The sequence below is a fragment of the Hippoglossus stenolepis genome, chromosome 11 (assembly GCF_022539355.2).
Source record: "Hippoglossus stenolepis isolate QCI-W04-F060 chromosome 11, HSTE1.2, whole genome shotgun sequence".
Taxonomy (NCBI): domain Eukaryota; kingdom Metazoa; phylum Chordata; class Actinopteri; order Pleuronectiformes; family Pleuronectidae; genus Hippoglossus; species Hippoglossus stenolepis.
Window position 1 is genome coordinate 14873779 of NC_061493.1, and position 144179 is coordinate 15017957.

Below are 144179 nucleotides of genomic sequence, written 5' to 3' on the forward strand. Positions count from 1 at the left end.
GGACCAGACCCAGCCCGCGGTCAACATGTGGCTTTGATTAGAAGAGGCCTTGTGGTTTGGAAAGGCAATGACCCAAAGTGCTTAAAAGCTGCTATGAATCAGGGGACGAGGGAATATCCTTCCCTAAATGTTTATTTTGCATTTGCTGCTCTGGCTGCTCTGAGATATCTTAATATGGTCATGGAGATGCTCTGAAACCCACACAGCATATACAGTGACTGAACACATTAGTGCGCAACATCTGGAATCATTAAACCTTTCTTTTTTTTAAAAAACATTTGGTGAAAGAGTTGTTAAAGTAACCAGTGCGGTGTAAAACTTGAAGTAAGTCGGCAGGTGGATGTGACATGATATGTCGGCCCTCCGCCCGTGAAACATGAATGAATTTGAAATATTGAATATGGAGGAGTGCCATCACGCCGGCTGTTTCAGGGCGCACCTGGCCATTACGCTGCCACTCAGAGTTTCATCAAGGTAGCTTCTGTGCTACAGCCGTCCTCGTTCTGTGCACATCACCGAGGCACTAAAGCACATATCAACCTACGCAATCCATCTCTCAGAGACGGGTTGGCTGTGCAGCAGCAGCAGCAGCAGCAGCAGCAGCAGCAGCAGCAAGAGGAGGAGGAGAGGCGACTTTTGTGGCTGAAATTTTTAAAAGAGAGAAAAGGGGAAATGGATCTTACTTTTTTTACACATTTTGTTTGATTAAGAGTCGTCTCTGGAGAGCTACTCTCTACCCGTCATTAAACAGGCCTCAGACCGTCAGAGAGAGGATCTGAAGAGTTTCAGTGCAGTGGTGGGATGTGACCAAGTACATTTACTACAATACTGTACAGCAAAGTTCTGTATTTTCTAACTCCACTACATTTTTACAATGTTTGCGTGACGTGTTCACATTTTTCATAGATATTTTTAATAATGATCAATAACGAGAAGGGGTGGAGAGAAGTTAGGAAACGCTGCTGGGGTTGTTTTAGTTTTGAAAACTCTGCGGCTGCGGTTCAGTGTGGACGATGATGTAGACACTCGCAACTGCTTGCTGATTGGGCCTTTTTTATTTAGGATGTAGCTTTCGCTGATTGGTCAAGCTCCCATCACATGACCCCCTTCTGGAAGACAACAGCATACCAGTGTAGATTGCGACATGGGTAATGAATTCCAGATGTTTCTGACCCGTTTGTCTTTGCTAACAGCTGCTGTTACTAGTTTGTATTCTCATTTGAGGCTTAGCTCTTTCTGCAGCTAACGTCCTGTGCACACAACACGTGCATGTCCATGTGATATGTGTTTTCTGGCGTTAGTATGGACGGAGATTAAAACTGAAACCGAGAAAACTAAATCTTAGTTGAATGGATGTAGCCTTAGCCATAATCAAGTCGTAGACTGTGCATTAGGGAATGGGTGACACTTTGTGTGTGTATTTAAAAGCGTACGCACTTACTTTTACCCAAATAGAAAAGTTAATGTGTTACATTTACTTTTAGTTGAGGACATTTTTTGTGTATATATTAGTACTTCCACTAAAATGTTTGAGTACTTCCTCCCCCGCTGTTTGAATGAAAACTAAAATGGAGGAGTAATTATCATGGTTCTGTAACTCTAAAGCTGAAGCTCCGACTTGTCAGCATCTCTCCACACTGGGGCAGGTTGCTGTGCAGGAGGTAGATGGACTTTGTGCAGTGCACTGTGCGTCCCCCCCCCCCATTATTTACTGATTCCTATAATCTTTCCAGCCCGTTAATTACTGTCTCACAGCACAGCGCTCGGGCTTTTTTATGGGATGGGGGGTGGGGGAGTCTTTTGATGATGTGAATTATTAATTAAGAGAAAAGCAACCATTTTGGCCCATAGTTAAAACACCGCAGTGTGCACGCAGCAGGACAAATAAACGTACAGATGCGTGGGAACAATCCCAAAACAGACACACGATGCAGATGCAGGAACTTGGCACCACTGATGGTTCCAGATTCCCTCCTGATATTTTGCCATGTCTGGCTCGGATGCAGGACTGCAGCATCCAGTAAGTGGTGCCCTATAGCCGACGCTGGGAGAGGCCCCTGCCAGCCCGGTGTATTCTGCTCGCAATCACAGCGCACTGAGTCACGGGCCAGTGGAAAATGTCAGATAAACATCACACTGCGAATGAGTTTCCTCTCTCTCTCCCTCTCTCTCTGGCTGTATAAGTGGTTTAAGAATAGCACTAGAGATGGAGCTGCTTATTTTAAGTGACACCATAAGAGTCAGAAGGTCAAATGAAATATACAAGGTTACTGCGAGCGAGCGCGGTGCTGAGTAGATCAGATGACTGAGGTACACGCCAGGCTATGTTGTGGGTTTCGCTGGGATTCAAATGGCGCGTGTTATTCTGTCTCGTGAACATCACCGCTGTCATTCGTTATTATGTACAGTGCAATAAAGGAGGAAGCAAAGGAGAACAGGGGGAGGAAGTGAAACCTGAGTCAGGGCTGCGGGTTCTGCAGCAGAAACGTTGCATTAAGACTAAACCGGAGAGCTGGCTCGCTTTCAAGCATCCAATTCACACCTTCTCACAAACATTCACAAAGGCTTGTTGTAATTTCCTGTGAGACCTCAGGAAAGAATAAAACGCAGTCAGGAACAGCTCTCACTGCAGCCGCACGCTGTAAATCACATGAGGACAGCTCTGATATTTCATTTTTGCTGAACATTTCTCTGCTCATCGACCAGTGGGAGAAAGTGGCCTGTGAAACATCTCTTCCAGTTTCATGACGTATTACACTAACTGTGTGCTGTGCTGCAAGTGGGACTTACACCATGTTACATTTTGTCAGATACAATAGCTGTGTACTTGTTAAAGTGGTGGATTAAAGAAAAAAAAAAAGGTTTTACACACCGAGGTGGAAGCACATTTACTCAACTACTGTTTAACTCAGGAACTTGTGCTTCACTCAATGCTTTTCCTTTGATTCTTTTTAATAGATTTATTTGTACAAATGCAAATTAATAGAATAAATAATACAAATTGTGGGATATACTGTTGGTGACGATAACAGTGATTTTAGAAAATGAAATAGTGCCTCTTAAGTCATTTTTCTGTCTTGTAATACATTTTCGCCAAATAAGAGACAGACCAGAATGCACTCAGTGGAGTCCATTTAAAATCAAGCCGCACCAAATATAAAAAAATCATAGATATCAGTCCTCTAAAGATGCCGTATTTCTCTCATCAAGATCCATTAATGATTCACTGAGAAATCGATGAAAATGTCGAAAAAGAATGTAAAAAAAAAAAGTGAAAGAAAGTGAAATATCCTGGATCTGCCCCCTGGTCCAGATCCTCACTAAAACTGTGTTATTCTGTATCTTGCTTCCAGACAAACAGACAGCCTCCTTGGTGTAGCTAACAAAAGATGAATAGAGATATAAAGAGGAAATGCCCGGTCACCCTTATACCTCTTTTACACCAAAATAATCAGGTACATGTAGGTTTTTAAAATGCGGCTGAACTCCATAAAAAAGGTGATTAACTCCTCTCCCATTACCAGTAGAGGAGTTTGCCTTTCTGTTTTTTCCCCTGATGCATCACGTTCGACGACACGAATGCAACAACAACTGAGGCGCTCTCTTCTTGCCAAATAAGTGCGTTCCCCCGTGTGCCATGTTTCCATCACTGCCGATAGGAGCCAATTAAAACCTGTGTTGTTTGAGCTGGGAGTGAATGCAGATAGTATTTATTCCCATTGCAGTAAAATGCCAGATGTCATCGGGTGTTAGTGAGTTTTTTGACCAGTGGAAAAGGTTCAAGCCTTGATTTAGGAACTACTATCAAGTGGTGGTTGGGAGATCTTAGATTATGGCTTGGAGCATAGGGAGTTAGTAACTCTGTAATAAAACTGGGGGCCAGTTCTGAGCTTTAAAAGTTATTAAAAGAGTCTTAAAATCAATCCTTAATTTAACTGGCAGCCAATGAAGGGAGGGGAGGATTGGAGAGATATGGGTCCTAACGCTCGGTTTAAACACGAGCAGTGGACACTGAGGATTGACTGGTGCATGCAGATAGTGCATGGTAAATAATAATTATCAATTATATAAAGTAACTATGTGAAGAGGCATTTGAACATGTACTGTAGGCGTGTGTTTTCAAACATTTCATATTGGCTTCTTGGACTTATAACTAATCTTCAATACATGGGTGTACTGTGTCCATAACTACACATGTTTTAATGGAGACTGAATTCAATTGTTAGGCCTTGGTTTCACTCTCCATTCCTCACTGCGATCGCTGCATTAATTCAACTCTAATAAAACAGTAGCACATAACCCCTGTTGCATGCTTTAGAAGACTTGGCAAAGCCTCACGTCAGCTTCCTCAGCCCCAAAATCAGTTATCTCTACGCCTCTAATGATTCTCTCCTGTTGGTAAAGGATGAAAAAGCAAAGTTCTTGGTCCATTTCCTCTATTACTGTAGAGCTGCTGCAGCACAGAGCAGGGATGAGCTACTGTCGGTGCCGTCCACGTCCTCCTCCTCCTCCTCCTCCTCCTCCTCCTCCTCCCCCTGAGCCTCCCTGGCATTCACTCGTGGAGGCAACCGGTGATCATGGCAACGGCAGGGTCTTTGGCGGGACCAGTCATGTCTAGACTGGTCCAAGCTGCAGTATAGTCTGCTGGCTGCAGTGCTAAGGCGCTATGTTTAATTAGGCCCATCCTGCTGAGCCGCTGCTGTTTATTTCCCCCGTGACACTCCGCTGATCTCCACTGAGCAGCCGGAGAGAGAGCGAGAGAGAGAGCGAGAGAGAGAGCGAGAGAGAGAGCGAGAGCGGGAGACAGAGAATCATTATGCATACACTTCCCAGCAAGAGCACCTATACACCGGCTGCTGTAAAAGACACATAAAGCAGCTCGCACATATTCACAAACGCACACACACACACACACACTCACAGAACATCAACACCCTCATATGATGTGACTGCACCCTGTTATATACACATACATTTCCTGTGAAGTTTCATTGTGCACAAACACGACCACTTTCCCACTGGACTCTGTAGTCACCCATCATGGTCTGAGCCTGAACTCCTGAGCTCCACACATCTCAGAAACCACTTCATATAATGTATGAGATCAACAACTCTTTGTAAAATAATCCGATTAAGGAATATGTGTCTTGCCTGGAGAGAATACCTTGAATTAGCCTCATTAAAAGCCTCGCTTGACATTTCGGGGGAATAAGAAATTCGCCTTCTTGCTGAGAATCGGGTGAAAAAATTAATTTGCACTCTCACATCTGTGCGGTAAAAATCTGCAGCCGGTGAGCTCGGAGCAAAGACTATAAATAAAGAGTCTGCCAGTCTGGTTCTGCACACAGGTAACAATACCATTTCATCACCTTACGGCTGCGAGGTGACAAGCAGCAAGTCCAGGAAGTAACTGCCTAGCAGCACCTAACCACTTGTACACTGTCGTTTTATAGTTTATTGTATTAAAAATAAATAAGATAATAGATGGGTCCCAATTCAGGGGCTGCCTCTTTAGGAGGACCCAGCTTACCCGGCCCACGGAGGAAGCGGTCTTGTTGGGCCACACCGACCGCAAAGGCCACGAAGGCCGTGAAGGTGATCTGCGTCACCAGCTCGTCCCACCCTTGTTGCTGTTGCCTAGCAACAGAGCTGAGTTTGGACAGGTTGAGAACATTTTTAATGCCCCCGTGGTTTTTTAACATGTGTACCATTTGGGTGAGTAAAAGTGTGATACTTGCATACAATGAATCCTGGGATAGGTTGGTGCAGGGAGGAGGGATCCACCCAGGGAGGACTTAATTTCCTCTGGATGAAAGGATGCTTTTTTTGGCCATATTTAAAGGAGCTTTCGAAATGGGACAGCGTAGTTGTGCCACTGTGACGCAATCGGTCTTCAAATGTAGCCTCCAAAGGATACGGCCCCTGAATTGAGACACAGATTATGTGTGAGTGAGTTTTAGAGATTTCGTTGCCTTTGAGCCAAGACTGCTGCTTCCCCCTGTTTCCAGTCGTGCAGTATCAATCTTCTCATCTACCTCACAGCGTGGCAGAAAATAAGCATATTGCCCTTTGGCAAAGCAGCGCATGAACATCATCATGTGAGTGAAAGCAATATGATGATGGAAATACAGTACTGTTTTTCTTGTATGTTAGGATGCACCAATGTCACAAAAACTCATTCACAGACATACACAACAGAAAATGGAGTATAGCCTACATGTCATACGGGGAAAGGGCAGTAGTTGTGTCTCTCTGCTACAAAAATCAATCCAGAAAACAACAACAACACAAAAAAAGAGCACTGGACCTGACAGAAGTTAAGTTGAGCCTGTGAGTTTGTCAGGATCCCCGCAGGGCAGAAACTCCGCCGAGTTCTTTTAAACATTAGCTGTTTAATTTAAGTGCGGCTCCAGTGAACTGGAAGAGAGTTACAGGGTTTTTTTCTTCCAGCGGGTGTCTATGCAACAGGGAGAAGCATCAGGTCAGCACAACGCTGCGGCCAAATGGATAGACAGAGATAGATGGATTGTCAGAATACCTCAGTACCGAACGGCTCATACTGTCGGACACGTTTTCCCTATGTGCAATTTAAGCTGCTTAGCTAAACAAATCTGAGAGAAGCAAAGATAGACAAGCAGGATAATGTGCTGGCCACACATTTTTTCCCCCCTCCCTGCTTTTTCACTTTCCTCAGTGTTTTTCATGAGCTGCAAATTGAGAACAATTGGAACACATGGCATGTTAGAAATCAGTTTGACTACTCTGGCACCTACCAAACTGCGGAAGTAGGACTGGCAGAGCTACCATATGCTCGGTGCCAGATCCTTCTCGTTACACAAACACAACTCAACACACAATCGCACACAAACACCCTCACAATCATTTAGGGGAAATATGATTAATTTCCCGCTTATATGAACATCCCCTGCTTCATATTCTCAGTTTTTTTCTCTTCTTTGTGTCAGTTAAACCTGAAGTTTGATGTGAGATGAAAAGCATATAAATGGAATACAGTTATAATGGTATAATATAAATACCAAGGCCGTTTAAAGGTTCAGATGTACATTATATCTTGTGAATCTAATGTATAGCTCCAGGAGCTTAATTGCTCTGACATTATAAATTACACTTTTGTTTTCTGGCGGCCACTTCCCCTCAGCCCATAGCATAGGAAGGGAATATTTTACTTCTTAAACGGAATAATTTCCCCTCTTTAGGCAACATATATGTGAAGAATAATTCATGAGACACACTTTTACATTATTCGCCTCCGCGAGTAATTCATCGGCCACGTGCCGTCATTGTGTCTGGATGATAAAGTGAGTGAAAGCGGAGAAAAGGACATCCAGGAATTCTTGTGAAGCGCACAGCTGTGCTCATATCAGTGGTATATGGAGTATAATGAGGGAGCTCCGTGTCACTGTCACCTGTGATAGACTCATCACACTCCCCATCACAGCTAATGGAGAGATCACCCAGTGGGAGACAAAGGAGGGATATTGTTGTACCAGGTAACAGAGGCGCCTTGAGATGAGATGCATGGCGGCAGATGCATTTATTTATTTATTTTGGGTTAATGCATTAAAGAGGAGCTCGTTTGTCTGTCAACACACTTGACTGGAGAGGATGGAGATTAGCTGGGGAGTCAATGTGACCTTTCCGTCTGTCGTTCCTCTTTGCTTCTTACTATCTGTTACACCAAGCGTATTGACCATGAACTTGGATTAGGGAAGGTTCTTGGCGGCAGCAGCAGCAGCAACGTTTCTGTACAATGACAAAAAAAAAGAGTTAATCTCAAAAGAGAAAATGTGTCTTGATCCTCGGACGAGCATATTTGACGCCGGTAACACAATGGCAAGTTGAGAAAAACCTACAGATGCAATGGTTAACTCTTCACTGAAATAGATGTTAGCAATGGGGAGAGGAAAACAATAAATAAGAATAGTTTTACTATATTAAAAACTAGAATAGCACTCAGTGGAGTGCAAACCTCTGCCAAGACTTAACAGTCCCCCATGACACCACAATTAAATTCACTAGTTCAGATTTGGATCTACACCAAAATGTGCACACAAACCCCCTTAGAGGGACAGTTCACCCAAAAATGAAAATTCACTCATTATCTACTCTACCACTATGCTGATGGAGGGGTGGGTGAAGTGACTGAGTCCACAAAGCACTTTAGGAGTTTCAGGGGTAAACAGTGTTGCAGCCAAATCCAATACAATTGAAGTAAATGGTGACGACTTCTTCAAACGTAAAAAAATCAATGAAATGCCTCCATACTGCTCCTGTGATGTCATTCATGTGTCCTTAAGCCCCGACATTCAAATTCAAATCGAAATGCCGTCATTTACACCGTGAGTGAATTTTCATTTTTGGGTGAACTATCCCTTTAATATGTCTGAATTTGATCAAGATCCATAAAGAAAGTGAAAAAGAATTCCTGGATTTGTCCCCTGATCTGGATCCACACCAACATTTCATGTTTCCTTTATGTGTTTGAACTTGATCTGTCCGGTAGTTTTTTGTGTAATGCTGCTAAATAACCAACAAACAAATGTAAACATAACCTCCTTGGTGGAGGAATATCTGGATCTATTATGTGACACCCAAGGTAATTTGATGAGATAATATAATGACACAGTGATGAAAGCTTCTATCACACCCTGTTTATCTACTGTTTGTTTGGTGACAGGCATCAGACTCCGATGCCAAATCAGATTCGGAGCCACAAAAACCATCTTGCCAAATGTTTGTAAAGATTATCCACAGTCTAACTGGCACTTTAATTATTTTTGATTGCACATTATTAGCGGGGATCTCATCGCACACATTTCTGTTTCTCTTGTCTGGCAAATGAGGCCCATTGTTGATTCCCTTTTTCCACCGTGTCACCAGAGTTCGGGACAACACTGTTGGCAACGGGAAATGATTGGAAGGAAAAAAGAGAGCAGTGACAGGCTTGAGCAAACAATCTCAGCGTGATCAAAGCTGCTGAGTGGAGGAGAACACTGTGTACAATAATTGGCGAGGGGCAGGGGGAGGGCGGCGTAGTGAAACAGATCACGGCGACACAAAGTTCCTCTGACACTGCAGTTCATGGGATGGAATTGGGGGGGTGCGGTTACAATCCATTAATCATAACCGCCGTATTAACGTCAAGCAACAGCAGCCGATACACTGACTCGTCCAAATTTGCAGCGAGCGGATGGCTGTGACTGCAGCACAATTAAAGAGAAGCCCGTGTTTCCTCAGTTATCATCTTATTACCTGCGGTTTGACAACAGGCGGCAACAACCGCAACGTGTCAGAGTGTGAGGTCCGGGCTCGTCGCTGCACATCGCAATCAAGCTGATAAGGTAACAACCTCCATTCTGTGTCACGCTCCCAATCTGCCTACTTGCACATAATTACCACATCTCTCCCCTGCAGTGAGCATCGCCGGAAGGAGCTGCATCCCCGTGGAGGGAGAGAGACATGTGACATCCATACTCACCGAGTACCGTCATTAGACACTGAGTGGAGGCAAAGTTCAGCAGCCGACTCCTGTATTCGGCTTAATCGTCGGCCATCGGGACGAGGAGGATTGGGGAGGGGAGAAGTAAAAACATATAATGGGGTGGTGGAATTAAATGGAGGTAGGGAGGTGGGTTTGATTTGGACTGGAGACTGTAACGCTCCCTGATTTGAATCCGACTGTACGATGTCACCCTTCCTCCTCATCATCCAGCCGCTCGGAGGCTTTTCGGATCGTTACACAGGCCACACAGTTTGTCTCGCTTGTGTATTTGTATTTGCGGTGTTGTTAAGTGCCAAACAACCTTGAATCAAATGGAGAAATAAATTCAAAACACATAAATGGATTTTTCATTCATACAAAAGTTGACTGACAGGTTTGTTAATAATTTCATGGACACGAGGCAATGACTAACTCTAATCTTTTATTCAAAATGTAAAATGTGAGTTTACATCAGTAACATTTTCAGGTTTTTATCTTGTATTGCAATCTGCGCAGAAATGTGTAACGTGTACATGTTTATATTTCACATTAATCTAAATCGTGTATGTTGTGGACAAGAAGCACTGGAATAAATGTGAGCAACGGTGATAGGAAAACTATAAATATCTTATTCATCTTTTATGTGGATCTGCACCAAATTGTACACACTAATCGATACCAACCCCCTTAATATGTCTGAATTTCATCAAGATCCATTCATTATAAATAATTTTGTTGAAAAACTGTATCGTTATGTTAAAGAAAGTGAAAAATTGTGGATTCGCCCCTTGATCTGGATCCACACCAAACTTTTTTGAAACCTACATAAACAGAACAATGTGTTTTTACTATTCTGTATTTTGCTAATTGACAAATATGCAATTTGACTGAAACGGATTCATCTTGAATCTACATAATGCTTGAAAGAGAAAAGTGTGTGTGTGTGTTTGCATGTGCATTGTGTGTCTCAGTCCTTACGTATGTGCTTATAAACTCGTATCTAGTGGACACTTCTGGGTCAGTTCCTTGGCAAGATCCGAATCCAATCTGTTCCCTCCATGTCCATGTACAATTAAAACACCGCTTAGGAATACTGCACTGTGTCCCAATTATATTTCACCAAATGTTCCCGGCAACATTTCTGCAGTGTTTGCGCTCTGCTCCCACTCCTCCCACTTCTAAGTTTGGGTGACAGGCATCTGAAATACCTGGTTTGTCTGTAGAGCTTTTCACAATGCCCCAGATCCATCATCGCGGGGCCATTGAGGCCCATTGTGTTCGTCCATTAACCGTATCTATGGTGGACCCTTACAAAGGGCCAGCTTGAAGAGGGTCACTGGTGCGTGGGCCTCTGCTAATCATAAATCTGGTGCAGTCCAGGGCTGTAACTCCCCTGAGCTCAACTAATGACGCTCTAATCGCCGGTACCACTTCTTGGGTGGGACGGAGGTTTTCCGTGAATGTGGGTGAATGTGGTGGGGGTTGGGGACTTACGAGAACACAGGACGTATAAAGCATTACTCACTTGTTTCCGAGATCAGAGACCGACGGGCCTTAACTTACCACCAGGCTTTTTTTGTATTTTGTAGAAAAGTGTTTCCGAAGAGCACAAATTGGCCGACTGCTCTGGAGTCACTTCCTTTGACCACATATTGATATTAATCGTTGTCTTTACCCGGACTCCAGCACAGTGTTAATATCTTTATGAATAAAATATAGGCCGTGCACACATGGTGGTCAGAGCCCTTCCCTCGCTTGCTTTCGGATGGATCTCATTGTTCCTCATTATTGAAGTGGGTCAGTGGCTCTTCACCTCTCTGCTCACCTATAGAAAGACGTGGCTTTACAGAGACCTGCAATATTAATGCCGTCATAAAGCAGGAAAGACCTTCTCAGCAAACGTAACTTTCCATTTATAGGTTTATGTTTTGTATTTTTTAAGCTCTATATAGACTTATCTAATAATCCTCTGTGGCTGTAGGCAAGATGTTACACAAAATAACATGATTGTTTACAGCATCCACAAGAGTCAATGCAGTGAATGTTGATATTAACACCTACAATGTGTAGTTACTGCACGGAATTTAATTAAAAAACATTTTGGGCATGATATCATACTCAGAAGCAATTAATAATGAGAGCACTGTAGAAATATTTTCATATATCATACAAAGCTAAAGAAAAAGGGCTTTTTTCCCACTCTCACTTGTTAAAGACTGAAAACTGGCACTCAAACTAAAGTCTTAACTTGTTTCGAATGCCGAGCAGCATCCCTGTAAGCATTGCCATGCAGGGACGAGTGTCCCACTAATTTGCCTGCTAGGCCCTGGGAATGACTAACACGCCCATGCTGTATAAATTGGGTTATTTTGAGGAGATATATGCACAGATTTCCTTAACGCCCGGTATCCCACAGTTTGTCCTCTGTAGACTGGGCAAATAATTTAGCTTTTTACTTTTGCTTCTTCTTCACTCCACCTCCGGCTTTGTAGGCAGCTCAGTCAGAACATCTCCCACTGGAGTCTGTGGGTGTCCTGTCAAGAAAGAGAGGCTCCTGTTAGTTTTTCGTAACGCACCCTACCCACACACATGCAAAGGTCCCCTTTCTTCACCAATCGGTCCCTGCGCGTCCTGCCAGCCCTCACAGCGTCTGAAACACAAAAGAAATGTGTTCACCTTAATACTGTCCCTAGGTGCTGAGACATGCAGAGTGTTGCTATTGGAAATAAAAAAGAGTAGCTCTGCTTAAGGGCCCTCCGGTACCCCCCCACGCCCACCCCCTCCTTCATATGGTGGATGATCAAACCTCAGAGGTAGATTCGAGTCAAGCGCTCGGAAGACAATGGCTTCTTTCCTGCCAAACACAGCAGGGCCACTGCTGGAGTGGAGCCAGTCATATTCGCACATCAATTATGCCATTGAATTAATAGACTGTATCCAGGGCTTGATGTCCGGGCATGTCTCTTATTTAGCCCCAAACAAAGGCCTCATCGCTCGACAAATAAATACAAGTGAGTATGAGGAATTGTATGAATAAATTGTGTAAAGGAATCGATAACTGGTCAAAATCGAAATGTTAGTTTATCGTTTAAGAGAGAAACCTTTATTTAAGAAGGCTTTTTTAAAGAAGTTTGGATTTAACAAGTTGTTTATATTTAATGCGAGTCGTGTTTTCACTTCCCCCTTAATGTTTTTAACAAGCTAGCTCACCAACTGCCACTAAATGTAATACATTTCTCCTGTTAGCTGGAGCAACAACAATGCTAAAGTAGTTCTGATCCAATCAACTCCATTTATCACATTAACTAATTATTTATTTAGCTTATTTGGTTAAACAAATTGGTTACTGACAAGCTAGCTAACATTACTAACAATTCCTCTCTTGCTAATACGCTAACAAATTAGCCTGTAGCTAGAGAGGCAGGTAGCATAGCCTTCATAATCTAAAGAAGAGTTTACTGTTGTATATGTTTATTTACAGCAGCAGCCTCGAGTCGAATGGTTCAGTATTTATCGGAGGAGCTAACTTGCTTACTTTGCTAAATGTGGTAGCAGCTATAAAACTGAAAACGTCTGGGTTCTGCTTTAAAATCAAAATCCTGTTGACATTTGCTGCTGCTATTATGACTGGAAATGAAGCCGTAATTGGAGCCGACCTGTTATTATGGATAATAGGGATGCTATTTTTATTTTTTTGTTTATCCAATATTTATGCTTTTGAGAAACTTTTAACGAACTCCTCCCATGAGTCCCAGAAGTTTGCAGGCTAAATGTCAGAAGAGGTGAATCCACGGGCAAGTTCAGAGGTCGCGGTTAGTTCACATATGTTTCCAGTAACAGCAGGACAGAAAGTGCTGAACACTGTAGAACAACAATGTAGAGTCCACTTAAACAAAGGCGTTGAACTTTTTTTACTGAAAGAAAATGAACAATAAAAAGTTTATTGCAAAAAATATGAATGATTAAATAATATTATATATATGTTAGTTTGGGTATTCTTTTGTTTTTTCCTTAAATTATACAACAATGTATCAGTTACTTTATAGGCTATATAAAATCACACTGTTAATTATTATTTAGTTTAACACTTTTGGGCCTCAATCCATATTTACTCACTGTAGAAGTGATAAGACACATTAGGTAATATAAATTATGTTGAAACAATTTTGTATCTGTAATACCATCATTAAAGTAAATAAGCGACCTGTTATGATAGACTTTCATTAGAAAATCAATGTTAATTGTATATGGATTGGTCCATATAGTTTAGATATTTTGACCATAACTCTAATGTGTTTTGTTGATAAGGCACAATCCATCTTACCATCTTACATGCAGTATTTTTAATGACGCATTATGTTTAAGAAAACATTTGCTCTTATGTAATATGTGGCAGTAACACTTTATTATCAGCGAAGCGTACAGAGTAATACACCAGAGAAAGTCATATCAGATATTCATCCGAGGTAATTTCCAATGTGTAAACATGAATGTCGTCCTTGATAAGGTTGTGCTCAATAGTCCAGCAATGATGATAGATGGCCAGTGATCCGGCCGCGTGTTGTTCAGTGCTCGTCCGGACGTGCTCATCAGCCGCAGGGATTATTATTCTGCTCAGGTCCATCATGCTCTGTGCGCCGGGACGGGGAGCAGAGGCTCCACCACATATTAAATACATATGTAAACAACAGGTAAACAAAATAAATAGAGGGAAATATTAATGGCTACCTGTTGAACGATGTTCGGTATTGATTCCAGGATCACTCATGCAGAGAGCGTCCTTTATTAAATGGAATTCCTAGTGTGTGTTTAAAGGAATTTCACCGTGTGCATTCACTTGGAGATAAGATTATCCGTGGTTGTTGTACAACGGCTCATTTTGGAGCTGGTGTATATTTTGTCAAAAGAGATTATATGATTACAGGGGTAATCCTTTGTCTGTCCTTCTTCTTCTGTGTAAAATACACTAAGCCTAAATATACATATCATATGCCACATTTGTGTGGTGAAAATATGGAAATAGTCAACATCAGAGTCATTTCCCTAAAGAAGAGAGATATTTACCAACGTTAGGTACATGCTATGACTGTGGATTTTATTTTTCATTCAGCTGAAGACAATAAACACCTAAAGTCACTGTAGAGTTTCTTTTTCCGTTAAGGAAGTTATGTTTCCAACCATGCGTTTGATTTTTGGTTGGTTTTTGGGGATTTATTACGCAAAAACTACTGGACTGTTTAACGCAAAACTTGGTGTAAAGATCCATTATAGGTCGGGGGATCAGCACTCTAATTTGGGTGCGGATCCAGGATTCTGACATGAGATGGGGCGATTTTCAACATTTCCCTTGATTTCTCAGAAAATAATTCATGGATCTTGTTGGAAAAAAGTCAAGTTTAGTGGACTGATATTTACGAGTGTGTGCAATTTGGTCCACATCCAAATGAACATAGTGAATTTAAATCTGGTTTCAATGCGCGACTGTTGGGCCTTTGGCAGAGAGTGTATACCTCCTAATAATTCATCGCCATCACTTTTTTTCGTTCTCTTTGAATAATCCCTCTTCCTTTAAAATTTACAATCATCCCTCCTTCCAAGCTCACATTAATACAAAATGTAAGTGACCTGCTAATGGAAGCTGGGGTACGACTGAAGACAGGTCTCGAAAAAACCTGTGGCATAAGAAATATCGACTTATCGGTCAAAGGAAAAATCCCTCCACAGTACAATAAAAGTATAAAAGCAGCTTAACGTGTCAGAAAGGAGACGGAGCGAGTGAAAGTGGGAATCAGGTAAAGGACTGAGACGAGATTCACCTCTCTCTTATTATAAGGTGTGATTGATCACTGTATCATGCCATTAATGGTGTTGAAGCTCCCATCGAACCTCCGGGATAACAAGGTCACGCTACCACATCATTCTGCGGTTCCTCGACACGGTGGCAATATTCATCTCTGAATCTTTCCATTCTGCTCCAGCTATTATTACAAATTTGGATTCTTCACCATATCGTGACATAAAGAAATCTTTCTTGAAGGCTATTTTGCATATGAATGTATAATGACTATATCTCCCGATCAGCCAACTATAACCAAGGAATTATTGGCTTCGCAGCATCGTTTCATGACTAATGTATCTTAATGACATCTCTATGGTTCCTATTTAAGACGCTAATGGGCAGTAACAGATCTCAAACTGCGGTGTGTTATATTAAATTAATTATTGATCTCAGTCTCGTATGCAATTGATGTCTCAGTCCTGGGATACCTTGTTATCGATGGATTTTCAGAAAGGCTGCAAAGCGTGTCTGAAGCCGCAACGCGTCAGGCCGCGGCACTCCGTGCCGACGCACAACGTGCACGGACATTTTTGGCCGCAACGATGCAATTTGCAGTCCACGCAGAAATGAGGCGGAATCAATAAACATACACGTGGAGCTGCATCTACAATGAGCGACCCGGCTGTTGTGTCGATAGATGGGAATAATGAGTTGAAATTGCTACGTCCTGTATTAATGTCGAGCATCGCTCCTGCCATGTTACACACTTAATTAGAATGAATTTGTGTTATTGTTACAGTGCGGCCTGCCTAATTGAACAAGGGATTGTGGATGTAAAGGGGAATCACGAGGTCTAACGACATCATGTGAGCGATGTCGTAAATTTCCGAGGCGGGGGATGAAATTAGAAGATTAATAAACAGTTCCATTTGCTCATTTAACCAAGCATTTAATGTTTTGGCACCTATCTGCGTCTACATAATGTGCAGCACTGCATGTACAGTGTGTGTCCGCTGCACATTTGTATTTCTTGACTGTCACTGTGCAGCTGCCAGAAGCAACTTTACTCAAACAGCAATATTAAAAAGGCATGTGGGCATTGTTGTTTCTGTGTCAGGCGCATCGTCGTTGTTTGTGTCCCTGACCCAAACCACTTCCACTACGTTCTGCATACTGATAATAAAGTGATTTCTGAGTTCTGTGTTCTGGGCTTTAAAGCCACGAGGATGATTTATCCGTCTTGGCAGGCGTGTTTTTCTGCTTGTTTATAAACTGAGGAGTTTATAGGGCTCATAGCTTTGGCACCGCTGTCTGCATCTGTCTTTTGGTCATACCGCTTTTTTATTTTTTTTAACAGAGGAAATAGTCTTTATACTGCAGGAAGAAAAAGTGACTGGCAGCACTTTTCCCTGAGACATGAGGAGAATGGAGTGAATGAGATTGCACCAAACCAGCTTGATAGAGAAGATACTGTAAACGTTGATATCCCAAGAAACTATAAATGTTGCTCTTTATAAATAAATGTGCAGCCATAGCAGCGGCACACTGAACTCCTTCCCCGGCACTGCAGTGGGATTGGGTCGCATCTGGCCTGTCTGCGTACTTGTTTGCCCATGATACAATTTTTCCGAGCTATAAACAAGTGGAATGTGGCAGTTCTCTCACTGCTGCGGTTCAGGATGCCTCTTTGTGATGCTAGTAGGTCCTGTTCTATTTTTTGTGCTAAAAATACATATGTGGACAAACAGAAAACAAAAGAAGGGAGAGAGAAATATTTTTGAAATATTTGGGAACTGTGGAGCAGCCACAGATATGCGTATTCTTTCTGTGTGGGGGTTATTAAGGTGTTATTATAGCCGTAGTAAAATAGAAAGGTAGTTCATGAATGCTACATAAAAGGTCATTAAGCTCGATAATGTGCAGACTGTACACCGATATGAATCAACCCCTCTGATTGATGGTTTCATCTAAAGCAGCAATAACTGGATAGTATTTTTTTTTTTTATCTCTTCCATCCTCAAGAGACATGCAAATGGGATTCCGGGTGAGCATCAAGGCCCAATGTGACACTTCTGAAACCTCCCCTGAGAGAGAGTCTGTGCTCGGACTTCTAAAGGACACATCTTGTTGGGGGGGGAAAAAAACTTTCTGCACCAGAGTGCGAAGACGTTCCCAGTATAAGCCACCCTGCTTCTGAAGCCCCTCTCCACTTAGAATTGAGGGTAAGGGGTCAAATCAAGAGAAGGAGGCATTTGTAAAAACGACGACCTGAAAAGAGATTAGTCGGCGCAGGGTAAAAACTCATTTGACATCGCCAAGTCTGTGTGTAAATCTGTTTTACACCTTTCGAGAGTCGCTGTGGCAACGTAGCATTAACATGAAACACCAGTAAGAACTACTGGGCCGTTATATCATGGGAATTTTATCAACGGGAGAATAAAAAAGGATTAACGGGGACTAACAATCGTCATGTTTATCACGACTGAACCCATCACAGGGACGGTCTGACATATATGTCGGAGCTGACTGATGATTTTCAGTCAGTAATTCATCGCTTTGTTACAATAATGAGTTGTAATTCATGTAATTACTGGCATTTTACAGATGTCAAATAAATAATAGGCTGATTAAAACATACCGGAATTAATGTTCACTCTCGCATCACATCGAGCATTCGGCGACAATGTGTGAAAGAAAGCTGATGTTCTTTGGACCGACTGCGCTCTGGAGTTTTTGTTCCCGCGCGGCTGACGGCTTGTCACTTTTGTCACTCTCCCCCTCGGCTATCCATACAAATGGGTGACTACAATAGAGGCAGTAGACGGGAAACACTGGCCTGCCCCGTGGCCTCGTTTCTGCTCCATATAGACAACAATGTAACCACCCCCATCGTACAATCAGCAGCACATTGATCTGAGGGCCGTCTCGCCTTCAGCACATTTATTAGCCACTGATCACGGAAGTCCCTCACTAGTCAGCAGCAACACCGCAGCAACTTATTTGTTCTCATTGGAAGAAATTATCCAGTTATTGTGTGGATGTGGCCAAGGGAAATAAAGCCTTAATGACAAGAGGGTGATGGAATGTCAAGTGTTTAAAAGCACGAATAAATCTAAAGGCTCTCGGGGGAGCCTTTGTTTCCCCCTATTTCCTCGCAATTCCTTTTTTCCACTCTCCATTTTTGCATAGTTTTTGTCAAGGGGGGAATATTTACAAAAACAAACATTCCTTTACAGTGTGGAGGTGCTCAATGTAATTGTTTTTATTATTCATTTTCAGGTCGGGATAAAGAAGGTTAAGTGAAATGTGTGCGTGTCTGCCTGGGAAAAAGAGGGGTGTGTAGAGACAGAGGCAGAAAGAGCAGGCCCTGGGTGTCTGTAAATGTGTGTGCATGGTTTATGATTACATGTCTTTTGTAGAGCACATCAACCATTCATGCAAGAGAAACCACGGCGAGATGAGAAATGCCTCCCGAGCTCTCGCAGGCAGCAGAAAGTGACATTGAACGTTCGTATACAAGCTGGAAATCTCATGCTCGGCCGATATGCATCTTATGAAAGTAACAGCGTTCATCATTTTCGTCTCAGTGCACCCCGCCCTCTCATCCGCCCCCCCACCTCCCCAATCCGGGGCCGGCCGCGGTGTCACGGCGGCGCGTGGACCGAGAATAATGGCGGCACAGGGGCCCTGATAAATGAGAGCTGATAAATCAGCATCGCGAGGAGAGGTAGAACAATATCTGCTGAAACAGAGGGCTGAGCCATCGGAGAGATATCTGCCTGCAGACAGAGGGAAGAGGGAGCTGTAGATCAAGGCTGCATGTTGGTGTGATCGCAAAAACAAGGTAAAGGACCCGAGCAGGTCCCTCTCACTCTGAAGCAATCCAAACAAATTGATCCAATATTACACTTATAGGGCAACAGAGAAGAAATTAATTTGATTGATTCCACACAGGTGACTATAGGCCCATAAACAAATACATTAAAGACCGCATGTGCACAGTGTGTGTGTGTGCGCCTGCTGTCATCCAGCCTAATAACTTATTCATTCGGAGGTAGCATGCAGGGGCTGGGAAACCATAAGAAATTTGCTCTTGCTGCTGCAGGCCAGAAATTTCTATCGATAGCCTGGGCAGCATCCATCTTCCCAAAGTCCACCAAAGGTCAGAAGCAGCATAATTTAGAAACTGGTTTGCATCGGATTCTAGTCTGTATTCTGCATGTTTACTGCCAGTCCCCACCCCCCCAACGGAGGCTGGGTCACTCTGTGACACTTGCTCAGACATCGTCTTTCACACACACACACACACACACACACACACACACACACACACACACACACACACACACAATCACATACAAACAGTGAGGAGCTGGCTGTCTTGTAAATCTGCGATGGTGAGGGGGTGTTGGTGAAAGCATTGTTTCATAGTCAATAAAAGAGGCCCTGGGGTGCTTGTAAGAACAGCAATTTGCAGCCATTTTCCAAAGAGAACATCTCGGGAGTACTTGGGGGTTATAAGTTGAGTTTCTCCTTGTGTTTTTTTTGGATCTAATATTTCAAATAAAAAAAACCCAAAACAATAATCTGCCCGGTACATACTGCAGTATATAATGTGAAAAGATGCAGGATCATTGGGAGGGAGATGTGGCACGTGTGAGGCAGATTTCAGTTCACAAATCACAGCACATTGATTATCTATAGAATTTTTTTTCTTGAGGTGTTTAACAATGTCAAAGACGTCATGACAGATGCAACCAGTTTCATTTCCCATCCAGCTTAATTAGCTTTGCAAATAATTCCTCTGCATATTCAAATTCCCTTGCACTACTATTTTTATTCATTTGTCAGGCAAATAAAATGTGCAAATGAGATACTGTTGTGGGCAATTATTCCACCCGTCGTTGCTGGACCATATGGCAAATAAATGATAAAAACAAATTCGCTCCTCACACAATAGTCAGTCCAATTACTGCTCAGTCAGTCAATGTCAATGATTAGAATCCTAACTATATATTGTCCTTTTAATTTCCCGTGGAATATATTCCTGCATCAGTGAGGCAGAAGCAGACCTGTTCCGTTGTATTGTTAAGCACGCTCTAATGCCACATGTCTATAAATGGCACAGAAGTAACCAGTGTATTTTGGGTGTGGATAGGGAAGGAGCTGTGTAGCCGCTGCCTTTATGTCCGGGCCGCGCGCTAAGATTGCCAGCGTTGCTTCGGGGATTATCCATGTTGTGAAATTGAAGTGCAGAGCTGGAATATCAATGCTTTCTTTCCCCTGCTGAGGGTTGAAAAAAATGAAACAGGACTTGAGTGCTTGGTGGATGTGAACCCGTCAGAGCAATCTGAACATCAATATGACAATACAGCAGGGTGGAGGAGCCTGTAGAGGAGTTAAGCTGCGGAAGAGGCAGCATTAAGAAGTGGACAAATGTGCACTGTAGTTTGTGCTGCTACCATGACGCCTCGCACCTTGTTGTATTATCCGAGGAAGTACTGAAGTTTGACATTTGGGTGGAAAATGCTAATTCGCTTTCCAGCGGCGAGTTAGATGAGACGACTGATACCGCTCTGGGATCTGCCCTCTCAATATAAGGCCACGGCTGACAGTCTGTTAGCTTAGCTTAGCCCAGAGGCTGATAACGGGGGGAAACTGCTAGCCTTGCTTTCACTGGAGATAACAAAATCCATGTTGTATCACATTTGTTTTATCTGCACAAGGCAAACAGTTTTATCTGTTTAAAATGAAGTGTGACAACGATGCTCATTTTAGAAGCTTCAGGTCCTGATAGCAATCAGGACCTGAAGCCCTCGCAGGACTGTAATAAACACAGCCAGTCATTTGGTCCTAATTAAAAGATTGGTTGCTGGCTTACCTGTAATAATGAATATTGAATTTTAATATTTGTAATTTCTTAATTTTTTCTATTACCTGTCTGTTTTATTTTGCTGCCCTTGTAAAGCACTTTGTAACGTAGATTTTCAAAAGGGTTCCATAAATAAAGTTATTATATTATCATTATAACCCACCGGCCTGCCTGCACGCACCCTTCCCATGCTCTCACTGTGCACGATGGGGTCTTCAGACATCGCTGAAGCAGAGACATTAGCCAGAAGTTAGCGAGCAAATCACGGAAAAGTTGGCTTCTACCAGTTGTCAGCGCACATTCATGTGTTTTGAGGGATGATGGGGATGGGATGAATCGGTTTAATTCTTTCAAAGTGTAGCCTGCTCTTGCTAGCTTTCCCATGATTACCAATCCTACCTTTAATTTGAGGGTAAAAAATTGGCACAGAATAGTGAACAACTTTGAAGCAAGTTTTGACGCACCAGATTATTCAAATTAAAGGTCCAGTGTGTAAGATTAAGGTGAAATGGATCTATTGGCAGAAATTGAATATAAAACAATCCTAGTCATGTTTTCACAAGTGTGTTTCATCTAAATTGTACAAATTGTTGTTTTGTTTTCCCAAGAATGGGTCCTTTATATTTAAATACTATATTTACATCAGGAGTGAGTCGTCTCTACGGAAGCCGCCTTGTTTTTTACTTTAATCTAAACTGGTCAGACTAAACACCTTTTGAGTTTTTATGACAACTGAAGGCTACCACATGTTTGGAGGGGGGGGGGCTATTCAGCTGCAGCATGCAACTTCACCACTAGGTGCCACTATATTCTACACACTGAACCTTTAAGTGCAATGCGATTTAGAAAAATAGAAGAAGTCCACAAAAAAATGTGCCCAGCAACACCAAGAGAAGAAAAGACAAAATACCTGTGCACACCCAATATTGATGAAGAGAGGAGAACTTGATGAGTTTCTCTACTTGGTTCTGGAGCTTTAATTGGATAACAGACGCCTTAGGACGTATTTCAGGAAGCCATTCAGACAGTTTGAATAACTGCTGCAACAGCTGGCACCAAAATCCTGTTTTTTCTTGAGTATTTAATTTGATGAAGGTCCCAGTGTTTGCACATTTGGTTCATTCACTTTCTTCGACAGGAGTCAGTTTCATCATATCCTTTTAAAGACAAAAGTGACTGTGAGCAACGACTAACGAAAAACCTATTAAATAAAACTGCAATCAAAGGAGGAGGAAGTTGTTCTTTTACTACTACCGCTTCAAGATGTCAACAACTCACAGTTTGACGTGTACTTGTTGGAAATCCCAAAAATGAAATGAAATGAAAATGAAAAGTGAAATTCTATTGCTGATGTAAAAGCTTGGATTGACTGGATTCAGGTTTGAAAGGTATTAATAACGTGTGGATTAGTTGCATGAAGAAGAAAAAGAGAATGTGCCCAGTGTCGAAAGGCCTTTACAATGTTTATTATCCTCAGACAAAGCTAGGATAGCCCCTTCCCCATTTCAAAATTTCCCTGAGCTAACAGCTGCAGTATTGTAGGACAGCTACGTAAGGACCGATAGTGATCTTATCTATCTGCAAGAACATTTTTGTCCCAAATGTCAAAGTATTCCTTTAATGGTGTGAAACTTTCCTCTGAAACAATGTCGTGCTGCGCTGCACAGTTTTTAACTGGACCCATCTAAGCTGTGAAAGGGATTTGATGAGGACTTTTTCAGATGGTGAGTCATCGACCACATCTGTGTGCTCCCGAGTTCAAAGCAGAGAAAGTAGTTAGACAGCGTCTGACTCGGTACAACTCCTGTATGAGCAAAACAGAGACAAAAGGAAATATATTAAAAACCAACCATCTGGTTTGAAAACCTCAAAGTTAGAGGAAGTGATTTGGTAAAACAAATCTAACTCGGAGTCAGACTTTTAGTTGCAGATGAAACAACGCCTCAAGGTCGGACCATTTGTTGTTTAACACTTTATCCGACTGGGATCTGCTAAATTTGATATTGCATCTGGCAAATAGAGTGCACAGCTATGCACACTGCAAGATGAAGTGATATACTCAACTAGAATTTTTCTAAATCAGGGGCCATAACGGGGCCACGATTTAGACAGAGGGGCCAATTATATGTCCAAAATTCCTGTACATTTCCTGATTTAGAAAGGTTCACATTTAAGTCATGCCTTGTTTAGCTCTATAGGTTTGAGCAAAGCTCCTTCTTCAAACACATGGACTTCAAAAAAGCTTAGAAAAAAAAGTTCTTAACAAATTGTCATATTTATTAGCAGTACTTGGTGGGGGCACTTCAGGGGGCCAATCAGATCTCAGCTAGGGACAGTGAACCCCTAACCCACCCTTTGGCTCTGCCCCTGCTTTAATAACAGCTCCTGAGCTCATTCAGGAGGATGCATGAAAACTTACCGGTGTTTTTAGGAGCTTACAGGATGTGGAAGTGATTAAGCTACACCGATTACACCAGCTGGAAAACAAAAGACTGTACAGTTCACTAGTTATTCTCTAATAGACCTTCATTTCCTTTTGAGTGAAGACTACGAAGCCAAACTGGCTCCTGTCTAATTTGGTTGAATTAATAAGCCTTGTCCTCGTCTATTCAACTGGGTGCAGGCGGTGAAGAGAGGGGGGAGGAAGAGGGGCAGGTGACGGCGACACACTGGACATGTAATCACTGAATCACCAGCACATATAGTACTCACACAAATACACACAGGTATGTCAGTCTTCATCCATCTTTGAGTCCCAGGACGAGTGCCCCTTGGGTTTGAGGTCCAAGCCCATTCTGACGTCAACCACTCTCAGGGAAACTGTCTGTAAAACTGGGTCCAGACATTCTTGTCTTTCATTTATCCAGAATGCAGCAGGAGATAGTGTCAGACACATTGAACAACAGGAAAATGTGATGGATCATTCAGGCGAGGTGTGGCGTCCGGGTACAGAATGCAGGATGCAGGACATGGCTGATAAATCCTCACGTGTTTTCGGCCCTCATCACCAAAAGCTCTCGAATCTTGTTGTCTTAGCAACTTGACATCTTCGGTGGCATCTTCTACACACAGGGCGCCTCTTTCTTACCCTGAGATATTTAAATTATAACAGTTTCTCATCTGTTGCAAGCCCAGGTGGTAGCTGTGAATTCTGTGGACATTTTCCTGCTGTATTCTCACATGGGCTCACTTTTGACATTTTACCAGGGGTCTGGCAGTGTTCTCACATACTAATAATTTCAGGAAAATTCTGAAAGCAGCACAATAGTTCTCCACATTACATATCCCACATAGCAGACTGTACTGATTTTACGTCTGAGTTTTTGACCTTGAATTGTCTCAGAGACGCCCAGATATCATTTACAGAATGAACGCATTGTTTTCTTCTTTGCCTGCAGGTCCCACAACTTGTCATCCACAAAGTTGTGTGGGCCTGAAGCATTCTTCTTTTTTATAGTCTGTGCAACAACACATAAATAAGCTTATAAATGATTTATTCTCCCCTCTGGTTGAATATTGTCCAGTGAACTATAGTTTTTGTTTGAAACTATTGTCCTTTGAGATAAACTGCACAATTTCGCAGTCTAATTAAGCCTCTGCAACAATGCTGAGTTTGGGTATAGACAAATAAATAAAGAGGCGATTTTAGCTCCAAAGTTAGCATTTTATTGGATGGTTGGGGTCAGAGATGTATAATTTGTTTTTCCAGTACACATGTTATCCACAAGGCTGAAGTCCAAAACCTTTTCCAGTCTTAAAGCTGATTCATTAATTAATGTCTAGCATTGTCATCCCCCCACACCCCCTTTTTGGTACAAATTCAACAGTTGTGCTGACAAGATCACTACTTTTCCATTTTTATCAGTGTTTTTTTTTTCTTGTTTTATACAAAAAAACGCTCTTAACTTCTACACATTTAATGTCACCCAGATTTTTTATTTTTTTTTTCACTTTGTAAATAAATTTGGGAAACAACATTTTTCATTTTTGTTGATAAAAACATGCAAAAAACTTTGAATTTGTTGTCCAAATTATACATTTACAAGTTTGGAACTTTTTGCACTTCTTCATATACTACATCAAAAAGAAAAAAAAGAGATAAAGAAAAAAAAAACATTATGTACACACATCTTTTTACAGTGAAGTAAAACTTGAAAATATCAGATGATGACTAAGGCAAATGAAGTGTACATAGATTAGACCAAAACAGATTTTTTTTTTTGTTTTTGTAAAATACTACATCACCTCAAAAAAAATAGGAAAAAAAAACCTGCTACAAAAGTATTATTCATAACTCCCTTTATTTGCAACCAGCTGCATAATTTTAATTTTTAGTGAAAAAGTCAAGAAGTCTAGCGTTCTGTACAGTGCTGCTCTTAATTGTTTTTCTCTCCGTCCAACCTAACCGATGATCCTTCATTTTCTTTGCAGTCTATTTAAATAATCGTCAACAAGCAGGAGCATTGTGTAACCAAAGGAAAAAAGCATGTAGAAGCATACCAGAGTGTAACATACGTTTGAAATCACTCCAAAAGTCAGTACCATTAAAGCCTTGAACATAAAACTAATCATTTAGATCCAAAAAAAATGTACAAAAAGGCACATTATATCCCAGTGCTTCTGTACTGTGAAATTCAAGTGTAACTGAGCGCATTCAATACCAACAATCCGAGTGGTGACAATCCACCTGTGCTCCCGACCACAGCCTCCGTCACGGGACCACAGCCTATGCCTAAGCTTTCAACAAGCATATGTATGCGTAGACTACAACAATAAGCCTAGGTTGGTAGATTTTGAAAACATTTTTCTGAATCATTGTTTATTTTTATTTTTTTTTGTTTTGTTTCTGTCATAGTTCCGTCACTCTCTCTCTCTCTCTCTATCTCTCTCTCTCTCTCTCTGGGGAATATCAGAAGCTGTAGATGTCCATCAACAGGAAATCACTCCTTTTCTTCATTTTTTTTTTTTCATCTTTTCATCCTTCAAGGAGCGGCTGCATGTCCTTAGTCATCACTTCCACCATACATGTCTGCCAGTTTTCTAAAGCGAGGGCCCCAGTCGTTGAGGTAATCGTAGTCCTGGTCGCCCCCGCTGCTGGAGGAGTTGAGGGAACTTAGGGAGCCGGCCGTGGAGCCGCTGCCCTCGTAGTCGAACACGAGCAGGGAGTCGTAGGGAGGAGCGGTGGGGTCGTTGTCTGCCGCCTTGAGTCCCTGTACAGGAGGAAATAAAACGGCGGTTAGATGGAGAGATTAAGCTGCGAGCCGACACCGTCTGTAACGAGGAGCGAGCCATATAAGCGCAGGCTCCCTGCCCCCCCCGCTGCTGCACACAAACAGGCTAATCTATCCTTAAAACCAGTCAGAGCTTCTGCCTCCACTTGTTCAGGAAATCAAGCTTTAGTGTTCCTGCGAGTTTCCTTTGTGTTTCTGTTGGTATTCTCCCGATGTTTCTGGGCTCTGGGATTATCCACGTTTTTGATCATAAGCCAAGATTGAGCGTGACCAGCAGCCTCAGATGATTGGAATCATCTCCCCCTCCCCCACTGACCCTTGTGCTCCCCCTTCCCTCTCTTTCTCTTCTAGGCCGTTGCACAGATAGTACAACTCCAGCACAGTTGTTATCTATAATCTAGATAGCATTATCTTTAATATTTCATATTTATCTGACTCCTGCCTAAACAGTAGCAGAGAGTGAAGGGCTCGACAGAGGCAACAATGAGAGGAGCATGACGCGAGTGTGGGTCTCTTTGTGTTATTTTGAGGCTCATGGTGCTGGTTGGGCGGGAAGGGGGGGTCTATTTTGAAGATTGCGCTCGACATGCCCAGAGTCATCCTTATGGACTCTTATTGATTTACAGCCTTGTTCCTTAACGGGACTCTGGGGATTAACGGATCGCTAATCGAGGAGTTGAGCTGTGTTTTGGCCATGAACCACTTTGGGTCCACCCAACACCCACCACCCAACAATAAATGAATTAACACAAGTGGAGCAACACATAAGAGAAATGAGACATCAGCTCATCGGGAACTTGTCAAAGATTTATTGTTTCCTATGCACTGAAATGCTCTCAAATAAAAAAAGATGGATTGAATTTAAGCGCCTGGGCACTTAGCGATCATTTTCCACTTGTTAGCTTTCCTTAAGTATCTGCTCAGGGCTGTGGTGCTGATAATTTGGTGGGAAATATGACAGCTGGATTATTCATTAGAATTGCAACCATAATCGCTCTGCTGGTTATAGCCCCCTTTATCTACAACTAAGACCCCACTGGCAGTTTCATGAGGTTAGTCAATCACAGAACTCTGCTTCATGGTTTCACTTTAACCGAGTCACCGGCTGCGCGAGAGACAATCGCAATCTCTTGAGAGTGAACTTTTTTTGGAGTTGCTGTGTCCCGCAGTTAACAAAAGATGTGTAATCGAACCCGCTGGTATTTCTATTCACACACAACCTGGCCGAGGCTGAAATGAGGCACTATGCAAAACTCTGAAAGCAAATCACTTCACTTCAGTGTCCACCTGGGGCCAACGGGGGTCATGTTGGTTTGGCGTTAATGTATTTAATGTTACCCCCCCCTCTGTGGGAACAGACCAGGAGTTGACTAATAGACCTTTGTTTGTCCTACTGTTGGGTTAAAGCACTTATGCAAGCACTATGCTTAATTTTTTTGTCCCTCTAATTTAATTAAGAGCCACAAGCTCCCGTGGGCGTGTACACATTTTGGGATGAAGATCAGACCCCCCTCTCTCTCCCTCCCTCCCTCCCTCCCTCCCTCCATACACCCACTTGTTTCTGTCTCCCTGCTCCTCTGGCGGCTCGCCCTTATCAGTTAGGTCAGATTCCAGCTCGATGAGAGCGCGGCAGCGGCCATGACTGAGCTTTAGCGACAGTCAAATCTAGGACTAAAAAGCAGATCAACATTGCCTGGTTGCAGCGAGTGTTTTCTGGGTCAGGATGCTCAGACTTGAAAAGTCCCTGAGGTCTTGCGGGGATATTAAAAATCTAAAGTCCTGTTGGAGGAGGGTGTGCATTTTCAAACCGCTCTTTAATGGACGGGCGCAAAAAACATTGAATTTCACCTCATATCTGCTGTTACGGCAAGTGTGTTAGGTGTATTCCTGACACACGGCGAGAGTTGAAAATGAGCGGCGCCCGAGTAAAGGGATCTGAGAGCTAGACGGTTGGGGAGCAGAACTGAAAGAGCAAGTTCTAATCTAAAAACATGGGCGCCATCCCAAAACTAGGAGAGAACTCCATTTGTAATGCTGTGAAACTCTTGTCTGTTGGAGCTTGTGAAAAATACATGACTGCTCTTTTCATTTTACATTCTCCCTTCATGCTGCAGTCAATGATGGCCTCAGGCAAAGGAGGGCACACTGAACAGTGCCATGCGATGGAAAGCCAATGTATTGCTCCTCTCATCTCCTATTTCTACGCTGACACGTCTATAACTCTGTTCTGGAGGAAAGTGAAGAGAAAAACAATTATATCTAAGTGAGTTAGCATCATGTACTTTTCTGACTTAGTACATGTCTGAGAAAAGTTTCTGCTTTCTGCTGGGAAGAGATGAAAACAATTCTATTAATAATTGATTCAATTTAAAATAAGTTTTTATTTTTCTCTCTCTCTCTACAAGGCGCCGGTTTATCTCCTTGATACTGAGACAAATTGTTTATTTAGATACAAATTCATCATAAGAAAGTCATTCAACTTGAAAATGAAGAACTCCAAGCTTTCTGACAGCGCTGATCCTTTCAGTTGATTTGTTTTCAGTTTTCAATAAGTGTTTGATGGCCGGTGTTTTTTTACCTCATTGATGAAGTCTCCGATGTCTCCAGGGTGGGGTGCTGCTGACCTCATGGGATACTGTGGCTCGGGGTGGAGGGGTCTCTCGTCTAGACGGCGGATTCCCACCGGCTTGATGGCATCAGGCTCTATCGTGTCCGGCTGCTGGAGCTGACTGAGATCATAATCCTAGGAAACACACAGACAGATGGGAGTTAGCTGAGTGATGCGACAAGACCCCTGAACTGAGTGAGATTATTTAAATAGGTAAACATTTCCTGCGCTGCACGGACGAAGTTCAACTGAGTCGAGGAAAGACTTTTTAAGTTCAGAATGCGGCGAGGAGAGCTGAGGGAATACGAGGGAAACTTTAATCTTCTTGTCTGTGAAGCACAAGCCCAGGGACAATTTGACACATTCAAAGAGCCAGCACTGAGGGGGGGCCGGGCTGAGGACCACATCATACGCTGCAGAGTGTTTGTACTTGTGCAGTGTGCTGCAGGAAGGATGTGCAGGCGACTGTTTTGCTCTAATCAATGCCCAGACACGGGATGGTGGATATGCATAAGCCATTGCTAATCCTATTAACATTACCAAGGCAACCTGAATGGCTCGCAGTTTGTGCAAAGTCATGAACAGGGAAGGAGGAGGAGAGAAGTGCGGGGAGAGAAAAGGAGTTAGGAGAGAGACAGAGGCGCGCTGAGCTGAGCTGAATGTCTGGATGGTATCACAGTGACAGCAGATATGATAGAGAAAATGCCATTTGAGAATCAGGGTGTGTGCCTAATAAGCGTGCATGATGGATTGTCCCTCTTTAGAAGATTTTCAGTAATCCATCCATCTCTAATATCCCCCCTTCAAAATTGTCTTTGCTCAGCTGCACATGTACCTACACACACGGGCACGTGCACGCTCACTCCCAGGGAAGAAAAAAAAAAAGGCTGCAGACACTCCGATGTAAAAATAAATTTCTGAATAAATATAAACCCTGTGATGATGCACAAACAGCCGAGATATACAAACACGGCGAAGCGAGCAGGCACTTGACAAACACCTACTCAACTCCGCACTAATAAGTATCATCTCAAATCTAAAAACAAGCGCATTGATTATTCATGTGTAATCTGATTTCATGGGGGATGACAATCACCCTGGGGCCGTAGCGGCACAAGAGCAACGGTCATCGCGCAGTAACGCCATCCATCATCTTGGGTCCATTTCCGTCTGCCTCCTGTTTGACCCTCGGTGAGGTCGCACACCGGAGGGGTCAGCAGTTGGTGACGGGGAATTGCAACGGAACGGTATAATGGCTGAACTAAGCGGGAAGGTCTAATGACATACCAGCCTCCTTCAGGGGATTGACTCCTCACTGTACACTGGCTGGGTGAAATGGCTGCCTCGGGCACTCATGACCCACATTCAAACATGGGAGACTGAACGCTGCTAAGCCTCATACACTTTATCTGTAGTGAGACACAGAGCCATTTCAAAAAAAGAGCTGAGTTTATTTATCATCGTACCACCAGAGTACTAGGAGTCCAAAACCTCTTTTGAGAGATAAGGTTTCTTTTCACTTTATTTTCATACTTTATTCCTACTGGTAATAATAACATTATACGCACTAATTTAATTGCCGGGACCTGGCAAAGCAGCAGCATCAAAAATAAAATTCAATATCAGCAGTCATATGATCCCACACGTTTTAAACAAACACTGGTTTATCAAGAAGAGGAAACAGAGAACAAGAGAACTGTTTGTTGTGTCCACTGAAGATTATAAAACGACTAAACTAAGTTAAAGTTAGGGTTGGTAAGTTGTTCTTTTTAATCTTATTTGTTGAAATCCATTTCACGCCCCAATCACCGTCAATGAATAAAGTCGACTGACAACAAAGACCCTCACAGGACTGTATTAAACACGGCCACTTTGGACCAAAAGAAACGATTGGTCGACGTAGCTGTACATGGACGGAGTCTTTAGGGCGGAGAGACATAACGCTGAAGTAGAGGCGAAGGCCAGTTTTGGGGGCGTGGATTTTACGAGAGGGCCGGTGGGGGTGGGTTGTATCAGTTGCAGGTTTTCCAGGATTACCAACCCTAGCTTTAAGTTTTCCTTGACATAGTTATGAAGACATACTGGTTCTCTTTGCAGTGGGAGATAACTATTAAAAATGTTTCAACTCTCGCTCTTAATTTAACGTCCAACAGATTAGATGATTTAACAAAAGTGCTTTGAAAGAATAGTTGGACATTTTGGGAAACGTTACACACCCATTCACTGTCTTGCTGGAAATTAGATCAGAAAATTGATACTATTTGATGTCCGTCTGTGGAACAAGAGACTGGAGCCAGCAGCCGTTATCTTAGCTTGGCTTAGCATAAAGACAGGGAACAGAGGTACGGGAGGGAAGATCATCATCTATGGACACTTGCTTTCATTTATTTCTTTTTTGTTTTTGTGCTAATTGAAGCTTCATATTTATCATATAGACAAAAGCAAAGTAGTAAATATGTCATCTCACTCAACAAGAAAGCAACAAGGCATATATCCCATATTTATTTACTTCTCTGTTAAATCTGATTGCTTGGTTTTATTGTCCAGTTGAGAGTAGTAGCAACGTTACCATGTTCCCACAGCTTCCTTCCTTTCGTACAGTTCAAGAGAAGTTCACTTCCTCTGACATGAAACCTTTATTCATCTCTAGAGACAAATACATGAAGCACTTATACTCTCTGTATATTGCTGGACCTCCAAAGTTAACCTGCCTCAAAATATTCTGAGGTCACATGAAGACGCACATGACTCACACTTTCTCTTTTTCCCCTGCGCACCTGTGCACAGTGACGTCTCAATTTGCTTTTCCTTTTTGCATTATTTTTACCGAAATCCGCTGAGAGCAGTCAGATCAGCTGTCGCCGTTTGATGAAATGAGTGCTTCTCAAACAATACAAACCAGGGCGATGGTGGCAGCAACTAAAATCATATACTTCGAGAGCGCCCAATGGTCTGACACTTCAATTTCCTCCCCGGCGGGAGATAGGGAGAACAGAGGTGGGCAGTATAAAGGCCACATCGCTGGGAAAGTCAGGTCCATTTTTTACCCAACGCTGACTCCCCCCAATTTTGCAGACAAGACCATTTTCTCCTGGCGCCCTGCCCTCCTCTGCGCCACTCAAAACGGAAGCTTGTTTTCCCTCAATAAATTGCTGCAGCCGTTCGTTTCACCTTTGAGGAGACTTATATGAAGCAACACTTTCCTTCTCGACATGTTCTGGCCCACAGGTTTGTGCATTCTGTGCATGAACGTGATGATGTGAATACACAAGCGGCTGCACTCCCTCTTGCCTAATCACTGGCAGATGTGTAATGGCTTTCCAGTCAGATTGTTACCTTAGACAGAGCTTCATTATTGCGCCACAGCAGATGTCTGTCTCCAAATGACATCAGCTTACCAATTACAAGTCTCAGAGGCTAATTTGGCATTGCACTGGGTCAGGCCGCGGTCTCCTGCTCATTTCTGCTATACCTAAGCCACTGGAGCACTTCAGCCAGCAACAAGAAAATAGCCCATTTGGTATATTACTGCCTTTGTGATGAAATGATTCCGTTATGCTAACAAGGGGTCATTAGGACAATTGAATTTGTGTCTGTATGTGCCTGATCAGTGTAAGGGGATACCGAGATGTGACTGTATTGATGCCCGTGGCACTGCATTCCTATTCTAGTGTGTGTGTGTGGTTGGGTTGTGGAATGGGAACCAGTTCCAGTCGAGAAAACATTTCCAATATTTCCATAACCATGTGTTTGCCTCATTGATCCCAGTTTTTCGATACCTAGCTACTTTCTGGGGAAAAAAAGTCTAACTCCTCATTGTGAATGACTTCGAGGTAAATCCTAGAGCAGCATAAGGAGCAGAGCAGTGTTAAAGAATGCATTCTAAGAGTGCAGTATGTATGCTTGCAGAAAAAGACTAGGCGGTCCTCTTTGTCCTTAAGCTGCTTCCGTTCTACACAAACTGCTACTATGCTGCAAAGATGTGACCTGAATGTCTCTCCCTAACAAAGACCACACACTCGCCTTATGTCACCCTGTCAAAGAAATGTCACTCTCTACTGAGCGTCAGTAGGAAAACACCAAAAATCTGCTTCTTAAATATTTGCCCGCAAATGTAAATATTCATTTCCAAATGAGTTAGTTTAAATTTACTTTTTATGACTAACACTCAAAAACTTATCTGCTTCAGCAGGATTGTGCAAGTTTGATCAAGTTTGATTGGCAGTGGCCTGGCGAGAAAAAAGTAAACACCCACACAACTGTCGACAGATTCTGATTTAAATGTTAAATATCTTGCTCACACGACTGAGACATCTCCAAACCAACGAGCCAAAAACGAAGCAGCACAGACAGACCTACAGACATCTTTCAGTTTTTACTTTGGCAAAACAAAGAATTCTTATATTGGGAAGCTGACGCAGAAAATATGTTTTCAAGGCCTTTAACTTATTTAGACCTTATGCAACATATACATGTATTTAGCTTTTAAACCGGCTGGGACATTTGCGTGCTTCTCCCTTTAGAGCACAATGTCATTGTTTTGAAGACATGTGACTAATGGCCAGCTGAAATACTGACAGGAAAGTTGAAATGCAATATGGGAAATGTATGTTTGTTAGCACTTTAAAGTACGTTTCAGATGATGGCTGAGGATCTAGCAGATTACAGCAATGTGTCTTCCTGCTGACCTGCTAACCAATGCTCATCCGCGAGAGACATGTTTTAGGAGGAGGAAAACGAGTAGGAAGATAAAGATTGACCTGGGCGTGTTTGTCAGATAAAAAAAAAAAGATTTGCTACGCTTAAGCAAAAGGTTATGATTTACAATGAAAGCTAAATGTTTAAGCTATCTGCTTCTGAGGCTGAGAAGGTTTTTATAAACATTGGCAATTCTGTCAGCTCTTCAGATCAGAAAACACTCTGGTTTCAGGGGGTCGCTTTCCAACAATGCTTTTATATTTAGCGTCTTTGGTCTTAATGGGTTCAAATAAGTCAATGTTGTGTATGTTCACTGCGGGATTCTTACCTGATCCTCCTCTCCTCCACCTTCCTCGTCATACTTGAGAATGTTGTCCCTCACATCGTCCTCGGGATCGATGAGGAGCTGCTTGGCCTGACGCTCCTTGTCGCGGCGTTTCATCCACACAACGAACAGCAGCACGAGAACTGACGGACAGACACAGAGAGAGATCTCATATTACAAAACATAATAACTTACATATTTTCATACAAATGCAATCGGATCTGACATTTTAGAGCTTGGACGGGGGCCTGATCAAGGCTATCTTTTTGGTAATCCTACAGTAATCTAGTGGTATCTCGGATAATGTTTAGCTGTCTTTATAATCCCTGTGTGTGTGTGTGTGTGTGTGATGTGCTGTTTGAGAGAGCCACTGAGACACTCACTGAGGAGGATGATGATACAGAGGAGGATGGATATGATGGCGCCTGTGCCCAGGCCGGCGGCCATGATGTGCTGCTGGTCGGTGCAGTCGCCGTTGACGTCACACTGGCACACTTTGATCCGCAGGTAGGAGGTGTTGGACATGGGCAGGTTGCCCGAGTCTGTGATGATGATGGGGATCTCGTAGATGCCACTTTCAAGGAAGCCGATCTTCAGGCTCATCTGAGCGTAGTCACCTGAGAGAGAGAGAGAGAGAGAGAGAGAGAGAGAGGAAAGAACACGCGAGTGAGCGATTGATCTTTGATGGCTCCTTTTCAGAGACGATCAATACGAGGAGGTGAGTCTAGAGATTAACCAAGTTAATGTGCAACATCATGTTTCCGTGGCAGGTACGTTTTTCAGAGGGTATTAAATCAAAACTCTGAATAGCCGTTTGTGTAAACCATGCTCACAGTACGATTACACAAACACAAAAATGCAGCGCAAATTCCTACCTGGAAGTTGCATCAGCATATCTAATCCAAAACATGGCCAGGATTTAGATTTGGAGCTTATAAATCTACTGAATACCTTTTGATAATGCTGCTTACGCTAAATTCCCGGCCGCCATAATCCAAATGCCATTATCCTATTAAGACAGATGTATATTCACTGAATTTCAACTCACACTATCTAATAACAAACGCACAACAGTGTTTCCAGCCGGTATTTTTGCTTGAAATTAGCATAAACAATTAACAAGTGCTTGGTTAGGTTAACGCATTTTAGCAATGTGCATCTCAGCTCTGCCTGACCCCTCTGCAGTGTGACACTTATTTCTGAAGTGTTGCGAGCTTTAATTATTGAACAACAGACTGCTGAACATGATATATACTCCTACGGTTTACACTTTTCTTTCTAATTATTCAATGCCACAGATTGAAAAAAAAATAGAAGCTGAAAAGGGTCATCTTCTCGCCTCTCATTTGTTCCCAGTAATGAATACAAATGGAGGCCAGCGTCAGAAAAGATGAAGCAATGTCCTTGACAGGTTATCGAAGGCATTTCACAGCCTGAGCCTTTTGCTTTAAATGATATAATATGAATCTAATGAGTTGCTGATATGAAATTTGTGTTTGTCTTACCGCTGATTCTTGTGATGGTCCAGTTTCTCCGGACGTCAGTCGGCCTGTGGGCTAACTCAAAGGCGAAGGGCCCCGCATTCGGGTTAAGGTCTCCGTCAAGTGCGGTGATGTTGATGGCGTTTGGCTCTGGCTTTTGGCATATCTCCGCCTCGTGGGGGAACACCTTGGGAGCGTTGTCGTTGATATCCATCAGGAAGATCTGGAGAGTGCCTGTTCCACTTGCTGGAGGGACTCCTGCATAGACCAACAGATAAACACTTAGCTCATACATATTTATTAGGGGGATTTTTTCCTTTCATTTCATATGGATAGGAATATATACGATTGGAATTCCAGCTCTCATTTTGCACTTATAATGAATTCAACAGGACAAAGTAAGTATGAAGTTTATCCTTTGAGTCCAATGGTACAAAAAGACCCTCTAAACAGCTATTTACTCTAGCGGGAGAAGACCCATTCAAACTGCATACTGATCTGAGAATCTAATCTCGAGTGAGGAGGTAGACAGAAAGAGGGAGATATCAGAACATTTGGGTACTAAGTGTGTGTGTGGGTGTGTGAATGTGTGTGCCTAAAGAACGTCTTCCTGACGAAGGACGCAGGACGGGAATACTAAAGCAGACAAACAGAGCCCACTGTCGCTCCTCTCAGGCTCCTCTATGTATTCACTCGGCTAAGAGGCTTTTTTACCATTCAGGCCACGCTCAAAGGAGCTAGTCATCCAATCCTGACCCATTAATGCCGAGAAACCTCTTTAGTGGTAGAGTTTTTAAGCCTATTGGCCTAAGCCATGCTCCGGAGAACAGGGTAAACCTGAACAGAGGTAAATCCCACCAGTGCGGGGAAGAGGTGAATATATCCACATGCTGGATGATGGTTCTGGGATTGCTAGTACATTAACCTTCAGCTAAGGTGGTCATCGTTCCAGACAGGCCAAGTGGCTGGTAAAAGGTTGACCTTCAAGCATGGTGGTTGTCTTTGTGGCTGTAACTGAGGTAGTTATTTTTCTTCCCCCAACAATAACACTGTGCTTGTGCACTGGCTTTAGGTGAAAAACATCACAGAGGTAGTCGGTGACCTTTGAGATGTAAGCTACATTAGACATCCCCTCGACTTCCTTTTGAAAAGGCAGCATTATCTCCTCCTGAATGCTCTGACAATAATGGCCTGGAATAGAGTGCTCGTGTATCAGCCTAGCTAAAACACCTAGACCATGTAACAGCGGCATCACAGGACATCAACAAGGTATTTTTGGCAACCGCAGTGCCACTTAAATGGTTACATACCATTGTCAGTGGCCAGGAACGTTGCATTATATAAACTGTTCTTCACAAAGGGCGACTCTCGGTCCAAAACGGCAATTGTTGTGATACGGCCGGTGTTGGGGTCAATCCTTAACCAGCCGGCTGGATCTGAGAGCTTGGAGTATCTGAGGGAAGAGAAGAAAAAGAGGGTTTTACTATAATTCATAATCCTTACTTTTCATTTGGGTGTGAGAGTGAGACAGATTAAAAAATATATAATCTAGATGATGGATTTAGTCTCTATTGCCAGTTCAGCATTGCTTTCTTCTGAAAATGCTTTTTGTTTTTATTTATTTACAGCGAATAAATATTTTAGATTTCATAAATTTTACATAATTATTCTAAAGTTTTGAGAGCAGCCTCTCGGGGGAGACCGAACTGGCTTGTACTTATCATTAGCTCCAACTAATTTGTAGGACAAACCGTGGAATTACAAAGCAAGCGTATTTCTCATGGACTGTTTTCAGGCAGATAAACTCTTCCGTGGCCAAACAGCTGTGAGGCAAAAAACGCCTGATGATGAAAAGGAGAAAAATGGGTCTCGTTCAACAAGCATGAGATGGAGACGGCTGCTTCGTGCTACTTCAGCAGAGACGGTGGAGGAAACAGCCAGGATGTAGAGTTATCTTAACACATAACATTATATGTTATACGTAGGGCTCGGCATGAACAGTAATGTACCCACTAAAAGTTTAATTAAATATTTGATTTAAAGGGGACATAGCATGCCCATTTTACCTCAAGTTGATATGGTTCCTTGGGGTCTTAATGAAATGTCTGTAACATACTTTGGTCAAAATACCACAAGGATCATTTAAAACAGCACCCTTTTTACCCTGTATAAAACAGCCCTCCACAGAGTGACCTGTTTTGAGTGCCTGTTCCTTTAAATGCTAATGAGCCAGCTCCCCCCTCCCCCCTCTCCCCCCATGATTTTAAACGATATAAATTACATATTTTATATGATATAAATTATCAAATATGCATCCCATACTTTGTATTCCCCTTCTGTTGTCCTGGAGTTTTAATTTTCCCAATCACATAATTAAATGTCCCCTCTGCCCATCCACTACAAGCACACAAGCAGACAGACAGAGAGAGAAAGAGAGGTGGGGGGCTATGAAGACCATCATTTACCCCCGAACCCCGACATTCAACGGGTACAACAACAAGCAGAGAAAGCAGAATCGCGGGCTGACCTTATATTACAGTCTATGGGGCTGACCAGCGCGGAGAAATGCACGTCCCGTGTGAACAGCCAGGCGGCTGCGCGCTTGAGAACAGCGCTGCGCTGCCTCGCTGCGGCGCATCTGCGTCCGGTGTAAACCCGGCGTAACGAGTGGGGGCTCTGTGTGTTTGTGCCGGTGTTACAGTAGTGCTGAACACTGCGGAAGTCTTCCACACTGCTGGCTGTGTGGCGTTGCCACAAATTCCAGCTCACGCTGCGGGAGCGAGCGGTCGCTCGAGCAGCTGCTGCAGCCTCCCAGTCCCAACGATCCAGACAAATGCCACATGTGAGTGAATCGCGGGCTGACCAGCGGAGAAATGCTCGTCCCGTGTGAACAGCCAGGCGGCTGCGTGCAGGAGCGCTGCGCTGCCTGCCTCGCTGCCTCCGGTGTAAACCCGGCGTAACGAGTGTGGGGGACGGGGGTGAGGTGGGGGCCAAGACCATGTAGGGAGACTTCCAGTGCCTTGTTACGACACAAAACCCAGGAAGCTCAATCGAGTCACTCAAGCATGACGTTTCTGACTTAGAGGAACCATAACAAAACGCGCAAGTGTTTTTTTCCCCGAGTTTTTGGGTTGGTAGACATGCCAGATACCCACATTAACCTGTAGAAGCACTAACAAAGTGGAATTTGCATGATATGTCCCCTTTAAACATCTGTGTCTTATCTTGAAGAGGGAACAAGCAGTCAATGAAGTTATGGACGTTTTCATCCAGTTAGTTTTGGGTTCACATGTCATTTAGGGCCGTCATCCCCCATGTGGGCTTTCACCTCTATCTGATATTGACATCTTATCAATTTGGCTATTGTGTTTGCTGCCTTTTTTTGAAGTACATAGAAAAAAAGTTTTATCGTTCCCTCTAAATTAGGAAAATGAATGGAGCAGTTAATTTAGTCAATTTTTATTGCTATTGTAATATCATTATGGTTTTACTAACAGCAAAATAAATATCCTCGTGGTTCAATCATTATGATGACATTTTGTTCTATTGATCGGGACAGTGCTCCGTGGCACCTTTCTCACACAGGTTATTTAGGTTCCACCAAACAAGGTAGATGTGAAAGTGCCCAAAGTTAATTTATCTATGGTAAAGTTTTCACATCTGTGAACTGGACCTGATTCCTTTTGAAGATATGTAACATTTTAACCAAAATTTGCAGAACCAACCTGATGCTTTGCTGCATGAAGCGATCGGGATCCTGCGCGGTGAAGGTTGTCAGAGTCGACTCTGGCATCATTCCCTCTTCGAGTTTGGTCAGTTTGGGGTTGGGCTCAAAGTAGGGGCTCTCGTTGACATCTATCACTCTGATGGACACAGTGGCGGTGGACTGACGAGGAGAGTGGATGCCTCTGGCCAGAGGGACCTCGTTCCTTGCTTCCACTGTCAGCACATATGTCCTGCTGATTTCATAGTCGATAGGCTGCAGAACAGGAAAAGAGAGAAAACGCACAGAGTGAATCACACATCAAAATTCAGAATGGATCCAATCGCATTACACTTTTCCATTACAAAGACTGGAAGCTGTTTCTTCCTCTGTAGACAGTCAGATTAGATGAAGTGACTGTCTCCTTTTGTGGTCAGTTGAAGGATACACAACATTAAAAGTGCTGACGTAAGAATTGTGCAACCAAGTAATTTCCCCTGAAGTGTGTCCGGAATTTTTTAACCGTTAACACGGTTTGTATAATGTCAATTCATTTTAATTTGCACATCATTTCCTCCACCGAGGAGGTTATGTTTTCGCCTGCATTTGTTTGTTAGTAAGCAAAAACTACTAAACCGATTTTCCATGAATTTTTTGTGGTGGGGCGGGGCATGACCCAAAAAGGAACCCATTACACTTTGATACAAATCTTGATCAGGGGGCAGATCCAGGATTTTGCCCCCCACTTTCTTTAACTTTGCAAGATGGGGCGTTTTTTCATTTTCTCCGAGTTTAATTAATAGATCTTGATGAAAATCTAGAAAAGACCAGAGTGTACAATGTGTTGCAGATCCAAATAAAAATCTGGGTGTATTGAATTTAAATGCGGTTTCATTAGAAGACAGTATCATGTGCCATTCTAGTTCAAAACGAGAATGTCCTTTTAACACGGCTCTTATAACACACTTAGCTTAGTCAGTTAAACATTGCAAAACCTTCCAAAATCAACAAAACGATAGTACTACCCTCTTATGAGTAACTACATAAACTTCTTTGACTCTTCAAAAAACTCAGCTGGACAGTTGAATTATTCATTTGTTTTCTTCATCAACAGGGAGCAACATAACATATACAACCTCTTCACCTCTATCAACTTCAAAGTGCTTAAAATATAACTTAGAAGATGTTATAAATATATTCCGACAGAAAATAACGAGAGCAATACCTCTCAGTATAGCAGAAATACATGTATGCAGCTCTGAGGGATTAAAGCAGTGGAGTATGAGGAGGAGGACTCACCTTGACGACCGTCACCAGGCCCTCGTTAGTGGTCGGATCAGTGGGCACAGAGAACCTGCCAGTGGGGTCGCCCCCGGTGATTTTGTAGACAGCATTCCAGGCCGGTGTGTTGGGCTGGTCCTTGTCAGTCACCGTCAGGTTGGCCACAATGACATTCACACGGTTTTCAGGCACCTCGCCGAAGAACTGCATGAATAAACCATGAACGTGCAGAACAGTGAGCTGTTAGTGATACTGCTGTGGCAGCAGAACGCACACCAGGCCCTTGCCTTACAAAGCACAGCGGGACCAATCTTGAGTAAATAGACATCTAAGGTAACTTATCATGTCGTCATGGTCAACTCATCCCCTGTCCTCCCCTGATAGCACCAACAGGAGCAGTACAAATTTCAGTGATTCGCAAACACAGTAAGTGCCTCTTTCACTCGGGCAGACATCCACCTGGTTGCATGTGTCAACATTTGTAGGGGGATACACTTTGCACACGGCTGCCTACTTGTATATCTGTATGGATTTGGAAATGCTGGGCAAGCAGAACTAGGTTAAGTGAGCAGAACTGATGGTTGAGTGCATATATCCACATTAGGCTGAAATGGGGGGGATACTTGTGGTATTTTCCTTTCGCCAACATTACGGTGTAGTTGTCTTACGTATCAATTTCTTTCTTACCGTCTCAGCAGTAAACTCTGGCGGGTTGTCGTTAACGTCGGTGACTCTGATGAGAGCCGTGGCTGTGTTGGAGAGGCCGTACATGGGGTTGCCCTCCATGTCAGTGGCCTGGATGATGAGTGTGTACTGGGGCACTTTCTGGAGGGGAAGGGAAGAGAAAAAAACGACAGGATTAAAACACAGTTTCTCTGTATAGGACTGGTGCAGCCATTTTTTTACTGTTATGTTATTTTAAGCCCCCTTTGTTCACGCAGATGAGGACAGACAAAAGATTAGACACACTGTTTATCACGATCCATTTTCTTTACAAAACTTCCACAAACTACAAATGACCACAAGGTTAAATAAACACCGCTCTGAGTCAGTGTCAACATTATAAGCTCCATGAAGATTTATTTCTGGAATTACAGCTCACTTTAGCCTCCCTGATAAACTGGTAACTCAATGTGCATTATTATTTATGTTTTCAACCAAAAGGAAACAAATCTGAACTGGATAGGTTATTAATTATAATGACTAATGATGGCATTTTATATAAATCCGATTTATTCCCTATGGGGACATGTGGGTAGATGTGTGAAGCGCACACCTCTGCCACATACACACCATCATGAAGCTAACAAATGACTCTTTTCACATTAAAAGCCACTCAGGTGACGGACCAGTTGCTAGGTAATGAGAGCCGGGCAAATTACTTTCATGGTGGCAACTGGCAGACATAAAACTGCGCCCCCAGGGTGGAAGTGATTGAACAGCCACCTAGCCAGATTGCCCTCCCTAGGATTGCACCAACTGGCTCCAGCATTCTATATTATTTTATTTATTTTCCCAAATAGCCGTACGATCCAATTAAATGAAAGAGAGGTCGCTTTCACAGCACGGGGAAAAGGCGAGAAAGAAAAATGCAAGTAAAGCTTCTGCTTTAGAGGAAAAAAAGGCGAGAATGAGGGAAGGGAAACATTTAGCTGCTCAGTGATGCACGCTGCCTCCTTGTAAGAGTAAATAAGTGTGAAAGAGCCAAGTTCATTTCTACTTCTCATTTAGTTGCTAATCTGCAAAATTCCCTTTCACTTTAGCTCATTAGTTCTCAGACAGTTTGAATATCAGCAGAGATACTCAAGCTGTGTTTTGCCGTCATATAAAAAATGCAAAGTGCATTTATGTAAACATGGGAAATGGATGTGCTGATCTACAGCAAGCAGCAAATGCAAGACAGAAACATTAATTGATATAATGGATGGCCTCGCTATTGAAGGTTTCACTTAAATGCAAATTGAAGATTTTAATAATAAGTCTGCATTCATAAACACTAAGGGAGTGGAGTGTTAACAACAACAGAGCGATATGACATCAAGAGAAAGAGAGCAGATGTAGAGGAACGTAAAGAGAAAGAGAGAAGGATAGAAGGACGAGACAGAAAGAAACGGTGTGAGTCACCTCTCGGTCCAGGCCTGCCGCCACCGTGATGATGCCTCCTGTTTGGTTGTTGATGGTGAACATATTGGAGGTCGGACTCTCTGGATTCTGAGACAGGATCTTGTAGCGCAGCATCCCATTGTTCGTTTTGGGGTCGTCTTTGTCGACAGATGTTACTGTCATAACAAATGTTCCTATGGGATAAAAAGACAGAGAACACATGTAAATACTATGATGTTGTGTCTAATTATTTTTTTACTGAGTGCTGTTTTCATTGTTTTGTAATTTTGCCATCAGATTGTTCTTTCTTGTGATCTTTTAGATTTTATACAGCAGAAGCAAAGTTAACAAAATGGCCACCCCAGGAATGCCGTCGATGCTGTTTGATCTGCTAATGCTGTGTCAACACGTGGAGGTGGAGGCTCAGACTGCAGCCAATCGTTTGCTCATGCCGTGTGGTGCTTTGCTCGGCTTTTGTGGTATATATTACCTGGCTTGGAACCCTCCGGAACACTGCCGTTCCAGATCTGATGGGTGAACTCGGGTCTGTTGTCGTTCATGTCGATCACATTGATCACAATGTCGATAGGGTTTTCTACCTGGTTGCCGTTGAGGTCCACTGCATGAGCTCTCAGCTGGAGGACAACACAAACACATCTGGAGTGTTAACTGTGCAAACATATATACTGGGAGACACCACTCACTGAACACCGCCCATTTAAATTCTGCGATAGTGAACCCCACAGAACAGCATTCAAATATTCCAATGTGCTGAATGTGGAAAGCAAAAGAGCACAAGTTCAGAAAAAGAGAGGAAATTCTCTTTGTAAAAAAGATTTTCCTACATCTGGCTCTTGCACGTGAAGCAGAAAAAAGACAAACAGTGAAGAGATTCAGTCTGATACCTGACAGTCGACAACAGCACAAACATTTTAGCTGCATTTTTATGTTTGTCTCTTGAAACAGATACACTCTGATTTTATTCACCACTGTTGCCTAACACGAGGTCAGCAACGATTCAGCTCTGTTTTCCAAAAACAACTCTGATGTGCCGCCTCTTTCTGCACTTCAAGTGTGTGTGTTTTTTCCTGCATAAGTGCAAGTTGAGGACTCGTGCGCTGGAATAAATATAAGTAATATATTGAAGAATATGTTGAAAAACTACAGTATAAATCACATGCCAGTGCATGTCTGGTTTACGGTGTAGTTCCAGTGTATCAATGAATCTATTCTTGCAGTGTCAAGTGCCTGCTGCAAAATCTATTGACGAAATTACAGGAAATAGACGGACGTTGGCGAACTTACATATCAGCAACAGACTCAAGTAACACAATACTGAGCTGCGTCTGTATTTCTCTACAGTTTACAGTTCACATCCGCCTTTATCTGTGGAGCTTCTTTGTCTCGTGGCCTTCAAAGATCACTTAAGTAGTTTCTATTAGATAAATGCATTGCATTATTTTATCGTAAGCTACAACTGTGACGTCTACCAGTTTATTTTTATATTTAAAGCACAGGAATATATGGCTTTAGAATTTACAATCCATGGAAGTTTAAAGACAATACCACTAATGAATAAAGCAGCTCTAGAACCTCTAGCTGGGGTTCTCGTAATGTGTCTGACACACACACACACACACACACACACACACACACACACACACACACACACACACACACACACACACACACACACACACACACACACACACACACACACACACACACAATTCACACAAAAACATCATGTTAAATCCTTTAAATTCTCAGACGGATCAGTCAGATTTCCTGGGAGACCCTGGCCTTTATTGCGTCTGAGGAGGCCATTTAAGCTACACGTGACCCTTGAGCACATGCCAACTGGCAGGAATGTCAAACCCTGCCAGAGAACACACATTTCTCTAGATAAACTAGGCAGGAAAAATCATTAGCACATTACAGGGAATCTTTTAAAATTAAAAATAAAACTATTGTGTGTGACTTACGTGGAAGTTGGAGATGTGCTCCCGATCCAGGGGCTTGTTGACAGACAGCTCCCCAGAGATGGGGTCGATGATGAACATGCCGGTTGGGGGCTGGTCGGCTCCGGGGCCTGTCACACTGTATCTGAGGGAGCGGTTCTTGTCATGGTCCGACCGAATCTGTTTGAGATGAGAATTTGGTTAGTTGACACTTCTCAACAATCTGTCATCATTTTTTCGTTTTTATTTTAAACATGAAAGATAAACAAATCTTTTAATACGGAATACTTAAATTAGTTGATATAGAAATATACATACAATAAGCCAATAATGGTCACATCTTTGTTTTCTAATTATCAATTGATCTTTTTTTTTATTGTTTGATTTTCTAGCAATTTCTTTCAATTATATACATTGCTCTTTCTGATCATCAGTGAGAACCAATTGTTCCTAATTTCTAATAGTAATAATAAAGAAAAGCAAATATGAGAAGCTATAAATTCAATTATTTATTAAATTAGCCGATAATTTCCCGTAGATTGACTCATTTATCAGCTAATCATTTCAGCACTGGTTTAAAAGTAAGTAAAAGAGTGCATATTAAGAGTGTATGTGTGAGTATTGAAGTTCTGCCTCTGCCGAGCTGTCTATCCTGTTTGCAATGTAAGCTGAGACCCTCTGTGCATACAGCCCAGATCCATGCTGAGCAAACAAAGAATTTCATCATCCTGATAACATCCACCAAGTCCCAGGAACATCCCTTCTAATATGGTCGGGTTTAATATAAAAACACCATGTACAGGAAGTAGCGCTCAATAAGGAAGTCATCTTAATTTGCTGAAAGGGGATCTACTTCTTCTTAGCCGTCCCTCGTATTGTGTGTTCTCTGTCAGCCACCCACACATGGGCCCGACCCGAGAGTTGTTGTAAATGAACTGGGCCGTGTGCGTCCTTGAGCCATGCTAAAAGGTATATGATATCTGAACAGGCTACCAAGGAGCAGCTGCACTCGTGAGCACTTCAGATTTGTCTGTGGTTCTAAATAATATGTTACATCGGTACAGACTGGCCCCTGAAACAAGAGATAAATAATACAGTGTAAGAAAAGAGGCCCGACCTTTAGCAAAGTGCTGTAAATATGAAGCATATTGTTGAAGGCACAAGCCTCGTGTCTGTGACCCTCTGAGTGGGAGCTCAGGGCAGCAGGGACCTACAACGTTGTCAAATCCACCAAAAAGCATTTTCTTTGAAGTTATGAGAGCAGTGTGTGTGTGTGTGTGTGTGTGTGTGTGTGTGTGTGTGTGTGTGTGTGTGTGTGTGTGTGTGTGTGTGTGTGTGTGTGTGTGTGTGTGTGTGCGCGTGTGCGCGTGTGCATGTGTGCATGTGTGCTTGGGTGAGCTACGTTACCCGGACAAGCTCTTGCGGAAAAGGGCCTCGTGAGTTCTCTGGGACATTGATTGGGGGGATGACCCAGTCTCTCTTCATGCGTTTGAGTTGGCTGTCCGTGTGTCGTGATGGAAATACTATTTCCTTGGAATCCTTGGACATGACTGGAGGGACAGCAACTTCCTGGACCTGTAAAAGGGAAATGATTTAGTTTGAGAGGCGGGCAGTGATCACATCTACGCTGTAAAATACGAGTACGTGTATTTTTAGCCACGCTGGCGGCACAGCTCTCTGGGTGGCAAGGTTGGTCTGTCCAACAGCCGATTAAAAACTTTTAACAACTTTTGGATCGATCGTCATTAGGTTCAGTGGCAGGTAGTAAATAGTAGCATGTTGATGTGCCAGGGGCGTAACCAGGTGGCACTGGTCCCAGCTGAAATCTGATTGGCCCCTGAAGTACACAATGTGTTTGAGCAGAGAACATTTTTCTAAATAGCTTTAATGATCCGTGGCTTTTCTCATAGCTACAGGGCTAAACGTAAACAAGGAAAGACTTAAATGTGCACTTATCAGGAATTGTGCATGGATGTTGGACATATTATTGTCCCCTCTGTGTAAATCGGGGCCCCTTTATGGCCCCTGTTTTAGAAAAAGTCTACATCCGCCAATGTGAAGTGCTAAACTAAGATGCTAAACATCAGCGTGTTAGTATTGCCACTGTGAGGATTTGTGGCTTTAAAAAAAATCAACAGTAAAATATGTGATGATATGCCTTGAAACACTCTGGTGTGGCTACTACAGCAGCCGCACAACACTAGTGCCGGTTTTATTTTAAATGTCAGGCCTCTTCTTATGTGCTGATATAATGCACCCACACAGACAGACCAGCTTACATAATGGATCTGCCATCCTCCCTCGGCTGTAATGAATGAGATTTGAAACAAAGGAGGATGGTACCTGCAAGCCAGACACTAAACACACAGATGGCTCAAATTGCCTATGCTGCTCCAGAGACTGGGAAGACTGAAATGGTGCCAGAGAAAGTTTAAATAACCTTGAACAAAACAAGGAAGGAAAGAAAACAGAACAACAATATGTGAAATATGGCAATGCCAACGACTGATCGCTGGGATTAATATTTAACTGTCACATCTCTTGATGCATCTTCCTTACTGTTGCCTGTAATTATCTGAATGTAGATTGGTTCGGATGAAGTCAAGGCTGACAAACCATTACAAACTGCCCTATGCAAACACAGAAATTAATTACCACTTTGCCACCTTATATTGTGACCCATATCCCAAATTCCCGCTCCTCTAACATCTGGGGAGCTGTCGCGTAGCTTCCACTAATCATGTTTGAAATCCGATTATGCTGCTTTCACACATTGGAAATGCAGAGAGGCAAGCGGACAGATAGCACAGGGGCATGCTTCAGAAATATCTATTACCCTATTAAAATGGGCGCGAGTGAGTGCAGTAATTATTTGCAACCTGCATCTGGAATGATGAATGGCACGGCGGGTTTGTTCAGCCCCAACACACATCTATCTCCGGTGCACTGGAGGTCTGTGCCCATCCACACTCGCCGAGCACCCTCCATCTTCTGACTGGGAGTCTACTTCAGAGTCCGGGAGGGTGTTCGGCTGAGTGATGGCCCGAGCGTTTGTGAGTGTGGGGAAAGTATATGCATGTGTGTGTGTGTGTGTTTGCCTTTTTTAGAAAAATTCTCACTTTCCGATTCAGAAGACATTTTTCGCTCGTGGACTTTAGTGGAGCCGAGGTTCCAATAGAGGTGGAAATGGAGGCCGAGGACACTGTCATGTTAATGGGGATATTGTTTGGCTGTCATTGATTAAAATGTTTCCCCAAGGCTGCAGCATTCATGGCACTAATAAAAAAATATTTAATCGCTGATGTGATTAAGAGATGCGTGGTGATTCATGACAATAATTGTACTGGGGGGAAGATAACCAATCATGACCTCATAAATGTACGGGATACGGGAAAGTCAATCCCTGATTTCATTAGATAGCAATCAGGGTAAATTCAACACCTCTCAACTGACACATATCAGAGCTATTGATGATGCAGTTGATCATTTGTATACATGTGTAGAATCGATGTTTACCTCTGTTAATGTTTGGGGAAGGTGCGTATTTGCGTTTGACCAACCGGCACCAGTGACTAATGGTATCATTAAAATCACATACCTGCAGTGGTCCCTGTAGTAAATGACTGTCAGCTGCAAACAATGGCGTTTTGAAAAGCCGTGAAATCATTACCTGCTACAGGTTTAATTTCGGCCCAGCAGATCACTGCGCCTGCAGCACTGACAGTAACTGCACATAGCTGTCGGTATTAACTTTTAATCTGCACCCACATAAAATACGATGGCTGCCTTCCCTGAGATTATCTGCTGCAATACACACACACTCCGAAAATGGCCACTTGTGACCATTCCTTTAAGTGTATTACAGGGATTAGGACAAAAAGCACATTGGTCTTTGTAAAACAAACATGATTACTGCATTTGGGGGTGTTCATTAAGACACCAGACGGCTTGTGATTTAAGATCTCGAAGCAATGATTATTAACACATGCACACAGACTCACTTATGGCCCTACATAGTGAGTCGGCACACTGAGACTAGCATGTGTGTGCAGTGCCACGGTGCAGTATCCTGTAAGTTTAAAGCAACAGATATTATCTAATTGAACAGTAGCACATAAGCTACTGGCACTGAGGTTAAAACCTCTGCAATAACTCAGCCTTCTAGGGCTTCTTTTCATTTCCTGTCTACAAGGCAGACGGCTGAAACATGTGTAGAGCTGTTTTTTTTTGTGTCTGCGTGCACTTCCTCTGATCCTTGGCCAACCACAATGTTGACATATGAGCACATGGTCACTCTAACTAATTGCAGATGAATGCACAACACGTCCACTGGAACGGTTAGAGCGGCACTCGACGGCACAGACAGATGCTTCCTGTCAAAGCGGTGAAAGAGGTGCGTCCCCTTCTGGATGACAAGGCAATAACCCCCACAATCACGAGGCATGCTTGCGGAAATCAACTTTATGGGAAGCTATTTTGCATCTGCTCTTGCTACCCACTGACCGTGTTGAGTATATGTTTGTGCTCCTTGTAAATTGACACATTAAGTTTTAATTAGCAAGCATCCATCCAGTCTCTCGGAACACCTGCTACAATTTAGGGAACTAGTCATCTGTGAATGTGCGGTGTGCCTAATAACCGTAAGTTATTTGATACGAGGGCAGAATTGATCGTTCCGCTTTTCTACATCAGTCACACAATCAACAAAACAAATCAGAAGTGTTGTAAAAAAAAAATGGTTGAGAAGTAGTCACCTGCTGGCTGGATGCAGCGGTGGGTGTCAGCCTGACTTGGGTCACCCATTGCTCCTGCGTGGTGGAGTCGCTGGCCTTGATCAGCAGCGGCGATGCAGGGAGCGTAGAGGGCTGAAGACTCCTGGCAGCATAAACGACTCCGTCAGCCTCTATCCGGAAGTCGGAGGGGTTACTGCATTCAAAGCGCACCAGACCACTTCGGCCACAGTCAAGAAACCTCACTGCAAGAGACAGAGACAAATGGGTTGAACTTAAAAATCACCCTAACAGTAGGAGGAAAAACTAGAGGAAAAAAAAAAACTGATACAGAGACAAAGGGGTGGAAGACAGACAGCCAGACAGACAGAAGGTCCACAAAGGTTTTCTGATTCTCCCTCTCACTCATGCATTATTCACTTCAAGCTGTGCCCCAAAGGTATTGCTCAAAACAGGTGCAGCAGAGGAGAGAGTTGGAGGGAGAGAAAACTAAAAAAAAAAAGAGGAAAGTGTTCACCTTAAGGGCTATTAAGAAGAATCCAAAAACAATACATTTAAAACCTGATATGTACATTAGACTGTCTAAATGCCTCACTGTGTGTTTGGGTTTTGAGAAAATGTATTCAGTGTGTATGAAAATGTTCAATTCCACTCGGCAAGTCTCATTTTATTTTGAGAACAGGCCGCCGCATGCTAGCTTTGTCCCCAATGATGCACAGGGATGCCTACCACGGATGACTGCCGATACTCGAGAGACAGAAGTCGGTGCATGAGTTGTTCATTTCATCAGCGTGTTCACACAGAAAACACACAGAAAACTCGCAGCGCACATACAGATACTGTAGACAGGTGGCTCATGGGGGCTCGGGTCCCACAGGTGCTTCAGTGGCAGTGGTACAACACCGCTTCATGTTACAAGTGAGTGACAGTACAGCGCAACCTACATAGCACCTACATGTACACATACACACACACACATACACTAAGAGCTTTATAGTGTGATCCTTTTGTGTTGATGGATGTGTTTCCCTGGCAGGCCCACCTTATGTTTATAGCACACAAAACGGCATACAGGCAAAGATAAAAATACCTCCCGGCCAAAGAGATCACAACGTTACCATATATTGTTTGTGTGGGGGTCTCTGCTGGTGCTGCTTTGAATTATTAAAGCAGATGTGGAATTACTTAACAAAAGCCTTGAAGGAGGGTGCCTAATCTTCCTTTGTGCTGCTACCTTGGGGACTCACTGATGTCTTCAGAGTATCATCTGCACTGAGTGCATCGAGTTCCTCTGGGCTTGGGGAAAGGATGCAGCCGACCAGCTTGTGGCCTGAAGGAAGTCATACATTTACTCCCAGGCCTATTTAATATTATCACCCAAACACTTGCAATAAATTCTGCCAAAGTGCACCACACCCTGCCACTAATAAATCTCTCAGTGATGACAGGGGGTGAATTTAACAATTTTCTTTGCCGCTTGTTACTGCAGGCAGGGTGCATGTTTTCAGACCCTCCGTTCCACCAGCACTGACAAAAACATACCTCTATTTTATGTGGCCAACTAAAGGGACAATGGCTGAACACCAGGCAACATCAAGAAATGGAAGGCAAAACTTCCTTTAAAAAAAACATTTCCAATTTAAAAGTGAATATGGTGGGGAGTGGAAAATACAACAAAATTACCCATTACAAACTAAGATGTCTTTGAATGTGAGTAAGAGAAAAAGAAGGCGTTGAGGCTGTGAATCAAAAGTCTGGTTGTAGAGAAAGTTTGGAAATCGACATGAAGTGTTTTCTCAATCTATTCATCCCGACGAATGAAAACACAATCTTACTCCACTTTATCAAAACCCAAACACAGAGAACAAATCTGCTGCAAGGACCATGAGCTGCATTCCATCACAGTTTTAAACTCTGAAAAAACAAGAAAGCAGCTCCGCACACTGGACTTTTTCTTATCCTGAAGAATTGCCATTCATCTAAATATTGCTCAACGGCACACAAGGTGAAATAGCGGTGCAGCCGAGGCAGCACTTCCAATAATGAAGACAGAAGATGACACGCTCTTTCTTCTACAGCAGAATACACTTGATACAGAGCATCTCCTTCCCCGGTGCCCTGGTTCAATTATTGGTGACCAATTAGCCTTTTTTTCCCTCTTTGAACCTGGAAACGCTGACACCAGGTAGATGACCTTCTCTCTCTGAGGGGTTTGCCTTAAAGTCAGCCACCTGTAAAGTCAAAGCCTTCAAGCAATCAACCCAGCCAGGCCAAGTCAGCGGATAGTCAGACAGAGGTAGAATACAGAGTGGGGGCGACTGTCAAAATAACTCACACTTCAGCACAAGAAAAGTCCATAGATTTAAGAAGCTTCACAATGTTGCTGCTGGAGAAAGTCTTGCTCACTATTTTAACTGAGGCACTTGGATTAAGAATAGTACACAGTACAATTTCTTTAGTATTTATTTAGTGAATATAATTAGTCACAATTAGTAGATTGCTCAATTGAAAGTATTGTAATAAATACAGATTTTTTTAATTAAGATTGCCAAATATTTGAAGGATTCCAACTAATTTGGATAACCAGAAATTGTTGTTTGGAATATACAATTATTCACAATTTCCTTAAACCAAAAAGTTATGTCTTCGAATTGTAAGAATTACATGTTTTGTCCACCTGACAGTCCATACTCCATAAAAATGTCATTTACTTTAATTATTATCATTAATCTATTATCAGCAATGTACTAAATGTTTCAACTCCACTCATATTCACAAAATAGACATCATGTTTGGCTCGAGGAAATTGTGAATAATTATTTATATTTATTATCTAAATTAGTTGCATTTTAAAAACATGTTGCCGGTATGTCTGGGTATGAGTCTGGATAGTGCTATTAAAATGAACTGTCCAATAGGCTTTGTTGTGAATATTTTGTCAATAATTAGCAACTAGAAACAGTAATTATCACACATATTTCCTTTCTTTCCCTCAAAGCTGCAGCGCATATGTTTCCATTTTCTGTCCTACGTGCACTTTTTGACTTTACTTTTCGTGAGCATTCCACTTGACAGCACCATTCCCATGTGAGCTATTTTAGACCAAGCCCCTTTTTGCACGGAGCACCAGCTCTTTAACACTGCCGGAAATGTAGCCATCAGGGCACCTCTGAGAGGCCCTTCAACAGGCAGCCCCCACAGCAATCACAAGAAAAACTCCCAGCAGGCACCACCATTCCCAATGATAATGAATGGGAATGTCCAGGATGTGTCTATTCATTAATAAGATGGATTCTGGTGGCTTACAAAAACACAGAAATGTGTAGCATGGCTTAGCTTAAAAAATGTAGCTGCTGCAACTTATCTAGATGTATGGGATCCCCACGGTACAGGGCTAAAATAAATCTTGGCTGCCACGCCCTATCAGACATGTCGTCATGGGCTCAACGATAAAGGCCTTTGGTAAGAGCAGAAATGCCGATGCAGCAATTGGGAATTGGGGGTTGGGGTTAAAAAAAGAAGGGAAGGGAGAGAGGGGGGGGGGGAAACAAGCCTGTCAGCAGAACGGCCTGTCCAACTAATGCCCTGCACCGGGGCCCAAAATTACGTACGACTCAATGATCCCATTCACGGCTTAGATACCCCCCTCCCTCGCTGACAAGACACACAAAAACCCAAGCTAACCTCTCCGTAGTGCCAGAGTGCCTCGCTATTGTCTGCTTCATCACGTGATAACTCTAACTCAGACAGACACAAATAGTTAGAGAGCGAGATAGGCAGAGGCAGAGAGAGATACATTTAATTTGGAAATGAAATGTGGACTCGGTGACTTCGCAGGTGAAAAGAAAATGTTCCACAATCTTAGCCTTTCCGCCTGCCTGCCAAAATAGTGAGCTGGCAGAAAGTCCCTCTAATGTACTGTAAATGTGACAAGACTGAAACCCCTCATGTGAGATCATCCCAATATCACTATCATTCACTCCTGAGAAGTGAGGTCACTGGCAGTTGAGAAATACTTAGCGTAGGTGTTTCATCAGTAGCTACAAATAAATGCAGACCCAGGCAAATACCCCAGTGGCAATTCTCCCCACACCCAACGCCGGGAAATGCTACAACACCCCTGACAAAACACATTATTCACAAATGAATGTGACCAGGTTTTGTACAGTGGCCTGCACTGGCGATGAAACAATGCAAGGCTCCAACTGAATGTGCTGTGTGAGACATCCATGCCAGCACCACGACTGTGAAGATCCTGTTAAGCCTCGGTGGAGTTCGCACTCCGCTACCACGATTCGAACTTCTGTGACATGTATTTCTCATCTCATCCTAAACTTTAGATAACGTATTAAATTAAGTCAGGATCCTCTAACAGCGAACAAACTTTGTGTCCAACAACAAAAATATCCTCCTCAGCATACTACTATAATTGCCCAATTATTGCACAAACTGCTAAAAGCACAAAACACAAATGTTTTCAAAATAAGATGACTGCTTGCTATGTGTAATTGTGCATCCATTTTTTGTTATTTTTTCCTACGATGCTATAAATATGAATGCATATTCTACAGCTTCAAGACTGGCAAGTAAACAAATGCCGTTGTGCGACTTATTACATTGCATTCTTCACAATTATAGTCATTTGCATGCAGATATTAAAAATGAAAGGATATTATTCTATGTAAATTGTTGTTTTGGTGCTCTATGATCTAACAAAATCTATGAATTATTTTGTCTTTTATTACAAATACCTAAATGTAAACTGATGATCTAAACCTGCATAACTGTTTCAAGAATTATGTCAATAAATCTGGGTTATTGTGAAAACATCATCAATCCCTTTTAATAAAAAACAACCATCACTGTAACAGGGAAATCATGTGCGGAGATACTATGTTTCACTACTCGTCTGAACCAAGACATTTCTAAATATCCATTAATTCACAGTAGCTGCGATGCAGAGACTAAGGTGTATTTCTGTTTTTAGAAAATAGGGTATTCTTCAGAGAAAGCGTGCCTTTTGCCAGACTAAGCCCTTGAAGGCGTTTTACTAATGCACTGCACTTCAAACGCGAAAAGCATTCCATGCATTTATAGCTGCTCCTAAAATATGTAAGGGATTTGCATGAAAAAAACATGCAGTGTCTGTACTCGGTTCAGTGTCTCTAGAAATTAAGAAAAACTAAAGAGGAATTGCATCAGTGCATAAACACATTTAACAGGCAGCTGGCTCATTTTCCTGGCTTGATTGCAGTGACCGTTCCCTTACCACTCGGGTTTGTGCGGTTTATGCATATTGTTGGAGCTTTCAGAAGCTGCTGCTTCAATTATAGAATTATAAACAGTCCATCAAAAAACATATTGGTGCTACCTTCCCTTATCACAAGCCCTCACATTGGTGTCCACACTGAGAAACACAAGCACTGTGGATGTCTAAGCGGCTGGAACCATATGAGCTTACTCAATCTCAAACACAGACGTTTAAGCTTCCTTTATCTAACCAACTGGTCCTTAGGAGAGGGAAACAATTTTCTTTTATTTTGACATGTTCTTTCTTTTCTTTTAATACTTGTATTTATATCATATTTGCACATGGTCATTTGCTGTGCCAGGACACTGCAACCCCCTTTGACAACATTGTATTCGCAGTACAATTGCAAGATGAGCAGACTTCCCTCCAGACCAAATTCATTGTCGGACATGAATTCCAAAAAACGTCCGGACAATTGCATTCGGACATTTTATGGTGTTTGCCTTTCACATATGATGAAAGCAGCAGAGATTGTCCAAGTCAGACACATTCAAAACAACAGGAAAATATCTGGAGCTTTCAGGTGACGGGTGGTGCCTGTGTGGATCATGCAGGAGGTGGGACACAATCTACAAATTCTGCTATAGAAATTACATGTTTTTGTTCACAGCACATTGACACTGGCATCGGTTCTTATCACTAACAGCTCGTGAATCTCGTTGTCTTTCCATCTTCTTCTGCTTCTTCTTGGTTTATGGCACCTTTTTTTAATCCCGAATTATTTGGATTCTTTTAGCTTCTGCTGATTTCTCACATGGGCTCAGACATTCGCCGGACATTTTACTAAGGGAGAATGTGACTGACTCAGGAGAAAGTCGGGAGTTCAGTGCATGTCTGAAAGCAGAACTAGAGTCACCTCCATTTCCTTCAGAGTGCCTAAGCATCTCTCTGTTGCTCTTAAGTACAAGGCTTCTTCTATGTCGTGTCTCAGCAATGATCTGCCTCAAAGAAACCACCATTACTGTCTCCAACAGTTGTCCTGTACGTACAAATCAACTTCATACCTAGTAGATACCTGCTGGGTTGTCAGTAAAACACGCTAGCCAAACGCAAGCAACAGCAGTGATTTACATGAAGTGACAATCAGTTGGAGCATTCTATTCCAGTGGCTAAACCAAAAAATGCATCATGGCAGTTGGTACGTTTTGAATAAGTAATTGTTGGCCTTTGTAAATTAGCAATCTCGATGGGTTAAGGGGGGGGGGGGGCACATGGGGACATCACAATTATTCTTGCACCTTTGTTGGGCAAATGAAATGATTCAGTGTTTACCAGTACAATGACAGCCGAGCATTGTGTGGATTACTGTGTCACTGGAGCCAAGAGCTGATAAGGCTAAGCTACATCCTGCTGCAGTTATCAGCGCATAGCTACTGGGATTTTGTGAGTTATTGAGACGAGCAGCTTGATACGGAGGCTTTGGTGGGGTATTAAACTGACCACATTACCAAGATGTCAAACACCCATGCTCTTTATGATGTCTTTCGGCAAAAGCTCCGTGACCCCTGCAAATGCTCTTAGGTGAAGCTCATTATGGAAGGCATCACATTAATATGCTGCTAAATCAAACAGGAAAAAAAAAATCATAAATGCTGAGAGATTTATAGATTCAAGAAAATAAAATGCCAGGAAGTGTTTCACTGCCCCCTCTCCTTCAGAAAGGACAATAATGGATACTTTTTGAAGAAGAAAACTCAGAATTACAATTATATGGTGGGGCTAAGTGTTGGGTAAATGTGACCTTGCACACCAACACAACCTCCTGTCTCTAAATCTTAAGGACTACAGTCTACAACGCCCAGCTGGCAGAGCATCTCAGATCTAAATCTGAGTTATATGAAATGAGGAGCTGAACTTCGTGTCCATAAAAGATGTTCTCTGACCTCATTGTGTCCTCTCATAAAAGGTCACAGCATGTTAATTGCCCTCTATACCCTAATTCACCTTAAAATTACTGGCTCTGGTCGTTTTGTCCACTCTACAAAGGCTTTAATGATTAATGGGGGGGTAGTGAGTGGAGATGGAGAACAAAAGCAGGTATGTGAGTGAAATAAAGTGATCCGGGCAAGGTTGGAGGACAGAGGCAGGCTGAGACACTTGAGATGCCTTTTAGAAAATAGGATTGTGAATAATAAGCCATTTAGGATGGCTACATGCATCACTTTTTATTGTTTCTGCATTGCTAGGTCTTTGGTGGTAATGCACCACAGTTACATACATGTACATTTTAGGAAATGCTCCACTGCACTGTGCAGGCCTCTGCTGGGCCGGTGCTACTGCGCCTCAGGCACTTTCAGCTGGACATTAAGTTAACTAATCTCTGTGGTGAAGTAAATATAGTTCATATATTGATTGCTTTCGATTATTATGCCTCTACAAATACACTACTTGAATAAAAGAGCCTTTTAAAGTAAAAAAAACAAAAAAACATCCATTCCATCACTTTCATGCATTCCTATAGTGCTAATAAACACCAAATCAAACACGGGCCTATTTATACATACAGAGAACAACTGGATTGATTTAGATGAAAGAGCTGATGGTTTGGAGGATTATTTTCTGAAGAATGTTTTTTTGGGTTGGAGACAAGACAAGCATAAAAGCGAAGCAGCCATTGGCAACATCAGCTGATAACTGCGAGCCCCGCAAGCCTGTGGTTCTGAGCCGGGCTGATATTTTGTGAAGAGGCTGATCACGAGGGGCCGGGCAGTAAAACTGCCTCAGTGAAACCTGTAATGTGACATTATTAGCTTCGTTTGATCTCAAAAGCACAGAGTCAAAGCTGTTTAGTTCATCCCCTTGATCATTTCTGTCGAAATACCATCGGAAAATCAAAGAGACAGAGAAGGAGGCACTGACCAGAGATGATGAAGTAACCTCTGCTGGAATGTTCACTGGCTGCTATAAGATTATTTTTTAAATCACACCAGCATAAAAGCACAAACACGTCCCTCTAGCCAGGACTGTGCGAGCCATTGTTCCACAGAGACGGGGGCATTTGGTGGAATAACAGAATAGGTGACTTGTGCAATTATGTCAATGTCTCTTTCTGCTTTCACCAAGTGCAAAACTAAAAGTGTTTAAGTCATGCATACTTAGGCTGTGCTCCGCAGCCCTGCTGTCTCCGTCTGTAGTAAACATTATCCGTCAAACACTGCCAGCCGATGCCAACGTCTCAGCGCTGGCCGAGACAATACTTTTAAAGAAAGAGCCTTTTAGATGCTATGTGTCAGCACTGGCACTGCAACTCCCCCATTTTGCTGAGCCAGAATTGCATGTTTATGGAAATTATATCAACAATCACTTAAGGTCGGTGTGCAACGAGATACTCACTGAGAAAGAGAGGAGAGTTGTTATCAGGGCGGAAAACACACTACTTGTGTCCCTGTGGTTGAACGTGGCTGGTGCCAGACAGAAATGCACCAAAAACCAGTTTGTTTTAGGAAAGGGTGGAAAAAAATATTGTGTCAATCAAATCCGGACGACTCATATTTGTCCTTTCACGCAGCGGAAAGAGAAACAAACAGAAGCTGTGTATTCAGCTGCATTTTGACATACAAATTGACGGCGGAGAAATGAATTACCCTTTCAGATCTGAGACGTTTCACCAATATTGTTCCTACTTTTAGAAAACTTCTTATCTTTCAGTCAGTTTTCAAGCAAATAGCAGCTGAATATTGTTTATACTAAAGTATTAGGTGGTGTATCCCTATTAGGATGAGCATCAACAGATGGGGTATCATTTTTTTAAAAGGAGAAAAACAGGGCTAGGATTTTAAGAAAAAAAACGGATTTGTGTTTAAGATCAAATTCACACTAATATGATTTTATCTAAAACATGCCTTTTTAGCTACGTTTATGCCTGACGTCCACACTACCCCTAAGACTGAAAATTCTGGAAACGCCACAAGTTTGCAGACAGCAAACTAAGACTTTTTGGAAACAGTCGTTACACTCCTTGTCACATGAGCCTTTTGATGAAGAAAACAATATAGCATCAGTCTTAACTACTAGTGGTAAATACAATATGGATAATAAAACACAAGCATTTTAAGTACTTTCGGTACTTTCCTGTTCCTGTTGATACGAAAATAAAACAATAGTTTAAAAAAAAACAACAAAGTAATATGGCTTTGTTTTTGATATACACGGTCAAATTTAATCAATAAATAAGAACTTGATGTTTTGTTGTCATGTTTAATGAGTCCGAAATAAATTTCATCTTCGCAAATGTCAAATTCCACATGGGATATGTACCAGGTTAAAAGACAGACAGGACCTTTCGTGGGAGACGACCACACAAACCACACAGTTCATTAAAACCTTGATTCGCACCGGAGAAAGGTTGTGCCAATTAATGTTCAAGTAGACAAAGGCATTTCCCAGAAGATTGACCACCGAGGAAGCGAGTTGTACGTTATCAATTTGATAAAATTAGCAGAGTTGTAAATTAGGATGTGATTAAATTCTGAGAAACAGTCTAACCTCTTGAGTCACTGTCAGACATGGGGTTCATTTGATGCTGAGGGGAGGTAGATCCAGCCACTGTTGAAAAGTATGTGCGACAGTGGTGGGAGGCGCCTTCTCTCCATATCTGCATAGCTAGACAGCACATACTAATCCTACAGTCTCGCCATCTGGATCGCCTCAGTACATTTAAACCCCCCCCCACGTTCCCTTTAAAAAAAAAAAAACTCACTGGATCTACATGAAACACTTAAATGACCTATTTTGAATTCAAATGAGTTTTTGCCGAAAGGTGACAGGTTTGCATAGTGAATATGAGGAATGTTCCAATTTACATGCACGACTCCCACTAGCTGTTCAGTCAGTCATATTCACAAGTGAAGGGTCGTCATGGTAGTGGGTGTTAAAAAAAAACAATATCCTGTATATTGGAAAAAATATTATTCTATGTAATAGGAATAATAATGTACTGCACTGTACAGACCACACACACACACACAACTGGGGTCAATTTGTTTTTGTTAATTCCACCTCTGTGCGTCTTTAGTCTGTAGTAGATACATTCGTCCTCCTTCTTTGTTGCCCTTGTTAAGGTGGACTTGAAAATGTGTATGATTCTTACAAGTACTTCAAGTTTGATTACTTCATTATATCTACAGAAAACACCCACTACACTCAGCCCTGAAGTGAGGTCTAATCTGTCAATATTAACTCGCCAGCAGACAGACCATGGCTGCAGTTACTGAGCCTTCATGCGATTTGAAATTCAGCCATTTTCTTAATAATTCCTAATAATTCAGTTCCAATTAACAAGAACCTGACATCAAATTTAAAAAATGCATCATTTGTGCAACCTCCATTTTGAATACTTCCTGTGCCTGCTTTACATACAGTCGCTCTGTTGTCAGTCAAATCCATGCAAATGACTGGCTCAGGTCAAGATTGATACACTCCACTGCATCCAATTACAAACCTAACCACACACACAAACATGTCGTTCCTATTCATTTTACCCCCACCCCCTTTTTTTAAAAACACACACACACACACACACACACACACACACACACACACACACACACACACACACACACACGGATTCGCACACGCAGACACAGAGACACATGCTCACACATGTACACTGTTCATCCAACTGCAAGAGTGCAGCAATTTGAGCCAGATTTTTAAAAAATGTGGGGGGGGATTTCATACAACACAGCCCATCAGCAAGAAGAAAAGACATGGAATGTGCTGCACTCACCTACAGTATAAGATGTCAAAATAAAAGCTGTAGAGGAATGCATGTGGATCGGGGACCAGTTCCGGGGGCCATTATGCCGTGTGTGGCACAGTCACAAGTTCACACTGAGCTTTTGAGAACAAAGCTAATAGAATTCCTGCTTCTCTGCCTTTTTCTTTTGCAGGAGTCGGGGCACGGGGAGAGACAAGGAGAAGGCATGTGAATCCTCTTTGGTCGGGGAACAAAGCAGCAGACAAAGGAAGATGAGGCTGACAGCGGCTGCTTCTGCATCTCTCTCCAAGTAAAGAAAAAATGATTTACCGAGTCATTAGCACATATACAAACAATATAGCGCATGTTCTGCCCTGCTGCTTACACCAACACCCTGTGAATTGTATATCTACATTCTGCAGAGGTGGTAATCAGTTAAAATACTCCCAGAGGTGTGGAAGAAGAAATGTATATTATATTTCACAGCAAATGATTTAAAAAGAGGAGGAGGAGGAGGAGAAGGGGAAAGACTCTTATGATGAAGAGGCCATGACAAAATTTCAAGGCTTCTTTTCCTGTAAATGAGTCATCGTGGAGGGGAGACCATTACAGTCACAGCCACCATCCGTTGTCTTAATTTTCCTCACTTGCTCTAACCACATGTAACGAGACCCTTGAAAATCTCGCTTTAAAACCCCTTCACAGGAGCAAAACAAACCAACATACAGAGGGGAAAGAACCCAAGGCTGTAAAGTGTAAACCTGCCTCCTCTGTAAGGTTGGGGAGAAGAAAAAAAAGAAAATCTTGAAGACAATGACAGCAAGAAAAATAAAGCTTCTTCAAAGAAAAGGATTAGGGCAGCTGCCAATACACGGGGTGTGTGCATTTGCCATTGCACATTTGAATCAATACGTGTCAAATTCCACTTGAAACACAATTAGCTCCTGCTTCAAGAAAAAGACGAAAAATACACAGACGGAAGATTAAAGACAAGCCTAATGTTCTCCTCACAAGCTTTCATATCTAACACATGCGCAGCTTCACAGACGCATGACAGCTCGTTATGTGCTGCTCCAGTCAAAGAAAAGCAAACACAGAGGAAAGCATGCATTTGTATGAATTTACAAACGCTGTCTTCACGTGTCAACCGAGCTTATCCCTTTGTACCGCGTCGGTTCCTGGAGCTATAGAGCCACAACAGAAATGACGAATGCATCTCGCTGCTAACCTACTTTGACCTGCTTGACCCTCCCCCACACGCAGTTTGAGCTCAAGAGGGATGAACGGCGTGGAACAGAAAAAGGGGGAGGACGCAGGTTTTTCTACGGATGGATGGAACTGTAACAGCTATCTGTGCAAAGCAATTAATTCCTATATCTTAGGGCTGAATGAATCATTTTTTCAAATTAATAGCACAAATTTGTGTGCAGTGCTACACAAAGAAATTCATTTAAAAGCTTTTTTTTTAATGCAGTCATTATGCAGACTTTGAGAAGTTGAGTTGTTTATCTGATTTGGACAGAAAGCTGACATGTTGTGTGATACAGGCGTCTCGTGCACAATTCAGAGCTGCTATTGATCCCTGCTACTGCTTTTCTTTTTTTTTTTTACTTAATGCAGAAGTTCAGCCTCTGACGCTCAATGCGGCATCAATTTGTAGGAGAGACACATCTTTCTATTAGGGCTTCTCACTTTCATATGCATGACTTCTTTTTTATTTCTGAGCAGAAGCAATTTAACACAATCCAGCCTGACAAATTGACATACTGCATTGGAGTCTCGCCTTCACATAATGCAGTGTGAGCAGCATTAAAAACTACACAAACTATTTAAAATTCAAAAAAAGGTTCTCTAGTCCAGAATTCCTGTCGATTAAGAAATATGTATGCACATCTGAAGTCTGCGATAGAGATTTGAACAGTTCGTATAGATAAAGGATGCACAGTGCATCAGTGACTATGTTTACATGGACACCTATATTCTGATATTAGCCTGATAAAGCCAATAGTCTGAATAAGACACTGTACACGATTGTTTTTGGCTATCTTCACCTGAATAAGGTCATTCTCAGACTTGAGTATTCATTATTCATATGATGTCGACATGTATAGGTCTCAATAGCATTATAATGTTCTATTGGGAGTTTTCAGGGGATATATATTCCTTTTGCTCTTTTTGCCCAGTGTTGCGTCTGTGGTGTGTTTGAAATGCCATTAATGCGCCTACTTGCTTGTGGTGAATCCTCTGGCGAATCTCCTGCTCTGTTCTCACATGGGCTCATTCGGACATTCTCCAGAATCTTTACTAGGGGGCTGGCAGGAGAAATTTCGGAGAATGCCTGGAGCCTCTGACTCGGCCATTTGTGTTCTCACATACTGCCCCTCTGGAGGATATCAGGAGATTATCCAGAGTTCAGTGCATGTCTGAAAGCTGCTATAATCACACTATGCTCTGTAACCTATAAAGAGGAATATGAATGGAAACGGCACAATCAAAATTTGTTCTAAATCTGAATAAGCTCTATTTTTGTAAATGCAGTCACAAACAGAAACAGATATTACAGTCCCTGCACTGTCAGTAGTAATGAAGTATAAATTCAACATCAAGTGTTAACCATTAGTCTTGGCATCAGACCAGCACAAGGAAGCGTCTCCTCTCCCATGCATCGTCTGTGTTGAGGCTGCAGTGTTGCCTTTCGGGTAGTGTGGTGTGTGTGACTGGACTCTGAGTGAGGGAGAGCCCTCTTACTCCCATGTAATCAGCTGAACTGAGTGGGTTCAGAGAAGGATCTGTGCAGCTGTGCTTTATTACAGACACAATGAGTCCCAGATTAAGGGAACGGGAAGGAGGGCGGGAGGGAATAGAGGATCATGGGGGTAGGAAGGAGGAAGGGGGGGTAGTGAGACTGACTCCCAACACATCTGTCCTCGGTTTGTCGGCAGCACAACACCAAAACCACAAGCAAGCCCATGTACAAATCTGTCTCCGCTTGGAAAGGCCACCTGCGGAAATGTTTCCAGACCTTGGGTTTTTAACACAAGGACTCGTGGGAATATGCTGTCGCCTCGCAGTGATAGCGATGTTCGTCAGGGTCACACTAACATTGACAGCGGTAGCACAAACAAGTAGGTGGCACAAACATGTGAATCACCGCAGACAGCTTCTGGTGCTGTTGTGTGGCTCTCTGCGTGTGTCTCAAGGAAACAATCCGGAGTGTTTTTATCGTGACCTTTCAGTTCTACAGTGAGTGGCGTGCTGGTTTTCATTTCTTTCTTTTGAATTACACAAAAGCAGCCTGATGTGGTGTTTTTTTTGTACCCAGAGTAATTGTTGCCCAATTACACAATGCTTTCAGGCCAGGCTTGACAGTGCATGTACACACTCGTGAAGTGGGCTTTTTAGGCTTCAAAAATGCAAGCGATCATGGTGCCTTCACCCGAGTCCCCCCTCACAAACCCAGAGAAAGGGCGAGACGAACAGATGAGAGGGAGAGAAGTAAGGTGCTTGTGTTTGGTCTGTACTGCCCCATCATTCTGCTTCACTGGAAGCTCTCAGGCAAACAAAAAAATGTGGGTTCACAGTGTGTTATGCCAACAGAAGCAAGATTCACCAGGAAGACATCCCACTGCCATTAAAGCTTACTGAAAAGCCTTTCTATCCCCCTTCGAACGGCTTTACGCGTAAGGAGTGATTAAACATCAAACCACACTGTTGCACCCTAATCCATCACCCAATTCCTGATGTGCCGCCCTGTTTGCCTCGCTTTCTCCCTTCATATATACATAAGTAGAGACAAGTTGATTCCGAAAACCATTCAGAATTAATCCCACAATGAGATTTTGTGTTTGTGAAGTGGCAGGAAGACTTTCTTACAGAGCTGAGGCGATTTTCTTTTGTTACAGCTTACAAACCAACAGGAAAAAGGTGCAACTAACCTCACGAGGAAAATGTAATTTCGGTTTTGATGGACATTTATCTGCTTTCTCATTACCAGGGAAAGGCCAAAAGTTGGGTGAAATTGACAACAACTGGCCAGCAGGCATATGATACAGCACTGCTTCTCTGTTGAAAATAGTTAGAAGATTAAATTGTTCCAGGTGGGGTCCTATTTTCTTTAAAACTCCTCTGCTCGGGCCTGCAGGTATACGAATAGCAATTCCCCAGACTGGAATTGATCCTATTTTTTAAAAGCGCATGAACAGGCCAACAGGAATGATGGGGGCTGCATCACTTGGGTCTGTGGCTGGTTTTTATTACTTACACCGCTCCTCATCTAAGCCTGTTCTCTCCACTCAACCACATGCCTCTGATTCACTGGAGTGGGCAAAGGAATTATGTTTTTTTCTTTTTACTGGCTTAATCTCATTACTTTCATTGGCTGATAAAACTCTGCGCTTGTTATTTACTGGTCTTTTTTTAACAAAGCCTATGTGCACCAGGAGTATGAGCATGTTCAGATGGATGGAGACACTCCGGCAAGCAGTCGTGATAATAATCATAATAAGAATAATAATCATCTTTATTTGTTCCTATCTCCTGTAGTCAGGGTACGGCACAGCTGCTTAATAACCAATATGATCTCCTCCCCAACTCTATTTCCTCTAGGACCACATAGGACAGATGTGGCAATATACACGGACACTCAAGATGTACGGCCTAATAACTCACATTATATGAATTCAATAACACATGTCTATACCCCTGCATAGTTGTTGATGGGGGCAGTAAAACAAACTTTAATATCCCAGTGTGTTAGAGCTGTTAATGATCAGTGCTGAGGGCAGTTGGGCTGTAACTCACTGTCCATGGCCACTGCAAAGTTGTAATTCTCATGCTAACGTTATATGCAAGTGTCACAGAGATGTCCCTCAGAAACACGCAGACGCAGCATCCTTAAATAACATTCAGCTGGCGTTTTTACACGCTTACCAGCTCTGTGACGTCAGCACTGAACTCGCGGAGCCCTTTAACTTACCACAATATGCAACCCACCAGCTCCCATTGTTTTCTCAGAAACACATGACGCTGACCACTTTTGAAGGTTATTCGTCAGCGTCCGATTTGGCAGCCGAGGGCAAATAATTAGTTAGGCGAAATACGGCTTTGGCAGGGCTCATGGGTGCAGTGAAAATATGGCAAACATGGCATGTTATGAGATCACAGACTGCCGGCCAGCTGTGTCTGTTGTTGATGCTGCTGATGTTTCAAGCCCCTCCAACATATGGTTTGAATCCGGAACATCAGAGTCGTACTGAGTTTTAAAAAATAAGCAATGGTCCCGTGCATTTGCAGATGCCGGACTAATTGAAAACACAGAAAAACGCATCATGAAATGAGTCCTGACAAATGCTGACACTGTACTTATGTGGCCACATAATTCAAAAGAGAGAGAAAATACAAAGTGTAATCCAGCAACAGTTGTACATTGAAATTTGACTCTTTAATGGGCTGCTAGAATATACTGACACTTTTCGACCTCTAGTATTGTTCAGGTGAGAAATATTCAACGATTTAAATGGTTCAAATTAAACTATTAAACGATCACATCTCATTTTAATGAGCACAGGAAACTCTTGTCAATAGAAGACCTTTCAGTGTCAGACTAAAAGCTTTTCAGAGTTTTAAAAAAACGACCCCCACATCACTGCCTTCTGCACATGGTCAGACGCAGACATACATCAGCCAATCAGGCAGAGGTAACTTTACTTTAGCTTTGTGGGTTTGAAGGCCGCCCTTTCTATCAAATGCATTATTCCGTTCTCAAGTGCATTCCTTGCACAGAGCCAAAAAAAAAATCAACATAAAAGCACGAAAAGAGTAAAAAAAATAAAAGACACAACGCAAAACTGAAAACCATTTAGTCCAGCTGTGCAACTTCTCTTACTTATCCACGAGAGGCTGTAGTTACACTGATTAACCCTGCACTGTGAAGGCTGTGGAAGGGGGGCTTCCAGTTTATCATTAAAGCAAACACAGCAAAATGGTAAATAAACCAGGGGAGAAACTAATAGGTGACTAATCGGAGAGTACTGTCTCTTTGACCCTCGGCAAACCCAAATTTTAAGCAGATACTGAACATTTGAATAACTGACAAACAGTCAAAGCTCAGCTCTAACCTTGCCTCACAACATAAGACTAGAGCCAGACTGATATGACGCTTGGCCAATACAGACATATCGACATTCGTTTGTCAATATGCCCGGATATGAAAAGACCTCTGTATTCTGTATTTTACAGAATAAACCATGCAGAAAAGATGTGCATTAATGTTTACATTTTACATAAGATATATGTATATTCTTAATTCAAGTTCTATAAATACAGAATTTAAATTTACATTGGTATTGGAATTTGTATTAGCATCGGTCCCTAAACATTCATATCGGTTGGGCTCTACATACGACACCTACAGTATATTATGCCCTGTTATGTGCTATGTTCAATATATATATATATATATAAATTTCCCCCGGGATCAATAAAGTATCTATCTATCTATCGATAACCTGCAAGAGCTAATATTAACTTGCGGCTTACAAAAGCAGCCATACTGCAACACAATAAATGATAATCAGTGTTCACCTGATTCATACCAAAGCAAACAGAATCCAGAATTTGGAAGCGGTTCAGAAAACTCCTCTTACACCATTCACACAAAGAAACCGGCATTTCCCCAGTTTGTGTCTCAGGTGGGAAATACAACACTTGTAAGAGCAGAAATGGTCAGTTGATACACTGAGATACAGTCTGGGAAAGGGCGTTGTCCATGAACCTCAGCGTGTTGCTCCATCTAGTGTTACACATCCCCCCACCCTTTGTGCACAGGGACAATAACAGCATTTGGGAGGGAGAGGGTGGGATCTGGTTACCCTCCCAACCACTGCCATGACAACATATGGAAGTGGCTCAGTACAATGACAACAGGTCCATCTCCCTATATTTCTCTCCATGCTGCCTAGACGGATCAGGACACTGGGTGTTTGGCAGCAAACACATGCACAGGAGAGAGAGGCGGTAGTTTTGTAAAAACAATGTGAATTTTGTATTCATATGCAGAAAAGGTCTGATTTACAACTAAAGTATATGTCACATTGACTTCAACTCACAAAAATCAGTGTGTGTAGGAAAATAATTGTATCATTCCTCTCTTTTGTATACTCATTTACATACTGTGGGCGTAGAGGGGTCACAGATCAGCCCCATCACAAATCCCTTGGAGCGAGGACTCACAATGGGTAGGAGCTGAGCGCTTTTAGCCTAGCGGCAAAGGGGCGAGTGGCTCCTCCCTTGGTGCTGCGTTCCTCCATCACTATGCCCGCACCTCCACTACATCCCGTTATTCATCAAGTTTCAAAAGTATCTCACTGCCTGCACTGTAACCTGAAGCGGTTTGTTGCATCTCAGTTTTCAAATGTTTTCGGCTGTAAGGAGAGCTGTGTAGGAGAAGAGAAGGGAACACAATAAGGTGGACAAAACCATTGTGAAACAAAGAGAAAGGGGAGGGGGTAAAAAACGGAGCTCTACTGGTAGCTGTTTTATTGTATCCAGGTCTATGGCAGAAACCGTGGGGCTTCTTTCAGCTGTCGCATTAAAAGACCCATCCATCAGAAACAGAGCTCAGTGTAGTCCCTGCAGACTAGCAAAGAGGGGACACTTTCCGTTGTGCTGGCCAACACTCCTAAACCCAGCTAGTGTAAATAAGATTTCCTTTGGCTCCCATTATGACCAGCATACAAACAAGGCCATAACATCCAGAGAAAAGGAAAGTGATAAAATTAAAAACATGGTGGAAGGGATGGTTCCTGCCCACTAACCAAGTGTAGCTAAGCAGAGAGTTTTACCCTGAACAACATTCAGAGTGTGTATTATCTAAAGATGTTAAGTTCCTACAAAATGCATTCAGCACTAATGGGAGAGCATGGCGTTATGAGGGCATTAAATTGGATTCCTTTCTTGAAAACTACAGTTGTTGTTTTCCAGTTGGGACTTAAGCCTCAAAGAGGGCTATTGTGCCGGAAGCCTAATGATTAAGTATGCAGGCTTCTGTCAAAATACAAGCAGATTTCTTAAAGCGTCTGCAGCTGGGATGCTAGCAGATATTGTGTTGCATTCGGAGCTCGAAGGTCTTTGCAGGAAGGGGATAACATGACAGCTGTAGCGACCCAGGATACCAGGAGGACCTGGAAGCACAAACATTTGCCTTTCTGCCTCACTGGAATTCACATTAGGAGGTCATCGGCATTATAGAACTCCCCCCGCAGACATGCCCTGGTGGCAGCTGTGCACGGGGGTTTACAGCCCAAACACAAACAAGAGATAGGGTGCGCAGAGAGGGATGGGTGCTGCCATGCATGTACAGTATGACACTGACACACCATCCCTGACATTGTGCCTGCAGTAAATTTAATTACCATTTCATGACAACCAGTTTTATGGAACTAAAATTGCACATTTGCGTGTATTTCAAAAGAGCAGGGGGGATAGGGATGAGAAATGAGGCGAGTGGTAACATGAGAAACCCCATTTGCATCATAAATCAATCGGGATACATCACCAGGGTCATGTGATCTTACACCAAATACTGAAATGTTTGATGTTGTCCTTGCATATGTCCCACTCAATCAGGCTAAGGTCTCCTGCTCAAGTAGACCAGTGGGAGCCGAGCTTTTAAGATCAATGTAACATATGGAACACACCAAACTGAGAGGGAGTGGCGCCCAAGGGTTAGATTTAAACATGGACAGACAGCTGGTGCCAGGAGGTACGACAGCGGAGAATTCATACGGAATCCCATTTCACTTTTTTACGGCAGTGGAATTGTGGGCAAATTGTGGAGTTTCTCTGGTAAGAACATTAAAGGGTTTCTTTATGGGTCTGTTAGCAGAGAGCAGGTCACTTTAATGAGGGGCAATGTCCAGCCATGCTTCTCCTCTCTTTAACTGCATGCTGCCTCAAGAGCCCGCATTGGACCCTCAGCCACATCAGGGACATCTGGCCCTTCCATCTAGGAGCACCGCCCTTAATGGACAATTACGAAGTCCAGGGCCTGGGAATATGCTTAGATTTGTAGTTCCAATGGATCCAAACCAAGAATCTTCTGTCTATCATGGCCACATTAGGTTATGTGAGACAGGAGGCCCATCAGACCTAATAAGCCTTATCCTTTCCAGAGGATGGCCATTAAACTCCCCCCTACCATGCCAGCCCAGCCATCAGTTCCTAGTCTAGTAAATTAAACAAATGAATGGCGTCCTCAGTATTACAATTAAAGCATAGAATAACATGAAACTATGAAGCAAATTAAAGTGCTACTCCATCTACACTCCATGCAGAGCCCGGGAAAACTCAATTATAAATCATGTATAAGGCAGACGTCCAATGAGTGTATTTCGTTTCATCCTTTCAATGTCAGGCTCATATTCAGTCCCACTATATGCCTGCATGTGAGTCAAATAGGGAGGGTCAAAAGAGAGGGGGGCAGGTTACACAGAGGCGTTTTAGTTGCCCACGACAACCCCTTGGCTTTTGCCAAGTTGAACCCTCTTCTTTTAAGTTCTTCATTCCTATAGTAGTCCCTCCTTTTTTTCAGTTGGGGGTCTCCTGCTTTTATTAAGTCCCCTCCCCCTTTCATTACAAACACAACCACGTTATCCATGTCAAATCCATTGGAGACAGCCCGAGGAAGTCAATGGAAACCAATAGATTCACTGCCTTCCCTGTGCTACTCCTGAGGCAGGGAAAGCAAACACGGCTCAAAATGCAGACAGCTCAAAACGTCTAAAGTTTTTGGTATTTTAGGTAAAAACTGGCATTTGAAGAAAAAAACCCCACACATTTCCGGCACTATTTCCTCACACATCCAGTCTAGATTCATTCAGGTGTGACAGAGATGTTCCTGTAAACCGTTTTCTTCCCAGCAATGGGCAAGTAAATGAGATTTTTTAAATGTTCCCATGGTGAACTTATAAGATGGACATGAGAGGGAAAAGAATGAGCGTTGGCAAGATTGCAACCACTAAAAAGAGCTGTTTTGAAGAAAACCATAAATCTGCATGGTTTATTGAATGGTTTGAGCAAACAGACACTAATGAAAAGCAGACAAGGAAGAGAAGATAATCAGTTGTGAAATAAAAAATTATCTTATTTTGGTGTGGATAAAAAAGAAAAACACTATTCAGAAATAATAATCTCAACAGCCAGAAGAGGAATCAGCTCAGGAGACTACAAAGGAAAAGTGTAGCAGGCAATACTACACTATATATATATATATACTACACTATATATACACACACACACACACACATAATGCAATGCCTTGTTTCCCCCAGGCTTTTTTTTTTTAGCAATTAACACCTGCCAACAGCCTTTCACCCTCCTGTCCTGAGACGCAGGTGTGAGGAGAGCGATGTGTGACCTGATGAAAGACACACTGCCAGTGTAGTGTGTAACAGTCATTTTCCCTCACTGATAGGCCATTCTTTATTTAGCGTTGCCTAAGGAGGTGTGCTTAGCCATCACGCAGACCAACACACACCGGCACTGACGCTAAAAATAAACCGCTACCACCAGCACGGCCCGCTAGTCACACATTAACCACAGCAAACTAACTATCCATGGCCCGAGGAGGCAGGGACTCTTGGCATTAAGCACTGCAGACAGAAAACAGGAGAGGGGAAAAAAGAGTGAACGTGGTATCAAAGGTGAAACGATGAATCACCACCTGTACTTCGCTATCTCTCCCAGTCTTCCCTCGGCTCGTCCAATGGCCGGATCTCTGGTAGTGAAAGTGAATACTAACAACGCCAGCCAGTGTCTCCTGGGCGTCTGTACAGCAGGCGCGACGTAGAATCATAAGTGAGCGACTTTGACAGAAAACACATCATCTTCGAGAGAAAAAAAGAAGGGTGAAGGATGAGCAGCAGAGGAGGCAATGAATTTAGAGGTTGGGGGATTTTCGATATTACAGGGGGTAGTTATTTGCTGGCAGCAGCAAGCTCTTTACCAACAAAGGGCCTTTCATATTTCCTGTGAACAGAGACAGAGACTCCCATTAATCCCGGAGGGAGGGCTCATCTCAGGCTTCTCCTCCACACATAAATTACTCTTCTTATGCCCTTCCTCCCATTACTGCTCAGTGTTTACACCATAAAGAGTAGAGGAAGAAAGTAGATGAGCCAGCCACACATCTTTAATGTGTTAGGCCACTCTTTAAAACAGTTATGTCGGCGCTAACTCATAACACACGCGCCAACATTTGCTTTGCTCCAAGCCGCAGTGAGGAAGCTGTGGCTACGCCGCAATGTCCCTCCTCTCATTCTGTCCGTCTCTCTCTCTCTCATATGGGAGGAGTGAAAAAGCTCTGCCCAGCTGTCGCACTGTTGAGCAGATGAAACTGCTCCGACAGGCAGAGAACATGCCAATCCCCACTTATCCCTCACAGAGTGGAGTCTAACAGTGGTGCACAGCTGCCTGTGTACACGTGCTTAGACCCCTTGGTGGTCTGGTGGAAGGCATGATAAGCGGCTAAGGAAACTTCGCCTCGCCTGTGTGGCACGCCGAGAATGGACTCGTAAGAAGGGAAGAGAGAGAGAGAGAGAGAGAGAGAGAGAGAGAGAGAGAGAGAGAGAGAGAAAGAGAGAAAAAACTCCCACTTATGCATGCGCCCAGGGTCTGGACCGCCCTATTTCAAATAGACACAAATCAATGGTGGTGCAATTGCATTTTCCAAGCGCACCAATAAATGAAGGCCTTGGATCAGACGATAGGCTGAGGGGAGGCGAGACACTTTACTGTCTGTGGCCAAGTTTTAAAGAATGCTGTTCCAGCTGTCAGCGGGGTCCAACACCTACACACACACACACACACACACACACACACACACACACACACACACACACACACACACACACACACACACACACACACACACACACACACACACACACACACACACACACACACACACACACACACACACACACACACACACACACACACACACGCATGCCTTTTAATGCCTGCAACAGCCGTGTTCATAAGGTGCTCAGCATGAGGGGGCTTTCGTTGTTAGTTTGCCTGCCATTAAAAGCAACAACAGCCTCCCTGTTTTTCTGTGAGAATGTGCTGATTTTAGTTGTACGTGGTGCAGAAAAATGTGGATGAATCATCGACATAATGGAATGATTTGTCGACCTCGGCACACAGGACATTAACGTACACAGATAAACAGGCTTCTGGATTCCACACCATTAAAAAACAAACTGGTAACACTGAAGTCTAAAGTCACAATCCAAAAAAAAGAGGATTTTTTTATTTCATCTTGTATCATTAAAACAATTACAGAAAACTACAGATCTCTTTATCATTGTATATTCATTATAGATTGTTTTTATGTGAATAAAACACTAAATCCTAAATCTTGGCTGTCAAAAATACGTAAATGAACATGCAGCATTAATCCTCTTAACCCAAAAACCTGCTGGTGGGCTAAAAATAATAAATTGCCAATATTACTCCATTAGTCATTGCCAGAAACTATAAAAAGAGAGGATTTTCAAATTTCCACTCCTGTCAGGAAAAAAACAAACAAATCTAAGCTTTTTGTTGTGATATTTAATCAAATTAAATATTTTTAATGAATTAATTTATTATAATTTTTTACAAAGTATTTACTATATCCCGTTTTGTAAACACCAGAAGAATCTTTGGTGCTTTGCAAAACTGAGACGCCTTGATTGATTCAGGTGACACCAACCCTCCTGAAAAGATCAATGCAAGGACACTTGATTATCTTTCATCCTGACATTGTAAATTATATGGGGAAATGCCTCAGTATCTATAGCATGTTGAGCCACAGAGGTGCAGGACTTCATATTGCAGTGAAAAATGAGCCCATGTTTAAAATGTGACAGGAGCAAATAAAATCCATAAACTGCAGGGGGCTCGGAGGGTTAAAGCTCATGAATAAATATTCTCTTGCAATCAACTACCCAGTATTTCAACACATTTAAGTGAACAATGTGTGCCAGTGTTGCCCACTGTAGGTCACTCTGAACAGAATACGCCTGGTAAACGCAGAACAAAGCCTCGGTTGTGTTTTTTTGAATCCGGCTCTCCTAGACAACACATTCTTGGTGGGACAGAGGGGAAACATTCAGGCTGGGTTCACCACAGTTGTTTTTTTCCCCCTATTTATCCGATACGATCCCCTTTAAAAGACAAGGTGTGTATATGTGAGTGTGTGCGAAACGGGGGTGGGGCGGCTGCTTTCAACAAACACTGAATACTGAGGTAATATCGCCATGTCAACCTGATGGTTTATGTTCTTGGACAGCCATCCGCAACGTACGCTCTCAGCGGAATAAGTTCTTTGATCCCATGGGATTTCTAACATTAATCCATTAGTTCATTTAATCTAAATTAAATCTATGAAAATGTTTCATCACAAAGTGTCTCAGGGACGAATGACAGCTAACTAATTCCCCATTAAAACTGACTTGGTGTCGAAACATTTCTCAACCTCTAATGACTAATGGTCCACGGGGCCGGCCCTGATCCTCACACTGACTGTTCATGATTGACAGCTCTCTCAACCACTGACAGGGATTTCAAATTATTATACACTAAATCGGAGCAGAGCATGGGCAGTATAAACACAAGTTACCACAGCAACGCTAGCACAGACCAAATATAGTGTTTTCATGAAGACTGTTTTTCAGCTTGACTTGATTGCTCAAACAACCAAAGGTGTGATATTTTTTTCCCCCCCATCACGTAGCTATAAACCGACAGTGATTTCATATCCTCTTCCTCCAGACACATTTAGCAACTCTAAGCAAAGTGCCAGGCGTAAAGTGCCGCAGCGTTTGGTCTCAGAGCACAAAATGACCCCCGGTGAGAGCAACTCCAGTGGAAAGTCAGTGACTGGGTGGAAAATGTGAGGATGTTGCATCTCATCTGATCTCTGTTCGAGTAACTGGCATCAAAAAGAGAGCTCACACCTTAAAGAGGAAGGAGTGGAGTGTAAAAAAAGGACCTGAGATGTTGGCAAGCATCGCAACTGTCCAAAGCAGTTTCTTTACAAAGTGCAGATTTTCAAATAAATGCTCGCAGAAATTCGGCTACAATCTTCCGAGCCGTCACTTTACTTTTTCAGTATTTGGTAGTCATCCTCTTTTATAACTGACCTGTGTGTGAACTCCAGATTTGAACTGACGACCATATTTAGCTGCAGTGGGACCATACCCTAAGTGCGTGTCTTTTCCTTCAGCTGGCACCCACTTGTCCACAGTCCCTGCTCAAGGTATAAGCCTCTGCGATATGGAGCCATTCAGGTCCGAAATAGCCCTCTTACACGAAAAAGCCCTGGTACCCTCAGGCAAAGATTTATTTTTCCATACTCTAAATTTTAAAAGTAGTCCACCTGAGCAGGTAAATAAGTTCCAGCAACACACAAGTATGCACTGCATTTATAACCAGCACACTCAAGTGCGCAAAATCCGCACGCATTAGTCTTTTTTACCTCATCCTCTGGCTATGTTGTTGCAAATACACAAACACTTGAAAAATTCAACAAGCTCCTCTAAATTAATACTACAGAGGATGGGTGAAGCAGCATCAGCGATTCGGTGTCTGTTCTAGCAATGTAAATGAGGTTATAGCTAAGCCCACGTAATAGCTGAAGTAAATGTATAAATGGAACAAATGTACAGTATTCAAAATGTCATTTAAGCCGGACCTCACTCCGAATGTCCTCCAATAACAAAAACACATCTATGGTACAAGTTCTCTGTTTTTTTTATCTATTGCTTATTTCCACCGGGATGTGATTGTGGTCCTATGTACAAACAATGCATCAGGCACAGATAAGCTTCTCCAGAGTCAATAAAAAAGGCTTTAGCTGAACCCCATAAGGGACTGCGCATGATTATAAACACAAGTAGTGGAGCTGGAAAAATAACATCATAGCATGTTGATCCAATATAAATGCATGCCTCCCCTTGCCTCCCACCAGGTTTTTAACGGACTGGGAGGGAGTTCCGAAGGGAGGACGGGGGCTGAAATAACATGTCCTCAATCTTCTCTATCCATGGATCTGTTTCTCCGCAGTCCACCCAGCATTCTTTACATGCTTCGTTTTATTCAAACGGTTTTCGGGCCTGTTCAGCCTTCGAGAAAATGTACAAGTAAATCCCGGGCAAAGATCCGCAGAGACAAAAAGATTTGTGACTGAAATAAAACTGCGGTGTCTGCCTAGAAGTTCAAATTGCATTTGCAGGGAGAAAATACATTTTCATTAAGTGATTCTGAATCTACAAAATCCTTCATCTGATAATGATGACCTCAGTTCAAGATGTGCTGCTGTAATGCGTTTTGTGCTCCGAGGTGTTAATCCTTCAAGCAGTTCACACATCGCATTTCTCCACGTTCACAGGAGCATTATGATGCAGAGTATAACTCCTGCTGTATATGTGCTCTCAGTTTCCACTTTAGCAGCAGACAATTGGTCAAAACATATTAATATAAAGTAATGATTTAAATGAAAGAGAAAACTGGAGAATAAAGTTGCCACCTCGGTTTGACTCATAGCCCAGCTCCCTAATAAGCCCAATTCATTCTGCTCCTGGGTCTGGCTCCCTCTATCACTAGTGACAGGCATGAAAGGTCAATAACCTTGGCTCATAGCCCTCATATGGTTAGCAACGCCATAAATTAATGGTTAAGGCCGTTATTCCAAACTCTTTAAGTCAGCCGAAGGAAGCTTATCTTCTACAAAGGTCACGGTGCTTGGAACACTTAGTGTGAGAGTGAAGGGCTGACACAGGACCTTATAAGATTGAGTGTATTGCACTCAGTTGGAATCAGATGAAGGTGGGATGCAGCATTTGGAAACCAGCGTTACGGTTGTCGAGCATATGCGTGCTTAGAGTTATGAGAGAAAACACAAAGATCAATAAACAGGGTTTCGGCAATTCTTTCGGTTTACCAAATAAAATGAAATAAAAATAAATTTTCCTTTATTACCTTGGCCAGGGAGTTGTTTTCATCTGTGTGTTTGTTTGGATTACACACAAACTACTCCACCAATTTTCATGAAAGGTTGTCAGGGTGTGGGGCATGACCCAAGGAAGAACTCATTAAATTTTGGTCCAGATCTGAAGGCTGATATAAGATTTTTTTACTTTCTGTAACATTGCAAACTTTAATTTTTCCATTTTCACTATTTTCCTAGGGAATAATTCATGGACCTTGTCAAAGATTCAGGCATTTTTAAGGAGCAGATGTCTATAAGTGCGCACAATTTGGTGCCACTTAATTAAATATCGGGGGACTGTTGGGCCTTGGTTGAGGTTTGCACTCCACTATGTGACATTCTAAGATTTATTTTCTTATTAACAATGAATCAATGGTCTGGAGAAAGCATTTTCTTATCTTGCATTAACTGTTTTGGTTAAAACTTTGAGTAATAGTGACCACAAATCACCTGGCAAGTGTAATGCACTGCATCAGTCCTTACTTCCTTTTTGTTGAGACCCCCTCTTCTCCAAATCCCAAGAGATTAAAAACCTTCAGCCTGCAGCCTTGATCGCTTAATCGCTTTTAATACATTTGTGCCGTTAACTTCCAATATTGCAACAGTGATTTGCTTGCCATGTGCTTTTGGTTGTCATCTGCATCTTAGAATCTAAAAGTTATTATGCAAAAGGATTTGAGTACAGGCCCATTAATGTCAGCGCTGCTGTGGATACATTAATTTTTTCTTCCTCCCAATCAAATTTTCAGATCATGGAGAAATTCGGTGTGTTTGGCTTAATGCCGGTGATCTCCGGTTAATCCAAAACTAGCAAATCACTGTCATAGGATTGAGCTTTCAGAGTTATAAATGTAAATATTGATTTTAATACAATTAATCGCACAGCTCTGATGGACACCTGCTCCTGGCTTACAGCCTCACCCTGGCAGATTCTTATTACCGGGAATGAAATGGCGAGAGAGAGAGAGAGAGAGATGGGAAAAAAAGTTAAACATGGAGCAGGGGAAAGAGTAGATATTTTATTCAGGACTTGGAAACTTGACATTTAAAAAAAGCAGACAATATCAAGCTCACATTTGACAGGTGGCAAGAGTCTATTGGGATCCTCGTGCTGCTCTAACTTCTGCTTGGTTTATAAAAATGTTTGCTAAGTATAAACAGTGTTGCGAGGTTTGTGTTGGAGTCTTTCAGGCACGTATGTGTTCAGAAAGCTTTTGGTTGAGCCACTGTAGGAGCTGACAATAAAACCATCGGATTGTATCCACAAGCTGGTTCTGTGTGCTCACAACTTGAGACGGGAAGTACTTTAAGAAGCAAGAGAAATTCGAATCTGCCATATCACAATATACATAAACGGTTACGCCATATGCCTTTTTCTTAGCAACCTCACCTGTGCATATTTGCAAAGAACAAAAGGTTATTCTGTGCACATCGCTGTCACCAAGCTTGGAGAAATTAGCAGACCCTCATTTTGCAGCAGCAGCTATACCCTTTGGGAGGAATCTACCTCCCTCCAACCCCTGTCCTGCTGAGCAGGCAGTGCAACAGGAAATAAAGTGGCAACATGCTGCACGCTCTTTAATGCCTCAGTAAATATCGACAGAGGAAGAGATAAAATAAACTCAGACTACACGGGCTGCAGAGCGATCTGTTGCTTACTGCCATAGTGTGCGCTCAAATGGAGACTAGTAATTGCTGGAGGTCAATCATAATATCCATGTGGCGATTGCAGACACTGGTGTCAGCAAGGCCTGGTAACAGTAGATCACTTGGGACAAGTATTACAGTGGGCCAGGCATGGTTATCTGATGAGCCAACACTTTGGGATAGGGTGGGGGCAATATCACCAATCACCAATCTTTGCTATAAATAAAAGTAATGATGCTCTTTATTTTGTGAGACAAGCAAAAAACAGGACTAACCGTTATCCCAGAGGTCCCTGGAATAATATCATCAATCAATAGTGAATGGGGATACTTTATTCATATCCAGCAACGACGGGTGCAGACACACAGAACACAAGTTAGCGAGACAAAAATTTTGTCGCAAGGAACTATCAAAAAACCACATGCTTCACAAAACCTCAGACAGCCATCTATCAAAAAATATTACTAAGAGCACTGAAATTGCACGCCCCACCGAAGCCATGGAGCAATCAGGATCACTCTGAGAAACAACCTCTGTTGTAGAATAAAGCACTAAATGCCTCAGTACTGCCCTTGCTTTACTCAATTAAGGCACATCAATCATAATGTAGAGCAAAGGGAGCTCCTCCATCTTAAAGCTAGCGGGTGACAGAGGGGGAGGGGACTGATATAGGGATGAAGAGTGGTGGAGGTGATAAAGGGAGGGCCGAGTAAAAAAAGGGAGGATGCATGGAGAATGTCACAAGATACGAGTGAGCCACTTATCAGAGGCTAGTGGCCAGAGAAGAGCTGGTGCGTTGAAATTGAAGCCGCTGTCGAACACAATAGTTGGCGTGGCCCGCAGGAGGTAGATGTCTCTTCCCAGGCAGGATATTGGCCTTTGTGAACATGGTTACGGTATCTGGGTCAATTAACGTGTCCCTGCTTCAAATTTCTCTTTTGTTGTCAGAGAAATAATAGTGTGCCAATTCATGTGGCCTCCTGAACACAGCATGAGGTTTGAAAATGTGAGCTATGTGTGTCACTTGTGGCTAAACACGCCGCTTGTACGGTTTCCATTTATTCTTACATTTGCTCAAACTCTCATTAATATATTCATCTGAGTATCAGCTTCCCTCTTTGACCCTGCACACAAAGACACCGTCTGTCGCTCTCGCAGCTACGTGAGACAGGTAACACTGCTGAATTTACAGCCGAGCCGTCACTGAATGCCCTCTTGTCTAAAAGCAACAAAGCTGAAGCTGAACGTATTGCCTCATGAACAAAAGCTGGGAGAAAGTAGCGGGGGAGTAGGAGCGGCTTCCCTTCACGTACCTGTCGATGTGAAACGCAAGTACAAGGCTCACTGTAGTCTCATCAAGCTTAACAGGCAAAGAGTCAAACTGGGCAAAATCAAATGACTGGATTCCACTATAAACAACTGGGGCGACACTGCAAACATTGCTTTTCTTTGTCAAGACAGGATCTGTGAAAGAGATATAGGGCGGTTTGCTCCACCAACCAAAACAGGCCGTCCCGCTGAAGAAAAATGGCACTAAAATCCACAAATCAGCCCCTCGAAAAGTAAACAATTCACTCCATACCGCTGATGTATTGTCTTCTAGGTGCAAGCTGGCATTTTCTTCCACACTCCGGTTCTAGCATTTCACTTGTGAAAAATAAGCCTAGCCTAGTTATATGGTGGAGGCATATATGCAGAAGAGTCAGGTCAATATGGCTATTTATACACGGCCTCATTATATAGCGGGGTCATCTTATTCACTTTCTGGGTGTTCGTCGCATTAAATTAAACACATCAAGAGCAAGTCTGCTGTGCAATGATTCTGGCCTCCCTTCTGTATCACAAGCAACTGGGGAATGACGGTTTAACAGGGATAAATAAATCTTTTCTCTTTTGGCAGTCCTTCAAATGGAAGCGCACCTCAATTTTTTTAACTTTATGGTGTTGAGAACGGAGGGGCCCAGGTGTGATGTCCAACCAAATAACCTATAAAATCCAGCTAACCTTCACATGACTCTGTGAAGGAGCAACACAGTGAACGGTCTTCTTTTCAAATATGTATCCAGTCACCGTGGATAATAATAGACAATGACATTTTGATTAGGCACATAAAGTTACATGCGACCTTTTGAGAGACAAATAATCTTCATTTAACTAGAGTCAAATAATATACCGTGGTCTGACAGCTCTTTTTTTTTTTTGTTGCTAAACCTTGTGTTAATAGAGTAGGTCTCAACATCTGGATAAACAAGCCTCTGTTACCAGGAGCTGTCCGCGCATTTGTCCACTACCACCACCAAGAGGTACAGCAATCTTATTATATAGCAAGGGCACACACACACACACACACACACACACACACACACACACACACACACACACACACACACACACACACACACACACACACACACACACACACACACACACACACACACACACACACACACACACACACACACACACACACACACACACACACACACACAAACTGCCCTGTGTCAGAGGCATGCAGGAAGGTGCCAAGAAGAGGGCAGGGCCTGTAGCTGATAAGAGCGATAGGAACAGAGGTGATGAGAAGTGGCCGGGGGAATGTCTGTCCTCTACAAAATACTTAATCTACATTTAGGCATATGCACAAGTACCTTCCTTCCTGCTTCGGTTTAGTTAAAAGCTTGGAGCCTAAAAAAAGGTCAGACATAAATAAAAGATGCCCTATCCTGTCAGGCCACCCAGCAGGCTGGGAAAACACACACACAAATTAGCCACAAATGGGTGCACTTGGTCTAATATGCTTACATTATTATTATTTCATTTTTATGATGTAGCGTTGGGGCACCGATAGAGCTGCGATCTCCTTGCAAATGGCTCACCCTTACTCTGCGTCCTAGTTATATCGGCAAACTGCATCAAAAGTTACTTTCCAAAACCACATACTGCCAAGATTCAATCTGTTGTCACAATATGTGGTGGTTATCTAGGCCACGGCGCTCCCAGGAAGAAGAAAAAAAGAAAAAGACACCGAACGGAAGATGAAAATAAATGTATGCAGGCTGATGACAATAAAGAATAAAACAAATTCAAGCCCAGTCGGCCAGTGACGCTTTCACTGGGAATTGGAGCGCAGCCTTCATTACAACATATTGATCACTGCAAACAAAGACCCTGGATTTATTGATCCACTTCTAGATAGAAAGAGGAGAAAAAGACGGGGTGGGGGTAGGGGCGATGCGACTGCCTCTCATGAACAAACTTGAAATGAAACTGCTGCCTTAGCATGAAGAAATGAAGGAGAGCTGGGGTTTCAACCCCAACAAAAGGAGAAGGATGGTCATGGGGTGGCTCTTGATGTCCCTCGAGGACAAAGAGAATATGTAAAAATTCTATTAAAAAGGGAAGACTTTCACAGTATGTCATGTTGCGCTTCATTCTTCTCATCTGCTGCATGATGGCTCCTCTGCTCTTATGGATCTCATCTCGAGCAGGGGATTTGAATATTAAGAAAGTCATGTTTGACTACTGAATTATTCAGCGCTGGCACAGACATCAGTGCAGACATCGTCTACCTCAAACACAGAGATCTCCACAGCAGACGCTCCTTTTCTGACACTGTGGGCTTCCGCAAATACTATTTTTCAAACTATTTCCCAGAGTTACCGCTGAGTATATCAATAAACCAAAGACTTATATAAAACTGTACTTCTGTTCCAGAGCTAATCCCTCACAGTCTGTGGTTCGTACCACAAAGGCCATAATGGTTATGTACCGTCAATTATGTTCATGGAGGAAAATTAGGAAGAAACTGACTCTGCAGACTATCTAAAAATCTGGGTTTGTGAAGTGCATGATGAACGATTCTGTAGGTCAGAAGAACATAAGGTATGGGTGCTATGCATCTGTGGCCTCCCCGGTGAGGGGTCAGGACCTGTTTGGCTGGTGTCCCATTCATCTACACCTCACAAGGAAAACCCCCACTGGTCTCGTTTCCAATCGGAGAGCAGGAAAAGAGGTTGAGTATGCTTCTGAGCACTTGGCCTGGTTTACAGGAGAGGGTCGAGCCGGGTCACCTCTCACCAAACATTGGGGCCCCTTAAACACATATGAGTGGCCCCAGCTGTACCCAGGGTCTATCAGAATCTTAACAGAGCGCAGAGAACCAGAGCAACAAAAAAATGGGTTCGGTCACAGCAAAGTTTTGGATTTCAAGAACATTTGGTTTGTTTAAAATGTTTGTCTTAAGGAAGCACAGGAAAGAGAAGTAATTATACCTAATGATAGATTAACAGAAAAGTCTAAAGATTTAGCCTCAGTGAGCTTTTGAGTTCTTGTTCAATCGCATTATTAATCTGGTCAACTGTAAATCCCTCCCCCCCCAACGCTTCTATGGAGCCAACGCACTAGACCCTCTTGACACACTCGCATTCAAAGCACTTGAGCCAAGGCTGAAGCAGACTATAAACATGCGTCTCTTTCATCAGCAGAGCTCGCGTAATTGTCGGGAGAAGTAAAACACAGGGATGACGGGTGGAAGAAAGAAAAAATGAACGCACAATAGATGGTTAGGGGGAGGGATGGAAGAACAGCAGCATAAGAGGGTGTATTAAGCCCAATTAGGCTTTTGGGCTTTTCATTAACCCAGTTTTTAGGGAGGGAAACCTCTGCTGAATAATGCTCTGACTGACTCACTTTGCAACCCTGCTTTAAAGGCCTCATCTGGAGGAAAAGAACTGCACAATGTGTGTCAGCTCTCCAAAGCCACCAGAATTCTATTAGACACCCAGGGGCCAACCACCCGCAGCTGCAGCCCACCTGAAATTAAATGCAATTTAGTAAAACAAGTGACTTTATCAAGCAACCAAACAAGATAAGAGGAAACGCGGTACAAATGTTTAAAGAATGCTTTCATCTGTGCAACGGTCTGATAATAAATAACAATGTGTGGCTGTTCCACCTCAATCTGTATCAGGCCAGAGTAAATATTGCAACCTTAAAAGCAAGGTCATATGGTCCCCAGAGGACAGACAGTGTAACCCTCTTTTCCTGATGCGGTTTAGCATCTGCAAACAATGAGTGTAACCTCCCTTCAATGGATCATTGGAGAGGAGTTCTCATCGAGCTATAATTGCCCTTCCTCGCTTTTCTCTGAGCTGCTCCGCCAAGCAACATGGAAGAAATGCATTTGAACAAATCTATTGTAAATCAACGGGGCTTCACTTGGCCAGCCAACAGTTAAAAGTCCAGTATACGCCCCCCCAAGGAATGTGATTAAATCTCAAAATCAAATGGCTCTGTTAACAGTTAACTGGCCACAGTTGGCGCCATCTAATCCACAGGATGTCTTTAAATTAGCGCATACAATGTCAGCTGTTTGCATGTAAACTGTCACCATTTCCAGGTTTTGCAAGCCTCAGGATGTGTATTCACACAATCAATAGCAAGGAAGAGACAGCAATTAGATGGGACAAAGATATGTAACAGCTCACCCCTGCTGCATCTCATGCACATCAGGGGTCAAAAGCAATACAATATGAGCAAGGGGAATCTTATTACGCACACCTTACACAATCTAGTGATATCATTACACAAAAAAACAGGCAGATCTTATTTCAAATAAACTACACCAACAGACAACGGTCAACACACACCAATAATTTGAGGAGAAGTTAATGCATTTCAGCATCAGTTACATGGTTACTTATAACATGGCAAAGCAGAAGTGCTTTGTTCTGACATGGTCAGACTTTCAGGTATTTCTAATAAAAGATTCACTTAATGGCTTAAATTGACAATTTAAGGGAACAATTGAGTGAGTTAATGAAAAAGAGTATTAGCCGGCTACATGCAGCTACAGTCAAAGACAATATTCTTTACGGGCACAGTGAAAGCAAAGTTGAAAAACTTAGGCCACACTCTCCACAATGTGGGGGCTTTGTCTTTCAAAACATGCCACAGGAGCTTTTCATTAGAGAATGCAGTTTCATTAACATCATCCCACACTGCCGAGCCCCGCTGCATTACAATGACACAGGAGTGCCCCTCTCTGTCAAGGAAATCTCCACAGAGCAACAGCTCACCAGGGGGGGAGGGGAAGGCAGAGAAAAGAAGAGACAGGGGGTAGTGCAGAGAAGAGGGGGGGGGGCAAACAAAAGGGAACCTGATTACCCCCGGTCACGGCTCATCCACAAGCCAACAGAGGGAAATCCATCACCTGCAGGATCAAACGGAAACTTGTGCACAAGGTAAAGCCCAGTGAAAGCTGTACCCACCCATCTAAGCACTCTCTTCCCTTTCTCCTCTCCTCTCTCGTCATTGCTACCTCCCCCCTCTGCCTCTCTGACTCACACCAACGGCAGCGTGTAAGTTTTAGGCACTCACTGTGAAATCCAACACAAGTGAGAATGTTTTCTGGTCCAAACGACCTAAAGCCTCTAACCTCTCTAATGGCACAATGGTGATATATTCCAGTTTTTATTGCCGTCTGTAGGCACAGCATACCATTCCAAGGTAGCTGAATCCTCCTTCGGCCAAGATTCAGCTACGAAGAGGTTGTGTTGGTCATGTCAAGGACTACTGCAAAAGATCATTATTTTTCACTTTCCTGTTTGCACTAGGTTATAGAGTATGTTAGAAAAAGACACCTGGTGAAGTCCGGTTTCTGACAGGGCTACTGCTATAACAAACCTTTTGAAAGACACTAAAATTGCTGTTATTACTGCCACTGACTGGGCTTAGCCGTGTAACACAGAAACTGGGCATAGATGACTCAAGCAGGAACCTCGAGAGTGTTTCAAGTAATGGGCCAGATATGTACTGCCTGAGGTGATCTTATATCGGGACAAGACAAATGCGTTATCATGGTACAGGAAATGATTCAATGCACCAGCACTATAGGCATGGAATGTTTAATAGCTTTGTTATTTGCTTGATTTAAGTTGTGTCCTTATTCAAATCTGTGTGCAACTGATTTTAATTAATTGCAACAAGAACTATCCCCTCGGCAATCAACAAAGTTTGTACACTTTTAATGGACAAACTCAGCAATGAACATTTATCTCAACAAAAGGCAAATTAGGAAAACAAAAACTGTTTTGCTACAATGTAAGATTGAGCCTTTTTTTTTTGGAACAATCTCTCTACGTTTGTGACTGCTTTGAAAGGAAAGAGGAAAAAAGCAGCGTGTAAGCAAAACGGGAAGGAGCTAAATAAATTTGAACCACATTTGAGCTGGTTTACAAGGCAAACTACACGACTTGCTATGCCACACAACTACACCAAAGCTAATTGTTTAAATATGTCAGGCTTGTTCTGTTCCTCCCTCGAATGTAGCACATGCAGGCGAGCGCACACGCAACTGATGCACATGCCGACACACTCAGGCAGTCAATCAAACGCAGACGCAACAAAAATCCACCGCGCAGCAGCACTGGAAATATTCCACACTCACCGTTGAAAAGGGGCTGTCCTTTCTCTGTGATATCTGGCACCACAACCTTGTATACATCTTCAGAGAAGCCAGGCCTGCATGGTGTGGTGCCCCTGCACTCCGCTGCAATCTGTGATGGTGGGGAGAGGGAGAGAAAGGGGGGGTTCAACAATGAGTCATAAATCAACCTTCAAAAATGCACTGTGTTGCCTCCAAAAACCTCTTGGTCACGTTCTTAAGTCCTCACAGTTGCACAAAAGCATCTGTTGTTTTTATAGCGGGGACTGCAATTAGGATAATGAGGCCAAAAGGGTTAAGCATTAGCCAAAAAGCATGGCTAGGCAAGAACAAGCCCCATTTGTCCCCCCGGAGGGGCCCAGGCACAGGGTTGGGTTATAACCAACGTTCACTGTCGGCCCCTCTGATCAACACACCACTCTGGACAAACACTCCACTTTGAAGTGCAGGAACAAGGGAATAAAAAGTAAATGCTAACGATCCACTGTTGCGGGAATAAACACCTATGTGTGAATGTCTGAGTAAACTAGAAAGGCTGACATCTGAAGAAACTATGAGGCCATGACTGCTATCCATATAAAGCTTCTTTTTTTTTTTTTAAAGGGAAAACTAACTGCTTCAGTTGTTAACACAAAAGATTTATAGAATAAAGGGGATGTTGTAGAGAAGAAAAAAAGATGATCTGTAAATGACTGGGGCTGGTGTTTCCTTAAAACATGAATCTAACCAGGAAGAGAGAGAAAAAACCATCATAGTGAGAAATCACAGATGGAGCATGACTGAAGCATAACTCTGATGTCCACGAATATCCAAATATACTCCATCACACAGCCTCAGCATTGATTCGGCTCTGAAGAACAGACGCCACCAGCCCCGGCTCCTTTACATGCACTGCTCTCCGAAGAATGTAAAAGGAGAGGAGAGGAGTCCCTGCTGAAAAAGAGCATTGTGGGTAGCCGTGCCACTTGCCTTTCTTAATCATGGAAATTTAAATGGAAAAATGCTGTGAGGGGAAGAGAAGAAGCAGGGCTTAGGAGGAGGGGGAGCTGGGATTCTTGCACGTTACAACAATAGCACCGGGATGTACAGTGGAATTATATCTGTTTTTTAGCATTTAAAACAAAAGGTTTTCAACAAACACCAGAAAACAGCTCCTCTGTGTAGCTCGGGGGGGACTCAGTTTTGACAAAGTGGCCCCATAGTCATGACAATTAAATTGTTCCAAGCACATTGCATCCTCTGTTCGTCAGAGTTGGACAACAATCATTATCCCATCGCTGCTAGCTTGAATGTACTTATATAACCCCCGCCACCATAATAATTCCCAGCATGTTATACTTTTCATTGTTGCTCATACATGACGTGATTTCACCAGGAGAAGGGAATTAACCAGGGGGCGCAGGGACACGCTGCAGCAATCTACATAAATATTAAACTAAAGATATCCTGCTCACAACGCGGGCCGCACTTCAATAGCAATAGCGAATTCGCTAAACTCAAATAATTCGCGTATAGATTGTGCGTCGTTTTTTGTGTTTTACCAACGCAGCATCTCGTGGGCGTTGGATTTAAAAACATGGGGACCGTTAGCTAGTCGCGCAGGACCTACTTTCTGATCCGAGCGGTCGTCCAACGCACAAAGCGGCGTCTTATTAACGAAACGCACGCCGTGTAAAGTGCCTGTCGGGGAGGCTGCGGCCGCTCCACCGGGCTCGCACCTCACACACACCGGGGGAAATAAACACCCAGCACCGGAACTGTCCGGTGTAACTCCGCCGAACGAAGCACCGCTCGGATGGTAGCGTTACCTGCAGTCCGGCTAAGACCGCCAGCACAAGCAGCCCGCTGCCCTCGTGTCGTGGGTACATCGGTGCGGCCGTCTCTGCTAATTCCCCACTTCGAAATCCCTGTGTCTTCTCGAGAAAAAGGGGGAAAATGATGGGGGAAAAAAAGGAAGAATATCCTCGCGGCTCGGGAAGCGTCCCTGTGCGACAAAAGGCAGGAGCAGCAGCAGGAGCAGCGGTGACGGTGGCAGCCTCCTCCTCGGTGAGTCTATCCAGCTCCAGTCAGCAGCAGTGAGGGAGAGCGGAGCTGTGCCTGGTACTGAGGCTGCTGCTCCCTCCCATCCAGTCCCACACGGAAACAGCCAGAGCCCCGCTCCACAGCCGATACACCACCCGTCTCACTGTCTCTCCCTACCGGCCACACGGGCAACTTCACCAGCGGCGTGTTCCCCCCCGTGTTAACCAGCATCCCACATAGATCAAGATGTTATGATATTCACACACCATCCTTATACTCATCATTCACAGTGCGGGGGTGGAGAGTGGCAGGTATACACATCCTTATATCTATATATACGTGTGTGTGTGTGTGTGTGTACATATTACTGTGTTTATATATAAACAGTAATATGTGGTTGTGAGGAAGTTATTATTGAATGACAGAACATATAGAGGGGAATATTTAGAATGAAACTTTAATGTATTTAATGAATGTTAGAATATATGTAATAACAGCTTGAATATATAAAATGAAATCTGATTATTTGGATTGAATTTATCAATCTATGGAATTAACAAATAGAGTGAATAATTAAACATATATGGACAGCCAGAATATATAGAAAGGAATCTGAATATATGGATTGGATGTTTGAATATGTATAATGAAACTTGAATATATGGAACTAAATGTGAATATATATATATTCAAACTTCAGTTCTCGTCACTCTAAAACAATTGTAATATGCAAAACTCCTGATCAATAGTATATAATAACCATACAATAGAATTACAACACGACTCCCGTATAAACAGTAACTATCTTTCCAGTCAAAATGAAATGGCGTTACTTCCTCACTCTGGAGGAACATGTCTTATCAGCTCCTGTTACAACAATGCCCTACAGTAGTTTTCAACATTCTGAGGTCAGTTTGTTTGAGGTCATCGTTTATTTGCTCACTGTCTGGTTTCACTTAATCATGCACATTATATTTAAATGAGACTGACAGAAACACAAAGAAAGACAAATGATCAACACAGGCATTCCCCTTGGCCATGTGATTATCTTACAATATGAATCTCGTCATAATTTTCCATCTAGGTTATTTACAACTGCTGGAAAATTGTTAGTAATTTAGTGTAATATTTTAAAGTTCAATTTGAAGTTGTGTTCTTTTCTCAAATGTTTTGTATTTACATCTCCGACCTTTTGTTTTTCCCTCATTTTAATTCTCAGATCATTAACTCCAGACTCCACTGAGAGAAATGCTTATCGAATGTCACAGGCGTCAAGTAATTTAGGATTCAGCCAGTTGTCTCTCGACCTGCGTGAAGAGCTCAGACTCTATTGATCATTGGCTGGGAGATTCTGATCACACTGCCCTCAGATAATTGCTGTTTACCGCCTGTTTGATCCTAAGGATTATTAATTGTCAATGCTTTGGTGCTAAATCTGCGTGTGTGAGTGTTTCCCCCAGTCATCATCATTACCTTTTAAGCTCACTGTTTCAGAAAGGGCTGGATCACTGTGGAGTTTTGAATCCTGTATTCCATTCATTCATCTTCACTAAAGCCCAGAGTTTGTAAATATAGCTTTTTTTGTGTTCCATTAAAATATGCAATGAATAATTCCCTTACATTATCTTCTCATGTGATACAGGCTGATGAAGGTTAAATCACCTCGGTTGGGCTGCTGACACCTAATTAACTATCAAGGGATGGCTCTATGGAATAGATTGTAACTGTGATACAGAGATATTTCAGATGAAAAAAGAAAAAAAACTTATTCCATCTCCAAATAATAAACAGGGGCTGACTTTTGGTTCACCTCCTCCTGGGCAATCCGTTGTTTTTCAAGTTATTGGCGTTTTGAGGTGCAGGCAAGTATGTGATGGGAGCAATGCTGCTCCCCTCCTACTACAAATCAAACCATCCGCCCCTGAGAGTGTGTTGTAATCCTAAACAAACAGTAAGCACTTTCACATCCCACTTACAGTCGACGCGCACACACACAAGACGGGAGGGCTGAATAGCACTCGCTTCTCGCAAGAAGTGACTCATGTCACTTCACACTCTTGTCATTGATTAGCACGCCTGATCATCCATGTTTTAAAATAATTACAATTTGTCTTTGATGGATATGAAAGCAAACAAAAGAGGAAAAAAGGAAGTGCAACAAAACTAAGATAAGCCCATTAACACATCTCTGGTGATCATGGTTCCCCATCCACAGCCAGTTATTAAGAAACATGGCAAAATCATGTTTGTGACCAGAGGCAGTCAGATTCAATGTGCATTTCTTTTGTTTGCTGTGGCAGAATATGGCACGAGATCAAACTGAATGACCTGTTGATAATTGATATCAGATTTTGTGCAAATTATTAAATATATGTAATCTAATCTAAATGAGAGTGGGATCAAAATTCTCCATCTCTTTGATTAATGCAGAGGCGGTTATCTTTCATCAGTACTCGTCCAGGCAGGGGAGAGGAGGAGCCGTTAGAGGGAATCCAATTTGGACTTAGTGCATTCAATCAAACAATATCATGTTGCATGATTCATAAGACCAATCTGATACACCCGAGAACTCTGTGTGCAGCATATACCTGAATTTGGCATGGTCTAAAATGTGGAATCAGAGGAGGGATTTGCCATCAAGGGCGCCCTGCTGTCTGTGGTTAATGTATTCTCAGGGCTGCACTGTCTGTGTAGACAGATAACGTTGTTTTGCAGGCGAGTGTGTGAGGCTGCCGTATGATGCATGTCGGTTGCAGTGCTGACACTGCAGTTGACTCTCATAAGTGCAGGTGTGCGAGGGCTCTTGGCCTGGACGAGCCCCCGATTCCACACCTTTAACTCTGCACAATTGGATGCGGCGTGGAGCATTGCAGCGCGGTGGCCTTGATGGCACTGGAAGAAAAATGGACGAGGTCAGCAGCACTTTCACATCCGTGGCACTTCTTCATGCTGACTTTGTGTTGATACAGGAATATCATACAGTTCACCCTCCGCTCCCATATATTGTAATGCAGAGCTCAGTCATTTTTGCACGAAGCCAACCACACAGGACGATGTTCAGTGACTCACACGCACACAGCCCTTTTTCTGTTGAAGCTATAGTCCCTTCCTTTTATGTAAATTAATAGAGATGGTACTTTTTTAAGCGCCACAGAGCCTCAACATTCAATTATAAAGGGAGAGCATTTTCTCTTCTGGTATAAACACACATATTTTGACCCATCTCAACAGTTGGCTAATTAGCCTGTCATTGCCAATCCCTTGCATGTCAAAGGTTGCTTTGGAACAAATTAGTCACTGGAAAGGAGCAACCTAGTCCTCAAAGCCATTATCAATTCCAATCAAGCTTCATTGTGATGCATTCAATAAAGGATCTCTAAGGACCACAGTAGTGCTCTGATTATTCTCTACTCGTGCCAAATCGTCTCATTCAGTCTTTTATATCATGTGAACAATGGAGCCAAATAGAGTTGTGCATGTATTAAGGTGCACATACACACGTGCGTTGTGCATCTATATGCTTGAAGTCGTTGGTGGCTTTCACAATTATTTTATAGCGAGGTGACGGAATGCCATCCTCCATAAATATAATGCACGGCATGTTAGAGATGTAAAAATCGAGAAAATGTGTAACCTTAAAGGGGATCTGATTATATTGTATAGTATGCAGATAGACAAACAGTGAAAAAAACATTCAAGAACGCCCTGAGCTCTTTCTCTGTAATTTCTTGTGAAAAGACATGTGAGTGGAGCAGATTGGTGCCATCCCCTTGTCAACAAATAAAGGCAAAATGCTCTTTGCAAGCTCTGGCTGCAGCTCTGGCAATGTCTACTGTGTGGCAGGGCTCATACAAGTGTGTGTCTGCACCAATTTAGGGTTTGGAGTTGGGGCCACATCTGCCTGCTGTGTGCTGGTGTGGCACACTAACAGTGATTGATTGCCTGATTAAGGCAAATTGTGTTGAACTCCAGAACAAGCCAAGGAGAGAAGAAAGCATCTTTAGTCCGTGATGCAATAAAAGTGTGGCTATTGATTTGCGATGGCACATGTGTGCAAGAAGGCAGTTGTCTGAATTATTTATTGATCACTTGGCGTCCTGTAAAAAACAAACCACATTCAGAAGGTGTTCGTCGGTTCAAAACTTTATGAATAAGTATTCATAAATGACAGAATTTGTTCGGAGCAAAGCAACATATTGGGGTTTATTTGATTGGACTGGGTATGTAGCTACCGTCTAACAGGACTAAGTGTAGGTCATGGCTCTGTGAGGCTGTTCTTAGCGGTGCTAGGCTTAATGCTAATGTTAACATGCTAACGTATTGACATGCTCACAGTGACAATGTTAAACAGGTAGATTGCAAGATGGATGAAATCACAGCTGCCCAAAAGTGAAGCCACAGCCTCTTGATTGCCCCCTGTGGCTGGCTGCATTATAGGTTGGGCGTGTTTATCGGCAGGACATCCATAGCACAGCTCCACCCCCTGATAGCTAATGCATAGACCCTGGCTCGAAATGGAGTCTTCAGTGCACAATGGCAGTGTTCGTATCCAGGATATTTTGGCTTAATTTCTGAATAGACGTCTCTTATCTTTGTGGATTGTTCATATGTACAACACGATCGAATTATAGCTTGTTCGCATGCTAACATTTGGTAATTACTATAAAACATAAAGTTGGTTAATAAATTAATATTTGATCATAAAGTACAAGATTCATACAAATTCTGACCCAAGGATGGCCCTACATCGAAGGTCAGGGCCTATCAACTGATTACACTTTATTTTGAGGGAGACATGAATGTCTGCGCAAAACAATCCATTTGGTAGTTGTTGAGATATTTCCATCTGCACCACAGTGGCAAAACGCACAATAAATAAAGCCGAGCCACGAGTTAAAATACTTAGCATACAAATTGCTATGACTCTGACAGCACAATAAGAGAAAGGAACTGAACAAGTGTCTGCTCCTCTCTCCGGCACCGAATGAGAAAATAATAAATGGCTGTGGTGTTGTTATCTGAGCTTTCAAGGCGGAAGTGAAAAGTTTTGTTTTAATAAAATGCTTTATCTTCATGATAGGTCAGCCAATGAAGTGCGTGCACACACACACACACACACACATACACTCACACACTCACTGTCGCTTTGACTTACAGGTAAACCTATGCCAATTTCAAGTTATTGTTAATATCTTTTTTCTTATTACTTGCACATGTTTTCAATCAGCGCACAGCCATATTCCACAAGACATCAAACAAGTACAGAAAAACCATAACGTCTCAGAGACAACCGCAGCTCATGGAAAGTGGCCTATCACGTTTTTTTTTTTTCAAGCCTTCCCTTGATGTTATCTTCATCATGAGCAAAGTCGCCCAAATCATCATCACAGCTGTCACTGCGCTATATTTCCACTGTGATATTTAAAAAAGCAGAGTACACGCCTATGGAGCTCTTTGAGACCTCAGTGCCTCTTTGGTGCCTGCAGTATTTGCAGCTGAAAATTTATTTTCCCTTATCACCATTGATCTGCAAGAAGACAAGGTCTCTGGTCGTGACAGTCTGGCCTGTCTGATTTAGGAGCAGACCAACAAGCCTGTCTGAGCACAGGAGCCAGGGATGGATTTATGAAGGCTGCTGCGGCGGCTGATCCACCCCTGCGTCTGCCTCTGTCTCAAACCGGGCTTTCTTATCTAGAGCTTAATTTCGGGGCAGCCAGGGAACAAGACACTTTTTTTGTAATCACAGAGGTAATGAGATTGGAGGTTACTCCAAAAAATGCTTGATATTTTGGGGTTATCTTAATGTTTTCAGCTGGGAGAGTTCAATTTTCACATTTATTAGATTGCTTTCATGCAAATGGCAGAGAGGCCTGATTACAAAAAAATGTGTTAGCCTAATAATTACTGTGGGTTTAAGATGGTGGCAAATAGCTTCTATGTCAGATTGCATAAAGAGGTAATGTGTGATCGTTTTAAAGGTTTAAAAACATGATGGAAAGTTATTATATGATTATATGATTAAAAAAGCAAAAGCATAAAAAAATGAAACATGGAATATTGAGTTCCCTTTATAATGGTGGTTTATAGCCAATTTATCTAACACACATGTAATATTAAAAATGGCAAACCTCCTAATAACTAAATTAAGGACATTATCTCTTTTAGAGTAGACAGCATTGTTGATTTGACACAAGATACTGTGTTTTAATGAGATTAAAATATGATCCTAATTCATGCTAATTGCCTTGGTACCTACTCCAATACACATGCCCGCGGGTATTAGTATCTGTTTTCTTCCCTGTTAATGTGAACAGGATTATTATATAGTGCATAATGGTGGCTCCACAGCTCATTAGCAGTCAGCAGGTTATCAAAAGCTTAAGATGTTTTTCTTTCATTAATTCAGAAATTGGTGCTGCTTTTTTTCCCATCCAAATCAGATAAATGTTAAGAAAACACACAAAAACCACCTGAATAGCAACAATATGCTGCATCGCAACATTACACTTTCCACTGTTAACCTGCCTTTGTTTTCACTAAAACAATCCTGCTGTCCTTACAATAATCATTGAAATTGAGAAAAAAGAGGAATTGTTTGAAAGCGGAATAGTATAGACTGTGCTGTACAGGATTTATACATAAGGGCATCGCTAAGGGCATTTGCGGCCGAAGCAGCAGATGTTAGTAGCAGGTTGCTCAGAGCGAAGGGTGCCTCATTTGGCTCGCTCAGGAGGTGATCATGAGACATATTGCATTTACTTTCGCCCTCCACACAGACACATGACTGCACTCTTCACCCGCTGAGGAATTCTGCAAGATTAACATCAAAGGCTTGGTTCACTCGAAAAAGAGATATTTAGGCTAATACAACAAAGACTTCATGAACAGTATTATGAGTTCCTGTTTAAACCTGGTTAAACTCATGGCTTTATTAGTACTATTGCATAAAACTCTCTTCGTTACTTCCAAAACTTACTTGAAATTAAATGAAAAAATTCCTCATTAAAATGTATAAGAACAACTAGACTTGAGTTGTATATTTTGTTGACCTGTGTACTTACATCAGCCAAACCTAAGAAATTCCCAATTTTACTCAAGGCAACGGAACACTTCATTTCTTTAATTTCGTCATATCCGCTTTACCTGTGATTTTGTCCATGTATGATGAAGTAAAATCCCACTGCTGGCTCGTAAGACAGTTGACTATTTTTCCGTCCACTGTTTGTAATGGTCACTCGTAATGGATCCCGATTATTCATTGCCATTTGCTGCGTAACGTGAATAAATCTTAAATACATGAACTCACCTGTGAACATGATTTGCACCTTTGTCGCATTGGATAGATTTTTACCTGCAATGGTGGTAAAGACAACTCCCATAATCCCACGCTGCTTCTCGACATCATCAAACGAGCTCTTTGGTTATTGCTTTAATTCAGAGAACCTTTTTGCTCATTTAAAAATAAGCTAATTTCTTCAATGATTGAACGTCACAAAACGTCTGAAGTCTGGAACAGTTTTCAGTAACGATATCACCCGATGTTTGTTTATGAGAACTGTAATATCAAAAGCTCCTCATAGCCGAGCAGAGCTTTATTTGGTTTAAGTGAAGCGGGGTGATGCATCAATGTGACTCACAAAATCCAATTTTCCGCAGCGTGTCCCACACAACACTTTGGAACCTCCCATGAATTGTGAGCGAGGCTGTATTCAGATATGTCATCTTTAATATCAGGTTTTGCACAGTTGAACATGAAGAGCACTCTCACGTGTGTCACTATGGCAGAGATCTTTTATTCACTCTTTGGTATTTTCACAAAAAGTATCTCAGGATTCTTTTTTTTTTTTTGTCTAAGTCTGTGCTTTTTGAGAGGCTCAATTCTTCTCTCACCTTTCTCGGTGTCTAATTGGCTTTCATTGATTTACTCCTCCATGATGCTGGCTTGGCCAACTCTCTGCTGACCCTGCAAAAAAATATCTGCCCGGCTGTCTAGCAGGCACTGTTCCGACTGCACACACACACACACACACACCCAGCACTCCCAATGCAAGTGCTGAGTGATTGTGTCAGTGAGCTGGAAGTGCGTCAACCTGCCGCTCCTGTGGCCCTCACAGCAGAACCATAGATTAGTGTCGCACTGGAAAAACAAAAGGCTCTGGGGGTGGGTGTTTGGACCCACTGCTCAGGGACTTTAGTGCGGTTATAGAGGGGAAAAAAGCGAGAGGGGGCCAACTGGCGGTCGTCAAGAGGCCGGGGACACAGCCACTCATCTGTGCCTGAGCAGCCATGTGTCACCTTGAGCTCTCTGGAGGAGGTGTCCGGACACAAACCTGCTGGGCCAGACGGCGTGTGAAGAAGGAAGAGGAAGGATGAAAGCAGGAGAGGAAGCGGGAGCTATAGCTATCCAGCTTTCCATACGCGACATCTGTGCCTCGGTGGACGAGAGGGAGAGCTCCCCAATAACTTTGAGAGGAGAGTGTAAATTAAAAAAGAAAAGAACAAGAAGAGGAAGAACACCCTCCCCCGTTCAATCCTCCGTGCAGCAATAGAGAGGATGAGAAGAAAAGGATGTAGTACAGACAGAGCTTTGATACCAACTGTGTCCTCGTTTCCTCCTCTCGACTCCTGTCCCCCTTCTGCCATGCATTATAAACGGCTGATTATGACAGTGACAGCTCCTCAGGTGTGCAGTATGCTAGATTTGTTATTCAGCTCACAGGCATCACAGTCCCTCCCTCTTACCACCTGCACAGACACACACACACACACAGACAAGCAGAAGTGCACACGTACACACACACCCACGCGCACACGTATTGCTCACAGCTGCTGTGTCAGCGGGACTCTGGAGCCAGAGAGAGGGGGATATTACATGAATCAGCCTCACGCAACTGTTGTATCCTCTGTGCTCTGATCCAAATTCGCAGTTTAAGTTGGGCTTTTATTGTTTGATTTGCATGGGCCACTGGTGATTTCATGAACGTGTATTTGTTTGATTTGAGAGATTATTAATAGACTTTAGTGGACCAAATGGGAAGATTTGCATTCCCGGAGCATGTTGTAAAGAGGGCAGGTCTTACAGCGATACATTTCCTATCCTGAACAGCACTGTGGGACGACAAGGTACATGCAGAATGATTATGCTCCTTTCTTTAGTGCAGAAATGTCTCATATCAGTAAATTTGATTTTAACGATTTGTGAATGTGGGCCCTACTGAATTACATATATAAAATATTGCAGGCATCGCATGCTAGGCATATTGTTGTTGCACCAATCAATAGTTTTATGCGAAGAATTGCAGACATATCATTTTAAAAGACTCACAAACAACTGCTTTTCAGACATTGAAGTCCAGACACGCTCCTTAAATTTTACAGAGGGCGCTGTGAGAAAGCTGCTGCAGTCTTTTCATATGTGAAAGACAAAGGACCCAGTTGTCCGGACATTTTTCAGGAGTTCATGTGTGAAAACGGTTTAGCAATTAGCAGATCCCCTTAGCTTCGCACATCAGTTTAGTGCTTTTCAGTTCAGCGTTTTGGTTTATCAGGCAACTTCGATATTTCAGTTGACTCACACTCTTGTTTTCAGGCTGCATCAGGCCTGATAATCAATCATTTAATGAGATCATTCTACACAGAGCTCACCCATTCTACAGTTGAAGGAAAAATCCCCAGTCGAACAGTCATTGTTGATGCCCAGTACTTTCCAGGCCTGTTGCTTGATGATGTTGAATTAGCATGTTCACTCTGGTTTCATTTTTGCATCAACCAAAGCCGATAACAACCTGTGTCTACTTCATTTGTAAACCCGGACTGAATGCTGATTATATCCATTCTCATTGCAGACAAAAGCCAGTTTTTTTTTTAGACCAGTAGAAAAGGGGCACATGTGAAGTGAGCTGAGGTCACCTTGACAGTTTTCTGGAGCTGCCATATATTTCATGGTGTAATTACATTACAGTGGAAATAATTCATAGTAAACATCAGTGGTAAACATTTTCTCACCAACAATTTGAAACCTGAAAGCAAGAGCCACTTCATAGCCTCTGTGGCTACGCTGCTCGGGTTGTTGTGAACCACCCTAACAAAGTAAGATATATTAGTTATTTATAATTTTAAGAATAAATGTAAAGTAAAACTGTATTTATTCTACTTTCTAAATGATACATGGTATAACTGTGTCGTCAGATGTCCTAAACGTCACTGGATATCTGGTACGTATTGTATTAACAATAATAATCCCCCCTTAAGATCTAGGTGATATTACCAAGCATTTTTCAAGTTAAAAGTATTTTTAGGATCATAAATGAGCAAAGACGTTAAAAGAAGCTGTGTAGCACAAACAGGGCGAGCATGGTAATGATTTCAGGGCATATTAAGGTTAAAAAAAATGTCTTTCCTGAGGTGCTGATTTTTGAGACGTCTCCTCACATGGCATTTCTTCAAGTGCCTTTTATTTCAGCACAGCCCGTGGCACAGCTCTCTAATTTGCTCCAGCTTTGGCTTCACTCTACCATGTAAATGCAATCAAGTTGCTGACAAAGTATTTCTGTTGGCAGCGCTGCCATCTCCCCTCTACATTAAAAAACAAGAAGGAAATAAATAAGAAGGAAAGTGATCTAAAAATAGAAAGATTAATCACTTTGCTCGGGCCTCGCTGTGGGAAGCAGGGAACTTACGGAGGGGTTAAGACTTCACCTTTAAAACGCACATCGATTTCATTGCGTCGGCCGTGTTTGCGTTTCTGGATTTGCAATAAGTATTTTTAGCCTAATCTAACTCGACAAGGTTAATTTTGTGAGTGCCGGTGTACAGTAAGGCAGACTGCTGACCTTTTGACACAGGTTCACCGTCAAATTTTAATTAGGCTCCATGTTCACTTCATTACTTTGCTTTTCTAATGCAGGCAGATTGCAAACGGCAGATATATTAGATGTGATGTAACCTGAGTAGGTTAACCGAACTTCGCACCCCCTACATTGAGACTGATTGACCAACCTTACACATGAAAAGGTTATATCAACCTTCAATTAAAACCGTCTTCACGATTCTCTCTGTATACGGGGAGCACTAATGTAAATGTTAGCGTAATAACCGCGAGGTCAAGAGCTGAAATGTTAATGCCCTGGTGCCTAATTTACTTTGTTTCCTTGAGGGTCAGAAAATTACTTCTCATAAACGCATCATTACGCCTGTTTTTCAGCTCTGCCTTGAGGGCCAAATTAGACAGGCGTCACCTTGATTAGAGGTTACAGTTGCAAAGTTTCAGCCTCATAGGTCGGAAAAAACATGCAGCTGTAATAATCAATACGCAGTTATAGTTGCATATGTTGATGTTTTAATCAGGGGCGAACCTATGAGCTGCATGAGGAAATGTCATTATGTTATGGATATGACCAGCTGTTAGTCTGGGCCGTGGATACTCGGCTTACTCAGTGGCAATGAACCTTGGGGACACTGTGGGAGCGTCTGTGAGAGAGATGTGTCAGAGCCCACGAACCCTTAAAATAAGACTGAAATTGATACTGACAGAGGCGCTCTTATGAATGTCATGGGCTCCTCAGTGTGATGACAAATTGTATTGTGGGTAGAGTTTAGGATTCTGGTGACAAAGTGTCATCTTGCATTAGCTTGCTGAAGATTGGCGGATCAGGCTAAACAAGGTGGCAGCGAGGAGGAGAGAGGCAGGCGGCAGATGAGCCCGTTCGCTCCTGACAAGCTTATACTGTTCAGTGACTGAGATGAAGGCCAAGCTAATCGATTTTTTTTCTTTACATTTCTGGGGTTTGCAATGCTCACATTGAACCACAATGAACATTTTCACATTTTGCCAATAACATTTGTTCTATTTTTTTTACTTTGGGGATATAAAAATATAATCCATTCAACCAAAGTATTTCTGCTCGCTGAGCTGCCGTCTCCCTGCTACATTAAAAGAGAAAGCAATAAATAAGAAGGGAAATCTAATCTAAAATGAGTAAGATCGGCTTTGCTGTGAAGAGTAGGAATTTACAGATCCATCCATCTATCCATCCATGTAGTATCTATACCGCCAAAGGTTGTGGACAGTGGAAGGTCACCAGAGTATCGCAGGGCCACCATACAGAGACAAACAATGATTTACACCTACAGTCAGTTTAGCGTCTCCAATTAACCTAATCCAAATCTGCATTTTTGGACTATTTGAGGAAGCCAGAGTACCTGGAGAAAACCCAAGCAGACAATTGGAAAGCATACAAACTCTCCACAGAATGGCCAAGCTGGGATCCAAACCTTCTTGCTTTGAGCCACTAACCACTGCATCACCGTGGCAACCATAACACAATACATTTCAGAAAATCGGCTTTATTTCTCACATAAAAATCTGAAAAGACCTAAAAGCCCTTGTGTTTATCAAACCTCGCCTCTCCACAGTATGAACTTGGAAGCGGTCTAACATCCAGTCTCCCCATGCACAGCAGCATGTTGGAATCTGAAAATAAAGCAGAGTGGGAAACACAGTCGAGATTTACCACCTCCCATTACCTGCATTTTATTTATAGCAATTCGTTTGAGCAATTCTGGATGTAGAAAAGTAAATAAAGGTTCTATATGCCTCTCTCTCATATGATTCCCATTCATTCAATCTACTCTTTTGTGCCCTTTTGATCACGCTCACATTAGACTCTTATTCTGTTTTCACGCAGGTTCGCTCGCTGTCATCGTCCTTGACTCATTGTTTCTTTTCAAATGCTTCTGCTCTGTGTTTCTTCTGAGTTTAATTAACTGTGTTTAATGACATTTTTATTTTGAGCTCATTTTGTGCTATTCTGATTCGTTCCATTAAAACGCTATGTGATGTGAATCACCTTGTTTCAACAGGATTAAAACGATTGATTTCAAAGGCATGTTATTGCCGAGCATATAATCCCCTTAAATGTTTTCAAAAAGATTGTTTTTTTTCATAATTTATTGTCGGAGTACAGTGATGAGATGATGAATCTTAGTCAGACAGGCGGAGACGAAAGTATGTGGCTCCGTGTGCTCATCATCATGTGGCTCCTGCTGAAGCTTTGAGCCGAAACGCTAAACATCTTTGTTGTCCTTCTTTTCCCAACCTTTGCTGGGATTGAAGGGGGGGTGGAAATAGGTCAAAAATGTAGCTGCAGATTTGCAAAGAATTACAAAAACCCACTTCATTCTATGTCCTGCATTATTGTGTCCCTCCTCCTTGTTTGCTCTATAGGTAAAAATAACAAACACGATAAATGGGATGCAGAAAATTGTCCTTGCAGTATTATGATGCTAATTTAATTTGTATTCACGTTTTATAATTTGAAAAGGACAATGCGACATCTCCCTACGTGCAGAGGAGGGGAAAAAGTGTTATCTTATAATAGCTAATTCGATTTCTTATGTGAATACCGACATGTTAAACAGGCTTCTCCTAGCAGTGTCCTTCATGGGCCGCACTCATGTTTATGATGATTATTAATCCTGCCAACGGAGTGGAAACGTCTCGCTGCCTGTGTGTCGGCGGAGAACTCCTCAGTCATATCGAGAATAATTTGTTGTGTTGATCTATTGATGTCGAGCATTTGGGATGAAGTTATTTCCCAATGAAGACTAATTTTCTTTTTTCCTGAAGGAGACATCGCTGTTTGCTAAACTAGTCAGGCTAAACGGATGCTTTAATAAGTATCCAGTGATACAGAGCCTGACCGATTTATCAGTTGAAGCTTTTACTGACATATATTATATTAAATGTAGCATTTACGTTTGTCTATATGAAAACATTTTACATAATAAACAATTCAGAAAAGATGTACATTTATGTTTTCATTTTACATACAAATATTTATATTTAATATATAAATATGTTAAAATGTTACGGCCCCATAGAGGAATTAATAAACGATTATCTTATTTTATCTTAATTCAAGTTTCTTTGATTTTTTATTTACAGCTATTTATAATAAAGTTTCTCACTTTGTCATTATGGTTTGATAACGACATCTTTTAACGACAATCATTGCAAAGTTATTATGTTTACATATATCTTTGCTGATGTTGATATCAGAAATGTATTTCTCCCTAACATTGGTATCGGCCCCCAGGAACCCATATCAATCCGGTTCTACTATTTACTAAAGCTGTGCAGTCAAAAAACAGAGATACGATTTCTGTACCTGATACCTGATGTTAATAAAATGCCACTTGTGTGCACACACGGTGAGAGGACGTATAAGGCCCATTAAAGGATTAGTTGTAATCAGTATTGGTTCGTCAACATCTCTGGAATCGTCATCCACACACTTTCTTTCTTAACTTTCTTTAGGTTTGCAGCAAGAATAACAACGTTTCCACATTTCTACAAAAAATATTGAATCCATCCTTGTTAGTAGAAATGTGGCTGAAACGCCATCAACACCATGCTGATCTGTTGATGATCCCGTCCATCCGGAGCTCGCCGCGGTCCACGGTTGTTTGTTGTTTTTGCTCTTCCCCGCTGTTCCGTTAAATGGGATATTGCTAAAGCTGCTGCAGTAACAAATTACCTGGTCAATTTACATACTGCTGGTTGCAGCTTAAATCATTTCTTTCAATAATCACCCTTGATTTACTAATGGACCTCTATTATAGCATCTCTCCATATTTGTTTGCAATTATATATGTGGTCATTAGATAGAGGGACATTGTAGATTAGAAGCATAACTGAAATACACACAAACAGCACACTTGACCTACTATTCATTTCATGAAAATGTGTCTTCCACATTCACACCTACAATATGGTTATTATCAGAAAGTGAAATATAATGCTGTTTTCCCTGGAATGAGTGTTCACCTCCACCGGGTGAAACTTGCTAGCGGAAATGTTTCTTCAAGCTCTCTTGGTGCCACAAATATGCCACAACATGCCATAAATAGAGAAAATTAGGTGGCCCCATGCTTAGCCTATAGGACTACGCCTAGGATGGAGCACTTAATTGCCCAGCACACTTGTAGGTGATTATTTCCCAGCAGGGGAATAATAAAAGTTGGCCTATTAGAGAACAAATAATTCAGCCCTGCATCAGCGCAGCAAAATTTTCCATTCACCATTGTTTAGATGGAAAGTTGAAACGACCGCTTGCACTTTAATGGAGTGGAAGTGGGAAAAAAAGCACGTTAATAGAAACACTGTAGGCACATTCCTTTGCAGAATATATTTACTGTTCTTATACTCATAAGCACCAGATTCCAACTGTAGATATAATTCCCACATTGGCCTTTCCTTCCCTGAGAGAGTGCAGCTTCTGGGAATATGTAATAAAATAAACACGTCTGCAGTAATCTCGGTCAAATAGGCTGAACAAATACTTAACACCTCACTGGCCTGACTTCAAGTTCCGGCTGAAACTACTTCAGCTCAGCGACTGTGAGACTTAACCGCGCTGCTGGCACTGTTTCAGTTTCACCCGGGGATATCGCGAAAGGCCTTGGCCTGAGAGCCTTCTTTGAAAATGCCTTGGCCCAGCAGTGACACATCCTCCCTGACCTGGCACTACCCTCGCTAACAGTCACATGTGTTTTATCTCAGTGTGATGACAGGAGGGGAGTGCAGTAACACAACACAGGAAACCATATTCTGAAGCCAGGGAGGCTCATTTATCTTGAAATGCTGGATTAATACAGGCGACACACACACAAACACACAAGCATGCACGCACAGTTGCACAATCTAACCAAAACCTTATCCCTTAACCATGACCTTTCGCCTCATTAGGACCTCGCTTTTAATAATAATGTAATAATATTTGTTATTATAATAATAATAACTGCTATTATTATTATTATTGTTATGTTGCCTCATTATGACTGGGATTCGGCCCCCATGAGGTCTACTGGTCCTGACAAGGTCAACACACACACACACACACATGCCTTTCAGAAGCATGAGCTCATTATAAAAATAGAAATACACGAATTTACTACCTATGATGGTCAGTGACATTGCGTAACTTTTCCACTGGGAAGATAAATAATGTACTTTCAGCTAGCTCGCTAACCTTAAAAGTAGATCAAGGTAAACAGATGTAACAGATCCCCCCCATGAGGTCAACCCGGGTAGTGCAGCCGCTGAGGAATACTTGGTCGAGGCGAGTGCAACAAGCGTGGACACTGAGCCACATAACACCTGTAGCCTCAGAGGTATCGTTCCTCAGCGCCGGGCTCTGGTCAGGTGCCTCCCCTCTGCCCCCTCCTCCATCCCCCGCAGGCTGCTGCTGCTGCTCTGCCAGGACTCGCTGCTCTGCCCCGCGGGCCCTGGATCAAACCACCAAACAGTCAATTAACAGCGCTGCCCACTCGTTGTGCACAAGAGTAAAATATGCTCATGATTTCTGAATGGGTTCAATGATTGAAACGTTTCAGGAAGAGGATGCATTTAGTTTTCTCCTCCACTGTCACAGGAAAACAATTTTTTGTTCTGTATGTGTTTTTCTCAGGGAGTATTGACGTGCCATTCTTTACACTCCAGCAAGAGGCAGCTCTAACATCAGGCCCAAGGACACTTATCTTCATCCACTTCCTCCTGCTACTCTAATGGTGAGTGGAGTTTTGTTTTATTTTTCTCTCTTTATGTGCTGCTCTGCTGTAGGTGAACTTGTGCATCACACATGCTGCTGCTGTGCTGTTTATCTCTGCTTGCTCTGATTTGTTTTGTCAACACTGGATTTCCATGGTGTTGAGGCATTTAAGTAATACGCCCAGCAGTGGTGTGTCGGTAATGCATAGACATGTTGGAGCTCTGTTTACACTGAACAGAAATATAAGTGCAAAATTCCAAACCACACCAGTTGTGTCCTGTGCAATATTCGTGCTATATAACCAGCATCTTGAGATCCCACTCCTGTCAAGGGGGCAATACTTGGTAAAATAAGTTTTTTGAGTGTTTAGAAAACCTCAATCTTTCATTTCAATTTGTGAAAAATAGGAATAAAAGCAAAACTCTGTGTAGTTTTGTTGTCAGCAATGGTTTGTTCTCAGTGAAGCCCCCTTTCCACTGGTGAAAAAACCCACCAACACCCACTAACATCTGGCTTTTGTCTGCAATGGGAATGGATACGATTGGCACTCACTCCCAGTTCAAATGGGGACGGGTTGTAATCGGTAGTAATGGAAATTAGACCCCCGGGTGAACATGCTAGTTTGGCAAGACAGCGAGGTTGAGCGAGCGCCTCAGCTTTTGTTATGTTTGTGACGTCAAACATGATGCACAGGGGGAAAACAACTGAAAGGCAAGAGGAATTTATACATTTATTTTACCTCCTTCGTGCTCTTTCATGGAACCAGCCCTCGCCTGACTGTTACAGACATTTTGCTACGGACAACTTCCTGCTGCTATCATCAAATGTGAAAGACAAACTCCAAACAAATGTTTCCTGACAATATTCAAGTTCATGTTTGAAAACAGAGTCTTCAGATCACCTGAGCTGCATGCAAGACTGGAGAAAACCCAGCCATGGGGCGTTAGAGGTTAAGGTTACGACATGGAGGAAAACAACCGTCGAGGTTCGAACCCAGAACCTTTTCCCTGTGAGGCAGCAGTGCTAACCACTGCATCGCCCTGCTGCCATTCCCTTTCCACTGAGGCTATATAGATTCACTTGACAAAGCTCAGTTGACAAAGCATCAATATTTGCATCAAATAAAGCAGAATTCAACATGACACCTCAAGAGGATAAAACAGCAAAGACAGGTGGAAAAAGAAACTTTTGTAAAACATGTGAATGCAGCGTGTGAGGAGGCTCCTGAGATTTCACTAATATCGCGTCGGCAACGATGAAGAAACAGCCCCAACACCAAGGCAGCTGATACAGATGAACAGCAGTGGTATTTATAAGCCCTTTAAGGATTATATGAAAATGCCTCACTTCTGTTCTCACACCAAACATTATCCTCATTACACTCAAAAGACAACAAAACAGCCAGAAGAAGCTAATTAACAAATCAGTGGAGTTTTGCATTTGATCTGTGGGTTTAATTTCCACGCTGCCCTGGGAATTATGACCTCTCATTTCTCTGAGTAAAGATTATGTTTAAAATACAGTTTTCACACAGAACTGACTGGGGTTAATAAAATGTCAAAGTACTTGGGAATGGACCGACCACCCTTGGCTACGAGAGATATACTTCACTGTATATCTCCACTGCCTTTTGGAGTTAATGGGCATGTGCGTCCTATTCAAAGGAGCTGCAAATCATTTTGATGCCTAAATTTAGTTTAGCATGATTATCATCAAAGGTGTTCTGATACGAGAACCAAAAACAAGAGGCCGATTGTTCAGAGAGGACTTTTTGATGAGGGGAACAAAGCGTCTTTTGGTGTCAAACTGTCACTGAGCAGCCCCGATGAAGGCGTTACAAAAAAGATGATGTTCTCAGACTAAAACGTGAATACCGGTGCCGCTGTCACATGCAATGACAGCTGTGATCTGGAGGGAGCGATCATGAAAAGGATATTGCTGTTCACCTGACATGGGAAATCTACTCACCTCATAAATGATATCATTAAATTCCCTAAAAGAAGACGCATTCAATCAAAACTTACATTTTGAGAGAGTAAAGGCCCCGACCTCTACAAAGCAACCAACAGTAAGCCTGTTTTTGGTCTTTAAAGAAAGAGGGGGTGCATTTTGTTGCTTTTTAATTTTTGTTATTCGGAGGGAATCGTTTTAGACTCCTTCATTTTGGTGCATATATTGTGTTAATACTAAAAGGATGGCAGGCATTTTCCTTTTTTTATAGAATTGGAAACAACAGTGGAAATTGTGCCTTGTATGCTCTTGTTTTTGTGATGATTGATTTAGATTAATTTACCCTGAAATATAACATAATTATCTCACAAGCGTTTCTGCAAATTCATAGCAGTGGGTAGAGTGCTCCTCTCCGTAGGGAGGCCAACACTGCATCATTTACCACTTATTGTGACTGCCTGTTAAGAGCACTGGAATCAGATAATATCATGGTACTGCTGTAGAGGAGGAGCTATCGTGTTGACTACACAGACAAATCACCCGAGTTTATCCCAACTGTGGGAAAGGTGGAATACCAATTTCTGAAAACATTAAGTTATTTGAGCGCATTTAGATATTTCAGGGCCTTGGGTGAAGTCTTTTTTTAGAGAATTTTATGGTATTTTAGGACATTTCAGATATTCAATTACACTAAGTCATAGGTTATTCTGTCATAGTTTTATGACACACACTTATGGTTCTGCTACCACTGGAACTGTGACTTTTTCATGTTTTAAGTCAGTAATTTCATTACCTGACTCACATGCATCCATTGGAGTGTTCAACCAAAATGCTGTTCAATAACTTTGACTTTATTCTTGGTGAACTGCATTGTGGTTCTGTTGCTTTGCTGCGTACGACAGAACAAACAGAGCCCAACCTTTTATATGGCGGCAATGGAGGCTTCAGCCAATCAAATCATGTTTAAACAAACACTCGAGTGCAGGCGCTAGCCAGTCAAATCACGTTCATGCGAAAAAGATGGCTAACCTGGTGTGTGTGTTAGGTTTTGGATTTTATTTCCCATGAGCTTCTCTTTAGCATTGCATTGATAGCTAGCAGGGCACATTAGCATGAAAGCCATATGTTGTGTGTCCCAAGCATGTGACTGATTGTTGTTGATATGACAATTGCATCTGCACCAAGCACCGGACACCCCCACTGTTAATAATGCAATGCATCAGGTGTGAGCCCAGCGTTTCTGTCCTTAGACCAGATCCAGCAGCTTTTCTCATGTTCAGATTCAAAGGAGGCTACAGCTGTGTGATCGTCAACCCGTTCCTCAACACGCAGCAAGAGTTGAGATATAGAAAAAGAAGCATTACATCATACTTGTTGGAATGCAAAACACGGTCCGCAACAGCTTTTCATCTCTGTGTCTTATGTTTGATTAAATATTAAGCAATTTCATGGTAAATTTGCTGTAAAAACACAGAAATCAAGCCTCAATCAGACAGCAGGTCAGTGACTGCAGTACTCAAACATACAAGACTGCAGGATTAGCCTAAATTATACTCCTCAATCACTGCTGATGGCCCTGTGGGGCTGTGTGTGTCTTTATATTCTGCCCACATTTCCCTTTGTTCTTCTTACCTCCACAAAGGATGTGATGTTTTCTCTTCCACGTCGATTTTCTTATTTATTGTCAAAAACTCATTAACAGACTTCAGAGACATTTTATGACTTTTTCTATCAGTAAAATATCCCTTGTGCAAGCAACACAGTCTTAGTCTCTCGGTCTGTGAAAACTATTTTGGTGACTATTTTTTATTATTTCTGAGTCTCCAGGACGTTCCTGGAGCAGCAGCCAATCAAAGGAAGCAGACTGTAAAATCCTTTGGCTCTAAGATAAGCTTTTCACCTCACCAAATCAATTCTTGTTCCGAGCCTCTTTCAGTCAGAGATAGATATATGAGTCAATGTGATATGAGATAATAGGTAGGTATAATAATAGTAGGTATAATAATTCACTCACCTTTTCATTTTGAGACTATATGACTCATCAGAATTACACACGGAAGACTTAACAGGATAATTATATGAGACAAGTTGACTGAAGCGCATTGCAACAAATGGATCTAAGGTATATGAAACCTTGAGCTATAGGGAACCTGCAAAGGAAAAACACATCTTGGACTTTAGTTTGATTAAACTGGCTGCAAGCACAAGTGCAAGGGCCCAGGGAGAAGTTATATTTGGCTGAGGCGAGGGTTGTACCCAAGTGAGGACTTTGAGAGTTGACTCTGAGTCAGCACTTTACGCCATAATCTGGAGTCTGATGTTTTTTCTGTAGCCTCATGGTGTGATGCCATATGTGAAAACATACAATTTCTTCACATAGTCAGACCGTTGACAGTAGCTGATATAAAGATGGACGACATGACACTGGCCCTTAAGTGAAGCCAAATCGTCTGGATCGCCCTGTGGTGGCTGGTTGCACTATAGGACATCAACTCCATCTCCTCCATATTAGTGGATAGGAAATGGACTAATGTCAAAAAGAAAATTCTCACAAATGGTTTCTGTCATTTTAGGTAGTTCCTTAAACAGGTGTATGTTAAAGTGTGTTTTTCAGGTAAGTTTGGTTCATAAATGGATATTGGATGCTGAAATGTCATGATTGACTGTGGAAAACTCACTTCCGGATTAGTCAGGCGCGCGTGTCGGGGGAGTATTGATGCTACGGCTCCATCCCTGTTCGCTACAGCAGAGACACTGGCTCCAAATGATGTCAAAAATTGCAAGATGCTGGCCTTTATCTGGGATATTTTTTTGCTGAAAAGATGCAGAGTCAAATTTAAAGGCTGTTTAGTGTCTTGTGTGTTACCCACAGGCAAATGATTGATATTGACAAATGCAATCAGTCCTTTGGAAGAAAACACACTGTCTCTGGCAAGAAACATCTCATGACAACACCAGTGGGACAGGTTCCATTTGTTAGCCAGCTGCTAGTGGAACTTGAAACTAAGTTTCTTATTTCATCAGGAAGGTAACTTGTAATGGATATGGGCTGAGTAAAGAGTATGGACCGTGGTTACCCTGAAGCAGCTGTGAACATGTAATAATGACGTTGTGGAAAACAGACCATATTTTGCCCTGACATAGCATGTGTGGACTTAACTGAACTGTGCATGTGTGATTAAAATAAATTTGGCATTAGTCCTCTCCAAGGAGTTATGTGGTCAGGATGTAAAGAGCATCTCATCAGTTATTCCAAATGAGGAGGATATATTTCCAGAGTCCCTTCATAAATGTGTACCTCTGAAACTTCTGTCTTTTCTGGATTGGATTCTTTATGAATATGACCTTTTTTAAATAAGCAGTTGTCCTGGAATTTGTCAACAGAAAACAGCAACTTCTTATTGTTACCTTAAGGAAGCACTTATTTTAATTCAAACAACAATCCAAACCAAACCAAGTCGTCAAGGCGGTTATGTTTTTACGTCTTTAGTTAATTTGTTGGTTTATTTGATTTTCAACCGGATTACGCAAAAAAGGGGACTTTTAAGGGGATTACTGGGCCTGGGCGAAAGTACAGTATGGGCTCTACTGAGTACCATTCTAGTTTAAAATGTGACCTGATCATTGAAGCGATTTGTTAGTATTTTAATTCTTCCTCACTGTAGCACTGTAGATTTTGGCTCTTCAACCTGCAACCAAAGTTGACAGTAAAATGTTTACGACGCAGAAATCTTTGCCAATATGCCCTCGCTGTTCCAGAACCCAGGTATCGCTCGCCTTCGGGCAAATACGTCACTGAGTTTCAAATGTGGTGAAATGCAGAAATCTTTTTATGGGGATTTCAGATGGAGCTGTTTGGAGTTGGGGCTTCCTATTCATTTATTCTGTCACCATTGAGCCCAACAGCTGTATTACTGAAGTGATGCACTGTGACAGTCCTAAGCTATTTTTATCTCCCTTCTCCATCGTGTTGAGAAATTACAGCTGATATACTGTGCAAAAGTCATGGATTTCCAACGACACCGAACTGAACTTGATATAGCTCATAACACCATCTAAGCCTGCGTATTGAGTTTTGTTCCTCTGTGACCTGTAGATCAAAGTAATGGACTATTGGAGGCTGTGCACTCCAAACTAAGGAGGCTCGAGCTACTGAGCAGTTTAATGGTTTCGGGCAGTTTCTTAATTATACGACAGTTTCCCCTGAGTGATTCCTCTTGTTATGGCAGCGCAGGGCAATTGTACATTTTCACCTGATCAATACGATATTTGACAAAAGGCACATGAACGTGCTCCGTCAGATCAATGGAGACACAACTCAGACTGACAGCGATACGATGCATTAGCTTAATATGACACAAATAAAGTTCGAGTAACACAATCGAATAACAAAAATACATAATCCAGAGTTGATCTTTTTGAAACCTGATTACCTTCTGACATTATTATTATTATTATTATCGCTTTTTTCAGTACAAGTGCAGTCTAATTCAATGATATGAATTATCTTTGCAGGCACATTACACAGTAAATTGATTTTAGGTTTAAGAGGTCAGCATTATGAGCCGGTGGCTAGCGGCCTTTTCTTTACTACCGGCTGCAGTCTCCGTGTCCTCAGCAAGCTGCACTTAAAGGTCTTTCCTCGTTCCCTCCGCCGTTGTAGGGGCATCCTGTACGAATGCTCCCATAATGGTCTGATGACTTTTTGTTCCAGCGAGTTCGGCGGGTCATCCATTTTGCTTTGGTCAGGGCTGGTATTGATCCCTCTCCTAAGTGTTGCTTCTTTTTCTCCCTTAGTGAGGATTTTCTGTAGCAGCGAGAGAAAATACTCCTCTCCCTACTTACCTGGGCCACACGTCTTACACCCAGACAAGCTGTTAACATTGATATGGTTGAGCAGAATACAGCAAGTTAATGTATTTTTTCTCGCCGCACAGTGAAATAACGCTGACTGTCACAGGTGAGATGCTTGAATACACCACTCTCTTTTAATGTGCAACTTCTCATTCTGGATCTGGACTGCAGTCACTGACCACGACTTTGGGCTTTGTTTAGAGAATTCAACTGTAGGTTTGTAGACTCTCATCCATAGTCACTCTTTGTTCTGTTTAACATGATTCTTACGGAGGTGCTAAAAGTGGTTAGCAGTGAATTTGATTCTGTTGTGTTATGATTTCCAAACACAATTTTCTTATCCATGTCAGACTTTTTACACCCAAAACACCATGTGACCGAAGCAGCCCCTCTTTTAGGTGCAAGCTTTTCGTTTTTTTTGTCTCGGCCAGTCAGAGTCCTTCTCCTGTTCAGAATTACACCGTTCTGTGTCACATACGCACTCCGCCATGTTCGTGTTGCCTTCATGCAAATGCTCCTACCCGCATCCCAGTAGTGTGAGAATACAAAACCACCCAGTGGTGAAATATTGCTGTAAAGATTGATTATAGGCATCAACAAAATAAACAATAAACCGTAATATGAAACAATGTATTTCTATTGCCATATTATATATGTTGTCATATTTCATAGCCCTAATAATAATGATAATAAAGATTTCTAGTAGCAAGGTGCTGTAGTATAAGAACAAAATTACTTCCACTTAATGTGATAGCACACCATGTTATAAAAAATTAAAGCAGATATGCTACATCCAGATATGTGCATGTTGAAAAGGAACTGTTTAAAGAATAATAGGCACTAGGTCAATAGCACTTGGTGTCATGGAAACTAGATGGAATGTTTTGGTGCCTGATAAAACCTTGGTCTTCACATGCTTCACATGTTTAAAATTCAATATTAAGAAACATCGTAAGGTTTTGCATCCACTGGCTAGTTCATCAAATGCTCATCACGCCCTCAACTTGATCAGTCTGCCATGTACAAACAACTGCACTGTCGATTTCTAAGTCCCTATCTCCCTGTGCAGTGCAGAATTCAAGCAAATGAATGGAAAAAACTGACAGATGGTTTTATTGTGTGTAAAAGAGATGTTCTTCCATGTGGATCACAGTGAAGTTAAGGTCTTTCTTTGCTGATTCTGATTGCTTTAAGACATTCAAACAACTCCTTTGCAGAGACATCTTAAATGGAAAAATATAGTGTTGTATAATCCATAAGTTCTAAAATACTACTTTTAAAGGCTCTTTCCATGTCTTATTCTTTCAGTTAAATTGTTTAGAATTCAAAACAAGTGCTTAGTATGAACACTAAATCTCATTGGATCCCTGGCTGCATCAGCTGCCACCAACGTTTACCACTTTTTGGAAACTGCCCTCCTGCTGAATGTTTCCCCCCCGGCTTGCAGGGCTGTGAGGGGTGAGCAGTGTCTTCTTGCTTTCGACAATTCTTTTATCATTATGTACAACGTGTTGTGTGGCCTCTTTTGAGTGCCCACTCCCTTTCTCACACTTTAAAACGCACATTTTTCCTCCAAAACAGACTGAATAATTTAGTTTTTAAGTGGGATTGCCGTGGAAAATCAAAGAGTGAGCCTGTCTGGAGTGTTGAAGTGCCTTCGATGTGCCCACATTAGAGCTGCTTTCTGTCAACCCAGTGTAGTGTGCATGGGAAAAAAAGTAATTTTGCAAGTGTTTCATCAGTCATGCACGATTTTTCTCTGATGCACATGGCCGACGACGGTGAGTAATGTTAGTCTGACGTTAATGTGGGAACACTGAGCGAGTGACAAGGTTTTTCTTTGCCTGCAGATAGACAGACTTCTAGCTTTTAAATCTCTGTACTGTCTTTCTTTTTTTCAGATGGGGGGGGTTACCATGCCCTCCAGTCTTATTGGATCATATTTTTGACTGTTAAATGAGAAGAGACATGAATAATATATATAAAGAAGTAAAGATATGTCTTCACATGTAGACGCCACACTGCTCGACTCCGCTGTTTTTGCCTCCTCGCCGTGTTTTATATGTAGAATGAAAGCATGTCATTATGATAAGCAACAACTTCAAGCATTCTCGGCAACCCGGGAAGAAAAGATATGCTGCTGTCACCGTGCTCAGAGGAGAGCAAGTCGAGACAGTCAGCTCACTCTGTGACTTTGAGAAGTTTTACAAGACCTCACCCAGTCTCGCTACGGGCTGAGCTGGATGTGAGCGATTGGAGGCAGGCGGAGATATCATCCATCAACCACTTCACCTGGGCCTAATGGCTTGCCACATGTTTGACTCTGTGTTTGTTATGTGCATACCGCATACCCACTTACTCTTTTTTCATGTCAGAATATCAGCAGGCAGCACAGTGTCAGGCCTCACAAATGGATTCTCTAATCCACTTGTTTGCTTGAAGTTCTTTCAACCCCCAGTTTTGAAGCCCAAGCCAAAAATGTACTTAAACACAAGCATAGTCGTAGACTCCTGTCTGTCTCAGCCCAGCTGTCATTGTGCGCTTTCCACTGAAAAACGGTGAGATAGAGATGCAGGCGGGGGAAGGCGAAGGACATCAGGAAAGCTCAAATAATGAGATGTCAAGCGGGGCAGGCCATAATTGTTAATTACATTTATTCCCGTGCTTTTGGAATGCAGCCATGATGCTTTCAGGAATATAAAGTGGTGTCCTCAACATGTTCCAGGTTCAGACTTTTAAATGGCTCTGAGTGATCAGTCCGGAAATTCGATAAGTGGCACCAGTTTCCAGAGTCTACAAACAGGCTTCACATGGTCGTATAAAGAACAAAGATTGTAAATCCAAGATAGAGTCTCAACAGCATTAAACTAAATTAAATACTGGCTTTGTTAAAAAAGACCACAGAGCTGCCAATGTGCCATTAGGGGACTCTGACATACACAAATATGTTTTTTCCATTACAGGGAGAGTTTGTTTTTCATGGGTGACCAGCACAGGGCGTAATAGTTTGACATAATGTACATCAAACTGTTTTATGTCAACTGGAAATCACTCCGCGGATGTTTGCTTTGACTCGGTCATGTTTGCTTGTTCTCCTCTTTAATTGACGCATTAGTTGACCCTGCCTGAGCCCTTTGCCTCCACTTTAATCTGTTCCGCCAGGTCTACAGGCAGTAATGGTCACTTTTCATAACATCTGAAGCCAATTAAAAATGTGCTGGACAAGACCAGTCTGTGAAGTTTAAAGTTCATGAATGTCTTGTCGTGTCTGTGACTCCGTAATGTCTGTTCTCCCTTCATCTCCTATCCAAATAATAGGAGGGCTTCTTGTTAGAGCTGGCTGAACATCCCGCTGGCCCGGTGCTTTAGTTAAATTCCAAAGAGAAGCTGTCAATCATTTGACTTTTCTGTCACTTTAAAGCAGTGGCACACCACATTTTCTGGCATGTCCCATATAGAAGCCAAAAAAGGTTTCTAATCTTTATCAATCTCTACCCACAATAGGGGAAGCAACTAATAAAAAAGGATCCAAGTTTCACTTTAGTGAAGTAAAGGTCAGCACTATAGCATCAGCAAACTCTTTGTATGAGCCAATATGAGCCTTTCAAAGACTTATCGGTTAATATCAATTTATGAAAACCTTTAATTTACAAGGAAAATAATGCAGAAAATATCTGCATTTATTTTCTTTAATGTAAAAATTATGTTTATTTCTTCATTCAAGTTTTAATTCATTCATCCCGAATGCAGGTGTGGGATGCATATGCAGTTATAACGAACGATCTGTGACAGTCATCCATAAAACCGCACTTACATTTTTCATTGTATATATTTGGTAGTATTTGTGTTTTCTAAGGTAACGGTTAAAATGTACAATATTAGGCCTCAATTGCATTTCTTTGTCATAAGGGTTTGATCTTAGGAATCATAGCCATTTCCCTAAATTCATATATTGGCCAATAAATTGGTATCGGAAATAGTTTACTCTCTAATTTTGGTATCAACATCGACCTTCAGAAACTCCGTATCAGTTCAGGCTCTGCTCGTTTGTTTATTTTTCCTACATAAGTGATATTCATTCAAGTAAGTTTCACTCTGTGCGTTCCCTTGGTGACCCAGTGAGGCCGCTCCCTATTTCGATAACTGCCGCCTCAATGCTCTGCTGCTGCAATGAAGACGTGGACTCAGGAGAACTACAAATAAGCCTCTGTTTGGAATCAACAACTCTTTCCTTTACATGCATTCACAAAGCGGATCCTCTGTTGTACATATACCTTCCCAGTTTTAACTTGCCACCCCCAAACCATCTGCTGTCAGACACTGGTAATTAGTTTTATGATGTTCTTGGCAGCCACAGTATGGCTTCACGATAATTACCCTTTTATTGTTTCGTATTCTATTGTTAATGTTGTTGTTGTTTCGTGGCTTGTCCTAATTAAAAGTTTGGAGCTTCGTGGAATTAACACAGGCTGCCCTTTTTGTCCTTCTAAATTGCTTATCCTGCAAAGCTAACATTAAAGGATATGATGGATGCGGAGAGTGACTCGAGCAGATACGGTGTGGGACGGTGAAGCGACTCAGTAATGGAATAGACCAAATCCTCTGGACTACAATACACAAGAGCAGCCGTCCTCACAAGTTGTAATGACTGTGAGGTTTACCGGTCGCTGGCACTTTTTTCCACAGAGGAGAAACTACGGTGATTATTTTCCTCCACAAGTCTTGTCTTACAACCCACCAAAGTATTTCCAACTAGCCTTGTCTTCTAGAAATGACGTCTCCAACAGTAAGTGTAACAATTATTAACCTATTAACCAGTTATACAGCAGTAATATGTGTAACAAAGAAAAAAATATAATATTTAATCAGAATCAGCTTTATTGGCCATGTATGCCTACACATACTAGGAATTTTACTCCGTTTTTTTCGTTGCTGGATGTACAGAAATAGACAAATAACAAAGGACAACAAAGCAGAACAAGGTTCAGCAAACATTTACCTATGTACATGTATGAAATATATATGTGATAATAAGACACAACAGAAATGACAATAACATGGAGATATAGTGCAATGATGCAGAGTGCAGATGCTAGAATAAATATGGAAAGGTTGTCACCGGATACTTTATATACATGAGGTAGGTGGAATATGTATATATATATAGATACTGGCTTATTGCTCACGGTTGTTCCTGACACTGTATGGTTGAATTAAGTGTTCATCAGAATAATGGCCAGAGGAAAGAAGCTGTTCTGGTGTCTGGTAGTTTTGGCCTTCAGTGCTCTGTAGCACCTACCAGAGTGGAGGAGTTGGAACTGGTTGTTAATGTGATAATTACACAAAATCTTTGTAAATAGTTAACATGTGGATTGTAGTACAAAGTTTTTATAGCCTTGTGTTCACTTTTGTCGTTATAAAAGTGTGCCTCCTTCTTCCCCTGCCCTGTTTGCTGTTGCACTCGTTCGTACAAATTACCGTATTTTGGCGTCTCTGTTATAATGTTTGTAAGTTTACTCACTAGCTTGAAGTTTTGCTGTGTTCTAACATATTTTGTATTGTTTAATTTGTGTAGGGGCTCCACTTATGTACACAATTCACAGGAGGAATGTGATATTTGGCTTTTCAAGCCCCGGTCTGGCCGTTTTCATCAAATCACAATGCACACAAGAAAATCAATTTACACAAGAAAATGAAAAACTAAATAAGTTTTGTAGGAAATGTTTTTCGTGGTCAGAGAACTGCAAAATCTGATATTTGTGTGGAAAGTAAATACGATGTCTGTGAACATTTTACCGCTACGTTCAGTATCAGCTCATTTGCCACATACGTCATTTAGAAAATATCCTTATTATGTTGGTAACAAACATAATCTGATCGCAATTACATATCCTCAGAAACATGTTCCGGTATAGAAGTGTAGACAGAGTTGTCCAGGTTAAGAAAACAGTGTCTTCACCTCCTCAGATTTCTTTGACATCCCGCTATTTCCTTTCTGCTCTGCCGTCCCCTGGGTAAAGAACAAGTCAATATTCTCCCTGCATCCCTGCGTGCTGTTTGTTTTAACTGGCTTTTAAGTTGGCAGGTGGTCAGAGCTGGCTTTCCCCTGGCCCCATATGTGTTGTCGGAGAGACATCTCTGGTGCGGAGCTTTGGTCATCGTCACAGCAAAATCCACTTAAACGCAACCCAATAAGGTCTCCCATTCAACAGCACACATTAACCTGAAGTAAAAGCTCTCCTGATTAAATGGAAGCCTTAACTGGGAGTGGAGAAAAACTGACTGCATCTATTTATCAATGTACACAATCCCAGCTTGATCTTTGGAGAGTACAATTCTTCATTGATCGCACATATTCAATTGATCCAAAAGGCATTAGCTCATGAGTAATACTGGCAGGGTTTCCGGGGTCTGACAAATTGAAACTTGAAAAACTCTGAAATATGTTAAAATAGCACCAGGTCTTAAATACGTTTAGGTAGGTCTTAATTATGTAATTACTCCTTAAACGCAACAGTTATTTTTGGGTGGTATGCATAGTTTTTAATGTCTCTAGGTGAGAGTTATTGTTCTTTCTCAAGGATATTAGCATGCTGTAACAAAACTCCAAACAATACCAATGTGGAAAGGGTAAAAGAGGTTAAGAACATTTGATCTGGCTTGGCTGTGGAAAGACAATGTGGATTCCTATTGTCTCTGTAGTTTTAGAGAGTTATTTTCTACTGGTTCTAGTGAAGTTTAAATAATTCCGGGTCATCAATATTCTTTCATATCAGTCATACTCGACATAGATCTTGAATTTCATGCATCTTTAAAAAGTCTTGAATTTATCTTGTTAAAACCTGCAGAAACCGACGACTCTTGAAATCGACGACTCTTACCTTGTTTAAATTAAAGCATGAACTTCTAACTTACTCTGAACCTCATTTTCTTTTCCTGCAGTGGTGGATTCTACCCTTAGATGCTGCATTGTGTGATACTGTGTGTCACCGAGAGGATAAACTTGATGAGCTTGTAGTCAATAAAATATTTATCGCCCTAAAAAGTGGCCTCACATTTAATCGCTGAAATATTAAAATGAGCTGCGCAAAGTGAAAGCAGCAAATAGAGTACGTCCCAGTGTAGGATTATCAACCACATACAAACCTCTTCCTTCCTAATAACTGATCATCACTTGCTATAATTAAATTGCATGTGACATGTAATTAAAAACATTAATCCATGACCAGAGGAGCAGGATCTGACATTTACAGTAAATTCTCTTACTGTGAATTTGACTGTTCATCCCAGGATGTCACACAAATGCATTAGAAAGATGACTCCTTCTAAAGGTTAGTTCTATATTAGATGTGATTTTTGTCTATAGGTTAAGCATGGGAAGAATATATAAATACTGGCTTGTCATGATTTTCAATACATTTTCGCACATTTCTCCTTTCCCTCATTATCCAAAGTCTAAATTCGCCTTTACGTTATGCCCTGTCCCTTAGCCTAAATGTCAAGAGCGTCACATATAAACACCGGCTAATGACCTGTGCTGACAAGAGAGAAGGGGGCACAGCCATCTCTTTATTTAACACACGGAGAGTAATGATTTGCACTCAGAGGGGACTCTGGTGAGGGCCGGACATCTCTGCCTGTGTCCTTTAATAGGGGCTGTCTTCAGTGATTAGGGATTGTTGACAGGGGAAGTTGTAGTGCCTAGCACCAGATGGAGCGCACAGTTTCTTTTTCCCATTTATTACCACCGGCCCCATCTATGCTTGCTGGAAAGTACAAGCCCACACACACACACACTCACACTCACACACACATTGCTCATTATGTCAAATATCTGATGGTGAAACAAACATTGTCAAGTCACGGGGGAGAGCTGCCTTTCCTCCCACGCCTCCCGAAAACTTTTGGGTCTCAGGGCCACGCTGGCAGTCACACTCTAGCTCTCTCATCATTACACCCTGGTTCACAGCGCACTAAGCGCAGCATCAATACTTTCTATCGTGAACCAGGCTGGATCCAAACTAATTAGCCTGTCATCTCTATTTCTTTGAGGCTGCTGGATTTTTTTTGTGATTAGTTTCCTCCATGTCATTTCTAAAATGGCTCAAAGGCCGCACACTCCTTTCTGTCTAAATTAATCAACGGCGTCCTTTCTTCTCCTCGTAAAAAGGCCAGATCTTGAGCTAATTGCAAAGGGATGGCTCTGTCTCAATGTCTTTTCCTTCCAAAAGACAAAGACGCCTAATTGTCTTTTTTTCGGATCACGGCCCTGGCTACGACGGTCTGCCCATCGTCTCCTGTCTTCCCCTTTGCCTCTAGAGATCAAACCCCAGGTCACGTAGGGCTGCTTGAGGTTGTAGCTGCCTTACACCTTTGACCTGTGCGTTTGCACAAACTGTACAATTACAACGTCCCAGGCAATGCATACTGAAGAGCTGCGTCTTCCTCTGGCCACTGAAGGCTAAATTAATTTGTATGAAAGTCAAGGATAACTAATGGGCAGCATGGACAAATATTACAATAAGAGCTCCATACCACACAGTTATTCAAACAAACAAGACTTATTTGATTATATATTCCTGCCAAATGCATACCCATCCCCATATGCAAAAAGGGGGACCTAATGGCATACTAATGCATAGTGTTAGCTATTATGCATGAACCGTTTCATTCTAAGCTACCATGAAAGCCAATCAAAGTATAGCCTTCCAAATTCCACCATGTGCCTTAGTTTTTCTGAACAGTTTATTCTCCTGAAATCAGCAATTAATTGTGCAGAGTTAATTGCAGACTGAACTGCAGATGACCTCTACCGCTCTGTTGCTGCAGCTTGTATACCCTGAGAGAAGAGTGTAATAGATGTACCACAGAGAAAACGATGCACTCAAAGGATTAGTCTTGGCTCTCTTGTGGCAACTAAACATAGGATGGGATTTTTATTGAAGATAATACCCAGCCAAAATAAAGAAAAGCTACCAAAAACCCATTTTAAAAGAGACACTATGCTCATATCCAGGTTCATAACGTTAATGTGGGAAATGCTTGAAAAGGTTTACATGCTCTTATGTTCAGAAAACATACTGTCCATTGCTGCTGCTCCTCTTTTCAGCCTCTGCCTGAAATGCTTGGTTTTAGCACCTATCTCCTTATGGCCTCTGCTCTGATTGGCCAGGTGGGCCGCTCTGTTTGGATTGGTCAACGACATACTGCATGTGTTGGACATGTTGGCTCACTTTAGCTGCTAGGCATGCCTTCTGTAAATGTGGGTCATCGTTGCAGGATATCACAATCATGCAGAAGTATCGGCCATTTGCAGACATTTTACGTACGCAAAAAACCCGACATTCTAGGAGAAAGGGAATTGAAAAAGCATCAAATGTCTCCTTTAAGGTTATATATATCAAACTGGAGACTACAAAGAGTGACTCTTTTCTAAGACCTGGAAATTTGACCCAGCTTTGTCACAATCCATCACATGTAGTCATTAACCTGTGGCACATGGCAACCGTAGACCAATTATTTCTTGTCATGAGTCACCCCCTACCGTTGAACAATACCTTTCCCACACCTTACAACGCACAATCCCACATCGGAACAAAGAAATCAAAGCAAGCAGTTACATTTCACTGTGAAACTGGCCAAGGTGCCGCTGCTCATCACATGTGGTAATGGTTCCATCGCCAGCTCCGGTGCACAAGCACATTTTAGCCGATATGAGCCAGCCCATGTGCATGCTAGCTCTGGCCTTAATCGGCTATGATTACAACTAATGGCTGTAATGATGTACATTTTCCCCCCAGCAGGACAGTGCAATTAGGATCAAGTGAATTCAGTATCTCCTCAGGTAGTCCCCAAACCCTCGTTCTCTCACAATCTATTTAGTCAATCCAGTGTGTGTGTGTGTGTGTGTGTGTGTGTGTGTGATCTCATGGGCCTTTACAATCCTTGAAAGTTTGTGAAATACTTGAGGAAGTACTTGAAAACAGACTTACATAGACATGGACCATTGAAAATGCTTGAATTTACATAATTTGCTGGAAAATATAAATTGAAGTTCTTTTGATATTATTTTGATGCAATGTAAGTAAATAGGCTGCGTGACCGTCTGCATGTGTGTGTCCTGCCATCTCTCATCTCCTCCACTCCCAAACAAGTCTGTCTCTGTCACTCAGTTTACACAAGTGATAACACATTTGAGCCCTAATCATAAAAATATCCAAGGGCTGTACTTGATTATAATATTTAAGAAGGTGTAAGTACCTTGCTCTGTATCATCGCACATATAACATAAAATGCTCCACTGTGATAAATCAATCAAAGCAACTGTCCTGCTGCCTCAAGTGGTTATTAACACAGCTTGGCTCAATCTAAGCAGTTTAGCCATTTTCATCTACAGAAAACAAAAGCTTAACAATCACTTGACCAAAGCTCCAACTGTGTCGTCCCACTCTCGGAGCTGAAACATGCTCTAACAGCGTGTATTTCTCCTGATCCCCGGCTTCCTGAGCCGGTGTTGTCATAGTAACAAACACACAAAATTCCTTTTACAATTCCTGATATTCACGTTTCGTTGGTGAACATCTGACACAAACACAGATTTTTTCAATGAGTCATTTGGGTATTACTCTTGCTGGGACTGATTCTGGCAGTTTAAGCTGCTGACTATCATTCATGACTGACACGTCTCGCTGAAGAGGATCCAAAACCATTTTCCCTTCCCGATACCAGAGAGTTCAACCGGCCCATACCAAGGCATAGGGTAATAACAACTACAGCGTGAAACATTGCCATATTGCTGATATTTCTGCTATATCTAGTCAACATAACACTACCAGAAATTACTACTTCTTCACCGCTCTAAAAACAGTCATACTACAGAGTGGAACTGCTGTTTTGGAGTGGCGAGGTAAAAACGGCCACTCCAAGGTTTTATCTGGGCGAAGCTAATACACTTTGAAAATGTGATTTGATATATTTGCGTATCGTCTATGCCCGAACCAGCATATTTGGCAGTAACAGGCATTTGCGAGTGGGCCAGGAAGAGGCACCGTTTTCCAGTCAGTGACACATCAAACTGATATTGAAGCTGTTATAATCAGGTTAAATAATTACATAATGATACTGTCAAACAAACAAACTTGCCACACCACTCACGCTGTGATCTCATGCAACAGCTTGGCAGTAAATCCTTCCTTAGTGAGACTGATAATGAGTGTTCGTTGACACTGTCACGGAGGTGTTGATTATCTCTTTTAATGTTTAAGGCTGTACGCCATTACTGTCACGCATTGGATTTATAAGTGTCCAGCATTTTGTTTTTCCACGGACGACATTTTAGGAACACAAACATCGCATCGCATATAACCGAGTGTGAAAGACACACAAACATGTGCTGCAAGGATTTCTGCAATTTTGTTGATCATACAGTAAGACGACTGCATTATTCATCAAACAAGACTTGCCTCGGGTAAAAATCTCCACCCTGCAGCTTTTCAAGTTGTTTTTTTGGTTTTTTAACGTAGCACTGAAAACCTCAATCACTTAAAATCACATCTGGCTTTCCAGCCACTGTACATTGCCTTGGGCCAGTTGCAGGGTGCAACTGATTCAGATTGTGTTCAGTTTTAGTGTAGTCTTTCTGGTAAATAGTCCTTCTATTCCAGAGTCGACGTGCAGCCTTTAACATCAAACGCATATGGATTTTGTTCTTTATAGGCTCCTGGTTGCCATGGTTACTTGGATCCTAAAGTCTTATAGTAGAGGATGTACATTTTACGCCAAGAAAACATGTTGGGGTTTTTACTTTCAGCTGTATCGCTTTCTTACCTCAGATTTCTGTGCAAATTAAAGAGCACACACACACACGCACACACACAAACACACACACGCATTGTGCTCGTCAAATCAAGCCTCGTCTCCATGGAAACTGGAGTTGAATAAAGAGATTGCCTTAATCACTTGATAAGTAGTACAAACTCTGCTGTACTCTGGCCAAAGACATTCACTTTCCAGCATGATTTCAAATTCGTTATGTGAGAATGTAAGGCCATTTCATTCTATTAGCCGGAGTTATACATGGTGACATCAGGGACAGCTCTCCAATATGTTGTACTTGGGGTTAATTAAAAATGTAATGGTCAAGCCTGTATTTCGAATAGAGCTGACAGGAGCTCATAATTCATTCAGATTGATTAGATATTAAACCACTGGTCTGTATAACCAGTAGTCAGAGTATGACTGTATGGAACAGTTATCCCTGAAACATTGCGGATGATGCCTATTGCTCTGTTTGGGAAGGAAGGAAGCAGCGAGAGCTTGTTGAGACTTTTACTCTCGTGTTTCACGACTAAATCTTTAATCTCGGTGACGCAGATTCTTCTCTCTTTGTGATCAGTGAATTGAAAATCTTGATAAAAATACTAAAGCTACAGAAAAATGTTTCAATAATAATTCAATGAGGCTCCCGTGTTGATGTGATAAGAGGATTATAAAAATGAAATTGAAATGTATTTAGACTGTTGGGAATCAAATGCTACATGTTGTGTGTGTGTGTGTTTTTACATTGCAGTGCAGTTACTTCCTATTATATAATATTCTTAAAAGATATTCATCTCCTGTAAGAATGTGAATGTTTCATTACAGTGAATCAAAAAACCCGCAAGTGGTGGTTTGTGATGTATTGTACAGTAATAATCAGGGCTGAACAATTCGAGGAAGATAAGTAATTGTGCTTTGACTGACTTGCAATTATTTATCTTTAAATTAGACCCCATGGCTGTATTTGCGTCTACATCGTTTAAAGCAAGATTGTCTTGCGTCTACATTCAAAAAATAATGTAAAACGTGTAAGGACATCAGATAAATCATGCCGTGGCAATAGAGCCAGAATAATAATAAGAATAATACACAGTATGATCTGTAGTGATCAGTTTGAATGCAGCTTGAGTTTGTCCATCAATTTGTCAATTTAACTAAATGTGATTGTTGTTCTCTTCCCTAATGCAAAACAGAAAACTACTTTGTGCCAAGCTGAAGAGATTAGCATGGCACCAATCCACATGAGTAGAATAGAATAGAATACAATGCCAGCTACTGTATGCAATGCAATTCAGTGCATCTCTGTGTAGTACACTCACAGTGCATAGATAAATGTAAATATGGAAGATAAAAAAGAGGAGTAATGCTGTATGTGGAGGCTTTTGGGATTTGACAGACAGATGGAGAATGTTTGACAGAGACGAAGGTGTGTACTGGCTTTGTGAATAGCTGCTATATCTTGTAACATGAGCTTGTCATTGAAACAGCGGAGGCACCTTGAATTGACTTTATATCAGTTCAACATCACAGCGCTGTAGAGTTTTGGGGAAACGTGGGTTTACTTGGAATATTTAGCCAATAAGGAAGTTATGGTTTCATTGCTGTATTTAGCAGGATTACACAAACACGACTCAACCGGTTTTCTTGAAACTTGATGGAAGGTTGGGGGGGTATGTGCCCGGGAGGAATCTATACATTTTTTAAAGCTGATTCAATTAAGAGGCGGATCCAGGATTTTTTTTACACTTTTTTAAAAATTTAAATTTCTGTGAATGTCTTTAAAAAAACCAAGCAAATACCTTCATGAAAAAAAATCCCTCGTATTTAAGGGACTATTATCTCTGAGTCTGTGCAATGTGGTGAAGTTTGATTGGATGTAAGGAGACTGAAGGGCCTTGGGGGAGGTTTGTTCTCTGCTGAGTACCTCAATTTTGTGTTAGTTTGAATTCTCTCAAACAGGATGTTTTGAAAAAGGGACAGATTAGCAGTTGTTGTTTTTTTGTTTTGTTTTGCTTTTAATGGCCAGAAACATGAAAAAGAAGCTGCACCACTTCAGCTCACATTTACCAAGATCATTCATTAGAGGTGAGCTTAACGTTACTTATAAATGTACTGATATAATCACGGAGTTTGATGTTATATGTACAGATTATGGTTAAATTTGTCATTATTTATGACAAGCTACTGGTAGGTTAAAGGTTCCGTGTGTAAGATTTAGGTGAAAGGGATCTATTGGCACAAATTGAATATAAAATAATCTTAGTGATTTTTTCACTAGTGTCTTTCACCTAAATTGTACAAATTCTTGTTTTCTTTACCCTAGAATGAGCCTTTTATATTTAAATACTTTATATTTACATCAGGAGCAGGTCCTCTCTACGGAGGCCGCCATGTTTTTTTGCAGTAGCCCAGACTGAACAAACTAAAAACCTTTTGAGTTTTTATAACAGCTGAAGGCTACCACAGGTTCTCTTTCATGTTTGGAAGGGGAGGGTGAGGTGACATACAACTTCACCACTAAATGTCACTAAATTCTACAAACTGAACCTTTAAGTCACGTATGACTGTATTATTTCTTAGACCCTGGTGATCTTTTCCATTGCATTGTTAATATATTTCTCAGGAGAAGGTAACAAATGTGATTTACTGCTTCATATTGGTGTGGAAAAAGAAAACCAAGCCATGATTGATGTGACAGTTTCGGCTTCTCTCCGCCATCCCTGAAACAACTGCACAGGCTCTATCTGTGTTTCCCATCCCCGTCCCTCGAGGCTGCGCTCTGATGTGGTTGAAGTGAAGAATTATCACGGTGGGAAAAGATGGGCACCTGCCGACTGTACTTGGATTTCGGTGCTTGTTTTTCATTCAGGGGGTATTTATCTGCGTCAGAGTGAAATTGAAAAAAAAAGAAGAAGAAAAAAGTTTTCTTTCTCACAGTAGTAGTAGTCAGACATTGATAATCAGGTCGATGTGCATTAATCTCACAGTGGAACATAAGCTCACACAAAGGCTGAGGTGATTTTCACATTTCTTCACTTTATTAATTAGAACCAGAGAGACAAAACAGAGCACTGGTTACTTATTTATTCACAGTTTATCAATATTGAGCTTATCATAATTCCAAATTGCACCAAATTCAACACTGCACTTCCTCTGGCACTTAACCATACACACACCAAATCTGAACCCAATACAATGTCCACTTCCTGAGATATAAAAGCCAAATATAGACAGAGATTTCTAGAATTATTGGACAGATCACGGCTTCTTTTCTTCCATTATAATCATCTTGTGAATGCTGCATCATGTTTTATTTTGAAACCCAGTTCCTTGTTACCCTAATAAGTCAGTGGATCAGATGTAGAGACTAATACAAATTCTCTTTGTAAATGCTACACTTTATTTTCCTAAAGGCAAAAAGGAAAAGACCATTTGTTTCATGTAATCACGGCTAAACACATTTCCCTATGTGTCACTATGATTTAATCCTGGAGCTTGCCAGCCCCTGGGCAGAGTGATATCTGCTGGTATACTGAGTCATGACAAGCACATCTCCACTCAAATCTTATTTTGGTAAAAGTTTTCATTCTCCTCGACCCAAGCCCTGAAATTAAAGTGGAAAAATAATCAGTGAAAGAAGAAAAACATCTGAGCCTCCTTGGCCGAGCCCCATGAACTCTGAGTAGTTATTATGCAGATGTGACAAGGCTGTGGCATCCTGGTCATTGAACTGATGAAAGCAGGAAAGCACCCAAAAAAAAAAGGGAAAGCTAACGGTTAAAATTACTGGTAAGAGCGTCGCAACAGACGGTAATTAAAATAAAAGCTGTCACTCAATCAAGAAGTCAAATGCATCCGCAGCACTCGAGCTGGAAGTGCAGATATCTGAAGAAGACAGAGGAGGAAACACTTCTGCTAATTCGCTGTATCCTATGAATAACAAATTAATATAGGAGATAAATTATGCAAATAAACGAATCTGTCTGTCTTCATTTGGAGTGAGATGAGACCATGAGGAAAAAAATAAAGATTTGACTTTCAGCTGAAAATCAGAGGTGATACTTATGGACAGTCGTAATGTGGCGAATTCATGAGCAGGGATTATATGCTGCTCTGCCTTTTTCAACAATCTGCTCTGAGCAGTTTTTGTGCAGCTCTATACCGCGTTGTTCCTGTTTATATCTCCGTGTGTTTGTTTTTCTGTCCGTAGCTCAGGCATTTATTTGCGGCATCTTCTTTTTTTAATGCATTTTCATGATAGATGAATTTTAAAAGTCAACATTTCGTGAGTTCAGCTGCTAAACGCTAAAAGACCAGTTTTATTCATGTTGACGAAGGAAGGTGAATTTATTCAAGATCTTGCAAAATTCCCTTAATCGTCGCAGACTAAATTAGATTAAAGTTTAACAGCCCTACAGGGAATCTGCGAACACGATGCATAATGTGGCCTAAATACGCAAATTTGTAGGGTGAATAAGGGAACTGATGATGCTGTGGTAATGAGAGGATTTTTTTTCCCAACACACACAGTTATTTGTTATGTTGAGAGACAGAAAATTTAATTCAAGTTAAACTGGCACTTTAACTCAGTAGAACTCAATTTTAATAGTCAGATAAACAGTGCTTTGGAAATGTCAACGAAATAAATTGGAATTTTTTAATTATGTTTTAATCTTATTGGAACTTTTTGCATCGCCAGACCATAATACGTTTTATTTTTACCTCCGTTAAAGGTGGTTATGTTTTCACCCCTTGGCATTTGTGATGTAGTATGTTTGTTAGCAACATTACACAAAGGCTACATGACCACAACACATGGTGGAAGGATGCATTATGGGTCAGGAAAGAACCCATTCAATTTTGGTGAGGATGCTGATAAGGGGGCAGATCAAGGAAAGAAAAAATCACTCTCTGTAACATCGCAAGATTGGAAGTTTTACAACATTTACACTGATTTCCCAGAGAACAATTGAGTGAATTTTAGTGCGGCTTCATTGAATTTAAGGGGACGATTGGGCCTTGGCAGCGGTTTGTGCTCAACTAAGTGCAGATATTGAAATGCCAAGATTGAAAGATACTGTTCTGTAGCTCGTTTCACTTCCACCCTCCTATTATTTTCCCTCATCTTACAGCAACCGCCAAACTGAAGTAACACTAGAATGGCACCTCCGTCAAGGCCAAACAATTCTACACATTTCTATCAGATATCATCGTAGATCTCGACATCATAAAAACCTCTTTTTTTCCACCGAGATTCATTCATAATTCCTGAGAAATTGACGAAACCATCCACAAATATTAATGCAATGTTAAGGAAAGTGGTCATCATTCCCCTCCGGTCCAAACCCCATCCTTCCACCAGGTTTGCTAGTTAAAAGACCCACAGCTGTAAAACACATACTCCAAAAACCTGCTGCGGGTCACGACAGGTGCAGCAGCTCAGCATTAAGACGAGCCCAAGGTAACCAGATGAAAAATATAGGAGCCAAACATGTCCGCCTCTTGGCATCTTCAAGATAATTTACCTTTTGTCACTTCTCTCTCTTTTTCCCCAAGAGAGAAAACATATCTTTTAGGACTAAAAATACAATCCTCTCCCAGGGGCTTTTCAAGGTCTCGAAGGCATTCTTAAGATTTTAGGTACATTTTTAGCCACTTCTAAAAATACAGGTGAATGCAGTCAAGTGATTTTTCTTCACAAATCCAGCAAAACAAGTTGAATGCACAAGCTTTCTGAAGCTGGAGATCAGCTGTTCATGTATGACAATGTTTTTATTATTGTCAGTCACCGGCATTTCACAAATATTTAGTTTGGTGAAATGGACTGAATTAAAAAAATTACTTCTTTTTTTTTTTCATCTGTGAACCAATCAAATCACTTTCTAATGTATTGCAGTTTATAGGTATGAACTCCGGAAAATGTCCAGACAATTGGGTCTTGGCATTCTGCAGAGTTTCCCTTTCACGTATGAAGAACGCAGCAGGACATTGTCCGAGTCACACGCATTCACAAGAGCAGGAAAATATCAGGAGTATTCAGGTGAGGTGGCATCTGGGTAGAGCAGCAGGAAGGACATGACGTTAGATTCCGCTGTGGAAATCACGTGTGTTTGTATTCAGCACATGAACACTGGCGTCGACCCACATCCAGAGCAACTGACTCCTGACATTTGCATTCTCACGTACGGTCCCTCCCGATAATTTCAAGAGAATATCTGGAGTTCAGTGCATGTCTGAGAGCAGCTTATGTCTCAGTTGCACTTTCACACACGCGTTCCCACTGCCTCCGATGATGCAGCATTAGGAGCAGTTAGGGGCTCTGTGTCTCTTGCTCAAGGACATTTCAACACACTCTGGAGGAGCTGAGGATAGCTCTACCTCCCGAGGTTACATCTGCATTAATAAGTTTTAGATTTAAGATGCACCACTTATGCCACATTTACGTCTGACAACTCTAACATCTCCACGCTATGCGCCTAAAGTAAATTGGAAATGCTGCCGGCCCTGTTTTAGTTTGAATAATCTGATGCTGCATTTTAGTCTCAATGGACTTGGCACATTAGGAATCGATGAATCGATGATAGTCACCTGCGTTCTGTTTCAACTCAAATACCAGCAGTGAAAGCAAAGCATTGCTAACCCTCGTTTTCAGTAACCACCTCGTTGTTGGTCCAAGAAAAGAAAAATTCTTATTTCTTATTTTCCACAACTGCTGCACTTCGTTTATTGTATTTTCTGCATCCAAGCAACCGAATGCAAAAACTATATAAACTATACATTTATCGAGTATGTCACAAACAGAAGGGTATGTTGTGATGAATGCTGTGTGTCTCTTCTCTTTCCAGTGTGCAGTTGGCAGACTAATGGCTATGAAACGCAATTAACAGAATATTTTAAAAGAGCTGGAAATTATGCAAGCCTCAAGGCACACGCACACAGACTCACACACACACACACACACACACAAGGGCTTTAATGCCTCCCTCGTCTCTCTTCTTTCACCTGGATATGTTTTCATACCCACCATGTCAAGTTAATTACTATGAGTACACGAGAAATTGAAACATCACACCTTTATCTGTGCCGTATGTGCTGTCTGATAACTAACATACACTATATATTCTTAATGTATAATAATACATTTATACATACTATATAAAGACTTGATATATGATGCTCATTAATTAACACTGAGTTTTTAAATGTGGTTTAAAGAGAATATATCCTTTTTGTCCTCTGAAAACATTTTGTACATTTCCCATAGTTTTGAAAAGCAATTGTCTTTTCACCAAAGCACATTATAGATCACTTGAAGCAGGGATGGGTTTGACTTTTCATTTGAAGTAACAGCTGGAATAAAATAATATGATATACATTTCTTTTTGATTGCGTTTCATTGAATTATAGACCACTCGACACATCCTTCCTCGAGCATGTGCAAAGTGTGTCAATGTGTGTACTTAATCAACAAAAGACAAGCTAACGGTGTGAAGTGATAGCAAAATATTTCATTAACCTCCTTCACAATTGTAAGGATGTAAACCTGGCTACCATTAACCTGCACTCCCTGGCAGCTGTGTCTGAATAGCTTTATCCTGTGGAAATTCAGTCAGATTCATTTTCCTTAGCGGGCCTTAATATCGCCTGGAGACGGAGGTTATCCGTCTACTCGACAATCGGTTGTTTTGATTGGTATTAGGCCGACAGCGCTGTCAGACTCAGGGATATAAAAGAGAATCAGAAATCATAATCCCACTTTTACAAGATTTTAAGTTGTTGAAAGTCCTGGTGATTCTCTAAACTTGGCTCACATGCAGACACCTCGGTGGATGTGGACTACGCTGGGCCTCTGGAGCACTCACCACAGGGCTTCAACACCCCGCGCTTTGATGTGTGGTTAGATGAGGGAGACGCAGGGAGAGGAGGAGAGACACAGAGAGCGAGCGAGCAAAGAATTAAGTTCAAGGCCGAGTTGGTTCGAAATTTACATTTTCAAGCCGAAGCACGGCTTTTCAAAGTGAAGAAGAGCATTGGCGTAGAAGTCACTGGAGATGGCATCAGTATAGAGGAAGGCTAATCACGCTAAAGGTCGGTTTCATAAACCTTTCCATTATTGATCTTCAGGAACACTAACCTGAACACAATGCAAACAAGGACAGCTCATACAGTTCGTGCAAATGTGAAGCATGCGAGAACACATCAGGCTCAAACCACTTGATTCTTGTTTGTTTGTGTTTCGTTGCAGGGGATCGGCTGATGATGATGCAAAGATAGCACATCGATGACGGCGTTTCATGAAGCATCAAAATAGTCTGGTGGTCTAAAAGATGTAAGATGAACTAAATCAATGTCTCTTTTATACGTCAGCATTAGAAAAAACATATAAATAGTAATGATGCATGAGAAAGCAGGCAGAAATATTTTATAATGCCTTGGTTAATAAGTCAAGGATCCAGCAGTAATATTTAAAGGAGACATATTGTGCTCATATGCAGGTTCATAATTTTGATTTGTGTCAGTACTTGAAAAGGTTTAGTTGCTCTAATGTTCAGAAAAAGCATCAGTTTCCTCATACTGACCTTTTTTCAGCCTCTGTCTAAAATGCTTGGTTTTCGCGCCTGTCTCTTTAAGGCCCCCCCTTCATATACAGCCCTGTCTGCTCTGATTGGCCAACGCTTCCTGCACGTGTATTAAATGTTGGCGTCAATGCTCGCTTTACCTGGCTTTGTTTGGGCGGCCTGCTCGATAGTGGCTAGCCTTGAATTGTGCAAATACGGGAGGAGCTTTAGGGGCAGTTTTTGGACCTTTACCCTGACTTTGGGCTTTTTTACTTTACCGAACTTTCACATAAACATGAAAAACCTATATAGCACACTAGAGGAAAGAAAAACTGAAAAACCATAATAAGTCTCCTGTAAATATATAATGCATAATCGCTTAATAGACCTTGGTCATAGGAACAGTGAGAAATAATGCATGAGCAACATGGGCTCTGCAAGGGAGCCTATATGTTCCACTCGCTCACTCACATTTGTAGCAATATGTCACTACCAGCAGTTAGACAGGGCCTGCCAAGCTCCCCGGATAGGAAATATGAGGATGGTGATTTTACTTAACAGCTCATTTAGCATTCATGTATAGTACCTTTAGCCCAGGTTCCTAATGGCCTGCATCCCACAAGATTTGTCAGAAGATGTATGAAAATGCAAATATGTCAGCAGGAAGTGCGCCCGGCTCTCTCAGCATGGAGACAGATTTGATAGCATTGCAGTTAAAATTCCAGCTCAAGTGGGAGTCTTAAGCCGGATAGCACTGAGCTGTTGGATAGCACCTTATCCAACAGTTCAGGGCGGAATCTGCAGGAACACTATCATAACAATGTCAGGAAAAAAAGACGAGAGCATAAATTAAAGTGCATGAATGTTTACGACTGTTCTGAATAAGCGTCGTTTGGTTTATAATGTCACTTCCTATGCAGAGTTTACACTTCCCCTGTTACAGTTCTGCTGTGATGTATAGGTATTAATCAAAAAGCCACTCTCTGTCATAGCAGGCTTCAATAATGTCAAATGTTATTATGATGTTGTCGGGAATTGTTTCTATGTCTTCCCTGAAGGAAACATTTAAATATGGATTTTCAAAACCTTCATAGCAATTTAATTAACTGTCAAGTGATGTGAGCAATGTTAATAAAGTGTGATAACATGATATTAACAGTCAAATGTTTTCAGTCTCGTATATTGGCTAAATTAGGTTGTGATATCAAGACTATCCAGAAATAGCACAAATGATAACTGACCACTGGAGCCCAATTTGGAAATTTTAATTATGCTTCATTACAAATTAATTAGTTGACCTCAGCCAAATGGATCTCTGTGTGCTGGGTCACCAGTTTGATTCCATCTCTCCTGATTTACCCTTTATTATATCAGTAAGTAGGTTTTATTTGTTTTCATGGACATTCACTCAGACATCCAGATCATTCAACGGTTGCACTGTCCACTCTTTTCTTTTTAAATGTTTTAAAATGCCTTGAAATCAAAAACATGCTTTGCCGTATTGGAGCACACACATGACACATGTGCCTGCATGTGTGCACACAGTTGGGTTGTGGTTCATTTCGGAGGTTGTCTAAATATTGTTGCTACAGTGCTGAGATCACACAGATGGGTCAACGGTAGCTGACCCCAGGATCAAATGTTGGACTGGCTAGTTTCATCATGTTGAGAATAAGACACCTCAGTCAGTTAAATATAAAGCAATCACACCACGGATATCAGAGCTTGTACGTGTTAGCAGTGAAAATGACTGAACACAAGTAATTGGGGTTTTGAATGATTCCATTTTCTTCAGTGGTGGGGAACCTCCTGCCTACTGACAGCTACCTTTTACTTTGGAGGTGGAGTAAATCAATTCCAACACATTAAATGTCAAAGTGAAACCTTTTGACAATTCCATGTGTCTTAATTTGCTAAGTACTGATAATTAGATCTTCAAGTTCTTAAAAAAATGCAAACTGCAAATATTGTATCTCCTCCCACTTGGAGAGAGTCACTCTGGTGGGCTGTGGGTGTATTACACCTATGTTGAAGATTATATGTAGATCTTAGAAAAATAGATGGATTTACAGCTTTTAAACATCCGTCTACAATGTGGTTCAAATCATCTCCAGAGGTGGATTTCTAACCGTATCTGATGCTTCTTAGCTGCATTTGCCCTTTTGATATCACAACCATTTGTGTAAATGTAGTATGAAATTAGCACACAGTGATTATGCAGTAAGTGCAGAACATTCCCAGTGAGGTGTGAGGCTATTTCCTGAGTACAATGAGGCTCTTAGAGTTGCGGATAATATGAAATTGTCCGAGATTTAGCTTTGTTTTCTTTGGATTAAAGTGGCGTTTGTGTATATTTTCATGAAAAGCCACAAGGTAACCTTTCAGAGAACTTTTAATCACAGTTGTTTGTGGATTGTATTATCCTTTCAGGGCTAACAAATCCCCCCGCCCATGCATACACACGCACCCATTCGCAGCCACATCCAGCCCGTTCAGACGCAGTCGATAAATCAGCAAACCTGAAAACACGATGCTCCTCCGCTTGTTTTTTTGCCTGCCTCCGTAGAAATCCACTTAATTACATCTCTCTGTCTGTAATCTCTCCCTCCTGTTTGTGTTTGAAGCATAAAAGTCCATGGCTATCCTTTGCCTGTGTATTGTTGGCGGCACACATACAACAGGCCACACATGCACAGGGAGCAGAGAAAACTGGAGGGCATTGCACCCCTGTCAGACAATTAGTTTACCACGGGCTCCTAATGGGTTTGCTGTCGTGCTATACTTAGATTTAGGGTTAGGCCACCCCAGCTCTCACCAGAACAAATACAGACAACACTGGTTTAATCTGGACGGCTCAAACAAAGAGGGGAAAACACTACTGGGCTTTCATTAGTGTCATCAGTAAGTATTGCTGTGTAATATGTGGACGTCCACTGTCGGTTCCAGTCTTCTTGTCAGCAGATGTTGGCTGGATCTCTGCCAAGCAGATCCCCAACAAGTGTTTTTCCATTTCACTGCGACTGCACTGAACACAAAAACAAGGTTCTAGGATGCCCCCTTAGTTTTATAGAAGCCCACACGCCACTTCCGACAATTATACAAATGTATTCACCATTGTTTTAAGTACAACCTGACGGATTTATTGTTTTTGGCCGAAAAAAGAATCGGCAGATACAGTATTAGCCTTTCCCAGACATATCGGAATACTTTTATTTTGTCAGTTTGTCAATAACAAATTTAAGTTTATTGTTATAATTATAATTATTATTGTGTCTTTTTTTATGTTTACAATAATCAGTGCAATGTTTTTGCTATTTACAATATTTAGTCACACCTTTTTACTCATTATTTACGTTTTTTTTTTAAATTGTTTCCTGATACATTTTTTATATATTAGGTTATATTTGTGTTTTCTTTCTATTTGTAGTTATTAATAATACATGTATGTTTCAGCTGTGAATAATCAAGCCTCATTTACATTTCTTTATCATTAAGAGTTTGATAAAGACAGTTTAGGAATCATTACAGAAACCGTTAAGACGATATCCGTATTGTAAAGCTTTTATTGTCTGATATCACAATCGGCATTAACCCTTCTAGATCCATATCGATAAAGTCTGTTTCACGTCCACATGACAGTGGTCTGAATTACAGTTTCCACTGCTGTCCAAAACTTAAGGAGGAATAATTCTCCCACTCATTATAAGTTTATTTCTCACCACTTTTGGCATTAAGAGAAAAGCTGCAAGAAATGGCAGTGGAAGTCAAACCGAGAGTTACAAATGGACACAGGCAAGTTACTCTGTGTGACATGTCAAAAAGTCAGACTTTTAATGACTCCTTCAAGAGTTGACTCGAGGTGAAAGAGTGAAAATATACTAGTACGAGTCCAGCTCTTGACCAGATTGCAGAGCTTCCCACGGTTCTCACTTGCTGGGAGCACACTGTGGGAGGTATATTAATCACTAAAGCTCAGTGTTGCTGTGGCCACACCAGCACACAAAATCCCCCTTTGCTTTTATACTGAGCCCTTCTTGCTAGTTTTTATAAGAGTCAGTCTTCAGTGACACATGGCCGAGTGTTGATATTGATACAGTGCTCAAAGGATGAGTGTGTGTCTGTGTAAAGTTCAGGCTGTGCCTCAGGTTTGTGAGTTCAAACCTTTTTCCCTCCTTGTGCACATTCTGGCAGAATCTCCCCAAAGATAAACACCTTCCTTTCTGACAGATACCACACATTCTGTATCCCACCCCGAGTCCTCAGAGTGAGAGCTACCGGGGCGAGATGAGCAGCGTGATAATGTTGTAACAGCTCATTTTAACGTTTTAGTGCAAAAAGGACATTTTACTTGGGAAGTTTCGCTGCTGCAGGACAGAACCACGCATCGCCGGCCAACACTTTTCCATTTGAACACATCTCGGCTGGAAGTGCAGCGGATGTTAAGAGAGAAATTTAACTTCTCTCAACAGAAACTAATCTTTGCACTGCTGTGTCTTGTGCGATTCCCTGTGTGGTTAGCGAGCGCTCAGAAGTTGAAGTCAAAGCTGACAACTTTTGGTTGCGGTATAAAAATGTTCGCAGCTGTAAAGCCTGGTCTAAAAATAACCCTAATGTTTCTTTTCTTTCTTTCCTCTTCTCCTCCACTTGTTTTGTCAAGTGGGAGGACAGTTACTTTCTTTTTTTTTCTCCCTCAACGCCTGGGCATGGCCTCTGAGTTGGGAGCTTGCTCAACTTGATCCGCTTTTTTTCATTCCCACTGCTTGCCAATTTTCCTGACAACTGAAGCAGAATGCAGACAGAGGGAGAGAGGGGAACGGGGGTTTGAGGCTGACGCAAAGGCATGATAGTCCGTCTCGGCTGCTGTCTGTAACGGCTGCGCTCACCCTTTAAGCCCCCCACCCGCCCCCTTTTCCCACCCCCTCCCCTGCACTCCCCCAAGCCTCACCAGAACAGGGTTTATCATCTGTGATAAAGTACCCATGGTCTGGGAGGAATCAGCCCTGGATGTTTATTACATTAGGTCAGCGCGTACTAATGGAGAAACTCCTACAGACCATGTCAGCGCCACAGGGCAACAGGGCAGTGGATAGAAAGCAGTATTCTTCTTCCCTCCCTCCCTCTTTTCTTTTTCACACAGACAAAACACACTTGCACACAACCGCGCTGGAAAGGTCATAATTAAAAAGCTTACTACAGCGTAAGCATATGCAGTTTATTTGACTGTGAGTCATTTTGAAATAAATAAGATATTCAGCATTTTGTCTCCTCTTCACATTCGCCGCTCTGCCAGGTTCCATTTATTGGGTGGCCACAAATAAATGGTTGAAAATACTGTTCAGTGTATGATAATGTGTGAGTGTGTGTTTGTGTGCGTATTGTGTGATGTGTGGTCCTTACACCATATGCTTTTGGTGTAAGAAACACACAGATTGGGTTTAGGCGCTCATTTTACACATTTTGCTGTCACGTCTTAATTTTAATGTTATTTTTCAAATCTTATCATTGGGTTTTCATCACGCTGTGTCGACACCAGGTCTGAAGATGTCTGCAATACATGTGATGCTGCTTTGTTTATTCCTCTATATTGCTTTTCCCCTTGCTCAATCTCTTTTTTTAGTGTAGCCCAGAATATCCACTGTAACAATAAAACAGTTAATGAGCTGTTCAGACATTTAAAGCTACTTTTGGTCTGACATCTTGTTTTCAGGGACAGAAACCCACATTTTTGGACCGAATAATAAAACTGTATCAACCTACAGTGGCCGATTTAATGTTGATGTCCAAATTTCACATAAATATCAAATAAGTTTTTAATAACTCCAGATAATAATAATAACTAGGATTTAAACAGTGCCTTTCAACGTACCAACAAGGCCAGAGTAAGGACAAAAAATGTGCAAAAAGATTTAATATTATATTTGTATATGTATATACTATATTTGTCCTGCTAGAATGTTATAATGAGTCTAATCTTTTAACACAACATTCAAGGTCTCTAACTTGGTGTAGCTTCAGTGTAGAGCTGTGTGCAGCGCTCTTTGCCCCGATATCACTTACTCTCTCTTTCTCGCTCTTTTGCTCTCACACAAACACACTGACTCAGCAGCACCCCGAGAAATTCTGCCCATTAAAACGTCCATAAAGTTATTACCGACCTCTGTAGGCAGGCAGGGTTCAATATTTACTTTGTAGCTTTCACTCTGCACTTTCACACGACAAACATCTGGAGATACCCTACTCAGTAATATTCCCACAAAGTTTGTTGAAAATCTGTTCATGTGTTTTAAAGCTATTTTGTACATACACACACCCTCAATAGGTTAAAAAAATAGCCCGATTATGCCAGAGTGCAAGATAATGAAACAAACTGAGAACAGACAATAATAATAGCAATGCTTTGATATAGATAATTGATTACGATGATGATTAATAAAACCGTAATCTAATGGTTGAACCAGACATTTGGCATTGCAGATCTCTGCTGGGAAAGAGTTACATACACAGTTACACCAATTCCTGTTCACCAATTTAAAAGTTGCTATTGAGAAGTGCATAGGACCCATATGTGTAAGAAATTAACAAATACTGAAGACAGTCTTTTATTCGGCAGTAGACTGATGCATGTTTGCGGTTAAAGCTGGTCTCTGAGTTGAATATTCTGTTGATGACTTTACTCTGACTTGCTGTGTTCAGGTGACTTAGAAAGCGTCAGCTGCCTACTCACCTGAGGGCCACAATTAGCATCGAGCAGCTGCTTGGTTTTCTGTGCCATGACAGTTCACACTCTGTGGGCAGACTGTCAGTCTTGGAAGATGAGCCACACAGAGTGATAAGCCTGCTTCTCTGCTTCCCCAGTTTCAGTCTTTTCACGCTTTGTGCAGGATTTGCTAATGCATGCAAAGCAGCAACACACCTTCGACTTTCATGCTGTATGTTAAGTGGCAGCCTTGCTTCCTGGAGCAAGCTGCGCATTAAAGTGACTCATTCGTTTTCATCAGTGTGCCATTGGATGGAAACAGTACTTCACTTTTTAACTGCTCGTTGAACCCCCTTTAAAAACAGACGGGCTCTGGCCTATAGGTAACCCTGGCCAGTGCAACATCAAGGGCCCTGGTGGCACCGTTAATGAGAGACGAGCTGTGTATGATGTGAATCATAGAGAGCTGCTCCATGCTGCGCTGAGCTCACAGTGTTTTAATGATTATTAAAGTCAGACAAGGCCTGGACAGATGGTTTCTCTTGAGGCATTCCCTGTTAGGAGCAACTGTCAAAAGTGAAACCAGTTACCTAAAATTATCTATTCTCACATAACCGCCGCAAAATCATAATCATTATAAAAATGTGCCGGGTGGCAGATAGAGGAGGTGGATAAATGTTCCTCCTGCTGAATTCAGCCCGAGCTTTTATTATGATGTCTGACATTTTTCAGAGAAATTAGAGTGCCTTTGGAAAGCAGACAGACTGAGTTAATAGGTGTTTAGTCCAGTGCTGTGGCCCTGCTATCTGCGGGGTCACTGCTGCTCCAGGTGAAGAATTAAGTCAGATAAAAAGCCTGTTCCTATTTGCAGCCATTCACGCCTCTCTCGTCTAGTGTCTATAATAATCAATTAATAAATTGTCATGAAATCAATTTGCACTGTGAAAAGGCCCATTTGTTGTGGTTCGAGATGCTTTTGTGCTCCACAATTGAGAGATGTTGATCGGTCCGTTGGGTTGCATCCGTCCTGGTTGACTGATAATTAAGTCTGTTCCAAACAGCCAGTACACTGAAAGTGACACCTTGCAAACCACATTTGTATCCTCCTGCATCAAAATAAGGTGTCTGTGGACAATAATATCACACTTTGATACTTGATGCGTCTTTCTTTTCTTTTTTTTATTTCCTCCACCAAAGATGTTATGTTTTGCACTTTTGTCCATTTGTTTTTATGGTTGTCTGCAGGATTACATAAAAAACTAATGCTTTCCCACAAAACTTGGTGGAAGGATGGGACAGTGGATCTGGACAAAGGGTTGGATCGAGGAATTTTGTATCACTTTCTTTACCATTGCAAAATAGGGCATTTTTGACATTGTCCCCAATTTCCCAGGGAGTAATTCATGGATCTTGATGAAAAAGATCAGGCATATTAAGGGGACTGATTTCTTTGAGTGAGTGCAATTTGTGCAGTTTGATTGAATTTAAGGGGACTGTTGGGCCTTGATGGAGGTTGGCACGACACAAAAAGTACTTTACTGTCTCGAGATAGGGATTAAGACATTTTCACAAATTTCCCAGGGAATAATTCATAATGAAAACAATCTGGCATATTCATGGAACTAATATCTAAAAGTTTGTGTAAACGTGGCTTCATACAGGGGGTAGGCTTTTCTCAGCTGCTGTACGGTAACAAATAGGATCTACCAATGTGTAGCTGAGATAATGTGGATTCAGCAGTTTGCATGTATCTTAGATAGTTTGGGAACTATGTCCAAATGAACATGACAGATTCGGTGCAGAATTTAAGGGGTCTAAGGGGATCTTGGTGGAAAAATGCACTCTACTGAGTGCCATTCTAGTTTTCCTTTTCTTGCACTGGCTAAATAGCATGCTTCCACACAAGAGGCAGAGCTCAACAATGCCATAGTTATTTTAATCATGTATCGTTAGTGGAGAAGGTGACAAGCACAAGGCTGTGGAGTTAAACTCTAACTGAACAACAGAGGGGAAAACAAGCAGCAACACTTACATATTCAGTCACAACCTTTCTGCAGGTGTGATTACTCTAGACACACACTCTTGACTCACACGCGCAAACACACGCTGACAAAATAACCTCCAGTCACAGAGCATGATGTACAGTAGCATGGTGTGATTGTGCTATATAGTCATACAGCCGGTGTGCAATATATGAATCTGTGTTCACATAAAAAAGGTGTGGAAGTGCCTTCAAAGCAGAGCAAACAAAGGAGCACCGTAAGCGTTATGTACAGTATCTGCCGGTGCAGGTACCTGCCTCGGCGCCGCTCTTCTCCTCCTCCTGTGAAATTTTTTTTCTCCCCTCTTTCGAGGGAGTGAAGGTGCATATCGGCTCAGAGGGAAACGTGTTGCAACCGTACCAAAACAAACAGGATAAATCTCACCAGCAGAGGCAGTGGCGCAGAGACAAGCCTGACAACAGCCGCAGGAGCCAGCTAGTATACTGCACTCTCCCTAATCAAGCATCCTTTTGAAAACACTGTCACTTGTATTCCGACAGAAAAGAGGAGGGTGACTCTAGGGTTTCAGGTAGGAAATAATGGGAAGAAAAATGAGGAAAAATTCTCCTTTATTATTTTTTTCTTTGTGTAGCCAGTCTGTAGGGGTTGTGCAAAAGGATGTATGTATCAAAGGAGCAAAATACAGCAGAGCAGAGTGCGTAGGAAGCACGGCTGTCTTCCACAATATTCATTCATTGTTGTGAATATCTAACCAATCAATAACTAAGCCAAGGTGAACACAGTTATTTTTTTTCATTTTGCCAGAGCCTTTCGTTATTATAGATTAAAAAAAATAAAATGTTTTCTCTTGAATGTGGTCAGTTGGCCACTGAATGAGGAGGAATTAGCAGCGTCTCTGTCTGACCTTGGCGAGAGGAAGAAAAACCCACTTTGCAGAGGATCTTAGTTAAAATGGACTCACCTAAGTAAAAACTAATCAGCAGCAAGAGCTGTGTGAACATTTAAAGTTCAAAGCCAGCATTTTTTTTTTATGTTCACCAAACAATAGGGTGTAATTGTTATCTGTTGGATCAAAGCAGAACTATTCATGATCACAGTCAGAAATTCCTCTCTTTGAAGTGTCCTCTCTGCAAACACGGGAAAACGAGCAAACCTTCCAAAACGGAAGAAAATTCATCTTCCCTCAAACATTGCACCTTGTTGAGGTGTCATCGTTTTAAAGGGCGATTACCAAATTTCCTCAAGTTCATTTCCACCACATGTATTTTTTTATAAAGGCTATCAGCATTCATTAGCCTTACTTAAAAATCTTATTGAAAGCCTCTCTTAAAACCGTATCCTTAAAAAAAATGCCTGGTACCTGGCACAAAATCTTTTTCGATTACATTTATTGAACAGCATGTTTCTGCCTCACGTAAAATGTATAACTGCTACTGTTCTGTGCTCTTTTAATTAATCAAGTTCTATTGTAAGACCTTCATTCATGGAAAATACTTATTCCATCTGTGTTTTTTTTGTGACGACAGTGAGGCATCAAGAGCGAGTGACCTTCTGTGCTCTGTTCTCTTTTTTTTCTCCCCTCTATCCCTTTAATTGTCTTATAATTGCTGGTTTTAACTGCAAGTGAATTTCAATGACTCTTTTAAATCAAAATAACTCAAGGTTCAACATTAACAATTTATTATAAATAATTACATTCAAACTATTTCTGTGTGAAGTGTCCTTCCTGATTTCATTTAAAAAGGAGATTTTCTGACGGTATTTAAACAACCTGATAAGAGCAGCAGCTCTGGCAGAATGTTTGCACAGTGCATTTGGACCATATGTGCTTCTCATGTAAAGTTGATCTGTTTTACATTAAGTTTGAGTGTGGATTTGTCTGAGGGTTTTTCTCCATTTGCCAAAGTTTTTCTGCCGAACGCAAAAAGTAATAGCCGAACAAACACCCCTGGATTTCCCCTACTGAGTCGTGCCAGCGTCTCTGCCCAACAATATGGAAAAAATGTACCTCAAACCACATGGTCCCTCAGTGCAACCACTGAAAAATCAAGATGTCATTCTTCTTGCTGTAACATTACCAAGCCGTGTCGTGCATCATAACATAAACCATCAAGTCCCTTTTCGAAAGGGAATGAAACATGGAACACAATCTAACTCTGCGTTACGCTCATTCTCTATAAGTCGTTGCACATTTACAGTAAAAGAGATGCTTTGTTATACGCTTGAATATTTTCGGGAATTCAAGTGATCTAAGTTTCACCGATATTGTATATTTCCCTTTCATTTGTGTCACTGTGTTAAAGGACAAGAAAATTACGTTAAATAGCCATTAGCCGTCATCGGCAATCAGCTTGTAAGTGATGCAAGGGCAACATTTCTGTTAGAATAACAGGGACTTTGAGACAAAGTCGGACATGTGTATGTAAAGGCCATGTTTATAGGTCCCAGCCTCACTGTGGTATCAATGTCCTCATCAGTGCAGGAGAGACTAGAGTGAACCTGGTCTGCTTTTCCACCCAAATCCTTCAATCCCAGCGAGCTTTCAAAGTCAAATTAAACATTGTTCAAATTTAGCTTCTCCTCCCTCCAGCAGAAAGAAAGTTGACTTTTCTTTCTTCCCACCAGTGCAAAAATGTAGAGCAACAAACTCGCTGTAAAAATAAAAATAAGGTTCGTGTGAGGAGATGAAAGAAAAACTTTGCAACATCTGGCAAGCAGACGCTCGCAGGTTAAGGTAAACAGAGTGTCCTTTTATGGTAGTGCTCCGACCCTCCGACAGAATCAGAGGTATGATGTGGAACACCTTCAAAGGAGCGAGGGCCCGGCACATCTTGTTTCAATTTATCCTCTCACTGGCAGACATGCTCTTTGGCCATAACATACTCCCACAAAGAGGATACCAGGCATATGCTCGTACAATCACTCATTGATAGTGAGCCACTCACAGAAATGGGCACAGTCTCAGACACAAAAGCTTTTGTCTCGGTATTTATTTCATTCCGTGCAGACGCGTACACCCAGACATTCAGATATTCGCAAACCCGCACATTTCCACCGTGACCTTCTGTGAAACCAGGGCGGGAGTAGATTAATTAGTTCACGTCCAGCCCTGAAAACCAGCCTCATGCCAGGCCTGCATGTCAGCCTGTTCAACATCTGGCACCGGGCATCTGGTGCCATACATCAAACTATGCTCGTCCACGTTCCCCCGAATGTTGGCCCGATCAGGCTAACTTCTAAAACTAACATTTGCTTTACAGCGGGGAAGAAGGGGGACTGCAAAGAAGTCCAGACGCAGAACAGGTTCTCTAACCTGTTTTTGAAAGGTCACCGTCAGTCCAGGAGATGCAGCTGTACTTATTTTTGTTTTTTAGGGAGGAAAATATCGAAAGAGAGGAAAATAGAGCACAGGGATGCTGGTTCATCCGTGTTTTTTTAAGCGTGCGTGTATATATAACCAATTTCAACCGTAGGCTCCCAGCCCTCGTACCCCCAGCTGCTCCACGCATACCCCCTTTGCCAAAGTCTTTGATGTGACTAGCTGAAATGTCACGAACCTACAAGCGCTCCAACCTCTTAGAAAGCTCTAATGAACAGGATAAAAACACAACCCCTAAATCAATGAGCAGGCAGCAGGCAGCAGCAGCAGCAGCAGCAGCCCTCTAGCTGTCACACAGATATCAGAGAGGGTCTGCCCTCCATGCTGAAGCTGCAGGAGAAAAACACGCTTCCCCTGTGATAATAGGTAGCAGGCTTTAGGCTGTTAAACTGGGTCACTTAGTTGTGCATGCATCTGTGGAGCTTTCTGAATTTCTCCTCTCCTCTCCTCTCATCTCCTTTCTTCTTTCTTTCTACCTCAGCTCTCTTCTCCTCTCATCTCCTCTCCTCTCTCTTCTCCTCTCCTCTCATCTCCTCTCCTCTCCTCTCCTCCTACCTCTTCTCTCCCTTCCTCTCCTCTCTCCTCTACTCTCTGCTCCTCGCCTCTTACCTCTGCTTTCCTTTCCTCCTCTTATCTCTCCTCTCCTCTCCTCACCCTGTAGACCCTTTTTTTAAATGCTCACCCTCCAGCGAGAGCACTCCTCTGTAGCCCTGCCACCCTCCACCCCACTCCCACGCCTGATAAGACTAACTACATTCTTCCCCAGTGATACCACCAAGTGTTCCTGCTGCTGGTCGTGCAGCACATTGTCAGACGTCCATGTTGTCGTGGTCATAAAGCAGCTTGACAGCCCCCTTTTTGAACAGAGCTGCGTATCTGTCGGCTCGCGTGTGGTATTTCATTATCGTGTTCCATTGAGCTCTCGGTTCTCTTCGCTCGGTAATG

General features: G+C 42.0%; 1 protein-coding gene across 1 annotated transcript; it reads right to left on the minus strand.

Annotated features, from left to right (window-relative positions):
- Positions 1-24796: 24796 nt before the first annotated feature.
- Positions 24797-87550, minus strand: cdh2 (cadherin 2, type 1, N-cadherin (neuronal)). The gene is made up of 16 exons (XM_035169968.2): positions 87213-87550; positions 85408-85516; positions 49299-49519; positions 45952-46119; positions 44569-44724; positions 43074-43218; positions 42605-42777; positions 41168-41305; positions 40499-40684; positions 39222-39475; positions 36807-36949; positions 35521-35754; positions 34399-34632; positions 34019-34158; positions 28963-29127; positions 24797-26363 (listed from the first exon to the last, which is right to left on the minus strand). Exons 1-16 carry the CDS (start codon positions 87270-87272, stop codon positions 26157-26159), a joined length of 2733 nt encoding a protein of 910 aa, XP_035025859.1. The 5' UTR covers positions 87273-87550; the 3' UTR covers positions 24797-26156.
- Between the last annotated feature and the right edge of the window lie 56629 nt (positions 87551-144179).

Excerpts from the sequence above, each read along its gene's own strand:
- cdh2 (XM_035169968.2), bottom strand. The coding sequence starts at position 87,272 with ATGTACCCACGACACGAGGGCAGCGGGCTGCTTGTGCTGGCGGTCTTA. Across the intron at positions 44,725-45,951 it reads TTCCGCAAGAGCTTGTCCGG|ATTCGGTCGGACCATGACAA; the intron begins GTAACGTAGCTC and ends CATCTCAAACAG. Across the intron at positions 26,364-28,962 it reads TCGGAGACTTCATCAATGAG|GGACTCAAGGCGGCAGACAA; the intron begins GTAAAAAAACAC and ends CCTCCTGTACAG.